This window comes from Dama dama, chromosome 25 (genome assembly GCF_033118175.1).
Source record: "Dama dama isolate Ldn47 chromosome 25, ASM3311817v1, whole genome shotgun sequence".
Classification (NCBI taxonomy): domain Eukaryota; kingdom Metazoa; phylum Chordata; class Mammalia; order Artiodactyla; family Cervidae; genus Dama; species Dama dama.
Window position 1 is genome coordinate 38,629,783 of NC_083705.1, and position 132,689 is coordinate 38,762,471.

The 132,689-nt window shown below is 39.4% G+C and overlaps 1 protein-coding gene across 5 annotated transcripts; it reads right to left on the reverse strand.

Annotated features, from left to right (window-relative positions):
• Positions 1 to 26,199: 26,199 nt before the first annotated feature.
• On the reverse strand, positions 26,200 to 116,156 carry NNT (nicotinamide nucleotide transhydrogenase). 5 transcript variants are annotated; one of them, XM_061129832.1, is made up of 22 exons: positions 115,944 to 116,156; positions 111,239 to 111,443; positions 105,008 to 105,237; positions 100,675 to 100,892; positions 96,607 to 96,694; positions 91,997 to 92,085; positions 88,979 to 89,166; positions 71,098 to 71,231; positions 70,636 to 70,827; positions 69,582 to 69,735; positions 66,421 to 66,582; positions 65,208 to 65,318; positions 64,151 to 64,296; positions 62,752 to 62,947; positions 59,207 to 59,440; positions 57,940 to 58,100; positions 56,207 to 56,386; positions 49,206 to 49,365; positions 46,850 to 46,931; positions 30,443 to 30,561; positions 28,866 to 28,981; positions 26,200 to 27,141 (listed from the first exon to the last, which is right to left on the reverse strand). In XM_061129832.1, the coding sequence occupies exons 2-22, from the start codon at positions 111,387 to 111,389 to the stop codon at positions 26,992 to 26,994; spliced, it is 3,261 nt and encodes a 1,086-aa protein (XP_060985815.1). In that variant the 5' UTR covers positions 111,390 to 111,443; positions 115,944 to 116,156; the 3' UTR covers positions 26,200 to 26,991. The 5 variants fall into 5 exon arrangements, with proteins under 5 accessions (XP_060985815.1, XP_060985814.1, XP_060985812.1 ...); XM_061129831.1 differs by having other exon boundaries at positions 115,841 to 116,156; XM_061129829.1 differs by having other exon boundaries at positions 115,825 to 116,156.
• Positions 116,157 to 132,689: the final 16,533 nt, after the last annotated feature.

Here is a 132,689-nt window from a genome sequence, read left to right on the forward strand (position 1 = left end):
CCTCGAGACCACAGCTGCCACTGGGAATGTCATCATCTGTGGCCCAGCTCTGCTCTCACCAGGCTCTGACCTGAAAACACCACCTCCTCCACCAGGAAGATAATAATTTCCAGTTGTTCTAGTCTCTGTGGGCCACCTCAGTATCCAAGGTCTGTTCTCTCAAACTGCCCACACCTCTGTAAGTGTCTTCATCAGAATTATCTGGGCTGAATTGCACTTCCTGTCATTGGAATGATTATTTCAGATGGAATAGTGTTTCAGAAACACCAAGCGTTTTCAGATTCAACTTGGGGTGGCCTATTACCTCAATTTAAGCAGAGCTGAGGTGGGATTCAGAACTTTCTGTTTTCTGGTCAGGGTGAGAGACCCTAATCCTACCTGACTTCACCATTTCTGCTTACCTATATGATGATTTATTTAATGTTCTCTTGAAACAGGCTCATTTTGTTTTCTTGTTACTTTTAAACTTTCAATCACTGCCCAAAATAGAAAACTAACATCATTTGCCTTTGATTAATTCAAGAAAATATATTATAGAAATAAAAGTAAATGGAAACTAAGCAGTAATATTAAATTTAACTAAAAACTATTACTACTTGTGAAGGGATCTGAGCCTGAGGCCTGCTCTGTCCAGACTTAAAAGGAAGATTAGTGAGTATAGGCATTAAAGACATACTAACCCCAAAATTAAACTTTCTGCTTGCTGTATCAGGACATCTGGTAGGAATTTTAAGTGGATAGCATTCTCACTATAGAAGTTTATGTTGTTTACAAATGTGAATGTATTACGTACACCATCTTGATTATGCCTGGTAGTATGTGCTCCATCCTCAGGATACAATAGCTTAAAGGATGGTCAGAAGCTTAATAAAATCAGGACTTCCGGGTTGTCCAGTGGTTAAGACTCTGCACCTCGAATATAGGGGGTGATGGTTTGATATCTGGTCAGGAGCCAAGTTTCCACATGCCAAGAGACAAGACAAAAACAAACAAACAAAAAAAAGTAGCTAACAGAAATCAGGCTCTACTGTCCTGACATCCCAATCTTCACTGTAGATATAATCAGCAGACTTAACTGGATGCTACATTGGCCTGATAGGACCCATTTTACCCATCAGCAGTTGGTTCTGACTTTATTTCTATGATTCCAAGACCTATTCTAATGGACAAAGTTTTTTCTTTAAGTACAGTAATCTTTTTACAGGAAATAGTCAAATCTTTTAAACCACAGAACAATAACTTTGTAAATCTCTATTAGAGTATGTGTTTATTACATGTTGTAACGCTTACAATATAATCTTATTTCTTTTCTTTTCATATTTTTAAAGGTCACATGCTGTTATATTCATGTTATATATATATAGGTGTTATATTCACCTATAATTACAAAATACTCTGGCACCTTGTTGGAGGGGGTGTACATACATGTGTGTGCACAGTAATGTCTGACTCTTTGCGACCCCATAAACTATATCCCACCAGGCTCCTCTGTCCATGGAATTTTCCAGACAAGAAATGCTGGAGTGGGTTGCCATTTCCTTCTCCAGGGTGAGTGGTAGATATATGAGCAGTGGCCTGTCCTAATGTCATAAAAGAAAGGACATTGGAATTTACGCTACAAAGATGAAGATACTTTCTCTAGATGGAAAATGGAAGCAAAGTTAATTTAAGCAGGAGTAAGGGCATGGGAAATAATAAGTAATTCTACCTATTTCATAAAGCTGTTACGATGATTAAATTAGATCATATCCTTAGACCAGAGGTTCCCAACTCATAATTTTGCCCCTCTAAGGTTTCCCTGGAGGTTCAGATAATAAAGAATCTGCCCACAGTGCTGGAGATCTGGGTTCAATTCCTGGGTCGGGAAGATCCCCTGGAGAAAAGAATGACAACCCACTCCACTATTCTTGCCTGGAAAATCTCATGGACACAGGAGCCTGGTGGGCTATAGACCACAGCATCACAAAGAATCAGACATGACCAAGTGACTTTCACTTCAGGGACATTTAATAATGTCTGGAGATATTTTTTATTGTCATGACTGGGGTGGCTGCCACTGGCATTCAGTAGGTAAAGATCAGGGATGCTGCTTAATATTAACATCATACAATGCACAGGACCCACCACCCACACAAAGGCATATTTGGACCAAAACATGGAAAGATGTGGAAGTTGACAAACCCTGACTTATCCTAATGTCTGGCTCACAGTACGCATTCAATTCATGTTTTCCAAAAGAGGAGGAGGAAGAGCAAGAAGAGGGATGCTGCTGTACAAAGGAGGTGAGTTTACTGCAGCTGCTTTCTGTGACAGTGACCAAGCCATCATGACCAGCTGTCCTCAAGTGTACTCCCTAATCCCAGCCACCAGCTGCCTATCTACGTGGACAACTGGTCATAGGTGACAAGATGAGAAGTACAGACCTGGTGGGCCCTGGAAGAGCAGTTAAGCGCCAGGCCGCAGTGAAGTTTTATAAAAACAGAGAGAGTAATCAAACCTCCCTTTAAACTCTAACACATGGCTACCATCTCCTGTCCTGAGAACAAGTGTCTCCGGCCTGAGAACAATAAATGGCAAGACCCAGTAACCAAGGTTGGCAGTTCATTTGGCCCACTAACCTTGAAATAGTGAATCATTACAACTCAGATCTAGTGGATCAGACATGTTTTGAACAGGGACCATAGAGCACTATTTAAACAAGTCTTGCATATAAAATCTGGTGGGCCCGAAGACTTCTATGTATGCATGTTCATTTTCTCAATCACGTCCAACTCTCTGCAACCCCATGGACTGTAGCCTGACATTTTCCTCTGTCCAAGGGATTTTCCCAGCAAGAATACTGGAGTGGGTTGCCATTCCTCCTCCAGGGAATCTTCCCAACCCAGGGAAAGAACCCACCTCTCCTGCTCCTCCTGCACTGTAGGCAGATTCTTTATCACTGAGCCACCTGCGATCCAAAGTATGCTGTGGCAAAGGTAAAAATGGCTGAGGACAAAAAAAAGAGGATGCCCTGATGAATATACAGCATCAGTGATAGTGTAGTGTTTTTCAAACTAAGCTTCAGCTAACCACACTTTGGCAGAACAAAATACAGAAGTGAGACTCTGCCAACAGAGCCTGAGCCACAAACCAAAAAGCAATCTGCATGTATACATGATGTGGAAAGAGCTGCTTGTCAGATGTTGGTTTTTCTCAGCCACAGCCTCACATGCGGTGGTATCATCTTCAAATGATGAAGGACAGTTTGATTCTTTAACTACCCAGGCATGTGGGGAACTAATGAAGGATAATGCCCAGTGTTGACAAGTTAATGTCTCATCAGGGACAACCAATTAGGAAATGTGTCATTTAGGGCACTTCCTATACTTCCAGAATCAACTCAAACAATGTCTTTGTCTGAACTGACATCTCAGCTAAATCCTGAGGCTCTGGAGTCAGACAGAATTGGGTTTGAATACTAGCACCACTGTTCACTGACTGTGTGATCTAGGAAGAGCTATTCAACATCTCCAAACACCTGTTTCATCAGCTCCAGAATAGAGATGATAATAACAACTACGTTGTGAAATTGCAGTGAGAATTCAATGTAATATTGATAATTCAAGTAGAATTCTTACCACCACACCCAGTACAGAATAACTCTTTGGTAAATACTGGATGCCTGTGGCTATTATCTTAACTTCATATATCATCTCCTACATTTGAGAGCAAAGGACACAGATCCTATCAATCATATCATGTTAAAAATTGTGAATTGGGGCATAGGGGGTCCACATAAACTAAAAACAGAACTGTAAACAAAAACTCTGACCCGTGAATTTGTTCATGATTCTTCCCAAAAGTGGACACAGTCTTTCTTCGGTTATCTATTTGAATCCTCGTCTTTCCATGGTTTTTCTCACATCTGTATTGCCATTACTTTGAATATATATATACATATATATATTTCTTTTCGATAATTTTTTCCTTGTATATTTTTCTGTCTTTTCTGTGATACTGGCCAACCATTGTGGCAAACTTCAGATACGTGTCAGCATCAGAGCCTCCACTGGGGAAAGTTTGCTATTAGTCACAGCAATCATCCAGTCTTGGAAAGTATAATAAGGAAGTAAAACCATCTTTTCCTAAAATTCAGAAGTTAAGCTATCCCACACATCACACATTAGAATATAAAAGCCTCTATTGAACTTTAAGCAACGGTTTGCTCCCTAAATAAGTAATTTGATAAAATATAAGTCAGTTTCAGAAACACAGGCTTAGAGAATGAACTTATGGTTGCCTGGGGGGAGGAATTGGGAAAGAAATAGTTAGGGAGTTTGGGATGGTCATGTACACACTGCTATGTTTAAAATAGATAACCAACAAAGACCTACTGTATAGCACAGTGAATTCTGCTCAATGTTACGTGGCATCCTAGATGGGAGGGGAGTTTAGGGGAAAATGGATACATGTATAGGTATGGCTGAGTCCCTTTGCTCTTCACCTGAAACTATCACAACATTACTAATTGGCTATACTCCAATACAAAATAAAAAGTTTAAATATATACATATATATTTATATATATATATATATACACATAATGCTGTGGCAAAGGTAAAAATGGCTGAGGACAAAAAAAAGAGGATGCCCTGATGAATATACAGTTTCAAGGATACAGGCAGAGTAGGAATAGGTTACAACACTGGAATGAAAGGAAGGAAAGAGTGTTAATTAAATTGGTATTTCCTTGGATTGTTTTGTGACTGGGAACTTATCAGTCTTCATTAGTAGGTGAAAAAAATGATAAGAAATGTCATGAAAGTTAACATTTTTTTGAGGGCTTACTATATCCCAGGTTCTAAGATTTTTACATATATCAAGGCATTAAAATCTTATGAAATGGAAACCATGGCAGTCTAGTTTCGCAGGATGAAGGAAAGGCAAGTTAGAGAGGTAAAATGCCAAGATAACACAGCTAGTAAGTGGCAGATCTGGGGTTTAAACTCAAGCAGTATGAATCCAAACCCTTCCCTTTTAACTTCTACACTTTTAACTTCTAATACCTCTAAACGAAAGTAAAGGGATGTTACCTATCAGACACCATTTAAAAAATCTAGTCAACAATCCATTTCACAAAATAACATTATGAAATCAAATGATGCTCTCATAAAACAACAATTTATGTGGCTTTGCTTCCTGCCAAAGATTAAAGTTGTATTTTAAAGACAGTAGGAGAATTTTTTTAGCTTCCTAGACTTGAACAGTTAGCCCACAAAATGTTCAGAATTTGGTGACCGTAATGATCTTAATGGGTATTTTTTTTCTCCCAAGAACTTAACATTTTTACCAGAAATGAAGATGAGATTTTCTCCAAGCAGTCTAAAAAATATAAAGGGTGGCCTTAAATTTTTTGTAATTTTTTAATTTCCTTATTCTATTTAATTCACAAATGTCCCTGTTTTCCCTTAAATGACTAAAGGAGGAACTCAATCTTTTTTTCTCATTAGCTCATAAGCACCATCTAGTGAAGAAATAGAATAATTACAGAACAATTCTTGATGATCAAGATTTAATCTGTATTATGGATAACCAACAAGGACCTGCTATATAGCACATGGAACTCTGTGCAATGTTATATGGCAGCCTGGATGGGAGGGGAGTTTGAGGGAGAGTGGATACATGTATCTATATGTCTGAGGCCCTTTGCTATTCACCTGAAACTACCACAACATTGTTAATCTGCCATACCCCAACACAAAATTAAAAGTTTGGGGGAAAAAAAGATTTAATCTGTACTAATAAAGCTTAAACCAGCACAACTTTATATCATTATTCTCAAATAGAAGGAGATTGGTTAAATGCAAACATTATGGCTAAGGTTTAAAATATGTATTTCAAGCTTTGTTACTGTTTTAAATTTTTAGAAATAAGAATTAGCTTGCTTTGTATTTCCAGCTCCATTGGCCTTTCTACTACTATTGACTATACGTCCTCAGACTGCATTTTAAGTGGCACATTTTACTGTAGCAATAACCCAGGTTGGTTTTTGGAATGCATTTTTCCCATATCAGCCCATGTTCTACTTTTTTCTCCTTTGTTTCATATCTCACACTGGAGTTTTTTAATACATTCACCCAAAAATTTGTCAAAGACATCTCTGTCCTCACGAGTTCATAAACCAGTAGGTGCGGACTTCAGGGAGACAAAGTATTACAGGTGTTACGATGGAATATAATGTAATGTAGAATCACAACACTATAATTAATCAATTCTAATCAGAAGGATCAGAAAAAAAAATGGCTACCATTTTGCAATTTCCTCAGAGGGCAAGAAGCACTGTTATTCTACAGCAGAAGTTCTTTTAATCAACCTCCATTTAACCAGCTCATCACATTAACCAAAGCTCTCCACTACATCTATAAAATATACTGACTCACACCCACTGCACAGTGAATGCTTAGGGCTAGAAGGCTATCTAAACACTCATGAACATCTGTTCCTACCAGCTGAGTTGGATGCCTAACAAGAGGCAGTTGGATTTTGTTCCCAAATATGTTTATGCCAGTTTTAGTTGTAGTTACACCCTATTAATTACACAACTTAAATAATTACTACATCAATCAAATGTAAGTTCAAAAACTGGTGTCAAATTAGGTAGGAGTTAAACAAATATAGAAGATTGAAGAGAAACCTAACAATCCAGAAGAATTCTGCATTCAAATTGATTTGAAGATGTTTGTAGATTCTTGCCCTAATTTTTTAAAAAATACTGGCAACCTTAATCGATGGCTGTTTTAAACAAGAAAGACAATGCACAGCATTCCTAGAATCTCAAACTCTAAGAGGAGGTAAGGATTCATAATCAAGAACAATATTTCAAAAGTGGCACAGAGGTATAAGAATGGTGTCAAAGAAGGCAAAATATGACATGAGCTCAAGACTGTGGAAGAATAAACCAATAAACTAGGTTCTTTAGGTTATATTTAGAGGAAAATGAAGCATGAGAGGCGAAAGTCTTTGAATCATGGTAGCTGATGCCAACAAGGAGCAGACAAAACTGATCTCCTCGAATACTATTCTCCTTTCTTCTGTGCAAAGTATATTGAGATTCAGCTGGAAAAGGTAAAAGAGATTTTATAAAGAACCTCCTAACTTCTCTAAAATGTGCCCAGATGAGACTTGTTCATACTCTTTCCCAGTATAAATGTAGAACACGCCTTGAGATTGCTGACTCTCTTTTCAGCCATCTTTGAGGAATCAAGACAAGCAGGAACCATGCTACAGGACAGATAAGGGGCAAATATATTCCTGACCTTCCAACAATGGCAAGAAGTCAACATTGAAAATGGACTGGAAATACACTAATCATCCTCAACAACATTCTAGAACAAATTATTAAAATCTCAGACTATGAGCATCTAAAACAGGAACAGTGTTGTATGTGAATCATGATTAGTTCATAGGAAACAAACCCTACCAGAACCAACCCATTACTGTTTTTATATGTTTATTGCGTTAGTCAGTTTCCTATTTCTGTGTATTTTGGGAAAATATTTGACAAAGCTATTAAAGATACACTTCTGGACAAAAAGTGAAGAAATGTGAGTTCAATAGATTTATTGCTGTTTGTATCTAAAATGTCCTGATTAACAGATCAAAGTCAGCATTGGAGAAGAGTGTATAGCATGTGTTGTCCAGTTTTATCCTAAGCCCTACAAAATGAGGAAAATGTTTTTTTTCTCAATGACCTCAGCATGAAAATTGATGCCATACTTTCAGGTGACACTAAGTTAGAAGGAACAGTCAACCCTTTGAACGGCAGACTCAAATTCCTGATCCCCAAGGATAGAAAGTAGGCCCAAATAAGTCAAGTTTTAAAAAAGAAACTCTAGAGTATAAGTGGAAGAGAAATTAATCATCAACTGCCCTTGTGAGAAAAGAGCTAAGAATTTTAGTTAAAAGTTCAATACAATAAAAATAGGTGTCAAAGAGGTAATATGCTCATGGTGGTTGTGGTTTAGTCACTAAGTCATGTCTAACTCTTGCCCCCCCATCGACCATAGCTCACCAGGCTCCACTATCCATGGGATTTTCCAGACAAGAACGCTGGAGTGGGTTACCATTTTCTTCTCCAGGGGATATTCCCCACCCAGGGATTGAACTCACGTCTCTTGCATCTCCTACATTGCAGGCAGAGTCTTTACCACTGAGCCACCACATGACTGAAGTGACTTAGCATGCAGGCACTCTAAAAAGGAGTGGCTGATCAATGGTGTCAAATGTTAGAGATGTCCAAGAAAATGAATTCTCAGATTTATGTTTGGTGATAAGGACTCATTGTTGACTTTTGAGATAAGACTGTCATTGTTGTCTAGTTGCTACGTTGTGTCTGACTCTTTAGCGACCCCATATATAGGAGCCCACCAGGCTCTTCTGTTAGTTAGCATAGGAACCAACAGCAAAACTTTTTGAGGCCTGAAGAGAGTATGAGCTAAAGTAAACTATCCACTGGAGAGCCTGATCAGTAAAGGAAAGAAAACAGCATTTAAATCAGGAGATAAACTAGTATTGAATTAATTTAAGTTCTCTTGCTTTAGAGAATTTTGTTAATTTTATGCAATTTCAAGAGAAAGCCAAAACTATAATTAAAACTAAGAAGCAATATGATTAGTGTTCTTAGATTATTATACAACTTCAGTTATGCTCTGACAGCATTATATTTTAAATCTATTATATAAACAAGCATATCAGAAAGACTAGCTCTGAAGTAATATAAAAGAACTAGAATATAGTTTAGCAGATTTATGGGCTAGTATAAAGAAAAAAGTTTAAACTATGGCTGGAAAGACAGTTTTTTGAAAAATCTGATCAGCTCTATTGTAAAGAATTACCTCTGCAGGGAATCTGGACTATTCTCCAGGCAAGAATACTGGAATGAATGGGTTGCCATTCTCTTCTCCAGGAGATCTTTCTGACGCAGGGATTGAACCCAGGTCTCCTGCACTTCAGGCAGATTCTTTACCAACTGAGCCACCAGGAAAGCCCCAGCATGGGATAAAGAAGGTCAAAAGATGACGGAGAACCCAGATAATAACAAAAAGGAGGACCAGAAAGAAAGGACAGAGAATCTGCTCCCAACCAAACTGGATTACAGCCTTCATAATTTTGCAGTAAAGAAGGTATGGGAGTTAACACGGGAATCATGATGTCCTTTGGTAATCAAATTATTTCTGACGTGTTGTATGGATATGTATGCTTAAGTACACAATAAGATCTACAGCTACACTATATAAAAAGAAAGAAAGGGAAAACCCAAGAGCAGCCTGCACTTAAAAACAAGCAAGTTCAGACTGTAGGAGTGAAGCACATGATCCTTCTCATGGCACCACATCAAAATGACAGATTCTGTATTTCTAAAAGGTGAAGAAATCTTTTGGAAAAATTGACTCTGCCAAACACATGCATGAAGTTAAGCAAATGTCAAACTGGTACATTAAACTGTACTTCTTGCTTCTTTGTTTAGCATCCCAAGGAGTTCACAAATTACAAGTAGTTCCCAACTTACCAAGAAGTTGTTTTCTAAAAGTTAGTTGGCAAGTCAGTTCTATGACAGCATAGTACTGTGGTTCAGAGTGAAACCAGATGGCTCAGGTTCAAATCCTGACTCCATTTAATTATTTGGACTCTGAGCTCCCATATCTGTACAATGGGATGCCTACTGAAAGGATTGCTCTGTTGTGATCAATGAATTATTACATTGAAAAGCTTTAGAATTATGTCTGGCACGTAGTCAGTATTCAATGAATGTAAGTATTCTTGCCTGGAGAATCCCAGGGACTGAGGAGACTGGTGGGCTGCTATTACCATCACATTTTAGGAAATGTTTCTCCAGGTCAGTTACTTCCCAAATATCCTAAACTGAAGAACAAAGAGCAATTACTCCTAAAGAAATAAAACTGGAGGCTTTTGATTCACAACTCTCAGAGAATTATAAAAACACTAGTCGTAAGTGTAATATTGGCTAAATCATGATTGTGATTCTTGCTCAACCCATTTAAAGTCAGAATAGCCATGTTAAAACAAAATGTAATGCTCCAACAGTTCCTTTTTTCTGCTTATATTAGTAAACCCACATTAAGCATTCTTTCTGTTTAATTCCTACAGATTTTAATGAAGATAAATCTGAGAACTGCAAAGTGTATTAAAGCATAATAGTTCTGACACTGTCATGATCATTTCACAGTGCATACAAATATAGAACCATTATGTGGTACACCTGAAAATAATACAATGCTATATGGAAATTATACCTCAATTTTAAAAAAGCATTAGAGTTCTTCCTTCATAAATCCAAAATCATTTAATTATAAAAGCAAAGGAATCTTTCAACTATTATTGCATGGAAAAATAGGAGTAATTTTTATGGCAGCCTAGTGATGTTTTTACAATGCATGCTAGTACTCTTGCTGGCTCTTCGTTTTCTTGCTTCTGAGAATGTTTTTATCCATGAGTTAGGATTTGAGTAAGGGAGCCCACATTGCTCTAAGTCTTAGTTCCAGCATTGCACTTTTAGCTTTCATTTCCCCCCTTGAAACATCTCATAGAGCTTTTAGAATGCTATGTGCCTGCCCCCTTACTCACAACAGTAATAAAACACCCAGTCCAGGCACAAAATTTTCTAAAGTACAAAAGTAAGAGAAAATTGCGTTGTTCAGAATCTGTCAGTTCATTCATTCATTCATTTAACAGATATGTATTGAGTATGTTCCAGAAGTAAGAATACCTACTAAATATTGTGGGCCAAAACAGACAAAATTTCTTCTTTTGGAGCTTACAGTTCTAAGCAATATAAACATAATTACATATAAGAAAGCTGAATTGAAATTTCTCTGGAGATGAGATGTTTGGTTCTATTCAATTGAGTTCAGTTCAGTCGCTCAGTCGTGTCCAACTCTTTGTGACCTGAAGAACTGAGGCATGCCAGGCCCCCCTGTCAATCACCAACTCCTGGAGTTTACCCAAACTGTTGTCCATTGAGTCAGTGATACCATCCAACCGTCTCATCCTCTGTTGTCCCCTTCTCCTCCTGCCCTCAATCTTTCCCAGCATCAGGGTCTTTTCAAATGAGTCAGCTCTTCACATCAGGTGGCCAAAGTATTGGAGTTGCAGCTTCAACATCAGTCCTCCCAATGAACACCCAGGACTGATCTCCTTTAGGATGGACTGATTGGATCTCCTTGCAGTCCAAGGGACTCTCAAGAGTCGTCTCCAACACCACAGTTCAAAAGCATCAATTCTGCAATGCTCAGCTTTCTTTATAGTCCAACTCTCACATCCACACATGACTACTGGAAAAACCATAGCCTTGACTAGATGACCTTTGTTGACAAAGGAATGTCTCTGCTTTTTAATATGCTATGTAGGTTGGTCATAACTTACCTTCCAAGGAGTAAGCGTCTTTTAATTTCATGACTGCAATCACCACCTGCAGTGATTTTGGAGCCCCCAAAAATAAAGTCAGCCACTGTTTCCACTGTTTCCCCATCTATTTGCCATGAAGTTGAGAGAGTCATTTCCTAGGCAGGTTGATAAGAAGTCCAGGGGTCCCCAAGGAGAGAGGGGTCTGGAATTCTCAAGGAGGAAGAAAGGACAAACATTTTTTCCCCTCTACATTCCTTAGGATTGTGTAACAATAATGTATCCTGCTTGAATACAGTCTCTGGAGAAAACCTTCTGGCTAATCCTGTTATCTTAAAATGTAAATTATAGGAGTAGGTCTAGTGAGGTCTTTACAACCTCCAGACATTCTTTTGATTCATTGTAATAACTAATTGGAGAGTATATAACTCCATTGCTAACACTAGCAAGGGGGTACTCTTTCTGCCCCCTTCTGATGTCTATGTCAGAAGCGTTCTCTATCCATTTTATACTTTAATAAAACTCTATTGCACAAAAGCTCTGAGCAATCAAGCCTCATCTCTGGCCCCGGATTGAATTCTTCTCCTCCGGAGGCCAAGAATCTTGGCATCCTTTCGTGGTTCAGCAACAACTTTTCAAAATGATGGAACCAGATACCATGATCTTAGTTACGGAATGTTGAGCTTTAAGCCAACTTTTTCACTCTCCTCTTGCATGTTCATCAAGAGGCTCTTTAGTTCCTCTTCACTTTCTGCCATAAGGGTGGTGTCATCTGCATATCTGAGGTTATTGATATTTCTTCCTGCAATCTTGATTCCAGCTTGTGTTTCTTCCAGCCCAGCATTTCTCATGATGTACTCTGCATACAAGTTAAATAAGCAGGGTGAAAATATACAACCTCTACATACTCCTTTTCCTATTTAGAACCAGCCTGTTGTTCCATGTCCAGTTCTAACTGTTGCTTTGTGACCTGCATACAGGTTTCTCAAGAGGCAGGTCAGGTGGTCTGGTATTCCCATCTCCTTCAGAATTTTCCACAGTTTATTGTGATCCACACAGTCAAAGGCTTTGGCATAGTCAATAAAACAGAAATAGATGTTTTTCTGGAACTCTCTTGCTTTTTCGATGATTCAGTGCATGTTGGCAATTGGATTTCTGCTTCGTCTGCCTTTTCTAAAACCAGTTTGAACATCTGGAAATTCACAGTTCATGTATTGCTTGAAGCCTGGCTTGGAGAATTTTGAGCATTACTTTACTAGCATGTGAGATGAGTTCAATTGTGCGGTAGTTTGAGCATTCTTTGGCATTGCCTTTCTTAGGGATTGGAATGAAAACTGACCTTTTCCAGTGCTGTGGCCACTGCTGAGTTTTCCAAATTTGCTGGCATATTGAGTGCAGCACTTTCACAGGATCGTCTTTTAGGATTTGAAATAGCTCAACTGGAATTCCATCACCTCCAATAGCTTTGTTCATAGTGATGCTTCCTAAGGCCCACTTGATTTCACATTCCAGGATGTCTGGCTCTAGGTGAGTGATCACACCATCGTGATTATCTGCATCGTAAAGATCTTCTTTGTACAGTCCTTCTGTGTATTCTTGCCACCTCTTCTTAATGTCCTCTGTTTCTGTTAGGTCCATACCATTTCTGTCCTTTATCGAGCCCATCTTTGCATGAAATGTTCCCTTGGTATCTCTAATTTTCTTGAAGAGATCTCTAGTCTTTCCTATTCTATTGTTTTCCTCTATTTCTTTGCGTTGATCACTGAGGAAGACTTTCTTCTCTCTCCTTGCTATTCTTTGGAACTCTGCATTCAGATGGGTTTTTCTTTCCTTTTCTCCTTTGCTTTTCACTTCCCTTCTTTTCACAGCTATTTGTAAGACCTCCTCAGACTGCCATTTTGCTTTTTTGCATTCCTTTTTCTTGGGGATGGTTTTTATCCCTGTCTTTGTACAATGTCACGAACCTCCATCCATACTTCATCAGGCACTCTGTCTATCAGATCTAGTCCCTTAAATCTATTTCTCACTTCCACTGTATAATCAGAAGAGATTTGATTTAGGTAATACCTGAAGAGTCTAATGGTTTTCCCCACTTTCTTCAATTTAAGTCTGAACTTGGCAATAAGGAGTTCGTGATCTGAGCCACAGTCAGCTCCCAGTCTTGTTTTTGCTGACTGTATAGAGCTTCTTTATCTTTGGCTGCAGTGAATATAATCAATCTGACTTCAATGTTGACCGTCTGGTGAGGTCCATGTGTAGAGTCTTCTCTTGTGTTGTTGGAAGAGGGTGTTTGCTATGACCAGTGCATTCTCTTGGCAAAACTCTATTAGCCGTTGCCCTGCTTCATTCTGTACTCCAAGGTCAAATTTGCCTGTTACTCCAGGTGTTTCTTGACTTCTACTTTCGCATTCCAGTACCCTATAATGAAAAGGATATCTTTTTTAGGTATTTGTTCTAAAAGTTATTGTAGGTCTTCACAGAATCATTCAACTTCAGCTTCTTCAGCGTTACTGGTCAGGGCATAGACTTGGATTACCATGATATTGAAAGGTTTGCCTTGGAAACAAACAGAGATCACTCTGTCGTTTTTGAGACTGCATCCAAGTACTGCATTTTGGACTCTATTGTTGACTGTGATGGCTACTCCATTTCTTCTAAGGGATTCCTGCTCACAGTAGTAGGTATAATGGTCATCTGAGTTAAATTCCCCCATTCCAGTCCATCTTAGTTCACTCATTCCTTAGTTCATTCATTCCTAGAATGTCGATGTTCACTCTTGCCATCTCCTGTTTGACCACTTCCAATTTGCCTTGATTTATGGACCTAACATTCCAGGTTCCTATGCAATATTGCTCTTTACAGCATTGGACCCTGCTTCTATCACTAGTCATATCCACAACTGGGTTTTGTTTTTGCTTTGGCTCCATCCCTTCATTCTTTCTGGAGTTATTTCCCCACTGATCTCCAGTAGCGTATTGGGCACCTACCGACCTGGGGAGTTCATCTTTCAGTGTCCTATCTTTTTGCCTTTTCATACTGTTCATGGGGTTCTCAAGGCAAGAATACTGAAGTGGTTTGCCATTCCCTTCTCCAGTGGACCACATTCTGTCAGACCTCTCCACCATGACCCAACCATCTTGGGTGGCCCCACACGGCATGGCTTAGTTTCATGGAGTTAGACAAGGCTGTGGTCCTTGTGATCAGATGGGCTAGTTTTCTGTGATTGTGGTTTCAGTCTGTCTGCCCTCTGATGCCCTCTCTCAGTGCCTACCGTCTTACTCGGGTTTCTCTTACCTTGGACTTGGGGTATCTCTTCACAGCTGCTCCAGCAAAGAGCAGCCGCTGCTCCTTACCTTGGACCTAGTGTAGCTCCTCTCAGCCACCGTTCCTGACCTTGGACGTGGGGTAGCTCCTCTCGGCCGCTCCTGCAATTGGGGGTTCTGGAAAATTTCCCAAAGGAAGTATTAATGGATTCAAGAGCCAGAGGAAGAGTCATAGTTAACTGGATGGCAAAACAGGAGGGGAGCAAAACGGGAGTAAGCAAAAGTAAGCATGTGGGCAAGGTCCTCTGGCAAGCCTGGGCCAGTAAGCAGTCCCTCTCAGCCATTTCCTTGGAGAGCAAACTAACAAACTAATCCTGACTCAATGGTGAATGACAAAGAATAAGTGCTACGTGTCCAGGGATAGCTGCATGTTCTTCATTGGAGATGGAAATTCTTAGCTTAAGGGGAAAAAAACATTATTTAAATAATGTTAAAGATTCAAGTACCAGGACAGACTGATAAGGAAGATATTCTGGGGTAAGTAGGGGTTCCAACTGTCTCCCAGCTCTTGCTGCCTAGAAAAATGACCATCCATGCTTCCACAGGAAAAGGGGAAGTGGAGATAGCAGAAAGAAATAAGAAGGAATCTAAGAATGGACAGAGGAAAAACTATGTGAAGAAACAGGGAAAGACAATCATATACATGCCAAGGAGAGAGGCCTGCGAAGGAAACATTTCTGACACCTTGCTTGATCTTGGACTTCTAGTCTTCAGAACTTTGAGTAAATAGATATCTATGATTTAAGTTGTCTACTCTGTGGTACTTTGTTATGGCAGCCCAAGCAAACTTATATAGAAGTGCATGGCTGCCTTAGAAGGCATTGGTGTTTCATGCAACAAAGCATATTCATATAAAAAAGACATGAAAGAAAAGAAAAGAAGGAATCTAAGGAAGGGATAAAAAAATAATAGAACTAAGTTAATGCATAGTTTAAGGGGAAAAAAAGGAGTCAAGTTTGCTATTAATGCTTTGTCATAGCTTGTTTCAGTCTTCCATTGCTGTGTAACCACCACTCCAAACAACAATCTGTTATTTCACAGAAATCTGTTTGTTAGGCATGCTGGCAAGGCCCATCTCTCAAGCTGCCCCTCATGACTCAGCCCACCTTCTTTATAACATGGCAACAGGCTCCCAAGTAGGAACTTTCCAAAAGATGAAACCCCAGTGCACAGGCGTTTATCAAGACTCTGTCTGCATGTCACTTGTTAATGCCCACTGCCCAAAGTGGAGTCAAAGAGCCAAAGAAGGATTGATCCCCACATGCAAAAATGAGTGCTCTTTGAATTTCTAAAAATGGAGTCAGTCTTCTTCTGGATATGAGCATATACTATCACCAAAGCATCACTAAAAATACCTTTCATCAAATGTTCAAACATCATCCCCACACATCTGCACTCTGACACAAAGATAGATGTTACAAGTGTTTTAAGTCTCCCTTGGTGGTGTATCATGTCCTCTAGAAAAAGGAATTATTTATTAGAAGAATCATTGAATCTATCACTCAATATGTTTGTAAAAGATGGTGAAATGTGTCACCTAATTTTAATATGTTAGGAGAAATGGTTGAAGTCATTAAATAAGATGTCTTGATCATCATACCTTCAATGATTTACATAAGGAGCATATTGTGAAAAATCCTAGGAATATTATTTTTATTTTACTTTTGCTTGACAGCAGCATAAGGAAAGGGAGACAAGTCAGTATCAAAATTGACAAATGACTACTGAAAAGGAGTAAGAAAAAAAAAATAGTGACTGTTTCAAATCATGACCTGAAGTCTCTTCCTCACTGTAAACTGGAAGGTAGCAGTCCTCTGGCACAAGTTTTATATAAAACAATGATAGCTATTAATTAAAAAGGTATATTGTGTTTCACATTTGAAGAGAATTACTTCCTTTGAATTTTCTTGATCCAGTTAATTTTCATATGCTTTCTCCTCCATTTAAATACCTGCTCCTTCCTGTGTGCCCAGTCATCTTTGATTTATCTGAATGAACACTTCTCTGCAAATGCTCCCCAGAATTTCCCACTCTTCCTCAGGCAACAGTAGCCATTCTCTTCTCTAAGCTCCCTCCATACCTTGCAAATCCTTTCAATTTTACATTTACACCAAATTATGTTCCTCTATGCATCTCACACTTCACTGCAAGGGGCCATGTCACGTGTATCTGTTACCTGGCACAGTGCAAAGTGCACAATAAATAATAAAGGATTTGGCTTTTCATTGCCACATGATCACCTATTTTACAGACAAAAGAGATCAAACTAAGTCAATGGAAGAGGGAAGAGAATTCAGGACATCTCAAATATAAGCAATTTCTCACATCATTTTATAATCTAGAAAATGTCATTACTCCTATCATTAGCCCATTTTATGGTTTCTTTTACTTTGAATTGCAACTTCTTACTCCACCATCCCTTCCAAAAACCTCATGCCAATGAGCTGAGTCTTCTCTCCTTTGACATCCCCTGCCTCCATATTTGGAATCTACAAGAACCACTGTTAGTTGACTTTCTCTCATCTCATGAAATGCTCCTTGGGTCTATCTCTTCGCAGGGGGATTTCCTCCCCCTATTACGTGACTGAGTGGTCTCCCAAGCTCCGCAGTGGCCACTGCACTCTTCTCAGCCTCTGTTCCACTTTGGCAAGCTCCTCTCATCCCACAGGCTCAGGTACTTCAGGAACATCTTTTATGCTAAGCACTACTCTATTGCCCCATGTTCTATCTTGTAGTCTATTGCAAGTGGTAGGATGAAAATACTAAATCAAGGCAGTTTTAAATAGCCATGATTTAATATCCTATGATTTAATGTCTTCTTTGTTTTGCTCAATTTCCTACAATTCCATGGGGGGGGGGGGGGGGGGGAATATTATTCCAGAGGAGCAAAAAGCTTATGCATAAAATAGGAACCATGACATTTATTCAAACAACCAGGTACTCATGATTTAAGAAAAAATACAGCTAAATGGTGGAAGATAAGGTTCCAGCTGTTCCATATGCCACAGGGTAATTATGGGAAGATTGTGGGGCTCTATTCTCTAACTTCTCCAGCTGAAAGTTACAATTAATAACATACACAGAAATTACTATTAAAAAATATTTCATTGGTACAAAAAAATTAGTTGGGCTAGAAACACTAATTTGTGTCCTTAAAAAAGATAATAATTTAAAAAAGAGGTGTGATTTGACCTTGTTTTGTTTCAGATGTGCTCCAACTATGAATGAATGTTTCTATTAAACTTTTGACCATAGATTTAACACCAAAGCATTGTTAATAAACTAACAGAAATTAGAGATAGTGCACTTTATATTTCACATAGGGAAGCGAGGGAAAAAACCTTCCCCAAAACAACTCCATGTCTTTAAATTTTTAATAATACAGATTTCTGAAGCAATTCAGATATTCACAGGAGAAGAATTAAATGATTCCTTAAAACTTTTTTGCTGGAAGCATTTGGATCAATTCCATTTCAAATTACTTAAACAATAGAGCACCTACTACATTCTTTGTAGGAATAACAGTAATATTCCATTTACACACAAAGGAGAAAAAAGTTTATCCCCAAATATAAATTGTATTTTGTTTTCAGAGCTTCACCGCAAAATATAAATTGTAGGAATAGGAGAAATTTGCCAAGATATATTGAGATTATCTTATCTTTCACTTGTGTATTTCTTCCTCCCCATTCCATATTGCTTTAAACAATCTTGTAACTTCTTTTATTTCATTTAGTAGACAATGTCAATAGGCAAAGATGTTAGAAACCAGGATTAGGTAGAATAATATGTATTTCAGAGCATTCCAGACTGGACAGACAAAGACCAAGGATCTGACTCATCCCTCTCAAATTTTAAGGTTACATAATTCACCTTGCCTCCAACCCACCTTGCCTCCAACCCACCTTGCCTCAGAAGGAAGGAGTGCCCCCAGGGGTAGGAGGAGGAAATGTCCTGAATTAAAGGTCAAGTTTCCAATTCCAGTGAAAATGGGAGGTCTGAGGAATTCAGTTCATTCATGGAAAAACAGTCATATTTTGGCACATCTTGAGTTTGTGACCTAGGAGACAAAAATTCACAGCAAAAAGCCTTGGCCTGACTGATTGTCAGGTGGGAAGGTATCAGAGGCCAAAGCAGGAGGCAAGGAGTTTCAGCAGGTGTGATCCTGGAAAGCAAAGCCCAGAAAACTAAAGCACCTGCTCCAAAAGTTCCTTAATCCTGCTCCTGAGTAGGAAGCATCCTCAGGATTTAGGTGCTTGCATGTGAGGCAAAAAGAGAGAATGAGTGGAAGGACAAACCCTGACTGGATAACTAGCAACTTTTGTAATGCTGTATAAAGACAGCAGGCACTTGTTTCACATTTCTTCCTGTAAGAAGTTGGCTTCTTCTGACTGAGATTTTAACTGTATTTTTAATAATTAAATAGTGTATAAGATAAACTTCCCTCCTCCTGTCCTGCCCGGTAAAATATTTATTAAAATGGCTTTGTGCTTAATTTATTGAAAAGCGATAGACTCCAAAAACAAAGCACGATCAAAAGTGATTCATTATGTAGAAAACAGTAACATCTTTTATAGTGACACCACTAAAAACTATTTAACCTGGGTTCATCACTAAAGTCCACCTTTAGTGCTACTTACCCAGATGCAGTCTGTGTATGTGTTCGTGTGCATGAGTGCACGTGTGCATGTTTGGTCGTGTCCACCTCTTTGCGACCCCATGGACTATAGCACTCCAGGTTCCTCTGTCAATAGAATTTTCCAGGCAAGACTACTGGAGCAGGTTGCCATTTCCAACTCCAGGGAATCTTCCCAACCCAGGGATCGAACCCATGTCTCCTGCATCTCCTGCATTGGCAGGAGGTTTCTTTACCACTAGCACCACCTGGGAAGCCTGAGAGGCACAATAGCAAAGACCAAAGCCAGTATAGGAACCCAAATTCTTATGCATACAGTAAGCTCATAAGATTTTTTGCTATGGTCTCATTTACAATAATGATTCCAATCTTTCTGAGATCCTGTTTCCAAGTTACTAGAATTACACCCAATGCTAATGAAGCAGTTATGCCCAATCAGACACAAGGGTGTGGACCTGAAGTATGTGTAAGCCGTCATGCCCATATATATCCCAGTGGGACAAAACCACAGAGCTAACTGTAATTTTCAAGAACAAAATTTTCCATGAATCAGTAAAGCCCTGAAAGTTTTAAAAGGACTTCTAGAAGGCGTGACTTCTGAAGCATAATGTTCCAGTAAACTTGGGAGAGTGGTGACAAACATTCTAAAATCCTGACACTGTCTCATCCCTCTGGGGAAAAAAAGCATCTCCCCTGCAGACATAATATAAAGGAGTCATTTATTTAGTCACACTTTCTCCCATTTCTCTGGATTTAGATGCAACCTTTCAGTTCTAACCATGTGTGTACAGGCAAGGACTGGAATCATATGGTCTGAACAGAATTAACCAGCACAAGACACTGGTTTAGCCACTGTATTGTACTTCTTCAGAAAGTGCACTCCCTAACTGGGGGAAAGAAGGAAGAAAAAAACCAAGGCTGGCTGATAGCAAACCCACTGGCATTTGGAAAATCAGTTCCAGGAAAGGACTGGTTTAAATCAAAATTCACAGGCTAAATCTACTCCTACACCTTGTTGTAGACGTTTCCCAGTGCTGCTTTTTCTATTATAAACCAAAAACAAAGTAGTAGGGTGGGGGAAAATGGCCTTATTTCAATTCACAAATGATTCTTTCCATGGGTTTTTACTATACCCTACATCAGATCACATGGCCGCTGTTTTCATCTTCCCAAACGCCACAGGAAGGAGAATGAGAAAAAGTTATGAGATCCTCCTAGTCCATCTTTACAACAGAGGAAATAGGAGCACTCTTGATCCCTTGGTCAACAACGGTCAACATCGAAATCAGATTGATTATATTCTCTGCAGCCAAAGATGAAAAGGCTCTATACAGTCAGCAAAAACAAGACCAGGAGCTGACTGTGGCTCAGATCATGAACTCCTTATTGCCAAGTTCAGACTTCAATTGAAGAAAGTGGGGGAAACTAGACCATTCAGGTATGACCTAAATCAAATCCCTTACAATTATACAGTGAAAGTGAGAAATAGATTTAAGGATATCTAGATTTGATAGACAGAGTTCCTGATGAACTATGGACAGAGATTCATGGCATTGTACAGGAGACAGGGATCAAGACCATCCCCAAGAAAAAGAAATGCAAAAAAGCAAAATGGCTGTCTGAGGAGGCCTTGCAAATAGCTGTGAAAAGAAGAGATGCGAAAAGCAAAGGAGAAAAGGAAAGAAAAACCCATCTGAATGCAGAGTTCCAAAGAATAGCAAGGAGAGAGAAGAAAGCCTTCCTCAGTGATCAGGGCAAAGAAATAAGAGGAAAACAATAGAATGGGAAAGACTAGAGAGATCTTCGAGAAAATTAGATACACCAAGGGAACATTTCATGCAAAGATGGGCTTGATAAAGGACAGAAATGATATGGACCTAACAGAAGCAGAAAACATTAAGAAGAGGTGGCAAGAATACACAGAAGAACTGTACAAAAAAGATCTTCACAACCCAGATAATCACGATGGTGTGATCACTCACCTAGAGCCAGACATCCTGGAATGTGAAATCAAGTGGGCCTTAGGAAGCATCACTATGAACAAAGCTATTGGAGGTGATGGAATTCCAGTTGAGCTATTTCAAATCCTGAAAGATGATGCTGTGAAAGTGCTGCACTCAATATGCCAGCAAATTTGGAAAACTCAGCAGTGGCCACAGCACTGGAAAAGGCCAGTTTTCATTCCAATCCCTAAGAAAGGCAATGCCAAAGAATGCTCAAACTACCGCACAATTGCACTCATCTCACACACTACTAAAGTAATGCTCAAAATTCTCCAAGGCAGGCTTTAATGATACATGAACCGTGAGTTTCCAGATGTTAAAGCTGGTTTTAGAAAAGGCAGACAAACCAGAAATCAAATTGCCAACATACACTGGATCATCGAAAAAGCAAGAGAGTTCCAGAAAAACATCTATTTCTGCTTCATTGACTATGCCAAAGCCTTTGACTGTGTGGATCACAATAAACTGTGGAAAATTCTGAAGGAGATGGGAATACCAGACCACCTGACCTGCCTCTTGAGAAACATGTATGCAGGTCACAAAGCAACAGTTAGAACTGGACATGGAACAATAGAATGTTTCCAAATCAGGAAAGGAGTACGTCAAGGCTGTATACTGTCACCCTGCTTATTCAACTTATATGCAGAGGCCATCATGAGAAATGCTGGGTTGGATGAAGCACAAGCTTGAATCAAGATTGCAGGGAGAAATATCAATAACCTCAGACATGCAGATGATACCACCCTTATGGCAGAAAGTGAAGAAAAACTAAAGAGTCTTTTGATGAAAGTGAAAGAGGAGAGTGAAAAAGTTGGCTTAAAACTGAACATTCAGAAAACTAAGATCATGGCATCCAGCCCCATCACTTCATGCAAACAGATGGGGAAACAATGGAAATAGTGGCAGACTTTATTTTTTGGGGCTCCAAAATCACTGCAGATGGTGACTGCAGCCATGAAATTAAAAGACGCTTATTCCTTCGAAGGAAAGTTACAACCAACCTAGATAGCATATTAAAAAGCAGAGACATCAGTTTGTCAACAAAGGTCCGTCTAGTCAAGGCTATGGTTTTTCCAGTGGTCATGTATGGATGTGCAAGTTGGACTATAAAGAAAGCTGAGTGCTGAAGAACTGATGCTTTTGAACTGTGGTGTTGGGGAAGACTCTTGAGAGTCCCTTGGATTGCAAGGAGATCCAACCAGTCCATCCTAAAGGAGATCAGTCCTGGGTGTTCACTGGAAGGACTGATGTTGAAGCTGCAACTCCAATACTTTGGCCACCTGATTCGAAGAGCTGACTCATTTGAAAAGACCCTGATGCTTGGAAAGATTGAGGGCAGGAGGAGAAGGGGACAACAGAGGATGAGACGGTTGGATGGCATCACCGACTCAATGGACATGGGTTTGGGTGGACTCTGGGAATTGGTGATGGACAGGGAGGCCTGGCGTGTTGCAGTCCATGAGTTTGCAAAGTGTCGGACATGACTGAGTGACTGAACTGAACTGAACTTGATCCCTTGACTGAGTTCTCACTTTCCTTTTCCCTTCTCTCCATTATGGTGGGAAAGAACTAGCCACCATGACTCCAAGTGTTACCTGCATACCCCAAATCCACATCCCCTTCTCAATTCTTCTCAAAATCTGTGACAACCACTTCTAGCCCCTGCCATTCCATTGCTGCCACATGGACTCCCCCACACACATCACCCCATCTCATAGGTACCCTCTCCATTCCAGCGTCTTCATGATTTTGTTACTCACAATAACCCAGACAATGCAGCCCAAGCACCCAGTGCTCAGAAGGTCTGGTTTGGTCTTTGAAGTTTGAAATATCAAGGGGCAAACTGGACTCCATATCCTTTAACCAAGCTTTCCATTAGTATTATTTTTCATGAATAGGCTTTTGGAAAGAACTGATAAGCAGAGTTCAAGGTTATAATCTTTGGCAAGAATATGAAGTACAAATATTTCATATTGAATAAGGCAGTCTTATGCTTTGACAATCAACATGACAATCAACACCTCACTTTTAAAGTTCTCCATAATCATAAACTGATCTTTCTCTATCTATCCAACATGGTTTTCCACTGTTTCCCCAAATGAATTAATTATCTACTATGATCTATTTTTTTCTACCATCTTAATCATTATATGTAACAGCTTCAAATATTGGTCATTCTAATTACTGTATCATCTGTATCACTATTTTACCAGCATCCAAAAGATTTCCATCCAGAATTATAGTATATACCATGTTAAATATCTGTAATTACTTAAGTATTATAGTAAAGAAAATAGCTCAGTTCCTCAGCCCACTACATAAAATGTCTAAGAGATAAAAGTTTACGAACAGCAATCTTGAGTGTTTTGAAATTCAAATGTTACTATTTCTGCTGCCTTAGTAAATCAACACTTTAAAAGTTTCACTTAAAAAAGTTTTTTTCTTTTTTTCTCTTTGTTAATTAACCTAATTCTTCTTTCCCTTGAGAAGCTAAAGAGCAATGGAGTTATGCAAGTTACCGCCACTGGAGTGAAGTTTGGAGTTTGGGTTTTTTTCTTTTTAATCATTCTGCCCCAGTCCTATTTGTTGGCAAAGACTCTCAAAAACTGGCAAGAGCTATAAATTAGCTATCTCAACTATTCTCCCCTATTTACACAAAAGAGCTGTCCAACTTTCCAGTGCTAAAATGCTTTAATTCACAAGACTTATGCCTTCGGGGACTAGAAAATTTGCCTCTAAGTCAGATAAACATATGGGTTATAAGTTATTATACAAACTAAGGCTTTGGGACCAGATAAATTGAACTAAACCCTAAAGCTGACTGATACATAATATATCCCATATTTGTGTTGGATAAGAAAAGAGTAAAATCTAAAAATCAGGGCCATGACTTAAATGGACTCAGAAAGACCAAGGCCACCTTCCAGATTCATTACCAGATACTTAACTGATATCCACTGACTCAGAAGCACTGAAAGTCTACCGAAGAGATCAGTCCACTTTCTTAATCTCTCTATTCCAACCATAGAAAGAAGAGTATATAAAATGATAAAAAGATTTATGTACTAGAAAACTGTCCAAAGTTAGATAAATAGATATACAGATAGAATATATAAAAATTTTATACATTTACTTATATACTATGCTTTAGCTAGATTAGTAACTTAAACACAAACTCCCAAATTGAGACAAATGTAAGAAAATAAAGGATGGTTAATAAGACTAAAAACACAAATCAACATTACCACTTCACTGCTTCTTTTTTCTTTCTGGTAACAGATTGTAGGATATAATGGATTTTTCAAAATTATTTCTAGTTGAATATCAAAAAGACCTAGAACAATAGATCAATACAGAAAAAAATAAGTCATATTTACCAGTTGTATGACTTATCAGAAAGAGAGGAATAGCAAAATAAGAGGAATGAAAATTATTTTGTTGATCTTAGACCTCACCATAATAATCCAAGATCAATAATCTTTTAGAGTATTACTTTAATTATATATATGTATTCAAAAATCCCTTAAACAATAAAGTAAAATAAAATCAACCAGAACATGAATTTTCAATTAACACAACTGAATGATAAGCAAGTATCAAAGAAATGAGATCATCCTAAATCTTAAAAACATAGAAAAATATTTGCTATAAATGATGGAAATAATAAACCCAAGTATAATTATTTTAGTTTAAACAGAATTAAAGAATTATCTCCGCCCCAGGGGAAAAAAAAAAACCCAGATATACCTACAACTACTTTGAGAAAAGGAAAGGGAATGAATCAAGATACTATTTACTTCCTTCAAATAGAATTTTCATGATATAAATCACTCATGAAGTCACAAATGATCTCAGATCCATTAACAAATTGCATTTACCACTTAAAAATTAAAAAGGAGTCTTTCCTGATTTAAACACATGCACACACATGCAGATCTTAATCTCAGGCACAGCAAAATAGAAACTGATGACCAAACCAACAAATACGATTAGTTGTAAACTCAATAAACATGAGCATTATAGTAAAAAATTGCACCCCAGTTATTTCTTTTTATGATTCACAGCTAGTGTTTCTATGTTCTCAAGAAACAACGCTGAGACTTTCCCTAGTGGCTCAGTGGTAAAAATGCAGTAGACATGGGTTTGATCCCTGGTCCGGGAAGACCCCACATGCTGTGGAGTGACTACGCCCCTAAGGTACAGCGTTGAGCCTGTGCTCTCGAGTCCAGGAGCCGCAGCCTCTGAGCCCACATGATGGAGAAGCCTGCTGAGGCCGGGGTGGCCTAGAGCCCACGCTCAACGCAACAAGACAAGCCGCCGCAATGGGAGGGCTGCACATCGCAGCTAAAGAGCCGCCACCACTCTCCACAACTACACTAAAGCCCAGGCAGCAATGCAGACCCAGCACAGCCAGAAACAAATAAGTAAAGAGAAAGAAACTTAACGCCAAATTAATTATATAGAGAAAGAGGTATTCCGAATAGTCACCACACATTCAACCTATATAGAACTTTTGGCACACTAGCAAAGACACAAAGAAAATTACACTTTTACTGCAAAAGGACATCTTTACTGGTGCTAAAAAGGCAGAATCTTTACTGGTGCTTAAACAAAGAGGTAGCTAGAAAACTGCCACCATTTCTCTCAAATGTTATCATTTACGTAACACCTTAAAATACACAATGATTTAGGAAAAAAGTCATTCTTCCAAACAGGTAAGACAAGTTAATCTCATCTATTTCATGATAGCAAATCCTTCCTCAGATGTTAACAACAGGCAGAATTATTTGATTTTAGCCTTTTATCACCAGAGACAACTGCTACATCACTATGCAAACATGATGAACTCATTTTATTAGGCAAATAGTACAATTTCATTCAAGTGCACTTAATACAGTACTACACATATAAATTGAAGTTAAGAGAGATCTCCAATTGGAAATGGGGTTTAAAAAATACAGCTAATACTGATTTCAAGTTACATGTTTCATTGATGTTCTAATGAAACATACAAAACAAATGATCTGCTTCCAGCATCTCTGAAAGATTATCTAGTCCTTTAATGTATTAAAATAGAAGTGAGAAAATATACCCTTGAAATACAGAATTTAAAGTACAGTTTGAAAAATTGAAACCAATTTGATATGCTTAATTCAGATTATGGTTAAATGGTAAGAAGACAGCTCAAGAGTTGATAAAAGTTTCAAATTAGTCACGTTTGGTGAAAAAAACATAAATGCAGGTGGCTGTAATGTTTACACTATGTCAGATTTTTTCAAATCCATGTATAACATAAGTCCCAAAACTCATAGACTTAATTTCTTAAAACATTGCTGACTATTGAGGAAAATCCAAATGGATTATACCTAAAATGAGACTGTTTTTTCTCCTTTTGTAAAATATTTTTGGAATTCATAACAAAAAAAAAAAAAGCACAGAAAGACATTTAGAATTATCCTTTTTTAAAATCGAGGGATCGCAGCTCTTAAAAATTTTCCCTTTATTTGCTTTGTTTCTTCAGAGTCTTCCTTTTCTTCCAAGAGTTTTGCTACAGATGTGTATCAGCTGTATATGTTAATAATTTATTTGCCTGTTCCCACAAGTGAAGAGGTGGTTTGATCTTTATATTTTACTTCTGGTAGGATTCTCTAACTTTCGCCTGCAGGGCATCACACGTCTTCTTGGCATCGCCTAGAAGCATGGCTGTGTTCGGTTTGTAGAAGATTGGATTGTCCACTGCAGCATAGCCAACACCTAAGGTCCTCTTCATAACAATGACCTAAGAACCAAAGATTAGGTGAGAGAGAATATTTAACACACCTGACCAGGACGTGTCAGACACACAAACTTTGTCCTGCCCTAACTTTGAACAAAGCATGTACTACTACTGATTCTTTACTATAAAGACTTTTAAAATACACAAGGAGTATTTTTAAATGCATGTTTACTTTGTATTAACTTGAATTCTTCAAATGTGCCCATACTGTTATATCCACTAGAGAAAAGGTTCTATTAACAACAGTGTATCTCTGAGTGATAAGTGATTTTTCCCCCCAGTGCTTTTGTCTACAAAGACAATGTATAACATTTTCCAATAAAAATAATAATAACCATCTTTCCCTGAATGGGCTAAAGACAACAAATTCAGTGCATAAATTTCTACTACCAATCCTAAGATAAAAGTAGTTGAGTGGGAAAATGGTATGATTCTTAGCCCGTTGATTTAAAGTAAAAAATATCAGACAAGAAGGATGTATGACAAGAGCCCAAAGAGTAATCCAGTGTGCCCCAGAACAGAGCTAATGACTAATAGAATGCTTCCATGAAGAAAAATGAAGAGGGGAGTCTTTCTCTAACACTGATGTATTCTAGACATTTACAATTACACAGATTGTAGATGTTACTATCCTGTTGAATATCAAGTTAATTTTTCAAGAAATAAAAAGCCTTTCTACGTTCTTCTAGGACACAGAATCTATTCAAAACTGGAAGCAGGGCAAATTTATTCATGTCCCCTATACCATTAATACAGTAAGGTACTGCGCAAACTCTCAAATACTGATGATAGATGCAGTAATTTTTAAATACATACAAACAAGTGCATGTCACATCTACTCACTCACCACAAATACTATGTTTAAAACTCCACATTTTTACAATAAAGAGAGACAAATTAAAGGGAAATATATATGTTATAATGATTCTTAAAATCCAGATATGAGTTGAGAGTGGTGAAAAGAGTTGCCCACAGTTGGGACAGAGGAAAATTATAAGGGCTAGATTTCTCTACAATCTAGCAGTTAGCCTTTTCAGAAGTAATATGCTGTGACCAGGGCTTGCTTCCTTATGCTATGTTACTGTTTGGATTTCTAAATCACCTTTCTTCTGGACACTCCATAACATACAAGTGAAGTGAAAGTCACTCAGTTGTGTCCGACTCTGTAACCCCATGGAATTCTCCAGGCCAGAATTCTGGAGTGGGTAGCCTTTCCCTTCTCCTGGGGACCTTCCCAACCCAGGGATCGAACCCAGGTCTCCCACATTACAGGCAGATTCTTTACCAGCTGAGTCACAAGGGAAGCCCAATACTTTCAAAAAATTAAACGAAAAAATGTGCTCATCTTCATATGTGAAGATGATGATACTGACTCACTGTCCCAGAGGGAAGACATCTGCTTCACTGGACTCAGCCTGGAATTCAGCCAGCCTCATCCCCAAAGCTCACAGCTCCTTTTTCAGTTGTGGTTACAGGTTGCATTAATCCACCCAGATAATCTCCTCTAGCTCTAACTGAGGAGGCATTCAGGGCATTCATTCAGTTTCTCTGGTGACCACAGAACAGACAGAAGCTGGATCTAGAGAGTTGGACCCTAAATCTCCTCTTAACTCCTAAGCCTCCTAAAAGGCATCATCATTTCTCATCAAGTGACCAACTAAAAGTTCTGTGTGCGTATCTTAACAGACCTTTAATTCTTAGAATGAAATGCAAGTCTGAAACTTTACCTGCTTTGATTTCCAGACTTCAAGGACTGGCATGCCTGCAATGATGGAGTTGGGGTCTTCTTGAGCCGCTGAATTAACAGTGTCATTAGCTCCAATTACAAGGACTAAATCAGTGTCTACAAAAGAAAATAAAAATATCATAGTGGTCACTTCAGGCAAATGATGGTGATCTGACTTTTTAAAAACAATATAATAATTGTTATAATAAGCTAATAGTTATAGGACGAACACTTGTGCCAGGAACTGTACAAAGAGCTTTATCAGAGAGGTTCAGTAACTTAGCCAGCATCACACAGCTTAAAAGCAATAGGTCCTGCATCTGAACCTGAGAACCCTGACTGCAGCTTGTATCATTATGCTTTCCCTCCCCTCCATGGATCTATCCAATCTGACTTTTGTTGTTGCTTTTGTTCAGTTGCTAAGTCGTGTCTGATTCTGTGGCCCCACAGACTGTAGCCCGCCAGGCTCCTCTGTCCGTGGGTTTTCCAGGCAAGAATACTGGAGTGAGATGCCACTTCCTTCTCCAGGGCATCTTCCTGACACAGGGATCGAACCTGCATCTCCTGCACTGCAGTTGGCATCTTTACCACCAGGAAAGCCCAATCTGACTTTACAGCTATTTTATTATCTCAAAATGATCTTGCCAGTAACATTAAAGATATGCATTCCATTTTCAACTTTCAAAGTGACCACTTAGTATGCAGTCTGACATCTAAAAGAACATGGTCTGAGAGTCTGTACTGTATTAAAGCTGTGTCCGTAATTCCTGGAACTGCCAAGTTTCACACATAATTTAGCAACAGTGAAATCTAAAAAGGGGACATAAAATCAAAATGGCCTAAATTCCCTCTTTAAGGACCATAATTTAAATTACCTTAGAACTTTGCCAAAAATGCCATGTGAATCTAGACATACACACAATTTCATTATTTTTCTCTAATCAACAGTATTTTTTTAAGTTTACAGTGGATATTTGCCAGAGGGAACTGATTTAATTTTAACAAACATGATTTTGGGTTAAATGTCATTAGCATTCAACACCTAGCCAGTGAAAGCCACCAAATCCAGCCCCTTATTAGTGAAGTCCCAGTACTTCAAAGAAAACAGGAAAAGTACTGACTGACCATGAACTGGTGCAACTGAAAACCAGTAAAATCTCAAGACACTGGCAAGAATCAGATACTAAGTCATCAATGGAAGCAATTTTATAAATGAGAAGCCTGAAGTTGAGCACCAAGTTCAAGGACACAAGCAAACCAGAGTCAGGACCTGGATTCCAAAACCAGGTCTGTTCCTAAAGCCTCTGCAAGGCACTCCATTCCACCGCACTGTCCCCCAAGACTTCCACCGTCCTTCAGACCTCCTCGCAGCGAGATGACCACTCATGGTGCTCACTGATCCTGTCTCACTATTTTTCAGTGTCGTCTTTCATTGATTAATTTCAACTGCTTACTTACTAGGAGGTTACTCTTCCTCTGGGAGCAGGTCTGCAGCAATCCCACAGTTTACGTCCCCAGACTGGCATTGCTCTACTCACATTAAGAACACCTGAATGTCACCAGCACCTCATCACGTACCTGGGAAGTCATGGTTGATCTCGTCCATTTCCAACACAATATCATACGGCACCCCAGCCTCGGCCAGCAGCACATTAAGCTGACCAGGCATCCGGCCTGCAACTGGGTGAATTCCAAACCTAGACAGGAGACAAACGGACAGCTGGTCTTACTTGGTGGGCCAGAATGTACAGGGACCCCAGTATCACCTCCAGACCTGCACACTCTGTTCTTGGCACATCTGGTTCTCCTGGTACTACCTGATCTCTGCGAGAAGGAATAGAATCAGTCCAGATATACCATCAATCTACAAATAGTAAGGTTGGAGATTCAAGATCTCAGTATATACAAACTATAACTGCTCTCAAGAAAATAAGTGTAGCTTTAGAACCTGACTCTTCCATATATGTTTTAAGACCAATAAACTCCCAACAACATTAATAAATAATACCACCTTACATTTAATAAGTATTATGTTCTCTCATGATACTCTGACTTTTTTTAATCTTTCTGAAGTCAGTCTGGAATTAAACATTTGCCATGAAAAACACTGTCATGCACATAAGTTAAAGGCCTACTTTCAAAGAGAAAGTTATCCAACTATGTTATCCAAATTTTCTATAAGAATGAACAGCTTTACAGGGGAAAAAAATAACTTCATTTAGGAGAAATTAACACTTCATGTTTCTATATTGTGATACAATTTATAAATTTCTTATATATTATTTCATTCTATCCCTAAATCATCTTTAATAATCTCCATCAAAAATTAGAATTCAGAGCACCTGATTCAAATTTAGGACTTAGTTAAATAAACTGAGCTATATAACATTCCTATATCTAAAAAAAGAGCGAAAGAGCAAGAATGTAAATAACAGGGGTCGCCTTCATATATTTTGGCATAATCGCTAATGCTGACTCTTCAAGATGTGCTATGCAACCTGAAAACTTTTTTAGTAAACAGGTAACCTGATTCAAACTCAGGTCTCCTTCAAAACTCTGTACTTTTCACTACTATACAACACAGTCAGTATGTTCAGGCAGTTTAAGAGGTATTTTTGTTATTAGCTCAAGATAGCTAGTTATATGATGTTTAGTAAGTTTACTAATCAGCTCTCTCAATTTTCCTATAGAGTACTAACCAGCTGTTATTACAAGCCCACCTCATGTCGAGGGTTATATAAAACCCTGCAGAAAAGGTCTGAGAAAGACCTATTTATCTCTGCTTAAATGGGTGAAATAAGGAATTCTAAGAATCCAAATTACAGTATTCTCTGAGAAAAATTGAGAAGACAGCAAGTTTCAAATAATAATTTTTTAAAATTTTTTAAATGTTTGCATGGACACAGGAGGAAAAAAAATGTTCCAGTACAGACAGTACCTGCAATACTGCAAAACATTTACCAGCACCTCTACATGCTGGGAAGTAGGTTCTGAAAAACTACTAGGGGTGGGAGGTGGAATGAACTGTATAGAATGGACTGTTAATAATCTAAGACTTGAGACAGGTCAGGAGCTGGTAACTTCAGGATCGACCAAACTGTGTTGAGGCTGTTTGGGGACTTTGGAACTTTGTATGGTAGCCTACACAACTCTTCAGCTATGTTTTTATCACAGGAATGGCAAGATTGGAAATTCTCTCCACTCCACTCTGGGCTTACTTCCTTGGGGGGAACTGAGCCACTCGGTTCCCTGAGTGTTAGCCCTGTTCTCAGTCTACATGGAAGCCTCTCTCTGGGAGCAGAAGTGGAATCTTCGGGCTATACTTTGACCTTCTGTTTGTGGGACAATGTTTATTATTTGTATGTATGTGTGATGGTACTTACTTTGACTGGCTGAACTATATTTAATTGACTTAAAGATAGGCGCTTACAAATTAAATATAAATATATATAAATATTTATATATTTATATATACTTATTTATATATATATAAATTTATTTATATAAATATAAATTTATATATATTTATATATATCAAATAAAGTCAAATAAATTTATATATATATAAATATATAAATAAATATATAGAAAAAAGAATCCAAGACTTTGGGTTTTTTTTTTTTAATTTTTACTGGAGTATAGTTGATTTACAGTCTGTGTTCGCAAAGTGAATCAGTTATACATATATTCATCTTTTTCATATTCTTTTCCCATGTTGACCATTACAGAGTATTCAGTAGAGTTCCCTATACTATAAAGTAAGTCCTTATTAGTTATCTATTTTATATGATAATATTTTATATACAGTAGTGTGTATATTGAAGACTCTGTTAAAAGGCATTTATCATCTCTTTCCTCAGTGAGTTATTTAGTTTTATTTTAGTGAGAATAAAATTAAGGCAATCACTAGGTTTACTCCAGACTGTGGTCACCCAACCTCACCATCTCACAAAGCTTAAATTCTTTAACCACAAATTCTATCATTTTGGGAAATGTAACAGTTCAATACTTGAGTAAAATTTTTAAATGTTCATTAAAAACAAGATTGTTAAGACTGGTCTTTTCTTTTTTCTGGCTAGACACTGCTACCCTAGTATCATTGTCTGTTTCAAATGAGAGTTTTTAATCACCCTGAAAACAAAAGAAATGAGGCAAAATACTGACAACTCATGTTCACACTCTTCATGTAGTAATACAAACTATATTCGGCACTTTCAAAATATCACACAGACTCTTGGATGAGATGTCTACCCTAAAATTTTAACGTTTTTCACAACAGCAGTAGGATAAGACATTTGAAAAACATTTCTCCAGGCACTATAGTATATATTCACTAAGTGGGAGTTAATACTACAAACCCTCAAATCTGAAGATAAATGTCACTTTAATACTCTAACAATAATATTCTATGCATTAATATGAAAAATGGGAGAAAATGTAGTATATTGAAACAACCAAAATATTCTCCTAAGCCTGCTGATTGCATGAATGTAGGAAAAGAAAAGACATGATGAATGAAGTTTCGGAGGTGACTGATTTTGTAAACAAGCATCACAGTCTTCAATTCAGGACTTCTAAACCTTTCTTCAGTGATGGGAAGGGATGAATAATCCCTTAGGTTCACAAGTAATAACAGAAGCAGAAAGAAAAAAAGATAATAACAGACTCAGAAAAGGTAAAGCTCACTTATCTGGAATATAGAATTTAAATTTCATAAAAGAGGAAAGACTCAATTTGTGTAATCCTCACAAAAACTGAGAAAGACGGCAGAGCACAAGGCAAAATAAACGCACATGAGAGAGGGACGTGGATGCGCCACACATGACATTAAGGTGTATAAAAATAAGAAAGTAATTTGAACATCAAAATAAATAAGGTTAGTAATGGACTATAACCCTCTGGGGGAAAAGGCAATTCAGGAGTCAAGACTGATAACAGGGATCTCCCTGGTGGTCCAGTGGGCAAGACTCTGCACTTCCACTGCAGAGGGCACAGGTTCAATCCCTGGTTGGGAACCAAGATCCCACATGCCTCTCAGCATGGCTAAAATATAATAAAATAAAGCTATTAGAAACGTATTTTTTTCTAAAGACTGATAATAGGTTAGGTCAATAATGAAAGGAAGAAATGGAAGAAGGGAATACTCTCCCCATAATGGTAGAACACCAACTGATAAATGTAGTGGGTTATAAAACCATCATTTTGCATCAAGATTGGTTCAGATAAAAAATCATCGGCACACACTCAATCTTAGGAGTAAAGCTTGAATGAGAAGCAGGATTTTGCTAGGTCTTAGAGAGAGCTCAACAGAAAAAAAATAAAGACTTTCAGCATGTTCTCTGAGAGCTACTTCATTGAAGTTGATCAGTAATAACTAGTTCTTAGACACAGAACACCTGGATACTCTGCTGAATGGGCATCTGGTTAAGTGGGCACAGTCCATATTTCTTTTTCTCCCCAGCTAACAGCTCCTTATAATAGTTAAAAAATATGTATTACCAAGGTTATAAAACCAAATCTCAGCCAAGAAGAATTTAAATTGAAATCGTAGATTATTATGGTTTTAATGCACTGTTTGATATGCACAGATACTGACAGAACATTGCAACTTGATGTTCTTCTAAATATCACATAAAAGTGAAAGTCGCTCAGTCGTGTCCAACTCTTTGTGACGCTATGGACTATATAATCCATGGAATTCTCCAGGCTGGAATACTGGAGTGGGTAGCCATTTCCTTCTCTAGGGAACCTTCCCAACCCAGGGATCGAACCCAGGTCTCCTGCATAGCAGATGCATTCTTTACCAACTGAGCCACCAGGGCAGCCCAAGAAGACTGGAGTGGGTAGCCCATCCCTTCCCTAGGGGATCTTCCCAACCCAGGAATCGAACTGGGGTCTCCCACATTGCAGGCAGATTCTTTACCAGCTGAGCCACCAGGGAAGCCCAAACAGCATGTGGAAGAACTAAAAGCACAAAGAATGTGCCCACCAAGGCAGAGATTCTGTAATTAAATTTGGGGACCCTAACGTGTCATTATTTTTGAATAATGATAGAACAAAATAATTTCCAAAAGAATACATCCTTAACTCAAAAATTTTAGTTTGGAAAGGTCATTTCACTTCACAGAGGTTCTCAGTAATACAGCTGACATATCAAATTACATTGTTAATCAGCTGACTTTTATTCAAAGTCAATGCCAATTTGTATTTCAACTGTGGTGATTTCAAGTCAACATTCAAAATTAATGCAGGGCTGTTTTCAAATATCAGTAAAAGGTACTCTATCTCCCACCACTGACTAGATCCCATAATAAAACTAAATAACTAGATTTAGTTAGGGAGTTGCAGCTTAAAAGGATCACAGGGCACTTGGATAAAGTTCAAGAGAAACATAAAATACCTAACAACTTAGAAAATAACCCACATTAAGTGAAAAAAGATCAACTGGTTAGAAAAAAAGGCAAACTGATTCTCAAGCAGACCAAATAAGACAGAAGTTGACCAAATACTCCCCATCTTCATTTAACTGAAAGAAAGAAAATGGTCTTCAAATGCAAAAGAAAGAGCTGGAATTAAATTTTTTAAAAAATACTTTCTGTCAAAAACTTAGGAAGTGAAAGTCGCTCAGTTGTGTCCGACTCTTTGCGACTCCATGGAATTCTCTAGGCCAGAATACCGGAATGGGTAGCCTTTCCCTTCTCCAGGGGATCTTCCCAACCCAGGGATCAAACCCAGGTCTCCCACATTGCAGATGGATTCTTAATCAGCTAAGCCACAAGAGAACAAACTCCCTAGTAAGGAGAAGTTTCAGGCCTCTTTTCTGGTGGATCAGGAAGAGACGGTTTCACTCAACTGAGCTGATGTTCACACCACTAATTCAGTACAAAATGGATTCAAAAGGATTTCACAAATAAATGCTAAGGACGGTTGGCCAGCAGTGGACACAGTCAGGGTAGTTATGGCAGCTGAGACAGCTCTTTATTTAATGGGGGGGAGGGGGGTGTGGAGGGCAGGCTCAAAACCACTACAAAGAGAGAACAACAGCTTTGGTAAAACAGGATTTCCAGAACTGCAAGACACTGCTCTACCTCCATCCTATGCCACTAACTGCAATGAATTTGTGCTCTTTTGAGATCCTCATAGCAAATTTTGGACACCAAAAATTTCTCCTAATCTCCCAGTCCTTCTAAGCATCAACAAGTGCCTCCTGTTGCACCCCGCTCCCAAAACCTGACTGGTGAGGCTTGTACTTTGTCATGTCCAACTCTCTGTGACCCCGTGGACTGCAGCCCGCCAGGCTCCTCTGTCCTCTCTCACCTGGAGATTCTCCAGGTAAGAATACTGGAGTGGGTAGTCACGCCCTCCTCCAGGGAATCTTCCCAACTCAGGTCTCCTGCATTGCAGATGGATTCTTTACCACCTGAGCCACCAGGGAAGCCCAAGAATACTGGAGTGGGTAGCCTATCCCTTCTCCAGGGGAACTTTCCAACCCAGGAATCAAACTGGGGTCTCCTGCATTGCAGGCAGATACTTTACCAGCTGAGCTAGCAGGGAAGCCCTGGTGAGGCTCAAGAAAGACTAAGAGTCACTGTGCTATAGGACATATAAGGTCCGTATTAGTGTCCTATTACTGATAAAACAAATTACCACAAATTTAGTAGCTTAAAAGAATATGCATCAATTACAGAGGCCTGACATCCAAAATCAGCACCCCTGTGCTAAAACCAAGGTGTTGGCAGGACTGCACTTCTCTGAGAACCTTGGGAAGAAAATCCATCCATCCCTTGCCCTTTTCCTGGCTTCTGGAGGCTGCCCCCTTTCCCTGGGTGGGGGTGCATCGCTGACTTCTACTTCCATTGTCATGTCCCCTTTTCTGACACTGACCCTCTTCCTCTCTTTCATAAGGACCCTAGTGATTACATGGGCCCAAACAAATAATTCAGAATCATCTCTCCATCTCAAAATCATCACTGAATCTACAAAGTTCCTTTTGCCATATAAGGTAACATATTCACAAGTGTAGGGTATTCAGAGGTGAGTTTCTTTGGGGGTCATTCCTTAGCTTACCCCAAACTCCCTTTCCAGTCCTAAAATTCCATGAACTAGGGATTCCATTTTTAGCTGAATAAGTCAATATACACTTTGTGATTTACTTTTGTATTTTGTGATTTACTTCTGCATCCCTCCCTGATTCCAGTGATTTTGTAAAATTTTAATTTACTTGTTTGCTTTTAATACTGCCTTTGCTTATCTTTAATCCATCTGGCTATCATCTTCATATTTTAACCGAGGTGTCTTGGACCAAATTAGAAGTTAAAGACCTCCAAATGTATTTGTTATTATTGTAATATTTGATTAGATGCAGACTGCATAAAGATGACGTTTCTGCTGAGCTAGTTGTGAGGGGTAAATAGCTAACCAGCATGTTATGCTGAATATCCCAAAGGACAGCTCACTTTATATCTGTTTGTATAACAATTTATTATACTAAATTTTAAGACTCTAAAGTTGGAAAGAAACACACGCAAGGCTATTACAAGAGAATGCCAATGTTTTGAGAGAAATGACAGAACATACTAAATTTGTAGGAATATATATGAGCACGTTGATGAGTCAATGTGAATTTATAATAATTCTGGCCCATGCAACTGGCTAATCTTCAAAGTATGGATTAAAGCTAATTATATCAGACATTGGTTGCCCATGACCAGCAATTTCCAGGAACTGATGGCTAAAGTTCATCAATGTTCCATCATCACACGAAGAACATCCAGAATTCAGAAACGCAAAGCCTACCAGCCTTTCGGTTCTTCGCTTTAAACCACAAAAATTATCTTGATTGTACACTTGCTTATTAACAAAACAGGATCAGCTGTCCCTGTCCACAACCTAATTTTACAGAAGAGGAATAACTACTAAAATGAGATCACAGGAAAATCTTCCAGGCTCCCAGAACTCACTCTTCACACTCCTTCTCCTTACAAAGCACTGCATTATAGGAACTGGCTGATGACTGTGCTTTCCAAACTGGGAGCAACTTGAGAACAGGGACTGTGTCTTATTTATCAGTTCCCAACGTACCTGGCACTCTAGTAGAGCAACTCAAATAAAGAGAGGGAAGTAAGGACGGGAGGGATGTAGGGAGGGGAGGAAAGAGTTTTAAGGAACATAGTGTGCCCAATAAAGTGCACTGATTCAATAAAGTGCAAACTCGCTATATCTCTTTTGAGAAAAAGATTTCAGAGATTCAGTAAAGAGTAGCAGCTAAAAGCTCTAGGGTGCCACTGCCTGGGTTCAAAACATTCAGACAATTTACCTCTGTGTGCCTCCCTTTCCTCCTGTGTACAACAGGAGTGATAATAAAGCCTTTTCAGAGGATTCCTGTGACATTGAAGGGAGACAGTTCATGTAAAGAGCATTTTATACAAAGTACTTTAGACCAATGCCTGGCACACATAAGCCCTTAATGAATGTAACCTGCAATTATAATACCCCATTGAAACATATTTTTGTGATATAAATGCTCATCTGTATTGTTCAAATAAATGCACATTTTTAATGATCATTTACATAAAAAGAAAGGCATATTTTCACATTAAAACAAATGTTGATTTGTAGTCAGCATTTTCTAAGCTGTTTTTCTACTTTTTACCTTGAAATCCCAATAAATATCAATATGGTCCAATAAAAGCCACAAATTCTTTGTACTTGCAACTACATGCAAAAGCTAGAGAAATTATATAATCTATATAGACTGAGGTCAATAATTGTGACCATTGGACTCGTTGATCACTTGGTCATAGCTAATATTCAAGTTATTGTAATATAGTCAAATTTCCAAAAGCCACATTTAACTCTTCTATAGATACTATTAAGGAAAAAAAGTACTATTTCCTTAACTGAAAGATACAACAAATGTCACCGACAAGTCAAGGTAATCTTCTCAATTATCTTGAAGATAATTTAAGAAAAAGTTAAACACTTTTTGCTATTTTCCTCTCTCAAGCATAAAAACAATAAAGTCTTTTGTGTAACATTATATAATAAAAACTAAGGCCTCCATCACTAGTTAAAAACTGACCCAGACACAGTTCTGAAAAGGTGAAACAATACACTCAAATGAAACAACTCATCTTTAGAGTCTTTTAATCAATCAAGAAAGAATAAAAACAAATAAAAGTGCATATAGAAGCCATTCATAAATTCCATGTGAAATGGGTAAAATTAGTAAAAGATCAATTTTAAAAAGCTATGAATTTTAAGCCTTTTTTATAATTGTTGCTATTGTCAGTCACCAGGCTTTCCTGTCCTTCACTATCTCCCAGAGTTTGCTCAAATTCTTGTCCATTGAGTTGGGGATGCTATCTAACCATTTCATCCTTTGCAGGCCCCTTCTCCTTTCACCTTCAATCTTTCCCAGCATCAGTCTTTTCCAAAGAGTGAGCTCTCTGCATCAGGTGGCCAAAGTAACACACAATGATATAAGTCCCATTCTTAGAGTTTTTCTGCAATTTCAAATTAGATTTCAGACATCACATGTGCTAAAGGGAACAACATGAGTTCCCATGATCAAGGGCCATGGAGACAATACATCCTGACCACAGTGTATCACAACAGTTGTTGACTTTTACAGAGTATAAACCATTCACTACATGGATCCTACCACAACGTTCAAATAAACTACATTTCCCTGCTTGCATTATGGAAATATCCAGATTTAGTTTAGCAATAAACATGATTAAGAGCCAAGTATCCCAACTCAGTACTAAGACAAAGAAACTACAGAGACAACTGGGCCCTGTTCTAAAGTATTTAGTGTGTTTTCTCCATTTTGCAGCCGCTTATTACAAATAGTGAAAAGAATCTCCAGATTTTTAAAAAAATCTTTTTACAACCTTCAGCTATTTGGTTATATGTTTTATGAGACACTATGCAAAATTTATTCTCATACCCAAGATATCAAAGGGTTAATATCCTTTCTTTTACTGTTTCATATTTTAAAATTGAACTTTACACAGGACAATGTATGCTGACAGCATTTTGAAATTCTGCCTTCCCAATAACATCACTGCACAATTTTCCTAAATATATCATTCTCGGCTCCTAGGTGGCTGACAAATTAACTCGAGAAAAGATATAACAAAGGGAAAATAAAAAGCCTACTTATTCTACCTGCTTTTAGCCATAAATATCTATAAATCAATAAAACTTTAAGAGTTAAAATAGACTTTAAAGTCTCTCTAATACAATGCTTCCTAAGGCAGGATGCTTTTATTTAGAGTAACAGCAATTACATGTACACTGTGTTCTGTCACAAAACAGACTGAGAATTTCACTACAGATGTAACAGAATCCCTGCTAGGAGGTACGCCCGAAGAACCTTTGTATTTGATGTTTGCATGTGGCAATGCTCCATTCTGAGGAAGGTTCATGGAGGTAATAAAAAGATTTGTTACTATTTTCAATATTTTTTTAATTAAATGTGCACTGCACCTTTGAAAAATATGACAGGATCTGGAAAGACAGGGTTCTTTGGTTTATCACATTCTGAACAGAACTTCTGATTGACAGCTACAGGTCACTTATTAAAAGCACAAGGAAAACTTATTTTCTTAAAAGAAATAATTTTAGTAAATGCATTTAAAAGCAAAATCTTATAAAATACGAAGCAGACTAAACGTCACACACAGTATCCTTCCTGGTGGAAAGGCTGGGACCAGCTGTGTGGGGTTAGTCTATCCATCAGAAGAGAAGCATGGAAACAAAGAGAAAAAAAAATCTGCCCGGCAATGCAGCTGTCATCCACAAAAACTGATTAACAAGAAAGGTTGTGGAATCAACGTTTTGGCAAGTCTTCTTAGGTAAAAGGATAGAAACCCAACTTTTTAAAACTGTGAGTCCTTTTCAGAAGCAATGGTTCAGATAAACCCACTCATACAATTCTGAATGAAAAAGAAAATTCTAATTTCCTCGAATTTTCCAAGTGCCAGAATTGGAGAACACTACGTACTTTTCTCTTTTTTTTGAAGGTGAATAAAGGCTGAACTCTGATCTGAATCTGGTATTCATCTACGGCCTCTCCTCCTTCAGGAAAAAATAATGAATGTTAAAGGGCTTACAAGAATGTCTCGGGGGCAGTTTTTCTAATACAGAACAGCAGAACCTGTTCTATGAGTATGAGTGAAGAAATGTTTGACAGGACACTACGGTCACATGTTCCACGTGTATAGGTGGCCCGTGACACTGGGGCCCCCCCCCCAAAAAAACCAAGAAGTCATCTAAACAGGACCAGGTCAGATGACTGGTGCGAATGTCAGTGCAGAACCTGTCCCAACACTGCCTTTTCCACTCCAAGGAGATTATTATAAATTGTGCCCAAATCTGCCTTTTCCTTCACTGAACCAAATCCAGTGCAGTCAAGAACAGCACCTGTATGACTACTGACACGGTTTTTATTTCAAAACAACCACTAAGACTATGAAGAATGATATCGGGGGAAAACTGAAATTCTATTTGCAGCTAAAGTTCTAGAATATATATGCTTGCACATTGGAGAGATGCAGTGAAAATGATACATAATTTCTTCTTTCTGACTGAATAATTGTAATGATGCTGAATGATTCTTGAAATGCAATGGCTAGTAAGTAGCATGAAATGGAAATTATTAATAAGATACTGAAGAATTTGAGCATGAAATGACAAGAGAGCTGCTATTTACTTCTCCACTGCCACATTTACATGAACCTCATTGACAAAAATCAGCTCAAAGAGTTTATAATAATTAATAGTAGACCTAGAAGCCAAACATCACTCTGATGGTCAGAGGCACTGTTTTCCATCAATAGTGAGAAGTTTCTCCCCTTGACCATTGGAATGCCTGTGATCATCATTTCCAAGGAATGAGTCCTAGAACAGCACGGCTGGGAGAGGCTTTATAAAGCACCTAAATCACAGCCTTTAACATAGTCTTCTGTTCTTTCCACTGTATCAATATTCTGTGGACAGCACACAGTCAGAGGAAATCTGATCAACAGTCAAGAGTCTGGAAGGATGATGGCCCTTTTCTAGGAGCACAACAGACAGCTTTGATCAGAGGGATTCCTGGAAATTTTATACAACAGGTTGACCAGAGATGTAAGTGAATGCACACACACTGGTTTTCCTCTCTTCTACCAAAAGTTTCACTCATTTGACTAATTACACAAATAATTCCCATCACCCATCCTCCTGTCACCATGTTTTATAGGAAGGCAGGCTCAGTGCAAAGAAACACAGTATACTCTTTCAGAAAACCAGAAGTACCAGCTAATTCATCACCAAAGAGTGCCAGTGGAAACTCGGATATAATGATCAATGCTCCTGCTGTTCTTCATCATTTCAACTAGTGACTGAACTGAAAACACAGTCGGGTTATAAGTGTCAATTCAGAATATCTTCACACCTATTAACTAAGTTCTCTTTAAATGTCAACTCCACATGGGTCAGGAATTTTGACCTTTGTATTCGCTGATGTATTCTCAGAACCTACAACAGTGCCTGGCACCAAGTACTCTAATTATTTGTACAGTGAAATGGTCACTGACATGAATAATCATGGCTAATAAGAAAGTAATGCAAAGCTGGCAAGAAACTCATAAAAAATAATCTATTTCCTTCCTCAACTGCTACACTGGATCTTTTTATCTGGCCTAACCGCTATTCTCTTCAGAAGCACATCCCTTTATTACTTAACAAATCTGCATGTCCTAGATTTTCCTGTACCCCAAAATATAACAAATCCAAGATAGCTGAACTCTGTTTATTTGGACTGCATTTAATCCATGAAAAACGGGAAAATCCAGTTAGATCAACAAAATATTTCATCCTCAAGTATCTTCAGAGAATAGATTTCCTAGCAAAAATAACATACATTTAAACTTATAGTCATGTCACACAAGACTGTAAAAGACTATTAAACTGCAAATACCACTGGCAGCTAGATATGTTTAGACAGAAGATGAAAAAAATAATTAAGTATTTATTATTTAAAACCTGCAAAAAAGTTTCATGTTATGAGTAGAATAAAAGGTTTAAAATATTCCCTTGACAGCTATCTACTCTTGTCCTTTGCCTTCCTACCCTCCTCCTACTCCATTCTTCTTAGCATATTAGTACATTAAATGGAATTCATTCACTCGTTCATTTGTTGATTGATTTGTTCTCTGTCTATAAACTTTTGAGAGTGGGAAATGAGCTTCTGCATTCTTGTATTCTCAGTACCTAGAAATAAATTTTTATCAGCAACATTATTAATAGACAGAGTTGAACATTAACAGGAAAGCTATATGTAACATCAATTAGCCAATCAAAGAAGTTGACAAATTTTAAAGCGATAGTGCTTTACACAAAGAAAATCAAGCAGTGATTAATTAATTGCAAAAAGAAAAAAAAAAACATGTCTTTCTAAGGATTATTTGTTGGAAACACTACCTCAGTTTTACAATGAAAAGCTTGTATTGACCCAAAGATTGGGAAATGAAGAGAAAAAAATGTCTGTGCCCTTGTATCATAAGATTTTTACAATAAAATGCTTTCAGAGATCAAGCATAAGTTAGGTATTCTGGGTGCTCACGAAGCAACAATATCCTGGCCAGTAAAGATGGCTAAGTCAGTGAACTTCCAGGACATTCTGAAATGAGCTCTTTTCATGAAATGTCATGCGCTTCATTATATAACCTCAGCTCTCTGTGAGCATGTTATGACTATGGTCAAAGTAAAGGAAAACGGGAGTGTCTCTAAATCAATCATAGGCCATGAAGCCAGACTGTATGACAGATGCGATTTTTCTTGGCACCACTTGGGCATAACTAATTGATGACAATCGTATGTCCACACTGGCACATTTCCATGAGGAATGTGTGAGAATATGTCACCACATCTGGATGCAAGGCATGCCGGGGTCCTGAGGCACAAAGATCTCCTAACAGCAGAGGCCCAGCAGCTGTGCTCAATGAACACCGTGGGAGCTCCTCAGAGTGATGAAAGGACCAAATTACCGCAAACTGTAAATACAGATTTATTTCATTAAAAGACGAGGTAACCGCTGCAGCCATCTCTTGTTCAAACAGACACGTGCCTCTTAAGAAAAAGCCAGCACCTAACTTCGTAAAGAAAATCTGCATTTCTGCTACAGAAAGATGATGACGCACATAAAGCAGAATCAACAAAGTTGCCACGATTCCCTTTAAAATTTAAAAAAAAAAAACTCCCATGGAAGCTAAAAAGGAAAAATATGATAATCTACTGCCATGTTAGCAAGAATAGCTCTCTTCCACTTAATACAAATGTGAGACTTACATAACTTACTACAAAGCCCATGTTGAAAATTCATTATAGTAAAAAAGGAAAAAAATTGAACATATTAATATATAATTACATCTTTAATATGAAACAGAGTGATCAATATAAGTGACTAACTCTTCCTAACTTAAAAGTAGAAATTAGGCTGACAAGTAATATCATTCACATAATATATCATTAGCATTTACTATTAACAACTTATCTTAAAAATCAATGATTATACAAAACGATTAAAAGCTCTCATGAAAAGCCTGATGTTCTGGTCACAAAATTACTTCTTGGGGGGGCTGCGCCATGTGGCTTGCAGGATTAGCTCCCCAACCAAGGATCAAATCCGAGTCCCCTGTAGTGGAAGTGCAGATTCCTAACCACTGGACTGCCTGGTAAGTCCCAAAATTATTTCAATTAAAAAAAAAATTATGACTAAGAAACTATTCATACATGTTTAATTAAATACCTGCCAGAAATCTTAAGTCAAATAGTTACTTTTTCACTGCAGTGTGACAGAAATCCTCCAAAAACAGCACTTTACATTATATCTTCATGGATAAAATTCAAATTTTAATGAGGTCAGAAGCTAAAATTTCCTTTGTCTTATCCCTTTTCTTTGGGCTTCCCTGGTGGCTCAGACGGTAAAGCGTCTGCCTATAGTGCAGGAGACCCAGGTTCGATTCTGGGGTTGGGAAGATCCCCTGGAGAAGGAAATGGCAACCCACCCCAGTACTCTTGCCTGGCAAATTCCATGGACTGAGGAGCCTATGAGGCTACAGTCCATGGGGTCGCAAAGAGTTGGACACGACTGAGCGACTTCACAGGGTTCATCCCTTTTCTTTATCCCTGATTTTTCTCCCCATCTCTCTTAATTCCTTACCTTTCACATCCTGCCTTCTGTCAAACTTCCCATCCTTGCACCCACAACCTGGGCTGACCAGTGGGTAACAAGAGAGGTTATGTCGAATTAATCATTCCTTTCCCTAAGAATAACTAAGACATGAAAGCCATCTTTCTGTTTTATTATGATTGCCACTCATCTCCTAAACATTTATGCGGTGATAGGAGGCATCACTAATACATTATATACTTTTTCATATGTGGATCAAATAAAGAGAAAAAAATTCTTTTTAGGAAAATCATAAAAGATTCTGTAACACATCCTTTCCACTTGTAGGTCTGCAAATGCTTTAAGTGGCAAAGATTACAACTAAAAGGGAAACCCCATTTAATACCCTCTAGAAAAGAAGAATAAGCTACCAAAATGAGACCTCTCATGCGAAAATTAGAAAACAAAGATGATGTCTTTTCTCATCTTCTATCAATTCATCTTAGACTTTACTAAACATGGAAGCCACCTATACGACAGCAATGCTGGACCTATCATAAAATAGTATTCTGATTCTGTGTATTTATAAAGCACAGGCTCACTACAGATCACAGGAAGGTGGAGAGTGAGAAAAAGATTGAGAGAAGGGAAAAAGGGTGGGAAGAAAGAAAGAAGATGTAGCTGACGTTAAAACTTTTTAGATAACCCTTTGATTTCGTCACCTAAGTCTCTTCTGCTATTAATAGCAGCGACATTTGGGCTAAAGATTCGGACTCTGCATCTAGTCTGCACAGATAGTCTGACTAATTCTAGGCACTCTGTTTGGCTTATTTTCTTATCATCGTCCTCCAGGCAAAAGTGTAAGATTGACATCTCAAAGGAATTTTATTAACAGACATAAATAGTTTTGTCAATATGCAATGACATCTTGGTAAACGAACCAATCTTATTTAACAATAGAGTTATCCTGTTGCTCTGACTTCCATGTCAGTGAAACTGCTAGTGAACCAGTCTCCCCACACGACACGCTATGCTCCCATGGACAACTCCAGCCGGCCCCTTCACTGCCTCCCGACAGCAGAGTTCCAGAAGGCAGACCCAAAGGTACACAGGACAGACATAAAGTACTGCAAGGGTTCACTACCCTGACCCCATTTTCACACACCACAAACCCTTTACCCAAGGTCAGGGGGAATCATCTAGAAATACAGTCCTTGACTTCACATTCTGCTTAATAACCATCCACCTAAGAACAGAGTCCAGGGCCCAAGTAGCACATAGCAGCAACAGGAGCTGTTCTAATTCACAGTTCAAAAAGTGGATGGCTTTATTATCTATCTCATACACAGAAAAAGAAAGTTTTCCGCAGTCTTTTCTAGCCGGAGTGTGAGAGCTAAATCCATCAACTATTAACCAGTCACAGGTTCACCAGTCGGGCTCACACCCTTTCGGAGACCCCCTGTTTGAGATGTTTTCCTTCTGTGTGAACAACAGAAACCCAAAAGACACGGCTTGATGGGACGCAGATGCCTTGATGACCTCCTTCCCCAAGTCAAACCACAGAGAAACCAGGTTTCCATTTTTCCCTATTGACAAATATCCTGGAATGTAGTACCATAAAAATTTCCTTTTCTAAAATGAGACTATACTGAAGTTGGATGCTATTAGAGACAGTGAAAACTAGGAAGTAAGACTAAGGCTAGAACAGGGTCTTTCACAACTTTCTCTACCTAGTAGCACACGTAAAACCCCACTTGAAGAAACGGTCACCTGAAAGGAAGTCATCTCTCTTCCTTTCCTTTCACACATGCCTGGCAAGCACTTACCTGACTTTTTTGCCTTGTTCAGAGAGCATCTTCACCAAATCAGCAATGGGGTACTGAGCTTTGGCTGCACAGAGACCGTAGCCTACAGGAGCATTGAGAATACAGAAGAATGCGGTTTTACTTCAAATTGCATGAACTACAATTTCTCTCTACAATTTTTATGCCAAAAAGGGCAATCAGTTAACAGGACTAGAAGTGAAAACAAAAAACTGACAACATGGACTTTAAAAAATATTAACCTAAATTTCAAATTCAAAATCTCATGGTCCCTCCTCAGTCCCCTACAGTGTCTAACAGTGCTGGGCACTCCCTCCCACATCACACACACACACAGACACACATGCACACACACACATGCACGGTGTACACGCTCTCACCCACGCTCACACATGTTTTCAAACTGTCACCCTATTTGGCTTTAAGATCAATGTCGTCCCTTAATAACCCTCCTAACTTTGCCACTATTCTTCCTCGATTTCCTTGAACAGATCTTTTCCTTCTGTACTCCCGCTCTTAAATCCTGACTCTCCCCAGGGCTTTACCTTTGCACCTCACTCTCTCCCTGGAAAAACTCAGCCCATCCCACAGCTTCAACAACCTCCTGAAAGTAAAAAAATATTAAGTCGCTCAGTCAGGTCCAACTGTTTGCGACCCCATGGACTATAGCCCGCCAGGTTCCTCTGACCATGGAATTCTCCAGCCAAGAATACTGGAACAGGTAGCCATGCCCTTCTCCAGGGGATCTTCTCAACCCAGGGATCAAACCCGGGTCTCCTGCATTGCAGGCAGATTCTTTCCTGTCTGAGACACCAGGGAAGCCCCAACAACTGTCTGACAGCTCCCAATCTGCCTCCAGGCTCCCCCCAACACTGAGCTCCGGTTCAGCCTGTCCACTGTCCCAGCTCCACTGCAAACTTAATGTTTCCAAATAAGAACTTGAGATTTTCCCCCTCTGCCAAAAAAAAAAGTGCTCCGTAGTTCTGATGTTCTTCCAAGTATGACCAAAAACATCAATCATTTCCCCTCTCCTTCAACCCGTGTTCTGTCCCTCCACCCTTTCCAGTGAATCTCATATCTATCCCCACTTTCCTACCCTCATTTTTTTCAAAGACCGATCTCTGCTCAAGGTATTCCCCCTACCTCCCCCACCCCAATACCATTCACCCTCTGGGGTCCAACACAAATCCTGACTTCCCAACAATCCTTAGATTCCCCGTGAGAGAAAAACGTGCCTACACTGTCCAATGCAGCCCTTATCATAACCCATCTTGCAGTATTTACTGATCTGACTTCTCCACTAGATGGAAAATGCCTAAGGGAAGAGAGTATGTCCTTTACTCTCCACTTTCACACCCAAGGACGGTGTTTCTCAACAGGTAACACCAACGCACTCTGGCTGGGATAAACCATACTGCAGGAAGGGCCGAGGCTTAGAGCATATTTGGTTTACCTGCTCCCCCACACACGAGCCGACAATGGCAGCCCCATCTTCGAGAAGCCAAATCCCCAAATCCATGTGTTTCAAAGGCCCAGAGAAAAATAATGCTGCCCCCACTTGAGAAGACTGTCACCTGAAGCTTCAGTTCTGCTAATGTTTGTTATTTACATCTTAGTACATAGTCAACCAACAAACTACCCACATGACAAAATCAATTGATTTTCTTTACAGGAAACTTCTATGATAACATGACAGAGTTAAAATCCTAATCTGAAATCAATGTACTGCCTGTAATAAATGCAATGGCATTCTTTGATGAGTAAGAAGTACTGGGCTAAGCCTCAGGAAATTGGGAAATTGAAGCTTGGGGAGATAAACTGACTTGGGCCACATGTCAATTACTAGAGGCAAAATGAAAAACAGAAGTAAGGTGTTACGACTTCTGGACCAAGTCCTTTCTACTGGACTGGTTGCCTCATCTATGTTGGAAATCACATGATTTTCAATGATTTTTTTTAAATATTTACTTTTAGAAAGAAAGATATTAACATTTACCAACCTTTACTGAGTCTAACGAGTGAGTTGAACACTTTCATATACTATCTAATCCTGACATAAGCCCAAAATTTATCAATGAGAAAAAAAATAACCAAGACTCAAAGATGATTTAAATATTTTGTACTGAATCACAGAAAAACACAGGTAGAATCCACTACCTCAATTTATAAAATCTCTATACGATTCCCAAACGATTAACCTAAGCCAAGAATTCTCAGTACTATTCACTTAGTACACAGGGTTGTTTCTCAATTGCCATTACATTTTCAAAAATGAGTAAGTTCCAACTTGATTTTTCCTATTACAAGAAATTACTTTAAGTGATTATAGGTTGTTTGCTTTCGGGTTTTGGTTTTTTACCTGGAGTAATAATAATGCTATTAGCTTCTCGAATCATGTCAATTGCATTGTCAAGGCTGATTTCTGTATGCGTGCCAGAAATTTCCATGGGTTTTCCACCAGCTGTTGAAGTGGTACCATAGCCTCCAAGAATCACATTAGCCAGGGAGCGATTCATTGCCTGGAGAGCAAAATTATCAGCTGTGAAAATTTAATCCACACAAATTTTCTGTGAATACGATAGTCAGAGTCAATTAAAGACGTTTACTTGATCACCTAAAACATTTTAACCAAATAAATTTGATCGAGTGTCTGAAAATTATTTCAAAAATTTAAGTGATGAAAAGACATCTGGGAAATCACATTATTGTTTTCTACAAAATCAACTTCACACTGATATATTTTCCATCAAAATAAATTTTAGAAAAGCATTTAATGGAAAATTACCAGTGACTTTAACATATATATTAAAAAAGTGCTAGTTGCTCAGTCATGTCCAGCTCTTGGCAACCACATGAACTGTAGCCCACCAGGCTCCTCTGCCCATGGGATTCTCCAGGCAAGAATACTGGAGTGGGTAGCCATTCCCTTTTCCATGGCATCTTCCTGACCCAGGTATCAAACCTGGGTCTCCATCATTGTAGGCAGATTCTTTACCATCTGAGCCACCAGGGAAGGCCCAAAAACTCTGATCTAGTCATTCTTATCTGTGTACCGACTAAGCAAGTTCTATCTCTATATTGGCATGTATTTCACCTGAGTAAAAGAGAATGAAGGCTATAGAAATTGTACAAGGTGACTCTACCTACCGATATCTCAGGTGAACTCTGCTACAAGTTCAAGCTGTTAAGAGGCAACAGGGAAGAATCAAAGGATAGAGACCCCTATCATTTAGAAGTCTGCTGCCCTCTGCCGTCAAGAAAAAAAAGTGAAGGAGTTGACAATTTCCAAAGCACCTACAGCTCCAAGAAGCAAGAAGAGAAGTGACTGGATTCATCATTAGCCTTTTTAAGTAGTTCACTTCCAAAAAGGTAAATGACGAAGTTTATACCCTGCTTCACTAAAATTTACACCCACCTTTTAACTAGAAAAATCATCTAAGGAAAAAATAAGCGGGAGGCATTTATTGGATGCTCACTTACAATCATCCAACCTGGCATGTTGCGGTTCATGGGGTCGCAGAGTCAGACACGACTGAGCAACTGTACTGAACAATGTAATACAAACACGACTGGACCATATGACAATAATGTGTTTGAAAACTGTCTGCAGATCTCGAGAGCTGAATGTTTTTAGTAATCAAAAGCATTTTCAGAAGATTATACATGATCAAAGTAGTCATCTCAAATGATCATAATTGATATCATTTCATAAAAAAATTTCAAACAATTAAATCTTATTTTAAGGGTTTTAATAAACATATCATTGATCCATCATTTATACTATTTTAAAGCTATACAAGTGTCAAACTATACTTTTTTTTAAAAGACAACCCTTTACTATTAAAGAGCAAAAAGCACCTGGAGACTTTCAGTGATAAGTAACACATCAGAGGAGAAAAAAAAACAAACAACTCATCCAAAGATAGGCCAGCCTGCTACCACCTTAGGAGAGAGATTTACATAAACTGCTGAAGTGGGACAGAGAAAAGGCAGGAAAAGAGAAGAGAAGAGGAGAGCCTCACTTATGTTCCAAAGATGTGGGTCAAAACATCAGAATTTTTAAGTTGCTCCTTTGACCTAACCTCATTTATCAGACATTCACATTTACAGAGCCCAGAGTCTGGTAAATTTGTCGAAGATTATTACATATAAAATAAAGCTCAGAATATCCTTATGCATATTACTAACAGATAAGAGGATCAGAGAAAAATTAAAGTGATGCTTTTAAGTTCTTCATCCTAATCCAACATGATGTTTCAAATTCTTAACACAACCTCCTCAACTTAAATCCAAAGTTGAATGAAAATCCAAACAGCCATATCGGAGACTTCCCAAACATTCAACATCTGCTGATTTTTATAAATCCTTTCCAGTTTTGAATCACAGGATTTTGAAACTAAATTACTAGAAATACGTTCTATCAATTTTTGCCCTTAAAAATGATTTCAAAGAACAATTTCAAACACTAAAATATTTCTGCTATAATTTTCTTTTAGTGAAACATACAAAAAGGCTCCATCACCTGGATCACATAGTCCCATAAACAGACAGATGACAGAGGAATATGATGTAGAAGATACGACCAATTTACTCTCACTTGGCTTAAAAGGAACCCTTCTTTTCTTCCTATAAAGCTGAATGGAGAAGGAAAGAATTTCTGAGAATATTTAATTAGTGTGTACCCACTTCTGATGGTATCTCACAAGAAAAAAATAGGGAACCACACAGTAATTTAACAATCAAAGTCAACTTGTTAAACACATATCCTCAATTATATCACCATTACACTAATTCCACGTGGTCTCCTAAAAACTAAATCAATCTTCATCTCTGAATTTACCATTGCAACATCATATTTCCAACAAACGTTTAGGGTTTAGGGCTTTGTTCTGCTTCCTTTTTTTATTTTTATTTATTTTTTTTGCTTGCTTGCTTAAGTGACTGATGAGACTACCCTGTGACCACTGATCCATAGCCTGCAGAGTTCCCAAGCTCCAAGACAAAGCATTTGCAACAGTGTCCAGGACTGTTCCTTTTAAGTTACTAAGCCCAATAATGAAAATTGTATGCTACATTAAAGAGATCCTTAATTCACATAATTCCCAGCAAACTAAGAAATAAATATGAAAACAAAGGAAGATCATAAAATAAATGAAACCAAAGCAATAACAACATGTATACCATTGACTACCATCCCCTCGTTTCAACGCTTTGTAGGTACTAATTAGTTGATCACAAGGCAAAAAAAAATTATTTTTGGTTTGGCTTTCATTTACTTCATTCTGCTTTATTTTCACTTGGAAACAAGCAGCAAAGTACAAAAACCAGAGAATTCAGCCTGAGAATGCTGTTGCATTTTTGTAAGCCTTCTATATCCCAAGCCCTAATTTGGACACTATCTCAAGTAAATGAACTGTAAAATCATAAAAAGGTTAATGTCTCTATGACCTCTGGATATAAAGCAAATCATTCATTTGAGCTGGCTATTTAGACACTTTCGATATTTTCTAGTTTTTATAATATTGGGTATTGTGTAACCAAGCAATACTCAGAGGATACCCAAAAGGCTTCTTTGTCAGAACAAAAATTCAATTTTCAGGATGATGGTTACACTTAGGGTCCATTCCACCCCCTCTCACATAATAAAATCACTCTGCTCTGGTTTGGATTTGGATATTTCCTTCAATAAATGATAAAATTATGAAGGCAAATGTACTAGTAATATTAACAGATATTGATAACAGGTAGTATTTCTGCTACCATAACTTCTCGAAGAGGATTCCAAACTGGGAAATGAGCTAATAAAACACTCATTTTAAAATTACTATATTCACTTGAATGTGCCAGGTGCGAAGGCAGGCTCCACAAACACAAAGGCAAATAATAAATGGTGTCTTAAAATATCTTCCTTGTAAAATGAGAATATTTCTTACCTCCAGAATTAGTTTGAGAATTCGGAGTCAATATTTGTAAAGCACCCAGCATAGTATACTACATCCAATTACAAGTAGCTATTTCACTTTTATTATTATTATGAACCACTCTAAGCTGCTAAGTACAAGCCATGGATAAACCATTTATTATAATAAACTAATTGCTTATTATAAGAAACAAGCAATTTCTTATAATAAAGAGAAGAATCAATGAAGATTAATGTGAAAAGTCAGAGAGCAGGAAAATTGAGAAGGAAAGGAAATTTCTACTTTTGAAATATAAAACATGGCAGGCATGTTTTTGTTGTCTTGTTTGTTTTTCAAGAAGTCATAGGAATGGACAGTGAGCAGTAAAACAAACACCCCACACATCACTGGTGGGAGCTTTGACTGGAATGTCCTTTGAAGATCAACTTATCCATATCTACAGCGAACAAAAATATCTTACTCCCTTTGGTCAAGTAATTGTACTCACAGAAATTTGATCTAAGAAAATAATCCATGATGCCTAAGGAGGAATACTGCAGCAAAAAAAAAAAAATTAAAAACAACTAATATCATGGACTTGGATAAATAAATTATGATATAACTGTGATATGATAATATGTAGACACTAAAATTTATTGGTAAGAAAATTAAACGTTAACATAGAATGTATTTAAACATATACATATGAAAAAAGATAAGAATTAAGACTAATGTTAACCAGTTAAGTGGTAATGGGATTATAGATTATTTTATATCCTTATTTATCCTTTTCTATTTTCTTAATGAAAGATGTTTCATTAAATATCATTTATTTTTGTAATCGAATAATATTTTTTAAAAAATTAAAGCTTCAACTGTTCTTGATTCCAAATTACTACAATTTGCTATTATAGAGTAGCAATCTGACCCAGTGTGATTTCTATGGTCACAGACTGCTATGAGCCCTTATTAACCTTATATACAATACAGGTATTAAAAACTATCTGAGGTATGCTAACAGTAAATGACACGCCTGAGGCAGTGAAAGTAGAAAAGAACAGCAAAAACAGGTCAATAAATATGAAAGAACAGATAAAAATTTAGAGAAAGATGACATAACTGCAAAAGTACATTGGAAGGACTGAAGCTGAAGCTCCAATACTTCAGCCACCTGACGCAACTGAAAAACAAAGAGATGCTGTCACTGCAGAAACACATGCGGAAAAGGGTACTTTCAACAAGTGCCTTTTATACCTTATTCTAGCTAAAGCTATAGAGATGCTATTTCAAAACTTGTTATAGTTACTATAACAACGGAAGAAACCCAGTGCAAGGGACAGAGAGGAAATAAAAGACACAGAAATGTGCGGAATACTGCTGATAAATTGAAGAACCTCACTGTGGTGCAGGAGGAGACTCCTCAAAGTCCCTTGGGCAGCAAGGAGATTAAACCAGTCAATCTCAAGGGAAATTAACCCTGAATACTCATTGGAAGGACTGATGCGGAAGCTGAAGCTCCAGTATTTTGGTCATCTGATGCAAACAGCCGACTCACTGGAAAAGTTCCTGATGCTGGGAAAGACTGAGGCTAGAAGGAGAAATGGGCGTCAAAGGATGAGATGGCTGGATAGCATCACCGATGCAATGGACATGAACTTGGGCAAACTTCAGGAGATGGTGAGGGAAAGAGAGGCCTGGTGTGCTGCTGTCCATGGAGTCACAAAGAGTTGGACACGACTGGGCGACTGAACAACAGCAACAAGGAAAACCATTTAAGAGAAAAAGAATAAAGATTAGAAGGCACCCATGCTGACTTCTCAAGAACTATATACAAGTCCCCCCTTCCTCTCCCCACTGGCCTTGTAAAAATTCAAATCCTCCCATCTAATTTTAAAATTAGTATTTGACATCAACCATAAGTTTAAGTGGGACTTCCCAAGGTGGTGCTAGAGGTAAAGAATCTGCCTGCCAATGCAGGAGATGCAAGAAATGCGGGTTCAATCCCTGGGGCAGGAAGATCCCCTGTAGTAGGAAATGGCAACCACTTCAGTATTCTTGCCTGGAAAAATCCATAGACAGAGGAGCCTGGCGTGCTAGAGTCTATGGGGCCGCAAAGAGGACACAACTGTATTAGTGACAATCTGCTGCCCCCCGCTGGTCATTCAAATTTACCAAATGAAGCAAGAAAACTATAATACAACTGAATAAATTTTTCTTCTTTATAAACATTTGCTTTAAAAAAAATACTCCAAAGCCTGACACTCTTCCAATAGGAAACACCTTTTCAAACTCCTTGAACAACTTAAAGGATTTTATTTTGAAACCTCTCAGCTGGTTTTGAACTTAGGCTTTCAAATTTTTGTACTTACAGTATGTCCAAAGGAAACTAATTTTTTATTACGAAAAGATAATTTTAGCATTCAATTTTAAATTAAAACATAAAGAGAAACTCTGAGTTGTAAAATAAGGGCTATTAAAATTCTAATAAAGGTGGAGTCATTTTTCTGCCTTGAGTGATCAATCAGTATAAAGGCAATTCTGACTTCACCCAGTTTCATGCTTGTCTTTTCACAGTCTTTCAAAACTATTATTTAGAGAATGATATCTATCATTTGAAATAGTGCTTTAGTCAAAACTTTATATTTGCAGGTTACCTTCTTGCCATTAAGAAGAGAACTAGAAACAAAAAAGAAGCTAGGAAGTATGTGTTTTGTTAATTTTTTTTCAAACCATGCTGACCACAAAACTTCAAGATAGGCACTCTCACAGATGACCAGTGGGAGTGTAAATTGCAGCATGCTTTCTGGAAACCACATGACAAAAAGAAGACAAAGCCCAAAAAATGAGCTTTTCACTTCTAGGAATCATCCTAAGACAAAAATCAGAAGTGCCAAAATGTGCTCACGTACGAGAAAGAAATATCAAACAACATTAAAGGTAAAGCATGGGGGAAAAATTAAATCTTGAATATCCATATGATTAACATGAAACCCTAAAAACAGTATTTAAACAGCATTTTTAATATAAGCAGCAAAACTATCACTTGGAAGATTAAAAAAATTAAACAAAAATCCTATGGACAGAGGAGCCTGGCAGGCTATAGTCCATGGAGTCACAAAGAGTCAGACACAACTGAGCAACTAACACACAGCATACAATATGACCAGACAAGTAACACAGAGATCTGTAATACACAAAGAAAAAATCAGAAAATAAAATCTTAAGTGTTTTAATCACCAGATGAAGTTAGAAGATTTTTGTCTTTATATTTAATTTTATAAATTATCTACACTCAGGTACTTTACCAGCAGTCTGGCAAATTCATTCAAACGAAACACTCCAATATTTCTGCTAGACAGAAAAAGAACTGACACAGTCATTTCTGTTGCAAATAACAGAAATAACAGACAGGTCCTGATTTTCAGAACAGTATCTCCTCCTTCACTGGCTGCTTCCTTACCACACACATGATGTAGGACAGGATCGCGCCGGAGGAGCCGATAAGCGCACCCACGATGGTCAGCAGGTTGTTGTTGAGCAGGAAGCCCTCCGCACACAGGGCCCAGCCTGAGTAGCTGTTGAGCACAGTGATGACCACAGGCATGTCGGCACCCCCAATGGCAGCCGTCAAAGTCACGCCCTAGTACGGAAACCAGAGTGGAATTCAAAATCTACGCACTGGAAAGGAACCTCTGACACTGGACACTGTGGTTCATAATCATTCCAGTTTTCCAACTAATACATTTACATGTAAATTCCATGCCTGAGAATGACCCCTATCAGACCGACTCTCCTACAGATATAACAAGTAAAAACACTGAACCACGTTTTCCACCTGCAAAAAAAAAATCCCCAAATACCTAAGAGGCACTAACCATGAGCAGGCAGAAACTGGAGAGGGGTCTACACTTGGAAAAAAGTAATAGCATTGAGTTGATGTTACAGTTTTTATGACTTTAGCTGATGAGCAAGGAGGGTCCTGTCGGTGCCAAGAGAAGCAGCTAAAACTTAAATACAAGCCCAGTCTTAACTGGCTTGAAAATCTGAGGGTACAGTTTTGGGTGACTTAGCAATTACTCACTCCTGTCCAAACTGTCACGTGACACCTTTATTGCTCTGGGGTCTTCTCACTGGATCAATGTTTCAGTCAATAGGAATTTAAAGAGACAAGGGTTTCAGTTCTGTGCATTGGTGCCTGCCGTGTGACAAACCCTCTAAAACAAAACAAGCATCAAAGATACCTCGCCCATTAGTTGCTCTCACACTTGATGCAAGCTCCGAGATCAAGCCAAATAATCATATAAGGGATGACAGAAGATGAGATGGCTGGATGGCATCACCAACTCGATGGACATGAGTTTGAGCAATCTCTGGGAGTTGGTGATGGAGAGGGAAGCCTGGCATGCTGCAGTCCATGGGGTAGCAAAGAGTCGGCCACGACTGAGTGACTGAACTAAGCTGAAGCAATTACTACATGTTTAACTTTGTGCTAAGCACCATAGATGATTTTTAAAATTTTTAACATAAACTTCATGAATGAAGTATACACTAAGAGTATACTAGACAAACATGAAGCAATCCGTGAATGACACAGAGCTAATTCAGCAGAGCCATACACTGCTATAACAGAATGCTAAATTGTGACATACAGACACACAGAATACTGTATGTACCCACATACTAAATGCAATAACCAGAGAGGAAGAGGAAGACCAACCTATCCTAGGAGGTTTCTCTGAACTCCCCCACTGAACACACAGGGTTTAATAAATGCAGTTCATTTTATATGACTATTTGGCTTGATATCAGAGCTTCTGGCAAATGTGAGGGCAACCAATGGATCTCTCTGACACTTGTTTTATTTTAGAGGGCTTGTCACAGAGCAGGCACCTAATGAACAGAACTGAAACTCTTGGCTCTTTAAATTCCTACTGACTGATTCATTGATCCAGTAAAAAGACCCCAGAGCAATAAAGGTGTCACATGTGACAGTCTGGACAGGGGTAAGTGAAGAGAAGGAGAATTTTATTCTTACACTTTTCTATATTGTTCAAACTCTATGAAGATGAACACATAACAGCATATTAACACATCCATCAGGGGTCTTGATGAGACAGAAATAAGGTTAGACTGTAACCTAATAAAATACTTAGTTCCTCACTAAGAACGTGCTTTCCATCTCTGACCTCTTACCATGACAGCAGAGAGGGCTGAGACAGAGCCCAGACAGGTGATGCCGGTGGTGAAGCTGGGGTCCATCATGAAGGGGATGATCCCACCCACGCTAGCGGCCAGCAGGCCGGCGTTGAGGAGGTGCCTCCCAGGGAGCAGCAGAGGGGCGGACTTCAGGATTCCTAGGGCGGAGGATGGGGCCATTAGAATGCAAGACATGTCCCAAGAAATCCCCTCAAACACTCTAAGTCATTTAATCATAAGCTACAAAATGTAATATTAGGATAAAAACATGCTACTTAAAATAGCACTTTATATCACCAGCTACTGAAACATGAAAGCATACACTAGAGTTCTTACATATAAACATTAATGGAAGTGGGGAAAGTATGGCTCAGCTTAACTGCCCTTTGATCACACAAGTTCTTTACTCTTTGTCATGGAATCATGAGAAGTGATTTTTCTTCCCCAGATGACCAATACAGAAGTTAAGTGTGGTCTTATTTACTTAAAACTTCAAAACAGTCCTAGACCATTTGTTTTTCTGATTCTATCAACTGAGCCCAAGGGAGAAGGGTCCTTGTTTGCTAGCTGCTTTTAAAGACAGAGTATATCATAGGCATTAAGCTCTTCTGTGATTTTTAAGTTTCATGATGTTCCCCACTTAATTCTAATGACTTGATTACTGAGAGGCAACATCAGGTTTTTAAATCACAAACTTGTTTTTCCAGAGACTCATGTTTTCATGAAAACAATGAAAGCAGAAAGAGGTGTTTTTTTTTCCCTCCACTTCTATCTTCATGGTTGGCATTAATGGTAGCAAAAGCTGCCACACTAGACCCCTAAAATGTGTATTTATTTTCAAAGTAAGTACTGTATACTAATCACACAAATTTATTCAATAAGCCTCTCTCTATTCTGGGAAATGTATAAAGTTCATTTCTGTGAATGCTATACAGGCATCTCTAAACAAGGATTATGAAGACGTCATTTTGTTCATATGTATCATCAAATGTCAACTAGTCCCTGTAGGCAAATTTCTGTGCACTAGTATCCTCCATGAGCTGTCTGCAGAAGCCTTGGCTTCAAAGTTTTGTGAGATTTGTAAAGACCAATAAAGAGAAGCCAACTTTATTGAGAAAAAAAAACTTTCATAGTGTTTCCCAGAGTCATACAAATACTCTTCGCCTAATAGGTTCTGCTACTAAGCCATTTTCTGAAATTGAAATGGACCCCTGAACACCCTAAACAATAGATATTCACCTCCATGTTACACTGGATCACTTACCCTGCAATTTTCCATAGGCAACGAGAGACCCACTGAAGGTGACCCCGCCGATGTAAGTACCGAGGTAGGCCACAATCTTGGTGAGGTTGGCTGCTGCATCCGTAGCGAAATGCGGATATTCTACAACGTACTCAGCTATGCAAGTGAGCACGGCTGCCAGTCCCACTAAACTGTGGAAAGCAGCAACCAACTGAGGTAAATCAGAGATCTGGATGCGCTTCGCAATTGTCAATCCTGTCAGGAAATGGAAGTCAAAGAAAAGTTAAAGCAGGACAGACCTTTGAGAAATAATCCAATAAAGCCCACAATTAAATATTACTTGGCTACAGGAAAGAAGGAAATCTTGTCACTGGAACAACATGAATGGACCTTTAGGGCATTATGCTAAGTGAAATAAGCCAGACAGAGAAAGACAAATACCATATGATCTCACTTATGTGTGGAATCTGACTAACAAACAAGCTCATAGATACAGACAACAAATTGGTGACTGCCAGAGGCAGGAGGTAAAGGGTGAGCAGAATGGGTGAATGGGATCAAAAGGTACAAACGTCCCGTTATAAAATGAGTAAGTCCTGGGGGTGGAATGTACAGCATGGTGCTATAGTTAATAATAAAGCTGTATTGCAGATTGAGGTGCTAAGAGAGTAGATCTTAAAAGTCCTCATCACAAGAAAAAAAAATTTTATGTATGGTGACAAATGTTAGACTTATTGCAGCAATCATTTTGCAAGATATATATATGTATATATCAAATTATTATGTTGTAGATCTGAAACTAGTATGATATTATATGTCAATTATTCCTAAGTTTAAAAAAAGACAACACTAAGGTTATCCATCATTGTCATTAATAACTATTTATCTACTTCCTCGCAAAAATCTCTCTTACAGGGCTATCCAGGCAAGAACATTGGCTTAAATATTAAATACCCTTTCATATAGCAGGTTCTTTCAACCACCTCACCAATGCCAACTCTAAAGAACCCAAACACATAGCATCAACTTCTCCTTACAACCTCTGAACATTCTCCTAGACTAACACTTCTTCAGATTACTTAAAGTTCCAACTAAACTCCTTAAATTCTCCCCACTGTATGAACAGCCCAGGCTCCCTTCCCTATTAGGCATCACTTGCCCCTGAGCACACAAGGAACAGCTGGAATGAAGGTGGCCTTGGCTTTCAGGTGGGCAGAAGGAAGCCAAGTCCAAAGGTAATGAAATGCAAATATCTGAACAGAAAACAACCAAACCAGGAGACTCTGGAGTTACCTGGCTACAGGTAGACGGTACAGAGGACTGGGTCTCGTAGTATTTGCAAAGACCACATCTAAAGGTTTTCCGGCCATGAACCTACAGCACAAGCATTTTCCTTCAAGTGCCTTTCCAGGGACTGTAAGAAAGTATGCACAGCTTTCCCAGAGAAATAAAACAGGAGACGTAAAGCTAAAGCTGTGCTGCTAAGCATTTAACCACCAGCCTTCCAGGATAAAAACAGGTGTGAGTGCCTGGATGGGAGGGGAGTTTGGGGGGAAATGGAAACATGTGTATGTATGACCGAGTCCCTTCACTGTTCACCAAAAACTATCACAACATTGTTAATCGGCTATACCACAATACAAAATAAGTTTTAAAAAGTGAATAGATTAGAGAATGCTCCTTTTTCCTATTCTCAAAAAAGATTCATGTAAAAGTGGTGTTTCATTTTCCCCTTAACTATTTAGAAAAATTCACTAGTAAAACTGTATGAACTTAACTTTTCTGAAAGGATGCTTTTTTGTTTCAATTTCAATAGATGTAAATTTTTACTATAAATTTTTAAATCTCAGCCTGTATCACTCTTGGGGATATATAGTTATAAAATTATGAATAACACCTATTTTATTACCTTTAATATAGTTTATTATCTTTTTATTACCTTTTTAATAGCTGTAGGTCTAAGTCATTACTTTCTTATCCACTGAAATGATATATACAATTATATACATCATTATACATATATTTTTATTACTCTTACCAATCTTAGAATATTGTCGATTTTATACTTAAATAAATGAACTTTAAGTTTTTTTTAAAAAATGTGTGTGTGTAAATACAGAAGTTTTTACTCATAAAAATGTATGTAGTACACAAGTTTCAAAAAATAAAAATATATACAATATTCCTTTTTTTTTCATTTATTTTTATTAGTTGGAGGCTAATTACTTTACAATACTGTAGTGGTTTTTGCCATAAATTGACATGAATCAGCCATGGATTTACATGTGTTCCCCATCCTGATCCCCCCTCCCACCTCCCACAATATTCTTTATTGTAAGCTTCATCTAGCCAATTGGCTTTCACAGAATGCTTTTGTTGATTTTTGCCAAACTCTGGTATCTGCAGCCAACCTAGTGTTTGCAACTGATGAATGAGTATAGTTTCCACATGAATGCTGGTTGAGATTTTTGTTTACTTTAACAAATAAAATGACAGTGAAACAATGAGATGCATATAAGAACTTCACTCATTGTCAACCATGTGAGTGGGAATTCTGCTGAATCTGAAAATAGTTTCCAAATACTAGAAGAATATTCTATTTTTTTGTGCAATTCATAATATAATGGCTACAGACAAAACACACATTTAAGTTTAAACTGCATTAACATTTTCTCCATCACTCTCTTAGGTCTGGACAATCAACAAAACAGTAAATGAATCCCAGATTTGTAGCATTTGTTGACTTATATGGTGTAAATACAACTGCCATGGCTGATCTGAAGCTACAATGTGATGGCATTAAATATGGATTCAGGAAGAGATGCACAGAAGCCCATATTACATAATATTTCTACCACACAGACACAAGACACATGGATAATCTCAAAAGTGGGGATAATAAAAGCTAGTTAATTCATTAGTGTGTTCAGGATTATTACCTTTGTTTCTAATTTATTTAGTTTTAAGTTTATATAATTTGATTTTTTATAATGGCTGGGTTAACAACCAGCTCAAAAGATTCCTGAAAATTTAACAATCAACCCCAACACATCACTGAATAAAACTAAACCAGTGGTTTTCCTGCTGGCACACGTTTTCCACGTTTTTAACAGGTATGAAGCCGGATCGTCTGCTGTTATTTAAACCCAGCAGAATAAGACATGAACCTACAGACAGTACACACATACAAGTATTCTAATCTCCTGTTCTATTATCAGCTAAACGAACAGTCAGTAAAGGAAAACAAGAACTGAGTAAAGGCACTTCTTAGCCCACTTTTGTGACACAGTTCATACTACTCAATGTTTTAAAATGTTTATTTCTGAATGACAATTATAGTACCAACTGTGTGACTTTTGCCAAAATATTTACTGAAGCAACTTCCATTCAGGCAACTTAATTCCTTTATCAATATGGGCTTCAAACAGATACATATATATTCAGAAACTGAACTGCAACTAAAAGTTCTTACTCCTAACAATGTATTCCTAAATCTCTGAGCCTAACTGCCATCAGGTTTTCAAAGGGCATGGGCTTATATCAAGGCAGAACCCACAAGTGCTTACCAATGGTACCGCCCAAAGCCATCGCTCCAGACATCTGAGCTAACAATTCTGGACACGGTTTCAGGCCTCCGAGGGTGGCTGCCAGGCCTCCGGCCACCCCAATCATGCCCAAGGCATTGCCAAGACGTGCAGTCCCCTGGGTGGAAAGCCCAGCCAGGGCACCAACACAGCAAAGGCCAGAGCCCAGGTACATAATCTTTTCAAAGGAAAAGGAAGAAACAGAGAGGTTATCAAAAACATTCAGTCCATCAGCTTAAAGAGAACTTCCTTTGAGGAAACGTGATTCTTTAAAGACATTTCTAGGGACAATTTTAAAGTTAAAAGAGCCAATATGATCTCTTCTTTTAATATTTCAATATATATTCCTATCCATTGGGGATATTAACATACTAAATACTTTAAATTGTACTTGCAATTAAACCATTTACGTACACTGATCTCTTCTGATAAAAGTACCTAAATTTAAATGGAGTTATTACAAGATCTAGACCTGACCCAATGTTACAGGGGAGCCAGCCCCGTGAGGTTGTAAGTGCCAGAGACCATGCTATATACATTGCATAAGTTATAACCCAGTCTCATGAGATTCACAGGAGGAAAGAAGCATCATCCTCATTTTATAAAAGAGAAAATCCATGCCTAAAGAGGCTACATAATTTTTCTAAGGGCAAATGATAAGTAAATAGCAAATCTGGGATGCTGACATAAATCTCCCTGACTCACTGCTTTAACTCTTCTCAAAGACTGATGTTCATTCAACAAATACATGTTAGAAACAGCAGAAACTAAGAGGGACATGATTTTTCAGCTGTCAGAGAGGCTGCATTCTACAATAGTCATTGAAAAGAAAGGTATGACTGAGCTCAGAACAAAGCTGAATCTCTATTATAAATTATATTTAGACACAGAACTTTCAGAGTTCAACTTGATTATTTCTGTTTTCCTACGCAGCATTCATTTTTAAATTTTCTTTTTTAAATGCGCTGGTGTAACATCTGCCGGATCCATAGATGAAGAAAATAAATAGGAAAAGGACTTGACAGTATTTTAATAAAACATTTTCAAATTCTTAACTGATTATTTCATTGTATCCCCACAACAATCTAGCTAGGTACATAAAAAGGACACTTATAACCTTCTTGAATCTTTTTACAAGTGGAAAAATGTAGGGACAAATAGGTAAAGCCATATTTGCAGAGTTAGCGAGCAAAGCTGTCTCTAGAATCCAGGGTCCTGATTCTTAGAGGATGAGAATGTTCTATTTGATCAAGATGCTTCAAGAGTTACTGTTATATTTGATTAGAGAAATTCGATTTTTGGTAATGGTAATGGTAATGGTAATCTCACTCGGACAAAGACATAGTACCAAAACAAGAAAGCTTTCAAAAGAGATTCTCACCTGTTCAATGTTATAACCACTGTAGAGGGAGGCTAAATATCCTCCAACAAAGGTACCAGCAGGGAGCAGATACAGGTAATTATACTCCGGAGGGTCAGTGGGACGCTTGAACATGTCCAGCATTCTCTGAGTCACCAGAAAGCCACCTTATCAAAGTAAATATAAAACAAAAAGAGTTATCTTAAGCAACATAATTTTTAAAGCGCTATAATTTTTCTATGATAAGCATAACTTTATCATCTAGGAATACCTACCATTTTAAGTTAATATTTTAAAGCCTCAAAAATAGAAGTTATTCTATCATTTGAGCCAGTTACATTGAAGGGGGAACCCCAGAGACATTCAGGAAGAAAATCTGCTATCAGAGCACAGAACCAACTATTTCTGCATGACTAAAAATAAATTAGCTCTTCAAACAGCTCAGGAAAGTAAAAGATCAAAAGGCCAGTATTTTTTTTTTCTTATAGGTTGTTCTATTTGTTAAACCCTAAAATAAGTAATTTTAAAAAATACCATATCAGCAGGTACTAGGTCTCCTGGACACATTAAAGAATTTTTAGCTACAAAACAGCATCAAATGAGTTTCATACACAAGTCATGTGCTAGGCTTTCAGTTTTCAGGAACATGGGACAGGATAACGCAAAAGGCTAAAGTTTTATCTAAAATTATACTTATTTAAAGATGCTATGGTGATAGATCTAAGTCAGCTTAATTCAAAACTATGCATGCAATAACCTTCCAGTTAACCTTAACCAAGACATCATTTTATTTGTTTGTTTTGGGGCACCCAGGGATAGGGGTGCTCTTTTATCAAATAGTTTCTAAAAATTACCAATAGGCAAAAATAACCAATTCCCCTTCACACAGAGCATTTATAATCTGAGTGAAACATTTTTTTAAAAGGCATGATAAAATTCCTAAAATCAGAATGCTTATTTTATACTTAATTATTTTCTATATTTAATATAAATATTTTAACAAATATATATCATTTTATATTTGCTTCTCATGTCTCCACCAAAAGCAGCACTCTGGGTTCTTTCCCTGTCCTCGTACCTGCAATGTTGACTGAGGATATGAATGTAGCAAGAGCAGCAAGGCCCTGAGAAGTTGTGGAAGGATACAAGTGTCCTCCCATCAGCACCAACCCACCGACTGCGGTCAACCCTGGGAAGAAACAAGGATGTGGTGAATAGAAACAATCACGCTGCCAAAGCAAATGTCATCGGTGAAAAGCTCACAAGCACACACACCATAAAGGAGAAAGTTCTCATACACATTCTCACTGAAGTACTTTTGTGGGCAAAGAGTTGCAAAACATTTTCTCTTTCTGCGTAAGAATTTTAACCTTGAACATTCTAGCTCTGTTCCCCTGACAAAGATATAAAGCAATAATGTTATTAGATAACATCGCTTGTGGTGGAAAGGGACCTCTGCTGGATACGAAGCATCCGAACTGGAAAATGCTATACATGAACTAAAAATATATGACAGTGAGAGCCACAGCTTTGGGCTTTCCCGAGCAGAGTACTTCTTGGAATTGGACTTGTTCCCGGTGGGGATTTCCTGGTGGCTCGGACATAAAGAATCCGCCTGCAATGTGGGAGACCTGGGTTTGATCCCTAGGTTGGGAAGATCCCCCCCCCGGAGAAGGGAATGGCAACCCACTCCAGTATTCTTGCCTGGAGAATTCCATGGACAGAGGAGCCTGGCGGGGCTACAGTCCATGGAATTCCAAAGAGTCGGACACATCTGAGAGACTTTCACCTCACTGGTGGAGATCCTGAAAGCTATGCCTGTGGCAAGAGATGCCCACCAGGGCCATGAGGTTTCTGAGCCAGGGCGGCTCCTATATCTGTCCAATGTGGGTCTCATTCCTCAGATCTGAGCCATCGCTAGGGACCACAGAGAACAACAGTGTTAGGAAGAGCCGTATACACTACTGCATGAACCGTCATGCTCCTGTGAAACACTGCTTCCAAATTTCTTTGGAGGAATCATTTCTTTAAAGGAAATCATAACTGAAAGAAGAAACAGTGGCTCTGCCCTGCTTGAAATGGGAGCAGCCCAAAGGCTTGACACACCTCCCTGGCCTCTTCCTTCCAACCCCACCCCTCTACCTCTGGGAGCCCAAGTCACCACAACCACCACCACGATGCCAAGCCCTACAATTTGGAAACACAGACTTTATAAACCTCATGGAAAGCACTCTGTGAGTTGAATAAGCCCTTGAAAACCTAAGATGTGAGAAAACAAGAGGGGAACAAACCTGAGATTGCATTAGTCACAGACATCAGCGGTGAGTGGAGAGCGGGAGTCACTCCCCAGACAGTGTGGTAGCCCACTATGCCGGCCAAGCCAAAAGTGGTCACCATCTGGGAAAAGGCTAAATTAGGAGCTGCGATGCCCAAACCTAGTATCCCAGTGAGACCTGGAGAAAGAGGAAAGAGTGTGAGCTCACATCCAATTATCTCAGGAGGATTAAAAGCCCACATACAAAGGATAAAAAACCCACATACAAACAAACATGTGGCAAAGTCAAGGCTTCAAAATTCCACACCCTTGTAAATAATGAGTTGTTTTTGGGTTTTTTTGTGTTTTGTTTTTTTTTTGAGACATTTCATGATTGGGAAGGGAGGTGAAAGTGAGTTAAAGGTATTGTGAGCAAAACTCAACTTCCTGACCACCACCCCCTAAAATAAATTGTAAACATCTAGTAAAATTTATGAGTCACCTTAATAATAATTTGCACATTTTCCTCTGCATAACTTGTCCTCTTCTCTGCTTTAAATTTCATTGACGATGCCACATGTGTTTATACAAGTGTTTTTATTCCAGAATTATAGGCCTATAGAGGATCTACCAAAGCATTTTCTACTTGGGCAAGGCACAACCTTTATAAGACAGACTTTGGGGAGGCCCATTTCATGTCACTCTCAGATTTGGCTGAGGAAGAGGGATTTTAAAAGAGTAGGAAGGGTTTCATTCACTCCAGCACCTCCCCAAAACATATGGCTTCCACCCACCCGGGACAGAAGTTTTGCAATTGCTCCTGAATCTGGACTGGACTGCTGGCCAGGGCAGTCAGCTCCAGCCTCAACACCAAGTCAGCAAACAGGATTTTACAAAGAAAAAGGGAAAAAAATACAAATTAAATTAAGAATGTGCAGAATACAAACACTCAGCTCTCAACATACATCTTTAATTATCACCTTTCCTAACAGCAAACATGTGGATGGCTGTTCTGCAACAGAGGAAAGGGTTACCTAGCGGTCAGTGAAAACCAAATGATAATGGGTGACCAGGATGCTGGAATTTAACTTCCTTGAATAAGGTACTTTTTCCCCTTGACATGGTCTATTTCTTTACAAGTGGCATAGATGGAACATTAGCAACTGACAAGTTACTTTAAATTATTCAGTAAAAGTGTAGTTTTAAATTTTTTTATTTTGTTTATTGAACACCCCACATGGCATAGTTCCCCATGATCTTAGCTCCCCAACCAGGGATCCCTTCAGTAGAAGTGTGGAGTCTTAACCACTGGACCACTAGGAAAGTTTATGCAGTTTTATTTCCCTACCCACATATAAGACTTTCAGGGCTCCCATGAATAGCCTGTTAACCATCTGGAGGGAGAGTTAGACAGAATATTGTTTTGAGCTTCAGTTAAACATCAGAGAATCTGTGCAGGGTTATATTTACGGACATGTTTTCTTAAGCCAGGCTGCCTGGTGCAAATTCTGGCTCTACTGCTCGCTAGCTGTATGATCTTAGGCAACTTACTTAACCTCTCTATGCTCCAGTATTCTCTGTAACATTATTAATCCTTTCTGTCTTCATGTAGAAAAAGAAAATAATAATATGCCCAACTCACTGAGTTCTGATAGGGAATAAATGAGCTAAGGCATGTGAAGTGTTTAGCATGATGCCTAGCACTCACTAAATGCCCACATTAGTTATGAAGCACTAAATTATCATCACCTGCAATCAACTGTGTTGGCCATCTAAGATAGAAACTCCTCAGTTGAAGGTTTTCTTATTAACTATTTAATAAACTAAAGTCTTTTCACTTGACATTCATTAATGTCAAATATGCTACATTCAGTCTCTATAATAAAGGAAAAAGAAAAGAAAAACAGGGAAAAAAAGGAAAAAAAGCAAATCACATTCTTTGAAGAAAGCTAGTTAAATAGATTCTAACATATGGTAGAAGTGTTCAAGAAAAACACTTCGCTTTATTATAAGGGAGAAACTTTTAGGGTACAAAAAATTAAATAGACGGCCATCCCTTTATTCACTGGAATATGCCACTGTCGTATCTATTAAAACGCAATAAACTTTGACTCAATAAACATAAGAGAAACCTACAAAAATAAATCATTGTTATATCTCACTACATTTCCTTATGAGTCCGAAAGAAAAATGGAAATTTACAACCTACTGACCATACTTTCCTTGTACAACACAACAATATGGTTTCCTCTTTTTAATAAGTAAGTGCAAATAGGGACACTGCTCCATCTATTCACAATGTTCACAACTAAAGGCTTTTTCAGTCATTTTGCTGAGACTTGCTCTTTATTCAAGGAGAGTTACATATTTAGCCTAAAACATCTGGCCTCACATGGGAATTTGGAGAATGCTGAGGCTACAAGAATTCTGTGTGCTTCGTACCGGTCCTTAATTCTTTATAGTTTGCTTTGTTTGTATTTTGGCTCTCACAAATCTAAACATTTTTAATTCATTCTATGAGACAAACCAACTTAAAATCAAATCTCCATATTTCAAACTCTAACAATTCATAGCCAGAATGAATATTTATCACTATTTTATGATAATTCTTTAGTGTCTTCATGAAGATTAATTAGAAAATGAAGAATCTATGTTAAACTGTAAAGAGATAAAAACTTAAAAACTGAATTTTTTCTACTAGGTGAATAACTTGTTTATTCTTCAAAGCAAATATTTGGTCCCCCCCCATCTTACCCAGAGATGTAGATAATCACAAGTGATGTTTTATAAATCACAAAAAATAAATCAATAAGCACATTTAGTTGAACTTTATAACAACACAATCTGACATACATCACTACTCATTATATTTGGTGTATATATATAAAAACATTAACAATTATATTTTAAATATTTTTTATAAATGAAAGGTATTAACCACCTATGTATTATTTCTCACTTGTTCATTCCAGCATGTACCCTAGTGCCTGCATCTCTGAGAGTGGACAGTGCAGTCTCCAAGTGCACAGAGGTGGGACAGATGACATGCCACATGTGAAAACTGCTTCTAACAAGGCCAAGTCCTGAGAACCCAATGAATGACAGCTATATTTCATTTACTAACTTTGACAGTTAATACATTACTCACATAATACAGTCATAATTCAAAGTCTAAATCTTCATAAAAGGAACCCTTACCTGCTGTATAGACAGAAGCTGATGTCATCGTCTTCCTGAAGGGCGTGATAGTAGCTGCTTTTTCAGCCTCCAGCTCTGCCACTGTCTTCTGTTTTACTGGGGCTCCTTGAGGAATATTTTTCGGTGTGGGAGCAGGGAAAATCACTTGGCCATCCTAACAGAAATTAGAAAAACAGCACTCTTTAAACCATCCAGCATCCAGTCAATTCAGTGTTACAGAAAAACTCTTCTTTGAAAAACAATTTTAAATAAATATAGAAATTCATATAGTTTATAACATCACTTTATATAAATATATAACATGTGTGTGCATGTTAAGTCACTTCCATCAGTCATGTCCAACTCTCTGTTCCCCTATGGATTTGAGCCCATCAGGCTCCTCTGTTCATGGGATTCTCCAGGCTAGAATACTGGAGTGAGTTGCCATGCCCTCCTCCAGAGGATTTTCCCAACCCAGGGACTGAACCCACTTCTCTTATGTCTCCTGTATTGGCAGGCAGGTTCTTTACCATTAGCACCACATGAAAGTGAAAGTGAAGTCGCTCAGTCGTGTCCAACTCTTTGCGACCCCATGGACTGTAGCCTACCAGGATCCTGTCCATGGGATTTTCCAGGCAAGGATACTGGAGTAGGTTGCCATTTCCTTCTCCAGGTAGCACCACATACATGCACATAAATATATAATGGCTGTGTCATGAATACACACATAGACGTACAATCAGTATGTGCATAGAACATATAAGGACGAAAATAGAACTTAAAAGCAGATAGGTGGGGGAATGTTTAATTTTTACTTTATTCAATTCTGGGGTTTTTGTTGTTGTTTTTTTTCCATTTTTCAAGAGCAATACATATTTAAGTGAGTCACATGCATATCTGCAATATTTTTCTTTAAGTTGTTCTGGATTTTTAAATAAATTTTATCGACATAAACCCAACACATTAATACTTTATTAGAATATATCTCAATTCCAAGATAGGATTCTTCCATAAACAAAAATCCTAGAACAAATGTAGAATGAAAACACAGGAAGCAATAGATCTCTTTACTCACCTTCATCACTACAGTTCCTCTAATGACGTGACCCATTGTACCAAAGTCAAAATCATCTTTCACTTCAAAGTAAAAATTATCTTTGTCGGGGCTGATGGCCTTCAGAAGTTTGGTGATGTTGTTGGAATACAGGGTGCTGGCCTGAGTGGCCATTCGGCTGGGAAGGTCTGTGTAGCCTATGTGAGTAATTCCCTAAATGAGTAAAAATACAGTCAGAAAGGTCTATTACTAAATGCTCACATTCTTTCCAGGACAATTCTCAGCCAAGGCTAAGTTTTGAAATTATACATCTTTATATACATACATATACATATTTCAAAAAGAGCTTTAAATGTGACTATTTTTAATTTTAGAGAATGTCTGGCCTCAGTTTCTCTAAATATTTAAAGCAACAAACACCCTCTCACAAATCACTAAAGATGAAGGATCAGGATCGTAGCAAGAGGAAGCTCTGAGCTATACCTTATGAACATAAAGTTCTCCTGGCTTGGTGGTTTCAAAGTTTCCGCCAGCCTCAGCAGCTAAATCCACAACAACTGAACCTTCCTTCATGGACTCGATCATTTCTTTATTAAACAAAATGGGAGCTTTTTTACCTAGTAAAACCAAAGAAAACAGAAAACAGTATAAAGCACATGGTGAGTTTTTAAAACTCTATATTCTAATGATTATGGTAGTCTCTGAGTACTCACAAATTGAACCCTTTCAAGAAACCCCTTAAAGCTCATAAAAAAGGTAAGGCTGGTCACCTAAGGAAGAAATGGGATGAGCATGAGCCACAAAGCCAGTGGGCAGGAAGGAGCCACTGAACTAGCAAACAACTCTTGCCATCTGCTAACCACAGAAACCTCAACTAGCACTGCTCCTCCCAGCTGGTTTACACGCAGCTCCACTCATGAAAAAAGAAAAAGTCAACATTTTGCCTGGTTTTTGTAAATGCATAATAAATAAGCTAGTAAGGAAACTGTGTGCATGCACACTGGACAATTCATAAACATCACAAATGTCAAGGGAATATTCAGTAGTAATCTATGAATTCCAACATAGTATTTCCAGTCATCTTAACCAATGTCACCAGGTTTTCCCACATATTTATTGTGCTGTGTGCCAAGTCGCCTCAGTCAGGTCCAACTCTTTGTGATGCCATAAACTGTAGCCTGCCAGGCTCCTCTGTCCAAGGGGTTTCTCCAGGCAAGTATGTTGGAGTGGGTTGCCATGCCCTCCTCCAGGTGATCTTCCCAACCCAAGGACTGAACCCCATGTCTCTTATGTCTCCTGCTTTGGCAGACAGGTTCTTTACTACTAGTACCACTTGGGAACTTTAATTTAATACAGGATAACTTCAAGGAGAGACAGAGGAGTACCATGATATGGAAATGATAGAATACCAAAACTCCAAAAAATCTTAGAAATCACCCATACATTTTTATTCCCAGTCAACAACTATTTACTCTGTACCTCTGTTGAGTCAAGTTCTGTGCCTGGTGCTGGGAATTTACTGATAGAAAAACAGAAAAGATTGCTTTTCTCATGGAGCATACTCTTCACAAGATATTTCACATTTTAAATCATATACTAATTCTTACATAGAGGATAAAGCACTGAACACAAGGGTTTTTCAAGATAACATACATCAATCAGTATGTTCAACAGGGGCCCACATGGTGGGTATAATATCTTGTTCAAGTTTCACAAAACAAGGTAAATATCTAAGCCAAAAGAAAAAGGGCATGAACTTGTGAGACTGACTATCGGAAAGCAGAGAGCTAATAGGCTAATTATTTCTTCTTCTGAAAGTTTTCAACTCTGAGTGAATTTTAGTAAAAACACTGTCAATTTTATAAATGGAAATCAACTAAAAGTAAAATTTGCATTATAATAATCTGTTTTTCAAACTATTTGACTGGAATACACACGATTTCAAAAAGGAAACAACCTTTCTTTATAGCACATGTAAAAAAAAGAGTTGTAAAGATACAAGTGGGTATACCTCCTTTCTCAATGCAAACTTAATACTTCCAAGATGAAGCCCAACTCCTAAGTCTCCCTATGACTGAAGGCCTTTCTCCCCCAGTTGAAGCACTCTGCCTAGCATTCCTTCTCATTACTGCTCCACTGGACCTTCTGCTCCAACCATACTGGTTTGTTAGGGAAGATCTGGGGCTCTCTTCTGAGTCCCTGTGGAAAGGAGCAGGAATGAGGAGGTCTTTGCTTCACTGACAGCTCAGTTGGTAAAAAATCCACCTGCAATGCAGGAGACCCCGGTTCGGTCCCTGGGTTGGGAAGATCCCCTGGAGAAGGGAAAGGCTACCCATTCCAGTATTCTGGCCTGGAGAAGTCCATGGGGTCGCAAAGACTCGGGCACGACTGAGCATATTTCACTTCACTTTCCCAAAGACAACTCCCAGAAGTCCTGGTAGCTTCACTACTTCTCAAAATTCTCTGGAATTTTGCATTCCTTTCCTCTAGTCTCCCACGCTACAGTCCAACAAAGGCACCCTCAATATTTTAACCTTTACTCAAGCATGGGAATTTGGGGATGCAAACCACACACATCTGAGGACTCCCCAAAATAAAAGTCATGCTGCTTAGTTCTGCAGTTATTTAAAGCTACGGGTGATAGAGTTGCTTTCACATAAAGGAGCAAATTTAAAGGGCTAAATTTGACTGTCATCACTACCCACCTCTGGTGCCTCATCTCTACTAAGCCTCATCTAATAGAACATCATCTCTATTAACCAGATTCATGTTTGTCACAGTTTTCTCTTCCACCTCTCTTGTGCCCTCTGGTCTTAGGTTGACATGCCTTAAACTACTCTTTTGGCTATAACCAATTTAGATACATGTCTACCCCCTTTGACTTCTAACTGCACCAACTTTACAAACATCAACTTCACAAATTTGATCTGGCATCTAACTAACGTCTCTTGCTCCCAAAATTCTGAATTCCTTCTTCCTTCTGAGTTAACTATAGCTATAGCTCAGACCCTGGATCTGTAATACTGCCCATTTAATAAGATGTCAAGTGGCCAAAACCATTTAGGCTCCCTAGAAAATATCTAACATACCACCTATTTCTCTTCTTCAATTTTACTTATTCAACCTACACAAAGCAATTCTGCAGTGGCTCACACATATATATATTTGCGTTGCAACAGAGATAACAGGTGTACTGGCCGTATTATCCGTATTATCACTCTGAAATTCAATCTCTTTGAAAGAAGAGCATTTTCCTTCACATAAAATATTTTATTTAGTATATAGCCAAATAATGGGAAGGGAAGTCAAAAAATATATTTAAAGTCATAAAGGAATGTTTAAAAAACATGGAATTATTACAAGTAAAAAGTACACAACAAAACAGTATGTATAGGATGCTCCCATTTAGTAAAAAATAAAATTATACACATATATATGAACGTTTCAAACATACATACATACACACACACACACACACACACACACACGCAAAATACTACAAATACTATAAAGTTCCTGGGCTTCTCTGGTAGCTCAGCTGATAAAGAGTTTGCCTGCAATGCGGGAGACCCCAGTTTGATTCCTGGGTCAGGAAGATCCCCTGGAGTAGGGACAGGTTACCCACTCCAGTATTCTTGGGCTTCCCTGGTGGCTCAGACGTGGGCCACAATGTGGGAGACCTGGGTTGGATCCTTGGGCTGGGAGGATCCCCTGGAGGAGGGCATGGTGACCCACTCTAGTCCTGCCTGGAGAATTCCGTGGACAGAGTAGCCTGGCCGGCTGTAGTCCACGGGGCCACAAAGAGTCAGGCATCACTGAGGGACTAAGTACACAGGCATATGGTTCCTAGCAAATTTTACAGAGTATGTTTAACAGTATCAGGATATCTTTGAGTGGTAAGACTAATTTATTTTCTTCTTTATGCTTTTTCTTATCTCCCAAGTTTTCTAGAAGAGCTTGCTTTAATGTTATTGCTTTAAAAATTCAATAAGGGCTACAGGGAATACAATGATGAATGTAACAGTGCAGCTGCCTTTAAGAACTCACATGTGGACTAATTTTTTGACAATTCTGAAAAGTGCAGAAATGCAAATTAAAAACAGAAGGGAAAAACAGAGCCAAAAGAGGAGCAGAGTAGTACATAAAAATTCCAAATGAGCAAATCCTCAAAAGATTAGGTCAAGAGAGGGAAAGACAGAGAAGGAAATTTCAAAATACTCTCTTACCCTGATGGCCTACTGTGACAAAAACATAATAAACGCTAAGTGTGGCATGACAAAATGGAAAGAACAAAAAAATAATAAGATGATTAGTTAGCTTTGCAGGAGGAAATCTACCCAAACCTAATATTTATTTCAAATTAAACTCTGAACTCTATAGGTTAGAATTAATTATAAAAGAATCACCCCACAAAGAGAAGAAGAAAAGATATCCTCGGTAAATCTCTCTCTTGTCTTTAGACTGAAAAGTACTTCTTAAATTTCAGCAATGGGAAAAATTACAAAGGAAAACATCAAGAAATTTAAATATGGAAAGGCATATATTACTATCCTCAGGAGAACATAAACATGACAAAAAATTAATACAATAATAAGTTCACGGAAATTCAAATAGAAACAAAACACTACACTAAGATCCTAACAGATAAATGAACAGCAAATGCAAATGGTTAATTCAAAGAGAAAGGGTAACAAGCCAATGAAAACAGTTCACCCTCAGTAAGAACCAAAGAAATGTGAGAACAGACATATATATATACTACCATGTGTAAAATAGATAGCTAGTTGGAAGCCCCTATATGGCACAGAGAGCTCAGCTGGGTGTTCCGTGATGACCTAAAGGGGTAGGATCGGGGGTGGGGTGGGAGGGAGGCTCAAGAGGGAAGGCATAAATGTACACATATAATTGATTTATGTTGCTGCATAGCTGGAACTAACACAACATTGTAAAGCAATTATAATCCAATTTAAAAGATAACATATTAAAAAAAGAAAGAGAAAGAAATTTGAGTATAAAGAATGAGATATATTTTTGCCCTCAAACTAAAAGAGTCAACAAAATCTTGAATACTGCTGAAATGAAACAATTAATTGGACGATCTCCTGATGAGATTATGAACTACATAATCTTTCAGGAAAGCATAGTTTATCAAGTGTTTACCAAATCGCCAGAAATACTAATATTCATCTACTAATTCTACTTCTAAGATTTGATGAATCCTGGGGAAATAACTGAAAATACAGATATAGGAATAAAGTAGAAAAAAATGTTAGTATACCATTTTTAATTGACAAAAACTGGAAATACACAAAAAGCTTAACTTTGGGAGAACAGTTAAATAAAATACAGTACATTCAAACAAGAAAATTCTAACAAAACCATTAAAATATATTTATGGGGAGTTCTTAATGACTTATATTAAGGGGGAAACTTAAAATAGTATTTAGTGGGGTAAGTAAGAAAGCTATTTTATCTGCATCTAATGTGATAAAAATGCATGGGAAAAAGGCTGAAATGAAATAGTAAAATGTTAATAGTATTTTTCACTGAGTAGAAGGACCACAAATGACCTTTATTTTCTACCTTGTATTCTACTGCATTTCCAACAAAAGTCACACACTATTTTTATAAATATAAATAAACAAAGCATAATCACAACCAGTTTCCCCTTTAAGTAGAGGACAGAGATTAAAGAGCTGTACTAGAAGAATTAAAATAACTAAGAAATACCCTTACCCAGTCTGTTTACTTACCAACAGAAAACACTTCACTCAAAATCCTCTGCCCTCCCTGCTATAGCAAAGGAAGCTATACAGTTAGGAAAGCCTTTCAAAGAGTGAATCCAAATACTTACACAGGGAGACAGAATCATAACTAAGGATGGATAACAAACAGGAAGATGTGCACAGGTTTTTTTTTTTATATATAACATGCTGCTGCTGCTGCTAAGTCGCTTCAGTCATGTCCGACTCTGTGCGACCCCACAGACGGCACCCCACCAGGTTCCGCTGCCCCTGGGATTCTCCAGGCAAGAACACTGGAGAGGGTTGCCATTTTCTTCTCCAATGCATGAAAGGGAAAAGGGAAAGTGAAGTCGTTCAGTCGTGTCCAACTCTTCTGGACCCCATGGCTGCAGCCCACCAGGCTCCTCTGTCCATGGGATTTTCCAGGCAAGAGTGCTGGAGTGGGTTGCCATTGCCTTCTCCGTTATATAACATAGAAAAGAATAAATCCAACATTTAGAGATGTCCCATAATACCCCAGTGACAGATCCTAGACACATGGATAAAAGATCAAATGAGCATATCAGGTGTTTCAGGACAGGACTTTATAAAAGGAGGCAGAAAGGTTAATAAAAGGAGGCAGATGCGAGGGGGTTTTTTTAGAGGCACACTTGGGCTTTCCCCTTTTGACTGCTCATTTCTGTTAATTTTATCATTTATTTGCAGAAGATGAGAAACACAAAAAGATCAAAACTTACATCTCTTCAAACCACCACTCGCCAAGAAAAGAATCACTATGATTGAAAAAACTCAACAAGGAGAAAAACATATTAACCTATTTCCTGACAGAAAACAAACTGTGGGTAGAGGTCTGGAAAGATGTCCAACTTCATGAACTACTCCTTGGTTCCTTCTGATGCATGGACATTAAGTTCCTGGTAAGATTACTCAGTTCCCTCCCAGTTGGGAGTTTACTTCCGTACTTTTCCCAAGACAGTCGGAGGACATCATGCACTCATGGTCGTCATTCAAGTATTCATCTATTCACTGACTCAAGTAATACCCATTCAGTGCCTACCATGTACAGGCTAAACGGGGAAGGAAAGCTGTACTTATAGCTCTGAGGTCTAACAGTTTAGGACTGAAGGAGGTTGCATTCAAAGATTAGGGAACATTTTTATTAGGAGAATAACTGAGATATTTATAACACTCATCTAAAAATTTTAATTACAGAGTTTCCTAACTGGATGGCCATTATTTGGGGTAAGTAGAGGTGCCATGGGCTTCCCTGGTAGCTCAGTGGTAATGAACCTGCCTGCCAATGCAGGAGACAGGGGTTCAATCCCTGGATCAGGAAGATCCCCTGGAGAAGGAAATGACAACCCACTCCAGTATTCTTGCCTGGGAAATTCTATGGACAGAGAAGCCTGGTGGGCTACAGTCCATGGGGTCACAAAAGAGTCAGAACGACTTAGTGACTAAACAATAACAACAGACAGAGGTGCCACAGATTAATACAAGGGATTCATGAACCTCTGTGCATGCAGAACTGACTGCAGGCTGAAAAAACGCCTCACATATATGCACTGTTTCTTCATGTGTGCCTATATGGCAGTGCGTCACACATATTTATTCTGAAATGTGACTGAATTAATAGTAGCTTTTCATACTCTTGTGTTTTCTTATTAAACAAATACCAAGATGCATTTGTTAAAGAGGCAAGTTCAAAAACTTCTAGAAAAGATTGCATGCTAAGTCGCTTGTGTCCAGCTCTTTGCAACCTTATGGACTGTAGCCCTCCAGGCTCCTCTGTCCATGGATTTTCCAGGCAAGAATACTGGAGTGGGTACCCGTGCCCTCTTCCAGGGGATCTTCCTAACCCAGGGATCAAACCCCTGTCTCTTAAGTGTCCTGCACTGGTGCCACCTGGGTTTCTAAAAATAGCTTTAACAACTTACTGCTATGTGGCAAAAGAAAATACCATTGGCCTCTACAACACTAAATTCAAATAGAGAGACTTAGCTTAAACTAAAACCAACGGCTAAAGCTTTTCTGGAAAGTTCTACAAAATGTTATCCCGCTCTGAGTAAATCAGATCTAACATGATCATCTGAAATAATGAATTTTTAGATTCTGTCTTAGCGGAAAAAGAATCAAGCCCTCACAGACAACTTTAATAACACCAAAAAAAAAGAAAAGAAGAAGAAAATTCAGAGGAAACCACTAAAAATATTACAAACAACAAGACACCAAGATGAAAAAGGTTTACCACAAAGTTTTATAATAATTCCAAAGAACATTTAGCATTACTTACTGGAATTATTCAATGGCATTTAATCAGATGGGGAAATTCCTAACTTCCTGGCCCGTAAGGCATCAAATTAAGCAGGCTCAAGAAAAACTTTCTGCTTTAACAAGAACATAGCATGTTTAACAATATAGTAACAAAGAGATTAATAATATAAATTATTAAATATATTTATCTAAACCAAAATAGATTTCTTGTGAACAAGTACTATAAACACAAGGATAATTTTAATGTAACACACTACTATATGGACTACATGCAAAACAGAGCATGTAAAGATGTTCTGAACTGTAGTATTTATGCATTAAGGAGTATCATTCAAGAACACAATTTTACATTGAGCACTGGTGTTTATCCAGCATCCTCTAATCACTACACTAACATTCATTTTCTCAACATAGTCCATGAGCTTTAAGGAGAAATAACCTGAAACTACTCCAAAGGCAGGCCTGGCTGGCCCAAGGATAACTTATTGATGACCTGTTCAGAAATCCAGGTGTAAGCTGAGGGGCCCAGCCTACACTGATTGGTTCAAAAGTGGTGGTGTTGGGACTTTTCTGGTGGCTAAGACTCTGAGCTCCCAATGCAGGGGGCCCAGGTTCGATTCCCCGTCAGGGAACTAGATCCAACATGCTCCAACTAAGACCCAGATAAATAAGTAAAAATAAATTTTTTAAAAAGTGAAGACATTACCGAATCAAAGTAAATAAGAATGAGGGAAAGTGCGCTAAGGGCTTCTGAGAAAGAAGTTTCCTTGGTGTTCAAGAGGGAGCCATCAGTGGTGGCTTGCCTTGTCCTCCGGTGGAGTAACGTGCTGTGCGCAGAGGCCCGAAGCTGCTTCTGCCTCTGCCCCTGAGGCTGAAACCAACCAGAGGGGGCCGAGCTGAGACGAGGAAGGAGCCCCACAGGGTTCCCCAGAGCACACCTCTCCAGTTACGACTGGGCTTTTTTCCATTACAAGTGACAAGTGAAAGTCACTCAGTCATGTCCAACTCTTTGTGACCCCATGGGCTATAGTCAGGGGAAGTCTCCAGGCCAGAACACTGGAGTGGGTAGCCTTCCCCTTCTCCAGGGGATCTTCCCAACCCAGGAATAGAACTGAGATCTCCCACACTGCAGGCTGATTCTTTACCAGCTGAGCCACAAAGGAAGCCCAGTTTTTTCAGTTACAAGACCCAACAAATCTCCTTTCTGGTTTAAGGCAGATTGTGCTGGAACGTCTGCTTCTGGCAGCCAAAGGCATTCTAACTTATACACACCAAAGGCTCTTCTGGAATTTCAAAATCATAGGTGGGGTTCAAATAGTGAGTTAAAATGTAAAAATGTTACAGATCAGGACAAAAGGCTTTTTATACAAATATATGTATACATAAAGAAGAAAGAGATCATTGGTTATGTAATAGATTAGATGTCACAGAAAACTGCTGAACATTTTTGACCCATTGATCTAATGAGTCTCTGATTCTGCCAAGTGTGGTAGACAGAGCAACACAACAGATCCAACGCCCCCCTCCACCGCCCCAGCTCTGTTATCACTGGAGAGGCTACAGACAGCTGTGTTTGTGAACAGAGAGAGATCCTGAGAGTGAATGTGCGAGTCGCTCAGTCGTGTCCGACTCTGCAGCCCCATGGACTGTAGCCCGCCAGGCTCCTCTACCACGGGATTCTCCAGGCAAGAGCACTGGAGTGGGCTGCCATGCCCTCTTCCAGGGGATCTTCCTGACCCATCGGCGTCTCCCACATGGCAGGCAGAGTTTTTACCATCTGAGCTACCAGGGGGTACGGAATGATCCGGACCTAAGCTTAAATAGTCAAGTAGAGTACGCTGCATGTCACTGCTATTCTTGGACCTAGATAAAAATTTTCTCTGCCTAATTAATTATTTGTATAAGGAACCAGAGAGAAAGTCAAGCTGGCAAAAATTTGACTTTTATGAATTGGATGCCTCAAGATATTTCTAGATGTAATACCTAGCAAAAATGATAAGTCAACAGCATGTTTTAGCAGATTAGAGAAACCCCTAAAGATTTATTTAAAGAAGAAACCTAAAAACAAGCCTTTATCCAATAATTAGAGAACACATTTATAAAAATTTTCCCAGGATTATCTTAATAATTTACCTGTTACAGCTATAAAATTCTGTATAGATAAAAATTAAAATTAATCAAGGCTTTACCATGGAATCATAATCTATGGGAATTCTCAAGAAAAGGAAAACAACCTACCAAACTTAAAATGGTAACATAAAAAGGAAACATATATTATATAACATATATGTAAATATATATTACATTAAGCAATAGTTAGTCGCATAGTCGTGTCTGACACTGCAATCCCATGAACTGTAGCCTGCCCGGCTCCTCTGTCCATGGAATTCTCCAGGAAAGAGTACTGGAGTAGGTTGCCATTCCCTCCTCCTGGGGATCTTTCCCACCCAGGGATGAATGTCTCCTGCACTGGCAAGGCAGGTTCTTTACCACTAGCACCACCTGGGAAGCTCATTTAGGTGTACATTAGCTACCAAAATTCCCAAAAAGATTAATGAATATTTATTGTACACTTATTCATAAAACAATTAGAAAGTTATTTTTTAATAGAAATAATACTGTTTATTTTCTTTTCCATGTCAGAAAACTTAGAATGAGATTGACAAAAAAGCCTTAATGAAACGAGTATCTTCAGAAAAGTCAGATGAAAAGCAAGTTAAGTACGGTTTTCCACAGTGAAATCCATGCTAGATTGCCATCTAAAGGCAATGGTTTTCTAACTTCATGAGTTATGTCCATAAGCTTGAAGATTTCAGAGACTCTCTCTGACATACCACAAAATGCTAAAGAATGTCCAGACTTTCTACTGCAAAATTCAACGAGCTGTTCAGTTTGGGTACTATCTGCAAGACAAGCATCACCAGTGGAAGAAAGGAGATTATGCTAATACTCTACGTGCCAGGCCCTACGCTGGGCTTTTTCCCTTAACAAGTCCTCAAAACAGCTCTGCAAGATGAAAATGTTTACCTCCTTTTCAGAGATGAGGAATCTGAAGTTAAGAAAGACACATCAGCTGTTAAGTAGTAGAACTAGAATGCGAATCTACTCTGTCTGGTTCTAAATCCATGATCTGATCGCCAATGAATGGATTAAGCATAAGCAGTTATAAGGGACGTGTCCCCAGTGGCTCGGTGGTAAAAAATCTGTCTGCAATGCAGGAGATGCAGGTTAGATCCCTGGGTCAGGAAGATCCCCTGGAAAAGGAAATGGCACCCCACTTCAGTACTCTTGCCTGGAAAATTCCATGGGCAGAGGAGTCTGATGGGCTACAGTCCATAGGGTCGCAAAGAGTCGGACACAGCAAAAGTGACTGAGCACACACACAGTACAGGGGAAGAGGAAAGCAGCTTTTAGCTCCTCACCAAAATCCACCTTTGCTATGGGCTGAATTGTGTCCCCAGAAAAATTCATATGTTGAAGCCCTAACCCACAGTAACTCAGAATATGACTATATTTGGACATAGAATCTTTAAAGAGATGATTACATTAAATGAGGCCATCAGGGTGGGCTCCAGACCAATGACTGTATCCTTAAAACAAGAGAAAATGAGGACACACACACCAAAAAAAGATACCAAGACTATATGAGGACACAGGAGAAGAGACTCTCTGCAAGCCCAGGAAAGAAGCCTCAGAAGAAACCAAACCTGCTGACACCTTGATCTTGGACTTCAGACAGTAAGAAAATAAATTTCTATCATTTAAGCAACACCACCACTCCTCCCCCCACCACTCCAGTCTGTGACCTTTTGTTATGGCAGCCTTAGCAAACTACCACAATGTTCTCTTATTCCTGTGGGCACTGTGAGACTACAATTCCCACCTTCCTTCACAGTTAGGTCTGACCACGTGACTAGGTCTTTAGCAAGAGAAACGTTAACAGAGGTGGTATGTGCCACTTCTGGGCATCCCGTGCACACTCCTCCATGGCCTTTGGCTACTAGTCAGTGGAACAGAGACAGTATCTTGAGTGACTTTCAGAGCCTCATCACCATGATGGTGATACTGTCGTACTTGAATCCCAGAGGACTACAAGGAGAGCTGCCTTCCAATGTGTCAACCACCCCATTACTGTTAACTGAGCAGGGAATAAATGTCTATAATGTCTGAGCTCTGGGGTGAATCTGTTAGGCAGCTAGACCACCCTAACTAATACTGAGACACAGGAAGGAAGGAAGAACAGAAATGCACAAGGTGGAAGGTGCTGGTTGTAGCTCTAACTCTATTGGGTCCTCCTCACCAGAGCAGCATCAGTCTCCCAGTTCTTTTCATTTCAAGGACTGCCAGGGAGGGAAACACGATGCTACCCAATCTTGCAACACACTTTGGGAGAAACAACAGACCAAACCAGAAGATTCCATGCCATAAATCTTCTTAACGGGATATCTGTTAAATTTGGCCCAGTCTTTCATTAAATGCACTCAAACATACTCTAAACAGTCAAGACTGACACATGGTGATGGAAAACTTCACAACTTTGGCATCTTCTTCTTGATGACAAGTTGTCCTGCTGTGTTGAAAGTTACAAAGAGGTGTGTAGACAGCCTGTGGTTACCAACCCTTGATGTTGCAATATTTAAGTATTTCTTTCTGTCCTTCAAAATTCTCAAAACAAATGAAACTTCATACAAGTAACATTACAAAATTCCATACAATCACACAATGCATTTATTGGAGGGGAGGCTGGTACATGAGTCAGGTTAGTCAATAAAAGAAAGTTAAACCATTCTTCAAAAAAAGTTGGAAATCACTGATCTGTACAGTTCTGTCCTATTGGACCACAATGCTTACAGAATGAAAAGAATAAATCTGAAAAATAAAGCTTTACTTTAGAGAATAACCTTGAGTAGTCATCGAAACAATAATATCTTTGTGGAATTTCATAAATGAAGATTATGTTGCTGAATCAATTATTCTCCTGCCTAAAAGAACAAGTTTGAAATTACTGTGGAAAGTTACTCTTTTGTACTATATTTCTACTCTATATGAAAGACGGATTCCAACAGACAGATGGAGATCTGATGGAGAACCAGTGTTGATTTTCCAGGAGACTGTGAGAGCCCTCAGGTTTGGTCTCTTATGTGTAAGGCCCTTGCATATCAAGGGAGAACATCCCCTCCCAATTCCCCAGAGTCATGCAAAACTATCACAAAGGTCCTTTGCAGGCAGATTCTTTACCACTGAGCCCCTGGGGAAGCCCAAAAATAAAAAATACTGTTACCCTAATCTTCATTGTGCCTAAAAAAGGTCCAAGCAATATATGGCCTAAGCCATTATAATTTATAATCAAGCAATGAATAGCCCCCCTCCTGGCTGACAGGATACTTCTAACTCCTGAGCAGATCATCCCACCACTTCCTAAGTCTATCGTCTGAGAGTCCTAGCTAATCACCTCAAATTGCAAATATGGCAAGAGTCCTAGTTTCGAAAATTTAAGAAAGCTAGCTTCCTTTCTTAGTTTAAGACTAGCCTCTGCAGTATTCCTAGCCAAGAGTATTCGATCTTTCCTTGGATAGCACTGGTAAAATGAAAGAGACTGTACCAACTAAGAATAGAGAAGGAACCCACATGAGCTCAGAACATCTGCTGAGCTACTGCTGTATACGGGGCTCTGCGGTAAGCAGCGTCCACGGCAGAGGTGAGCCAGGCACTCTGGCGGCGCAGGGAGATGGGGCAACCGCAGGGCAGTGAGCTGAGCACTGCTGGCGCTGGAGCCACGGGCAAACGCAACAAGTGCAGGGGGAAAAAGAGTGTTTGCTCCAGAGCAGGGGACAGCAGAAACTATGGAGTAACCACTGAGCTCAGTAGGACTTCAAAAGGCAGAGAAGGGCAGGGACAGCATTCCCAAGAGAAGAAACAGAATGTTCAAAGCCTGAAAGTCTTTGGCCTCTTGGTGCAGATCACAGCAGCCAGCATGACTGAAATCAGGCCCAGGGAGCGTGAAATTAGTTTAACATGAGGCCCCAAGCTAAACCGGGACTAGAAACTGAAAGGCAACAAACACTTCACCAAGGGGTGCAAAATTGAGAGCACAGGGAAAGGGTGGGGGTGGAGAGAGGGGATGTGCTCCAATCCGATGACTTTAGATGCCTTTATCTAACAATGCTGGGAACACGAGCAGTCCAAGTTACTGTCCTTATTACAAAATCCCAGGCTTTCCGGTGCCATTACAAAATGAGGGCAGGACCTGAGGTGGGGAAGGGGAGAATGGAATGTCAAGTGACCCCACGATGCTCATGTTTTGTAAGCGGGTGGCCATCAGGAAAGGTCCTAAATGGAAAAGGCTGTTTCCATCAGGGTGGATTTTCTGTGTGCCGCATGGCACTCCTAAGTGTCTCAGGAATTTAGGCAAAATCTGTTTAAACACACAGTCAGTACTAAACCACTGCAATTCCTCCTCACCCGTCCTAACTTACCAATCAGATTTTCAATCTGATTCAGTCTCTTCCTGATTAAACATTCCAAGTCTATGAAGAGTCTCTCTAGATACTTTTTAATGATGACCCTAAAGGTCACAAAAGGTTGGAAGCACTCCCTGGTGGGTACGGAACCACAAACTGACACTCTCCATTAGGCCCTCTCTTGAAGTTACCTGCCATTAAGTTAAATGCTAGCCCTCATCCATCGCCCAACCCAACTGAGAGGATCTAGAGGATGGTATAAGATACCAGACAGCATAAACCAGATTCCATTGACAGATGAATAGATAAAGAAGCGGTGGTACATAAATACAATGGAATACTACTTAGCCATAAAAAGGAATGCATGTGAGTCAATTCTAATGAGGTGGATGAACTTCAAAGTGAAGTCAGAAATAGAGAAACAAATATTGTATATTAACACATATATATGGAACATAAGGGCTTCCCTGGAAGCTCAGCTGATAAAGAATCTGCCTGCCAATGCAGGAGACCAAGATCAATTCCTGAGTTGGGAAGTTCACATGGAGAAGGGATAGGCTACCCACTCCAGTATTCTTGGGCTTCCCTGGTGGCTCAGATGGTAAAGAATCCACCTGCAATGCAGGAGACCTGGGTTCAATTCCTGGGTTGGGATCCCCTAGAGGAGGGCATGACAACCCACTCCAGTATTCTTGCCTGGAGAAACCTCATGGACAGAGGAGCCTGGCAGGATACAGTCAGTCCATGGGGTCGCAAAGAGTCGGACACGACTGAGCAGCTAAGCACAGCACAGCATGGAATCTAGAAATAATACTGATCATCTATTCACAGGGCAGCAGTGGAGATGCAGACGCAGAGAACAGACTATGGACATGGGTGGAGCGGAGGAAGCAGAGGGTGAGACGAATGGAGACAGTGGCGTGGAAGCATATGCACTACCATATGTAAAGCAGATAGCCAATGAAAATCTGCTATATCAATCAGAGCCCTCAAACCTAGGCTCGCTAACAACCTAGAGGGGTGGGAAAGAGTGGGGGCTGGGAGGGAGATTCAAGAGGGAGGGGACATATGTGTGCCTGTGGCTAATTCATGTTGATGTATGCCAGAAATGAAACCTATACTGTAAAGCAATTATATTTAATTACAATTAAAGCAATTTTAATTGTAAAGCAATTAAAAAGAAACTAAAAAAAATAAAAGCAGGCAGCATAATAAGCAGATGGCTATAGAAACATCTCATTCTACCTAGGATCCTCCTGAGTACAATGCTATTGTGTGTCCAAGCCCACTGACTAATTTACCCACTCTACATGATTGCTGCCTGAAGCAAGCTAACTGCCCATGTTCCTCTCTTAATGTTCTTATCCGGGCCAGGTCTTCAGCACAGCCGCGAGAATCTCTGTCTAAGGAATTGCTACTTGGGGAACTTATGACATTTGACTTAATCCCCTTTGGATCCACTCAAGGAAAACTTCAGAACAACTTATGCTCCAACAGTCTTTCAGGAACGAGACACACACCGTCAGGTGATCCATGCAAAGGCTCGGGACAAACATCAATAAGGGTATAATGCCAAGGACACTATTTTTCAAAGGGCACGTGGACCTTTATATAACCTCTTCAATCTTTTTTTTTTTTTTAATGCTCATAATTTCAAGTTTCAGTTCCCTAGGGATATGAAAGATCTTTAGAAAGACCATCTTCCTTATAATATTTGAATTAGCTTTTCTCTTTTGGAGGGCTTACCAAAAAAAGTAACAGAAAAGTCCTTTTCAGATCAGCCTTATGAGTGCAAGCTCAGGTCAATGGCACTGGTCAAGGACATAGAGCAGGTTTAAAGTGCTCTGAGCAGGTGCTTCAGAAAAGACTGAAAACAGGGAGGGCTCAGCAAAGCAGACTCATAAAACCTCCTCAACAATTTCTTTTTGTATAGTATAGTGTATATTATATTACACTATCATATAATTTGACCTGTTGCTAAAGTACACTTACTATTAACTATTGATATTTATTTTTTTTAAAAAATGAGAGGTTAAAGTCAAGTCACCTCTTCATATGCCCCTTTGTTAGGTTAAAAAAAAAAAAAACCCTATGAGGGGGTAGGCCCGGAAAGTCCAAATGTGTTTTATACAAGAAGTCTTGAGTTCTGTCACTTACTTCAAGCTTTACAATCAATAATAATTCTATGCTGCGCGGCAGAAACTAACACATCATTGTAAAGCAACCACACTCCAACAAAAATATTTAAAAATAATAATGATAATTCTATACACTATGCCCAGATTATCCTCAGTTTTTTATAAAGAATATGGCTTCACTAAAACTACAAGCTTCAAAGCCGCCTCATTTTAATTGCATGAGTAAATGCTTTAGCACCCTCTACTGGCCACTTGTTATATCTAATCAGCTCCTAACTCCTCTGGCCAGTAGGCTGCTAACCTCTCAAAGGTCAGACGGGGGCTACAGCAAAGGCTACCTCACCTCCTTCAAAACCAACTGCGTAACGGCTGAGCCAGCAGCCACCGCCACAAAAGGAGAGGATGAACCCTAAAGTGCTCCCCTGCCATGGCTTGTCCATGAGTCCTACTGTTGCTAGCAGATTTCACAAACAGCAGCCGGAGCGCCTGTCTTGTCTGGTCTGCACCTATCTCCAGTAACCAACCCCAGTCTCATTTCCACACACAGATTTCTCTAGGGGCTGAGCCCAGATCACCTTCCCGCTGTCTGCTTCATCTAGCCAGCTCCAGGGGGATGGAGGTACCTGAAGAGAGCAGCTCACCTGTCAGGTACCATGTGGGTAAACAGAGGACATAACGGAGAGCCTGGGAGGCACCATTTCTCCCACAAGCTCCGAGACATGACGCTGTTAGGTGTATATTAGCCAGATTTGGCAGGGGCAGAGGGAGGAGGACCAGAAGAGAACTTCCCACTTCCCATAACCTCATGACAAAGCAGCTTCCCCTAATCCTCCACAGTCCCCTAGAGAAAGCGAGGCTCCTTTAGCAGGTTCAAACACAAGTAACCTGACCCTGTAATCTCATTATCTGGCTCACTTTCTTTTGGAAAGGGGAAAAAATTAGAGTCAGCTTGGTATTCATTATTCAACAACAGAAGGAAAGGACAGGAGGGGAAGTAGGAATAAAAAAGGAGTCTCTTCACTCCCAAATCTTGCTAGATCAAGCTACTGTGTACTATTTACTACTGATAAATGCTAGCTGCTTTGATATCAATCGTCTGTTGTGTGAAAAACATTCTTTAGAAGATACTGTAAAGGACTTAAGTGATTCCTTCCATCAAAGAGCTCACAATTTGGGTACGAAGACCAAACACTTCAAAGGAAGTAATTAGAAAGTGACAAAGTATCATATCCTTTAGTAAAAACTATATACTGGAAATTCCATAAATACATACACACAAAGCCCCCCCTCTTTCCCTCTCATGTATAGAAAAACAATCATCAAGACATTAATAATGGTCATCTCTGGTGGAACTTTCAATCTACACTTTTTTCCTTCATATTTTTTAGTATTGTTTGGATTTCCTATAATAGAAATGTAGTATCTTAACAAAGAGAACAGAAGTAAATTAAAAACCAATTTTTCAAGGGTGGACACAGAGGACACTGCTTATAAATCTAATATTGTACATAATCTGTGAACACAGATAAAAATATACAGGAAAAAAAACTGAAGACAATATATCACATCATGAATGACCATTTTTCTCCAGGGGCCAAAGTGATTTTGTCTTTTCTGCCTTTCATGTGCTTTCTTATTTTCTAGAAGCAAATCGGCCTTTACTTGAATCCTGATGTTAAACTCACTCTCACTTTGAAATATCGCTCACAAAGGAGCTTTACCAACAACCCCTGATGTAATCACACACCTGGAATAAGAGCTGTGCTGATAAGGATGTCCACCTCCTTACACTGCTGAGCAAAGAGCTTCATTTCGGCCTCAATGAACTCTTTGGACATCTCCTTTGCGTATCCTCCTTGTCCCTCACCAGATTCCTTCAAATCCACCTCCAAGGGCTCAGCACCCAGAGACTTAAACTGCTCCAAAGCTGCGGCCCTGGTGATTATTGAAGGGGAAGCAGCAGTTATTTCAGGTCCTTAATACAGAAATTAAGATCATCATTTACAGAACTTATTTACAAAACAGAAACAGATTTGCAGACTCAAGAGAACAAACTTATGGTTGCCAAGCAGGGGAGGGTGGGGGGAAGGGGTAGTTAGGGAGTTTGGGGTAGACATGTGCACACTGCTATATTAAAATGGATAACCAACAAGTTCCTACTGTATAGCACAGGGAACTCTGCTCAATGTTATGTGGCAGCCTGGATGGGAGGGGAGCCTGGGGAGAACGGATACATGTGTACCTATGGCTGAATCCCTTTGCTATCCACCTGATACTAACATATTGTTAATAGACTATACTCTAATACAAAATGAAATGTTAAGAAAAAAAGATCATTTATATACACATTGTTAAGAAAACTATAAATTCAAAAGTGGACACCCCTTCTTTTGAGATCTCTGACCAGACGGTTTCCATTTTTTTCTAAAGACAGGTAACACTTTTATGATATTTTTTCCTGGAAAAAAAAAATAGGAAATTCTACTAACTTAGTTAACTAAATTACTCAGTTAAGTCACAAAAGGAATTTCATTACTGCCAACTCCAGTCATCAATTTTGTTTCTTGACAGAGGTCCCACTGTCAATAATGAAGTGAGATCTGACTAACATTCAGATTTGACATCAGTCAAATCACTTGTAAACGTTCTGACTTATGGGGACTTTGACCACATAAAGGACCCTTTTACTTAGAAATATTGTTACAAAGTGATTTTTGCCCCTGCTGCTGCTGCTAAGTCACTTCAGTTGTGGCTGACTCTGTGTGACCCCATAGACGGCTCCGCCGTCCCTGGGATTCTCCAGGCAAGAACACTGGAGTGGGTTGCCATTTCCTTCTCCGATGCAGGAAAGTGAAAACTGAAAGTGCCCCTAGACCTCACTAAACAGTGTTTAAGAAAAGCAATCTATAAATGGCATAAATGGTAACATGTGAAGAACCAACACAATAAACTTATGTAAAAATACATTCAGGTTAAAAATAAATAAACACTAGCCAAATTCTATGTACTAGCTGGAAAACCAGATCCAACAAAGCTCTCAGCTCTGTGGTGGACAGTATGGTTTAACTCATCACATCCAGCCCACTACAGTGAATCCCAATCTCCCTAATGACAACAATTACTCCAAGTACTTGCTAAAAATTCAAATTGCCAAGCTCCTCTCCAGACCCACTGAAATTACAATCTCCAGCAGTGGGACCAGAATCTCTATTTTTAGCAAGAGCTGCAGGTCATTCTTATCATTGGGGAAGTTTGGGAAACAGTAGTGGTCTAAGCCCATCAGCCCCATGGCAACCGCCACGGTCAGGGAGAGGACACAAAGGTAGGATGTAGAAGGCAGGGCAGAAAAGGTAAGGGATGGGTCAACATGAGCTTCTCTCCATTTCTGCCAGCTTGAACAAGGACGCTCATACCTCAGCCAAAGCTGAGGACAGCAGAGAGGACAGACAGAAAGACCCTGGCCCTGGATGGCACTGATGAGTGATGAGCTGCTGCCTCTAGTGTGAAAAGGGAGTCCTTCCCCTGGATTTTCACTTCAGAGACCTAATACACTATCTTTTGAATTATTTTTGGCCCGAGCAGCATGCAGGATCTTAATTCCCCAATAGGGATCAAACCCAAGCCCCCTGCAGTGGAAGCGTGGAGTCTTAACCACCGGACCACAGGGAAGTCCCAATAATCCATTTTCTTACACTTTAAGAAAGTGACAGGGCTTCCCAGGTGGCTCAGAGGTAAAGAATCCACCTGCCAAGCTGCAAACGAGGGTTCAATCCCTGGTCCAAGAAGATCCCCTGGAGGAGGCAAGGGCAACCCACTCCAGTATTCTTGCTTGGGAAATTCCATGGACAGAAGGAGCCTGGCAGGCTACAGTCCATAGGATTGCAAAAGAGTCAAACGTGACTTAGTGACTAAACAACAATAAAAAAGTGTGTTCTGAAATGAACCTTTTTTTTCATGTATTTCTATTGGCGTATAATTGCTTTACAGGGTGGTCAGTTTCTGCTGTAGAGTGATGTGAACCTGCTCTATGTATGCATGTACTCCCCCCTTCTTGGACCTCCCTCCCCACTCCCCCCACATCCCACCCCTCTAGGTCATCACAGAACCCCAAGCTGAGCTCCGTGTGCTATACAGCAGCCTGAAATGAAGAACAACTTTAATCAAACTACTCTTTTAAAGAAATTCTAGGAAAATGGTGATGTGTCAGCTTTAAAGAAATATGCAATGGAAATAATCAGGTACTTTCATGTGGGGGCTCTACTGCTGCCCAGTCAACTTCACCTGCTTCCATCCTTCAATGCAGAGCATGCCTCTCAACCCCCCCTCACCCTTCACCCCCCCTATTGCTCTCCAAGATGTTGCCCATACTACTCCCCTTCTTCAAACTCACAACACCTTTTTTCAAGCCCTACCTAGTGCCTAAACACATTTCAAGCAGAAATAAAACACAGTGGAGAAACATGTTAGAAAGTCAGGAGAGAGATTAGCAAATCCTGCTAATCTGGTCCCATTGCTAATCTTCGTGAAAATACAAGTCTGAGTATGAGTTGTTTTCTTAATAATCTCTGCTGTACTGGGTCTGGGTCCTTAATTTTTTCCCCACTAAGTAATATATTTTCACATTGAGTAAACTGTGAAGAAGTGGAAGTATTCTTAAATGGAAAGAAGTCATACAACAGTTTCAATGTACTACTTCAGTTTATAAATTCTAAGAAAAACATAATATTCACCTGAAGCAAAATGTTTTTACCTTAACAGCACTCACCTTGTGTCAAATCCCCGAACAATGGCTCCCATGGACTTGGCTGCACCTGCAGAAGCCAGCCCAGCAACGCCACCACCAACTATCAGAATCTAGGAGAGAAAATAGAACCCGCATGTTTTAAATAAAGTCCATGATCCACTGATTATGTAAAATCATCAGCTAGTGACTCTCAGTGCCAGGTATCACACTTAGCATTCACTATGACACCCGGTGGTGCTGGTGGTGATATTCAGTCCTCAAAAGATGTACCGCGTGGATAGACTACCCTTTAACTGGACCACCACTGTTTTTAAAAAGTTTAAAATACGGCTTCCCTGGTGGTCTAGTGGTTAAGAATCCACCTGCCAACGCAGGAGACACAGGTTCAATCCCTAGTCCAGGAAGATTCCACATGCCAAGGAATAACCAAGCTCTTGAGCCACAACTACTGAAGCCCACGAGCCCTAGGGCCCGTGCTCCGCAACAAGAGAAGCCACTGCAATGAGAAGCCCACACACCGCAAAGAGAAACAGCCCCAGCTCACAACTAAAGAAAGCTCATGCAGAGCAGCAAAGACTCAAAACAGTCAAAATTAAATAAATCTTAAAAAAAAAAAAGTAAAGTTTAAAACAACTTCAGTAAAATAGTGTGATACCCAGCATCTCACTGTAAAAGCTATATACAGCGTCAGTACTGTTGGGAATGTTAAAGACTGACAGGTTCTTTCCCACCATATCAAAGCTACTTCTAATAGCATCCCCAGAGCAATATTTCTTTATGCTCATAAAACATCAAAATAAGTTTCAGAGATGGGTACAACTTTGTGAAGCATCTAATCCTATTTTGAGCTCAAATGCTTCTACAAAGAAGAGAGGGGACCAAGTGCCTAACTTTGATCCATTGTGAATGAACTGTACCTGAAATCCAAACTAATGTAATTAATCCCCCTAACCAAGGCAGGACTGGAGCCAAGGAAATCAAAGAATTCCTCAGAAACAAGAGTCTCCTCGTTCTAAGAAACAAGCTAAGAACAATGTTGTCTCTAGCCTGGAATGGGCCTTCCAGAGAAAAGTCCCTATTGTACTTCTCAGTCAATTGAAGGCAACTCCTTGTTCCTGCTTTAAAAGAGAGAGAGAGACAGAGATAGAGACACCCACAGATACAGTGAAGTTTATAAATTCCCACCCACCCATCATGCCCACTTCTTGTGCCTCTTCAAGAAGAATAGGCTAGTGGAATTGTGCTCCAGTGACCTCTGGGCAGTGTTTTAGAGATCTCATTTATCAATATTAATGGGAATGCTTTGTTTAAGGAGCAGAGGGGATTTAGGGGAAGGGAGACAAAGAGGGACCAGAGGGAATAAGATGCTACTGGGCACCAAGGCACCATCCCACTCCACACACCAAAGCCCAATCACTGGAAAGGAAGGAAAAGAGAAACAAAGAAGGAAAGAGGAAGGAAGGGAGAGAGAGAGAAAGAAAGGAAAAAGAAAGAAAAGAGGACTGGGCCAAGTTATCCTGAATCAAGAAATAACAAAAGATCCCACCATTTAAAAGACAGACTCCGTTCTCCAGAGAGGGAACAGAGGCTGGAAATGGAATAAATACCTACTTATGAAGCCTCCATAAAAATCCCCAAAATACAGGGTTCTGGGAACTCCAGGAGTAGGGCCCAAAGAGGGCACTGAAGCTCCACACCCTTTCCCACCTGCTCTCCTCACCTCTCCCAACAGAATTTTCATCTCATCCTTTATCATATCCTTTCACAATAAACTGGTTAACAGGAAGGAAACTGTTTTCCTGAGTTCTGTGAGCAGCTCTAGCAAATTAATCAAACCCAAGGAGAGGGGCTGGGAACCTCTGATTTACAGCCCATCTGTCAGAAGCATAGGTAGTAACAACCTAGACTTGCAACTGGCATCCGAGAGGTGAGGGCAGTCCTATGGGCCTGAGCCCGTAACCTGTGAGATGTGACGCTACCCCCAAGCAGACAGTGTGGAACTGTGGGGTGCCCAGTTGGTGACGGAGAATTGCCTGGGGTGGGGAAAATCCCCACAAATTTGGTAACAGGAAGCATCAGAAACATGAGCAAGAGTGGAGTTTTTCCAAAACAGTCCTAAATCAGACTTTACCTCATCTGCAAGACAATCTGAATTCTGTAACAAGACCAAGAAGAGAGGACCCACATCATCCAGCCCTGACCTACCTTTCCAACATCATCTCAGATCACACTTCACCTCACTCACCACACCCCAAGACCAGAGGCCTCCTTCATTCTCCTCGAGCACACTGAATTCCATCCCAGCAGTGTCTTTATATATGCTGTTCCCTTGGCCCAGAATCCTGAAGCCCCCTTTCTTTCTTCCCATCCTTGAGGTCCCAACTTAAATGCTACAGGTGCCTTTCCCCATCACCCTAACTACAGTAGCCTGCTCCCATTACCCACCCACCATACCATCCTGTTCATTTCCTCTATATATAAAATGATCTCCTATATTTGTTTGACTGTTTATTTATCTCCTCTCTGTGGCCCCTACTAGAATATAAGTTTCATATGGGAGGGATTTTGTTTGTCTTGTTCATGCCATATTTCCAGCTCCTTCAACATGCCTGGCATGTCATAGCCATCAACCGATTGATTTCAGCTCATTCCAGAGAAGTAAGAACACTCCATATTTAAAGGAAACTCAAAATATTCATTCTACTCTGAAAGGCCCATCTATTATCTAATTCTTCGATATCAGGAAAGTATTTGTGACAGGTAACTAAAATCTCTTATGCTGCAGTTTAACTTCTCAGTAAAAACAGTCACTTTTCCAACTTTTAAAAGCTGACTGATTCTCCTTCCTTTAGTCCTCATCTTCTGTTTCACTTTTTAATCTGTATATTCACAGCTTTCCTCTCAACTTTCATGTCATTCCAGAAAGGTTCTAACCAAAACTGAGTAGTGGACTGTGCATCAAAGCATTCAGCCAGTTTAAGAACAGAAGCCAACTTCTGACCACCATGAGGGCTAGACCTTTACTTATGATCCTAAGAAAGAAGTCCGGATGCAATCACTTCACATATCAGACCTCTGTGTTGTCTCTCTGTACCTTCTCGTTAAGTATTCTGGCCTCCACTTGGACCACTTGCCACTAACTTCACCTGCTTCACCTGGTCTGTTTGGGGGGACTTTTGGGGGAGGGGGGGTGATTTTTTTGGTCACACCACAAGGCATGAGAGATCTTAGTTCCCTGACCAGTGATCAAACCCTGCAGTGGAAGCGTGACGCTTTAACCACTGGACCGCCAGGGAAGTCCCACCTGGTCTGTTTTTAAAGTAATATACTATATACTAGATTATATACTATATAATACATATACTACATAGTTATATACTAGATTTCTAGTATATATGCTAGTAGATATATATACATATATCTACTAGATATATATACTATATACTAGACATGTGTGCATGTTAAGTCACTTCAGTCATGTCTGACTCTGTGTGACCCCATGGACTGCAGCCTTCCAGGTTCTTCTGTCCATGGGATTCTACAAGCAAGAATATTAGAGTGGGTTGCCATGCCCTCCTCCAGAGGATCTTTCCAACCCAGGGATTGAACCAGCATCTCTTAAGTCTACCTACATTGGCAGGTGGGTTCTTTACCACTTGCGCCACCTGGGAAGCTAAATACTAGGTATACTATGCTATATACTAGATATATATATCTACTAGTATATATACTAGAAATCTAGCATGTAACGATACAGTGTGTGTGTGTGTGTGTATATATATATATATATATATAGTATATAGTATATACTCCAGTATATAATTTATATAATATACTGGATAGATATATAGAGAGATATATACACACATCATATATACTAGAGTTCTCAAAGCTGCATTGTCTTTTTTCATGTTTTCCGATTTCTTCTGTGTGAGAGCTCTGGATTGACGTTACAAAGCACTTAAGAGCAGGAAGCACCAAACAGACCTACACCCCCCAGAGTGTACTCTGAGGATAGATGACAATGTTTAAGGTCCTGTTTCCTATACTTTGCCAAAGTGCTTATACTCTCATTTAGGATAAGTGGCTTTGAAGGTCACAGCATAATCTATTCTTTCACTTAGCTACCCTGACCTCTTATCTCCTGCTCCTCTCTGATCTAAATATAGATTAAAGAAACTGCAGCCTTCCCCTCTGCCAAATACCCTGACTACACCACCTACTATTTCCTGTTCTCTTGACCCAAAATTTGGCAAAAAGTGAGAAAACCAAGTCTTTCCCAAGCCAAAATATCACAATCACTGGGAAGTTGAGAGTTCGCTAAATGGTATCACGAAGTTTTAAAAAAACTAGTAATAAGTCACCCAAATCCCTTTAAGAATTCAAGTTAGAAAGTAAAAAATAGAAAGGAAAGCAAAGCCTTAGAACTTCCAGAAATGTCAAAAATTCTTTTTTTCCCAAGTAATCTTAAGCAACTTTGAGGCACCACCATATAGTCACACATGACACAAAATTCATCACTGTGACATTAACAGAGAACAAAAATTTTTAAATAACTGTATTATAAAACTGTATATATCCTTGCCTTTAAATAATTCACAGTATGAAGAAACATTAAAAGTTTAACCTACCTTAGCTGGAGGAACTTTTCCAGCAGCTGTGATCTGACCAGTAAAAAACCGTCCAAAATGATTTGCTGCTAGTACAACAGCCTTGTAACTGAGGAAAATAGACAAATAAGAGGATAAATAATTCTATACAATTAAAGAACTTAAGCTTATATATAAAAATTATTAGAGAATAACAGCTAAAATTTATATAGTAAGTACTATCTGTCAAAAACAGCTCTAGGTACTGCATATATACTTACTCCTTTAATCTTCACAACAACCCTGTGGATAAATATAACTATAATCTTCATTTTATAGGTGAGGAAACTGAGGCATGGAGAGACAGAGAGACTTGACCGAGGTCCCTCAGCTATTAAATGGCAGAGCCAGACGTCTGATTCTAGCATCCTGCCTGCAGAGACACACTCTTACCCATGATGTTCTCTGACGTCATGATGAGCACTACAGAAAATTAGCTAGGATAAAAAGAGAAGTGAAGGGAAGACAAGAAAATGCTAACAACTGTTTGCTTTGGCAGCGAGGACTACAGGTACTTTAACCTTTGTTTTACTTTATTGTCCAAATTTTCTTTGATGACTGTGTAGTATTTATATAATATGGGGGGAAAAATCTTTAAAATCAAAAAATTAGGTTGGCTATCTGCTCATACATAACAAAATTCCAACCTCATAACCAAAAACACTTCCCCTGATCTCTAATGGTTGGAACTGTCATATTTTGCGACAGTACGATCTCAATTAGAATCTGAGTTCTATCACTAACTAGTTTTGTGACCTCAGGCAAATTTCTTTAATTCTCTCATCCTTGGTTTCCTCATCTCTAAACTGGGGACAATAAAGGTCTCTTAGAGCTGTTGTAAGGACTAAATAAAATAATCCAGGTAAAGCCCTTACCATAAAACCTGTCACAATAAGTGCTTGGCAAGTACGTTTTCAGCTAAAGAAACACTCTATACATCAAAAACTAGCAATTTATAACAAGTTTTCTTTAATAGGGTATTTTTATTACACTATTAAATTACCTATTAAATTAATTTCATTTTCTTATTATTTTATACTTGAAAGGTTACTTTCGCACACTCAGTAACACACACTCTACCTTACATTATAAGGCAAAGATTATTACCATAATGCAAGCATTATGATGATAAGATCCACCTACTAGCTGACCAAAAAACCTTTACCTGGTCATATTTTTGTAAAAAAATTATATAATAATTAATGCAAAAGCATATAATAGTTACTACTATTACAGCAGGAAAAAACATTTTAATGATTATTTGTTAGTTCTGAATCCAAGTGATAAAAAGTTTCAGAGAGCAAAGATGATAAAGATGCAAAGGCCACTGGAAGAAATTAATTTTGAAATTAAAGTTTTAAAAGATTCAGTTGCTATACTGGAGAAAAAAAAACAAGATAGATTACACAGGAAATGTATAAGAAAACGTTGGTAGTGGGAAAAAGTGATAAAAGTGGGCCTTTTTTTGAGGAGAGCAAAAAGGCTCAGATGAACACAGTGAACTAGAAGGAGCAGGTCGTCACAGTAACACGCCTATGTGTGTGAGTTAGATAATGATTTATCACATATTGTACGGGTAACTATACTAGATGATTCATCTCTAACTATGCCTTTGGCATATATCAGCTCAGGACATAAGACAGTGATTCTTTAAAACTGTGTCCCGGGATCTCCAAAAGCTCACACTTCTTAGAGCATCCACGGTGGGAAGGAAAACAGAGACAGAGTGTTTCTGGACACCCTTCTGTCCCTTAATTCAACTGAAGTGAAGTGTTAGTAGCTCATATAGGTCCAACTCTTTGCGACACCATAGACTATAGCCCTCCAGGCTCCTCTGTCCATGGAATTCACCAGTCAAGAATACTGGAGTGGGTTGCCATTTCCCTCTCCAGGGGAATCTTCCTGACCCAGGGATCAACCCCAGGTCTCCTACATTGCAGGCAGATTCTTTTACTGTCTGAGCCACCAAGAAAGCATTAACTCAACTAAGGCCACTTGAATTATTGATTTGTTTATATTCCCTCATGTTTCATTTGCTCAAAAGATTCTGCAGCCGAAAACCACTGATCTAGAGCTACTGACTGGGATAAACTTTTGCACATGTGCAAAGCAACACCATCCTTAAAACTTCACATTGTTCATTTCCTACATAAAGGTTTCCCTGATGGCTCAGATGGTAAAGAATCTGACTGCAATGCAGGAGACTGGGATTCAATCCCTGGGTCAGGAAGATCCCCTGGAAAAGGGAATAACTACCCACTCCAGTATTCTTGCCCGGAAAATTCCATGGACAGAGGCACCTGGCAGACTACAGGCCATTCAGACACAACTGAGTGACACTTTCTTTCCTATATAAAATTTTAAGTCCCACACTGCATAACCTAACTCTTTCAGAAGCTAAATAAATGTGACAAAAGTTTACTTTGTCCCTCGGCATTAATTCACATCACAAAAAAAATCTTCAAACCAACCATGTGTTGTATTACATAAGGAAACAAAATGTGTTCTATTTGTCATTTTTGTTTACTGTGCCTCTTTTACATAAAAAATGAACAGCTGGAATCCAGAGTAGAATCTGTGACACATTTGATATGCTAGATCTAAGATGTGAAACCTAAGAAAACTTTCGGCTCCTGGGTCAGCTGTAAAAGTCTTTACTCGGGTTATCTTTCTTCCTGCACAGTTCGATTTTTTTAATTTTTTCATTTGTTGGTGCCTCATTCATATTAGCAAGTTGTCACTATTAATAGTTTTCTGCTTTAAATCTAATTCAATTCGTTTCTTAGATAACCTGATTTCATAAACCTCATCTGATTTCCAGATATTTCCCACTCTCCAGGCAGAGTCAGCAATATACTGCACTTACATAGTTATGCCTATCCCTGCTCTGTGGCATGGTTGCTCAGTCAGAGACACATTCCTCTGATCTGAATGGGTCCTAGAATTCTTCTCAACACAGCAGTCCAGGCAATAGATGGCGAATGCATTCAGGCCAGCAGGCAAATGAAGTTTATTGCCATCTTGGCCATAGTTAGCCTTCAGTTATCATGGGTTTTGACCTAAGATGAAACTTCCTCAAGTGCAGACATTTTCCCTATTCATTAAATAATTTATAAATTTCCCCAGGCAAAATCTAATTGAAGTGATAAATCTATCAATATGTATATATTAGATGAGACTATATGAAACTGCTAATGTTCTACCATTTTTGACCCTATGACAACAGTAATTTATGTGAACTAAACTTAACCTGATAATAATTTCATAATATATACATATATCAAATCACTGTATAAATTTTAAGGTGGAAACAATGTTCTATGTCAATTATATTGCAATAAAACTGTAATTTCAACTAATATATACATAGATACACACACACATACACACATATGAAATACAGTATATCACCAAGTACAAATAAGTTCCAAGTACAAATAAGTTCCAAACGAAAAAAATTGGAACATTATGTATTCAGAAATCAGAAGTACTTTTTAAGCATAGATTCAGAAGCTTCATAATTAGTAAACTAAAATAAGACTTTCTACATTGCACCCTTTCTCATTTATATAAATAACAGTCTTAAAAACAGTACTAGGCTTACGTGAATTTTAAACCATTTGTTCTAAATTGTTATCACTACCCTTGCTATTGACTTTAGTAAAATATAAGTTTACTACATTAAAGCTTTTGGATAATTATAAATTGCTAAGACTGTGGTTTACTTACCATGAAGTTTTTCATGAAAACAGATATTAAGAAAAATAAGCACACATTTCAAAAAAATCATTTCCTTTGGTAGAAAGACATACTACTTCCCTTCGGCCCATGAAGATTAAAAAGTAATGTACAATAGCATGCCAAGTGAATAGCCATTTCCTACTGATGACTGTGGAACAATACGAATCTTAAAAATAACTGAAGTACGCTCTCGGAAGGCTGCAATCTCCTAGCCAGTACAAGTAAATCATTCTGAGCAAGAAGAGCTATAGAGAGCATGTTTCTGTAGCACCATTGTGCTTTGGTTCAACTGGAAAAGAATCAACCTACCCAGCAATGTTGGCCATGGAGCTTAGAGCATCATATCCCTGAGCAATTGTGACTCTTGGAACCTGGTCCATCGCCAGAACTGTCGTATTCCTTTTGGACAGTTTATTTAGCAAGTCTGGATTTTGGGCTGGGTAAATAAAACTGATCAGTGTTCCCGATGTCTTTAAAAGATCTGCTTCATGAATACCTAATGTTGGGTTAAGCATAGGGGCTCTCACCTGAAAAAAAAAGTCAAGTCACTGATTAAAAATGTAACTACCTTTATCTTATTTTTAAGTAAACATGACAACTAAAATAATATGCTATTATTGAAGTAACACTCCAGAAATAATCTCTCATGAAAAAATTTCTTACTCAATTCCTAAACAAAATAAAGCACATAGAAAGAAATCTATGCCACTGATTACCTGACTGAACTTACGACCTAGACTTGAGTAGCAAGCACACATACCTGGAAATAGTGTCAGGACAGGTTTGACAATGACAGGTAGAGGAGTTTAAAAAAAAAAAAAAAAAACCTGTTTTCTTGGGAAAATGGGTTCTACAACAAAATCTGTTTTCCCAAAATCCACTACTCTGGTAAAATTAAGAAGAAACATTAGAATAAACAGACAGTAAGCTTTTGTTGAATGTTCACAGATTCAATTCTTGTTAATTTGCATGCACAAACATTTGGAGTGGTGAGAAGTTAAGAACATCATAAACTAAAATCTCCATGTCATGTGTATAGACTTATGTCACCTTAGAGTTCCAGAAAAATCTACAGATGAACACAACTCAAACCAGTAGCCTTGCTGAGTTGGGTTTAAGCAAAAAGCTACAACGTACTCTGTTACATTGAATCAAGTCAATGAACACACACTGTACATGCCTGAAAGTTTCAACTGTCTACTTTTTTCAAGCCAAATCTTTAAAACTTCCAATTAAAAAGGTGTTTTATTTATTTTTTTTTTTTTATTATTATTTTTTTTTCCCAGTGGGTTTTGTCATGCATTGATATGAATCAGCCATGGATTTACATGTATTCCCAATCCCGATCCCCCCTCCCACCTCCCTCTCCACCCGATTCCTCTGGGTCTTCCCAGTGCACCAGGCCCGAGCACTTGTCTCGTGCATCCCACCTGGGCTGGTGATCTGTTTCACCATAGATAGTATACATGCTGTTCTTTTCAAATATCCCACCCTCACATTCTCCCACAAAGTTCAAAAGTCTGTTCTGTGTTTCTGTGTCTCTTTTTCTGTTCTGCATATAGGGTTATCGTTATCACCTTTCTAAATTCCATATACATGTGTCAGTATGCTGTAATGTTCTTTATCTTTCTGGCTTACTTCACTCTGTATAATGGGCTCCAGCTTCATCCATCTCATTAGGACTGGTTCAAATGAATTCTTTTTAATGGCTGAGTAATATTCCATGGTGTATATGTACCACAGCTTCCTTATCCATTCATCTGCTGATGGGCATCTAGGTTGCTTCCATGTCCTGGCTATTATAAACAGTATGACCCACCTCCCAGAATATTGGAAATAAAAGCAAAACTAAACAAATGGGACCTAATGAAACTTAAAAGCTTTTGCACTACAAAGGAAACTATAAGTAAGGTGAAAAGACAGCCCTCAGATTGGGAGAAAATAATAGCAAATGAAGAAACAGACAAAGGATTAATCTCAAAAATATACAAGCAACTCCTGCAGCTCAATTCCAGAAAAATAAATGACCCAATCAAAAAATGGGCCAAAGAACTAAACAGACATTTCTCCAAAGAAGACATACAGATGGCTAACAAACACATGAAAAGATGCTCAACATCACTCATTATTAGAGAAATGCAAATCAAAACCACAATGAGGTACCATTACACGCCAGTCAGGATGGCTGCTATCCAAAAGTCTACAAGCAAGAAATGCTGGAGAGGGTGTGGAGAAAAGGGAACCCTCTTACACTGTTGGTGGGAATGCAAACTAGTACAGCCGCTATGGAAAACAGTGTGGAGATTTCTTAAAAAACTGGAAATAGAACTGCCATATGACCCAGCAATCCCACTTCTGGGCATACACACTGAGGAAACCAGATCTGAAAGAGACACGTGCACCCCAATGTTCATCGCAGCACTGTTTAAAAAGGTGTTTTAAAATGTGTTTTACATCCCTGTTCAAAGTCAGCCTTCAATTAAAGTGTATCATTTCATTAGCTCCCAATTTGCAGCAGTAGTGCTCTTAGGCTAGAAACAGCCTAAGAGCACAGAACAAAAACAGCTCTGGGACTTCTGTTTTAAAAGGAAACAGAAACACAAACACTGGGTCAATACTTTCATTTAACAGCATTTCATCTCAATTTACCTATGAAACACCTTTATCTGTCATTCCCATTTCTGTTGTTGATGTGGTGATGCGTGTGATTTTAGGCTCTGGACTTTAATTAAGACTCTCTGACAAGGTCTATTTTTTTCCTCAGTGAGAATCTATAATATAGATTTAATAAACATTAGAGGACAACTTTGAATACTCTCAGCCCCTATCAAATGCTTAGCTGAAACTGCTGACATCTGAGTGAGTGAAGCAAACAGAATGTCTCCCTGAATATGCTTTTTGGGGTCACGAATTCCTCAGAATATTAACAGCCTTGACTCAAAAGAGAGACTCTAAGGTCAAGTAGTTTATTACTACAAATATAAAATTATTTAAGTTTTCATACTACAGGATTCCTCAGTGTCTTTAACACGGCTCATACACATTGTGAATCTACAAGAAACACACAGCATTTCTAAAGCTTATGTGCACCCTAGTAACCCTTTTGTGGGGTATCTCAAAAGGTTTTTGATCCCTAAAACATACATTAGAATGGATTATACTTATTTTTTTATTTTCCCCTAAGCTTTTATTATACTGTTATCTCAAGTATCAGTATACCTAAACACTTAAACACTTAAATTACTATTTATTTCCATATCATAAATTTGTTATTAATTTTCTATAGAAAAAGTTTTTGTGCAAAAAAAAAAACACTATGTAAAAAAAAAAAAATACCACTATGTAAGGTTCTATCAAGTTATTCAGTTGACTATATGTAAAAACGCCTATGTATTGATTCCCTTTTAGAAATTACTGTAGGAAAAAAGCTGGTCTATCCTAGAAAAGTGAGACTATTTTAACCTGATAAACATGCTTATTTAATCCATACCTCACTACTTGCCTTGGTTGCGTGTTAAGACATTTCAGTTGTGTCTGACTCTTTGCGACCATATAGACTATAGCCCAGCAGGCTCCTCTGTCCACAGGATTCTCCAGGCAAGAATACTGAAATGGGTTGCCATGCCCTCCTCAAGGGATCTTCCTGATGCAGGGACTGAACCTGCATCTTCTGCAACTCCTGCATTGCAGGCGGATTCTTTACCACTGAGCCCCCCGGGAAGCCCCACCTGCCTTGTTTACAGAAGGCTTAAGATTTAAGTTACTGTTCAACTCATCTATGTTATACTCTTGATACAGTTTCCCTTTCTCTACATGATTTTTTACTTCAGATTTTATTTGTAAAGTTCTTTAGCATATAGTTCTCTATTACACATTACCTTAAGACCTTTTATTATTAAAGTACTTAAGTCTATTCTAAGCCCAACGTTACTTTTTCCAGAATAGTCTTGCCCTCTAGAAATAATACTTACATCAGTTAAATCACTGACCTAAGATCCTTCAAGATATCAGAATATCAGTGTGCATTCAGTCCAAGGAGTTCTTTGCCTCTTTACCATTCTAGTAGGAGTTAAACACGCACTCAGGGGTACTGTGGACATATAGGAACCATATGGTACAAATGTTCCCTAGCCAATAAGAAGGAAATTCCACAGAGCAAATGTAAGAAAGAAGATCACTTCTTTTCTCATGCTTAAATATAGTAATATAGTTCACATTGCCTCATAAAAGTTGTGAGTTCCCTTGTGGCTCAGACAGTAAAGAATCTGCCTGCAATGTGGGAGACCCAGGTGTGATCCCTGGGTTGGGAAGATACCCTGGAGGAAGGCATGACAACCCTCTCCAGTATTCTTGCCTAGAGAATTCCAGGGACAGAGGAGCCTATCAGGCTATAACCCATGGGGTCACAAAGAGTCGGACATGACTGAGTGACCAACACTTTCACTTTCATAAAAGTTCTACTGAAACATGAAGAATAGTCACAACATGCAATCATTTCTTTGAGGAAAAAAGCATCGTTTGAAAGTATGAAAACTACAACAAAAGAGAAGGCACTTTAGTCTTTGTACAAGAAGTAATCTTTCTACAAGAAGATTTAGAAAAGTCAGCATGCCATAAATGGAAGGGAGAAAGGAATAATTACTTTGACCACCAAATCAGAAGCCAGAACTTCCTTCGTCCCTTGGATCTGGGCACCTGCTGCTCTGTAGTGATCATCTGAGAACTTGGAAGCTTCACCTGCGCCAGATTCCACAACAACATTAAACCCCTGCTTGACCAAGGCCTGAACACCAGCAGGAGACAACGCCACTCGCTTCTCATTTTGGAAAATCTCTTTGGGGACCCCAACAGTTAGTTGCTTATATGGAATTCCTACAACAAAGACAAAAAAAAAAAACTTTAGTAAGAAACAACACCAAAAGTCAATGTTTTAATAATGAAGTTCAGAAAATGGAAATGGGAAATTTGTTCAAAATACACTACATGTACAGGCTGCTGTTCAAAGTGATGTTCCTGATTCATAATTTTTTACCTTTTTTTGATAGATGATGGGAAATTCTTATACCTACTCTCCTGAAAATCCTAAATATTTAACCAAATAGCTTTCTTCAAGGCATATGACTAGCTTAGCTATTCTTAGGGAAAAAATGGGTTGAAAGGCCACTCAACACACTAACTCCATTCATCAAACTAAACCTCTGTGGTTTATGGTCCCCTGGTCCTTATCTTTAAGGAAGACAGAAGTAATTGTTGCTCAGTCGCTCAGTTGTGTCTTGACTCTTTGCGACCCCATGGACTGCAGCACACCATACATCCCTATCCTTCAACATCTCCCACAGTTTGCTCAAACTCATATCCACTGAGTCAGTGATGCCATCCAACCAACTCATCCTCTGTCACCCCCTTCTCCTCCTGCCTTCAATCTTTCTCAGAATCAGGGTCTTTTCCAATGAGTCAGCTCTTTGCATCAGGAAGCCAAAGAACTGGAGTTTCAGCTTCAGCATCAGTCTTTCCAATGAATATTCAGGGTTGATTTCCTTTTGGATGGACTGGTTTGATCTCCTTGCAGTCCAAGAGACTCTCAAGAGTCTTCTCCAGCACCACAGTTCGAAGGCAACAATTCTTCAGCACTCAGCCTTTTTTACATCCAGTAAAAAATCCAGCGCTCATCCAGCACTCAGCCAGTTCTCACATCCATATTTGACTACTGGAAAAATCATAGCTTTGACTACATGGATCTTTGTAAGCAAAGTAATGCCTTTGCTTTTTAATACACTGTCTAGGTTTTTCATTGCTTCTCTTCCAAGCAGCAAGTGTCTTTTAATTTCATGGTTGCAGTCAGCATCCACAGTGATTTTGGAGCCCAAGAAAATAAAGTCTGTCACTGTTTCCATTGTTTCCCCATCTATTTGCCATGAAGTGATGGGACCAGATGCCATGATCTTCATTTTCTGAATTTTGAGTTTTAAGCCAGCTTTTCACTTTCCTCTCTCACTTTCATTAAGAGGCTCTTTAATTCCTCTTCACTTTCTGCCATAAGGGTGGTATCATCTGCATATCTGAGGTTATTAGTATTTCTTTCTCCCCATAATCTTGATTCCAGTTTGTGAATCATCCATTCTTGGCCACAACTGAGTAGACCAGGAGGTCAGCAGCTGGGTTAAAGATAACAGTCTACAGGCCAGACAGAAGGAAAACCAGTAACCCATGAGACAACTTATAGAGGAACTCTGCCCTGTGGATACTCCATGTCAGCCAATGACTATTCAACCCAATCAGGATCTCTCAGAGAGAACTGGGACATAAGACCCACCAAAAAAGACCAGGAGAGTAGAATGATCCAACAACTATTTGTAAACAGAGCCACGAGGTAATCGAAGGGAGGTGGTCAGCAGCCACAGTAGTAGAAACGTTGGTAGTGGGCATGCAGATGGAAAAGAGGAGTGACAGCAATGAAATCCAGAATAACACCCCACTTCTCCAAGAAGGAGAAGAACAGTTTCCTGTGCTCCATACTTCCCAAAAATCCATACAATAAAAATAAAACCTCAGCACAAAATATAACCTGCTGTGATTCTGTTCCCTACAACACAGAAGAACCCGTTTAACAGTTAAATTATTTATCCCTAAAGAAGGAAATGGCAACTCACTCCAGTATTCTTGCCTGGAAAATCTCACGGTCAGAGAAAACTGGCATGCTGCAGTCCATGTAGTTGCAAAGAGTCGGACATGACTTAGCAACTGAACAGCAACAAATTATTTATATATAGTTCAGACCAGCCTTAGCTAAAATACGTTAGTTTTTTTTTTTATGTTGTTTTACTCAATATATGGGCATAAACATTATTTTTAAAGAAGAGCATCTGCTTCTATATGTCTTATTAAAGTTTAGAAAACTTACTCTAGCAATCTAAACTTTAAATATATATAATAAAAAGGTAAATCAAAATATCTCTACAGAGACAATAAATCAACCTAAAAATAGCTGCATTTGGAGATACAGTCTTAGATCTCATACTATTTAAGCAGTAATAATTGATAGTAAGCCAAAGGCAAACAAACACTGAATCTTCCTCTCTACTTAAAAGAGATGAAAAAAACCCAAAAGATAGCAAATATTTTGGATTAAGGTGAAAAACTAATTATATAAACTTATCTAGACAACTCATTGGACAACCTCAAATTCTCTAGGTCCTACGTATCATATGCCAAGGAAGTTACCAAAGACAGATGAAGTCATATCAAAAGGATTTAGGAACCAACCTGAAAGGGCTTCCACTGGCCAGATATGAGACAATTTGAGCATCAAAAAGGAAAATAATTAATTGCAAATGTCATAAAATACATATAAAGATGTTAAAATCCATGTGTTCATGATAATAAATATTTCAGAATTCAAAAATATTCAAAAAATAAATATTTGCTAAAAGCTTCTCAACTTTGGAGAAAGTAATATGTGGTAAAATGAATAACAGTCTCCCAAATATATCCACGTCTTAATCCTCAGAATCAGTGAATACGTTCCAGTACATGGCAAAGGAGAATTATGGCAACAGATGGAATTAAGGTTGTTAATCAGCTAACCTTGAAACAGGGAGAACATTCTAAATTATTTGAAGGGGCTCAATATATCACATAGATCCTTAAATGTGAAAGAAGGGAGCAGAAGAGTCAGAGTCAAAGAAAAATTTGGAGATGCTATCCTGCTGGCTTTGAAGATGAAGAAACAGGCCATGAGCCAAGGAACGCAGACAGTCTCCAGAAACTGGAAAAGGCAAGGAGACAGAGTCTCCCCTTGAGCCTCTGGAAGGAATGCGTCCTGCTGACATCAGTGAGAACCATCTCAGGCTTTGGCCTCCAGAAGTATAAGATAATAAAATAAATGTGTCATATGAAGCCAGTCTGTAATCACCTAATACAGCAGAAGTAGAAAATGAATACATAAGAGAACCAACCGATGAGCAAAACTAATAAAACTGAACAATGATCAAACATCTACCCACCTTTCCAATACAACCTCAGAGTAACTAAATACGGTTGGTCCTCTGTATCCACAGACTTCCCAGGTGGTGCTAGTGGTAAAGAACCCACCTACCAGTGTAGAAGGGTCAGACACGACCGACGTGACTTAGCATGTGCACTCTGTATCCACAGATTCAACAAAGTGCAGATCAAAAATATTAAAAATAAATTCCGAAAGTTCTGAAGAGCAAAACTTGGATGTTTTACACTGTATTGTGGCACCAGTGGTAAAGAACCCGCCTGCCCATGCAGGAGACATAAGAGACGTGGGTTCGATCCCTGGGTCAGGAAGATCACCTGGAGGAAGGCATGGCAACCCACTCAAGTATTCTTGCCTAGAGAATCCCATGGACAGAGGAGCCTGGTGAGCTACAGTCCATAGGGTCGCACAGAGTCAGACACGACTGAAGTGACTTAACACACACAGGCATCATGAGTAGCCTGAGAAAGAAAGGGAAGTTGCTCAGTCGTGTCCAACTCTTTGCGACCCCATGGACTATAGCCTACCACGCTCCTCCATCCATGGGATTTTCCAGGCAAGAGTACTGGAGTGGGTTGCCATTTCCTTCTCCAGAGGATCTTCCCAACCCAGGGATGGAACCTGGGTCTCCCACATTGTAGGCAGATGCTTTACCATTTGAGCCACCAGGGAAGTCAACCTAAAGATGATTTAACCTAAAGATGAGTAACCTAAAGATGACTTAAAGTATACAGGAGGATCTGTGTAGGTTATATGCACATACTACACCATTTTATATAAGGAACTTGAGCATCCAAAGATTCTGGTATTCACAGGAGGCCTGGAACCAATCCCCCATGGATACCAAGGGATGACTGTAACAGAAGGAAAGTTTTTCTAATAGAAAAATTCTAGCTAATAAATGAAGATAAAATGATAGGATATTAAAGCTCCCGATAAAATCACACACTTAGTTAACAATCAATTAAATGGTTGCTAGCGCCGCTGAGTGAAAAATCGATGGGAACTTCACAATAGATAGATCACACTGACAACATCTAAACTCACTGATCAATCTTCCTGATATAATACAACAGATAGTGCACAACATCACCTATGAAGTACACTAGCTGAAAAAGGCAAACCTGAGTCTGATCAAGCCTCGAGATCTAGCTAAATATTATAGAAAATACAAGAAACCTAGTTAAATGATACTAAGGGAATAATGTGGGAAATTCTACAGGACAACTAAATTCTTCAGCAAATGAAAAGAGAGAAGAGGAAGATACAGACCGAAAGAGACCTAAGAGACAAGCAAGTAAATACAACACATGGACTCTGTTTGGATCATAATTTGAACAAGGAATCTGTTTTTTAAAAAAAATTGATTAAATATTAAAACTGACTGAAATTACTTTTCAAGCTTTTCAATGTGTTAATGAAATTGTGGCCATATTAAGGAATAAACAGAATCCTCATCTTTTAGAGATTAAAAAAATAACTATCTAGGAAATAGTCAAGAACAGAAATTAAGCAAACAAAAAAAGCCTTACTCATAATTGATAATAGCGATCTTGAAGTACACACTTTCACTTACAAGGACAATTCCCATGTACTCAGTCTAGTTACTGACTTCTGCTTTACACACATTCTTATCACACTGGATAATCTGGCCTTCCAGAACACTTAATCTGAAGATAAGGCTGAGGGCTCTCAGAGGCAGATACCCTGCCAGGAGTGACTGGTCACGTGAGAATAAGAAAAGAGGCTATGAAATCTACTAAAGGCAGACATAAGAACTGAAAACACTTGGCAACTTAGGCATGCTTAACGCACAAACAGTCCTACAAACAAAAAGAGAATTATTCTATATGGCAAAGACTTCTGATTCCTCCCAAATATCCATGCTGTTCCTCCCCTAAAAATAACAGAATGCTGTTTTTATTTAAGTATGTTGCCATCTAGAATAAAAGACTAAATGTCCAAGCCTCCCTTAGAGCAACATATTGCCACCTGAGTTCTGGCCAATGAGGTACTGAAAGAGTGCTAGAAGGGTCCTTGGGCAAGATGCTTAAAGGGATCTGACACAGCTTAAAAGGTTCCCCTTTTAGCTTCTCCTCCTTCTGGCTTGTACCACAGAATAGAAGCATGTGGGAGTCCTAGCAGAGAAAGCCTGTAGGCCACTGAAGACTTCAGCTATTACTCTGTGTGAGCTAGGAAGCTAGTGGCAAATTTTGAACAGAAGAGTAACGTGATCTTTCATTTTCAAAAGATTGTTCTCATTGTCTTGTACAGAACAGACTGTTTGCAGGGACAGAGGTAAAGAGCACAGAGACCACTTAGAAGACTAATGCAACAGTCCAGGTGACAGATGATGGTGGCCTGGACCAGGATGATAAAAGTGGTGATGGTGAGAAAAGAACAGATTCAAGATACAATGTAGAGCTGATCTATATCGATCATAAGCACCTGGAATGACTCTAAGGTTTCTGCCCTAAGTAACTGAGATGAAGTTGCCACTTACTAAATCAAGAAACATTAATGTAGATGAATCAACATGCTCAGTTCCAAATTCTTAAGTGTCGTTAAGCCATGTATGGTACAATCCCCCAATACCAACTAGGAAAGAGGAAGAGCTCCTAGGAGAAATGGTTACTATGAGCAATGGTTTCCTGGGAATAAACTCAATTTATTTAACATTTTTCTTTTTCTATTGTATTTTCTTCTCTGTTAGCACTGACAGCCAAGAACTTCCGTACATGGAAAATATAAGAAAGCACTCATTCGGTTTTTTACTCAAAATGACCACTCACAAGCACTAGGCTGTAAAACTGCGTGGTTTATCTATCATCATCAGATCTATTGTTTCTATGACTCAAAGTGAGACTTTACCTGGTTTTACAGGGGCTTTACACCACAGTATCCGATGAGTATGAAATGCTCGTAAAAAATTCTTCTTCCCTGGTAGAACCTTACAGGACCCCAAATTGCTGAGGAAAGGGCATGAACAGCCGGTCACCACTGTTTTCAGTAGGTTTGCCATGTTCACAGGAAGTTGCCGATTTTCTGGATCCCCAATTTCCTTAAAGGTAAATCACTAAAGGAAAGAAAGCAAAAATGTATGTGCTGAGAATAACATACTTTGCCTTTCGGACATCAAAAACATTTTTTTAAAAAAAGCAAATTGAGAGAGGTTGGAAAAATGACAGTTAAACGTGGGCATCTACAAAGAATCTATTTGCCAAGTCCTTTACTTAAAGAAGATGCTTCAAAAGGTTGTTTCCAATTCAGGTCTTTAAAACTTGGAATCCGTTTTCCCACTCAAAATTGTAGTTATAAACTCATTATTCAATTCCAAGCTAGGTCACATAAGTCTAAGTGATCTTTAATGTAGCTGGAAAGTTAAGAAAAGTTGCTATAAAGTCCAGTCACATCATATATGAAGGTTATCGTCTCAGTTTGTCCAGCAAAAATTGCACAAAATCAAAATTCCCCTTAACTTTCTTTAGATTGTCTAAATAGTACAGTAGTACTTGTTTGGCCACTATACAATACAGAACACACCACCATCCTTTGTGGTGCAGTACATCTCAAGAAAATATAACACGCACGAAATACAACTCCAATTTTTAAAAAAAGAAAAAAAAAAATTCCATGGTTAACTTTACCACATAGGTTTGTGCTTGCATATGTGGGCGTAACTAGGAATTCTGTGAGTGGTTCTCACCAGAGGCCCGTTTTTGCCAGCTCTAAATGAGCTAAGTGGAATGGCATTAACCTTTGCTGTTTTGGAGATTTCACTGGCTATTTTCTCCTACCTCCCGGGCAGATCCCGGGGGAGGACACAGAAGGCTCTCCCGCCATCCCCCTGATTCCCAATGCTCTCTTTCCTCCAAAAATGTGAAGAAGTAGAGGACCTGGAACTCTTCTCAGTCAACCACAGCTAACTCCACTTACTATACCTTTAGGCTCTGCCCCATGGTGCGGGCCCTTCTGGGACCCAGCACCCAAACCCAGCAGCCTCCAAAAACATACTTCCAACCTCCAGAGGAAGAAGGTTCTAACTCATTTTTCATGTCATAACTACTGCCACAAGTCCTTGAAGCCACTTCCTGCAAATACCAGAAAGCAACACTGGGAACAGAAATGCTCAATCCAGGTAGTGCTTATTCTTGACGCTCTTTAATTCAATAAACACACGGAGGGCTGAGTCTCAGAAGCACAGCCATTAGGAGCATCTGTAGAATTAAACTGGAATCGGTTACAGACTTGGAGATAAGAAAAGTCAACAAGCAATAACAGAGAAAGGAGAGTAACACAAGTCCAAAGTTCTTTGAGGCATCAAAGAAGATCACATCCTCCTACAGGGCTAAGAAAAGGAAGGGGAAGGCACTTGAAAAGGAGAGAATACTATGAACAAAGCTAAGGAAAGGGGAGCAGACAAGATGTGTCCAGGCATGCAACCAAAAATGTGAATAATTCTTTACATGCTGATAGAAGACGTTATATTTTCAGGGTATTTCCATATATGTCATTTCATCTCAGTCTTTCTAAAGCATTCTGAATCAATAAATACCCTCCTCGTTCATTCAGAGGTCACTTCTAGAGTTATTCATGGCTGAGAATGGAGAACAAGTTCAAAATTCAGCCACCCACTGAAAACATTCACTGAAACTATGCCAAGAACTGAGGGAGATCCAAAGATATACAAAAGATAATTCCTGTCCAAAGGGAAAATTTTTTCCCACCACTACCAAGGACCTAGTCCTAGCCCAATCTCCCCATTTACCCTTGTTTCTCTTCCTGCATCATCCCAGCTCCCCAACAACCACCATTCTCACTGGTCAGGCTTACCCTGACCTCATCAGCAAAATAACAAAGCTAGTTATAATGCAGCCCGGGTATTGTCTAAACCTGCTACTCACTCGCTGTTTGGCTGGAATTTCTCGGCATCTCTGCTCATCTATAAAAGGAGCACAGGAAAGCTCCCTTGAAGGGCACAATCAGGCTCTAGAAGTTTCATCATTTGATGGAGATTTTGCAATGCTCTAAAGCTGAAGTCCTGCTTCATGGCCTGGAGTCTGCAAAATTTGCCCTGTCTACTTAAAAAATTGTAATTTGATGTTGAACAGAGCCCGGGCATCAGACATCAACATAGCCAAGGCCTTCAGAGACCAACTGTTCCCCCAAATTCCACGTGATTCAAGCTATGAGCATATAAGACAGTTGATAAGGAAGTAGTTTAGTGGCAAGAAAATGTCACTAAGCCTAAATCAAATAAAAATGACCCTGAAAGATACTCAGAGAATATCTGAACCATGTTATCACAGCTGAGGACTGTTTACAGCAAAGAACAGTAGAGGTGACCCTTGAACAACAGGGTTTGAACTTCATGGGTCTGCTCCTAGGCAGCTACTTTTAAATAGTAAATATCAATAGTACAATATACACAGTGTGCAGTTAGCTAAACCCTCAGATGGGGAGGAACTGCAGACACGGAGAGCTGTTACCTATCTTAATTGTCACATCTTCCCCTATCTTCACTCGAAAGCTCTCTGCTATTTTATTATCCATGTGCTTCTATGGCTATTAAGAAATGGACAGCAACTTTACAACTGAAAATTGGGGCATTCACACCGCCAGTTAATGTAAGTCATTTTGGTATCTCCGCTAATAGATTAAAATCCTTGGAGGCAAGCACCTGAGAGAGGGTATCACAGAGGCTAAGAGTGTGAACTCTTAGTTGGAAGCCCCACCTGCAACGCATTAGCTGTGTCACCTTGGCAAGTCACTCAACGTCTCTGTATCTGATTTCATCACCTTTAAAATGGGGAAAATAATAACAGTACCTTGTAGGGTCACTGTGAAGATTAAAAAAACACAGTATCTTTACTGCTATCAGTATTCACTTTAGTATTACCTCTGGCCCAGTGCCTTGCACAAAATACAGAAAATCAACAAGTATTGTTTGATTGAGTGAATGTGTAACCAGAGTTAGATAACCTGAAGCCTGGGGTTCTATGAATATATTCTCCAAGGAGTTTCAGGAAATTTCCTTTAAAAATTAAACGCTATGTAGCTTTGTGGAAAAGTGATTCCATCAGCAGAGGTAAGCAGCCTAAGCACACTTGCTGATAAGAAAGCAATCCTAAACTGCCAATTCAATTTATTTTTAATTTTTAAATAGCCACAGTTTTCATAAGAAGAGGGAAACATTTTAAATAAAAGCACACAACCCTCACTGTTCCGAATACATCCTGTCCTACAAGACTCCTTACAGATTCCTTAAGAACTTCCCTGCACCAGAGGGCGAATAAAGGGCACCTGCAACGGTAATAAACAAGTCACGCTTTTCAAAGCGAGACATGCCAACCAAGGACACAATACCCTACCAAAGCTTAGACTAGCAGGCAGTGTGACCTCGCTCAAACCCACAGGTTCAAGCTCCTCCCTCAGCAACTAAACTGCCACCCGGCTAGCATCTGCCAGGGACCGCTATTTATAACCTTCCTCGCAAGCCGATTGGTGGAGACCCGCGGCATAATAGTCATTCCGCCTCCGGAGTTCGAATCAGCTCAGCCCCACTACACGATCTTTTCCCCCATCGCCAGCCCAGACCCCACTCTCAGCCCAATACAGGCTCGCCCAGACTAACACCAGCCTGCCCCACCCCCATACACTTAGAACTTTCAACATCACCACCTGTGTCTGCAGTCGGTCACCCACCCCAAATTCTTTCCGGGTTCAAGCACAGTTTCGGGGCGCCCAGGTGCCACCTCTCTGGATGCACCACTTATCGAAAGTCCTCTATAGCCTCCCTCCCTCCTCACATCCTTTAAGCTGAAAGGACCCCGTAGAACTCCAGCCCCCTCCCCGCAAAGCTCCAAAACCTGCATATGCACAGCTGACACCTCGATCCCTGCCCTCTGCGGCGGAAACGCACTTCTCGAATCCACCACCCCCGACTGGCTTCCACGTCGCCCCCGCTTGAGACCAGAAAGAGGGCCCTCGAGGCACGGCCCCAGGCTCCCGGGTGCACCCGGCGCCCTGGTCACTGCGGACCCCGCCCCCAGCGGCTCCTTGACAGGTCTCCTTCCCGCCTCGGGGACCTCGACCTTCCCGTACCAGCCCCACGCCCCTTCCCCAGCTGCGCCTCGGGCGCGTGCCCGGGCTGCCCGCGCCTTGACGCTCACCTTGCCGGGGAGGCCAGGCGTCGGCGGGCCGCGAGGGGACGCCGCGCTGGCAGACCCGGGCTCCAGCCCCGCGGCGCCAGCAACCCGGAAGAACAGCCCCAACCCCGTTGCTGCGGAGACCACGTGACCGCGGCGCAGCCCCCACCCCGGTTCCCTGGGCCCCCCCTCGTCCCCTCCTCGCCAGGCCCTTCCCCCCGCCCGGCCCCCTCCACCAGCCCGCCCGCCCTCTCTTCAAATAAGAAAGCGACCCCACGAAATGCCCCTTAGAGCGCAAAGACCAGTTACCCGAAGGGACCCTTGCCTCTTCTCCCGGGGCTGCCAAAAGCCTCTTTGTCTCGGGCTTGACCTGCTGCTCCTCGGCCCCGCCTCCGTGCGCTCCCTCCGCCCGTCCTTGTCAATCAAACCTGGAGCCCAGCGCGGGCGCTGAAGTTGTCCGCGGCTACGTTTGTCCTCTTCTGCAGAGCCAGGAACAAAGTGGGCGTACCTCTAGTGTCCCACCAGAGCAAATAAAGTAACAGGACTCCACTTCTGCTACCTGACTTTCCTCTAGCTCTCTAGGAAAAATCAGAACTTCTGAAACAGAAGACCAAAGAGAAAGTGAGAAGAGGCCAGGAGGTGGTGACGGGCGGGAATGGGAGCGTTGTTTTTAATTCCGGATGGAGAGGTGGAGTTAAACGCTTCCGAAACGATGTCAAGGCCCGAAAATTAACACACATCTGCGGACGGGTCTGCCAACGGCCCGCCCACGGAAAGCCGTGTGCTTCTGTGAGTGTTAATAGCCAGGGGCTGGAGAGTGCCCTTGGTGGACGTTAAGTGTCCTGACCAGGCCTAGGCTGGTTTCGGCAAAACTGCTAAACGACTTTGCAAGGCGATGACTCCTGTTACTTAGTCGGCAGGTGTCTTCTGATTGAAAGTGGGAGGAATGAGATACACATTGGTTCACTTATCCAAAGCTGAATCATCATGAAGTGTCAAGAGGGTCACTGCTTTTTTACTTTAATTGAAATATTTAAGGTGAGTTAAAAAATTATGAAACTCAAAGGCATGAGGCAAGACAGATATTCCATATCCCTAAAAAGAAATAAACTACAGGGAAGCCCTTACTTTGAGAACATTTCTTGTGTTTAAGCAATACAGAAGGTCATTCAACTTGAGGACTTCTACTGCATCCAGACAAAGTAAAAATACTGTTCTTGTCCTGGAGGAGTTCACAGACGGGAAAGGACACAGCCCCATGCTTTAAAATAATAATGAACCATGTTAAGTGCAACCCCAGAAACAGGTTCAAGATACTGCAAGTACAGTGAGGTAGGAGTATTTGATAAGGATTAAAATAAGCTCCTTTCCCAACAAATGTAAGTCACATTATTATGCTAATACTCCTTAAACATATGCAGTACTATATATCAACATGACGCAACTGAGCACTCATATGTCAATCATATCAATAAAACTGGGGAAAAAACCTCAGGTCGGCTTATTAAGACACATATGTAGCTGGGGGAGTGGAGCAGAGGTTTGCTTTTTTCTCTCTCAAGACTTAGAACAATCGTTGGTTCCCAACTAGGGAAAATTTGTCCCACAGTGTCTGGAGATCTTTGGTCATCACAACCGGAAAAGGGAGGCATCTAATGGAAAGAGACCAGGGATGCTGCTAAACACCCTGTATTACACTAGGTAGCCCCTTACAGCAAAGAATGCCTGGCCCCAAAGGTCAATAGTCCTAAGACTGAAAGTGAAAAGTGTTAGTCGCTCAGTTCTATCTGACTCTTTGCCACCCCATGGGCTGTAGCCCACAAGACTCCTCTGTCCATGGGATTTCCCAGGCAAGAATACTGGAGTAGGTTGCCATTTCCTACTCCAGGGGATCTTCCTGACTCAGGGATCGAACCCACATCTCCTGCGCCTACTTGAATTGGCAGGCAGATTCTTTACCACTGAGCTAATTGGGAAGCCACCAAAACACTGCATCTAGTTAAAACTTGGCCAGAGAACAGGTCAATTTAATGTTTTCATTGTGGTTATTACCTCAAATAGTTATCAGCAGTTAGTTTTTTTCAAACTTCCTTATTGTAAATAATTATTAGCAAAGTAAATAACTTCAATGAGCTAATATACTTCAATTATGGGGATTTTTAATAATGCAGACACTTAACAGATTTCAAAACGACCATCACTAACCTGTCTCAGCCCTCTTCTCTCAAGTAGACCAAGCAAGAGTGTGTTTGCAGATTTTCCTGGCAGTCCAGTGGTTAAGACTCCATGCTTCCAAAGCAGGGAGAGCAGGTTTATCCCTGTTCTGGGAACTAAGATCTGTCACAGCAGCAGCCAAAAAGAAAAAGAAGACTGTGTTTGATTGTAGGAAGCAAATAATAGCCAACTAAATTAATTTACACTAATCAACATTAATTGGAAGAGGATAGAGGCGAACTGACTTTAAATGGACGGCACAAAGTTAAATAATTGGCCATTAGTTTTATAAGCATCGAAAACACCAACTCAGACTTCCCTGGTGTTACTGGGTTCAATCCCTGGGTTCTGAAGATGCCCTGGAGAAGGGAAAGGCTACCCACTCCAGTATTTTGGCCTGGAGAATTCCATGGACTCTGCAGTCCATGGAGTCGCAGAGTCGGACATGACTGAGTGACTTTCACTTCACTTCACTTCACAGTGGATAAAAATCTGTCTGCCAACACAGGGGACATGTGTTCTATCACTGGTCCAGGAGGATTCCACGTACCCCAGAGCAACTAAACCCATGAGCCACTATTACCAAGTCTATGCTCTAGACCCCAGGGGCTGCAACTACGGAGCACACACGCCACAACTACTGAGCCCAAGTGCTGCAACTACTGAAGCCCATGCCCGTAGAACCTGTGCACCACAAGAGAAGGCACCTAATTGAGAAGCCCATGCATCACAACAAAGAGTAGCTCATGCTCACCACAACTAGAGAGAGCCTGTGCATATCAACCAAGACCCAACACAGTCAAAAATAAAATAAAACACCAGCTCTAAGCATACTTTTGTTCTCTCTATGCAGTAAGTGCCAATGATAAAAATCTATGCATTTTTTTAATGAATAACAAAAAATTTGTAGTGGTATCTTTGGGGGCCTGGGAAAATGGTGAGAGATAGGAGCTGATGAAAGTGAAAGAGGAGAGTGAAAAAGCTGGCTTAAAACTCAACATTCAAAAAATGAAAATCAAGGCATCTGGTCCCATCACTTCATGGCAGATAGATGGGGAAACAATAAGAAACAGTGACAGACTTTATTTTCCTGGGCTCCAAAATCACTGCAGATGGTGACTGCAGCCCGGAAATTAAAACATGCTTGCTCCTTGGAAGAAAAGCTATGACCAACCTAGATAGCATGCTAAAAGGCAGAGACATTACTTTACCAACAGAGGTCTGTCTAGTCAAAGCTATGGTTTTTCCAGTAGTCATGTATGGATGTGGACCATAAAGAAAGTTGAGTGCTGAAGAATTGATACTTTTGAACTGTGGTGTTGTAGAAGACTTGAGAGTCCCTTGGACTGCAAGATCAAACCAGACAACCTTAAAGGAAATCAGTCCTGAATATTTATTAGAAGGACTGATGCTGAAGCTGAAGCTCCAATACTTTGGCCACCTGATGCAAAGAACTGACTCACTGGAAAACTTACTCATTGATGCTGAGAAAGAGTGAAGGCAGGAGGAGAAGGGGATGACAGAGGGTGAGATGGTTGGATGGCATCACTGACTCAATGGACATGAGTTTTAGCTAGCTCCAGGAGTTGGTGATGGACAGGGAAGCCTGGTGTGCTGCAGTCCATGGGGTCACAAAGAGTCGGACACAACTGAGCAACTAAACTGAACTGAGGAGCTGCATTAGTATCCTAAGGCTGCTGTAACAAATTACCGCAACCTGGGGGGCTTAAAATGACAGAAATGTACTCACACACAGTTCTGGAGACCAAAAATCTGAAATCAGAGTGTCAGCAGGGCTGATTCCTCTGGAGGCTCTGAGGGAGAAAATGTCCCATACCTCTCTCCTAGCACGTAGAGAAAGCTTCTGGTTATCAGCAGTCGCTTCTGGTTGTCAGCAGTCCCTGGTGTTCTTTGGCTTGTAGACACATTACTCCAATCTCTGCTTCCTCTTCACATTTCTACCTCTTTTGTGTGTCTCTCTGTGCCCAAATCTCCCTCTCATTTCTCTTATGAAGACATCAGAAGGTGGATTTAAGTTCCTCCCTAAATCCAGGATGAATTCATCTCAAGACCCTTAACTAAAATTAAATCTCCAAAGACTGTATTTTCAAATAAGTGTGATCACAAATTTTGGGAAGACACTGTTCAACCCACTACAGGAGCAGCCTGTATGTTTAAGGGTACTACAAAGTAAAGAGGGGTCTTACTGTTTTTAACATGAGTAGATTCACCAGTTCTTGAGTTCAAGGTGAAAGTTCAAACTATTTGGGGGAAATCCAGATGAAAGTTGTTTTGTATTAATAATTAGAAGAATTTTCCTATAAACTTGTTTACTTTTATAATACTCAACCTAATTGAATTTTTCCTTCACTTTATTAAAAATATGTATAACTATATATTACATAGATACTATGATCCAACTACTTGATTGCAAAACTGCATAATAGCAGTTAACATGTTTCTACTTTCAAATATTGCATTTGATGAAAACTCTAGATTTTTAAGCAGTTTTGTGAGCATCATCTCTTTGTAGACCTTTTTTTTTTTAAATTCTAGATGATACCTATTACAGTAAAGCAAAAACCAGGTTCTGGTTTTCATCTCATCACTCTCCTATCTGCCCCTACTTCTTTAACCATTTGTTCTCAGTTCTTACACCATTTAAATGTACAAATGTTCTCTTGACCTTCTTTCCCTTCAACTCTAATATTGTCTTCCCTCCAGTGTAATGTCAATTGTGCTATCACAACTCTCAAAGCTTAGTGTCCTGCTCAAATTCTCTCTCCTAACCTCCAGACACATGCAGCCAACTGCAAGCTGGCCATTTCTACTGAGATATCCACAGATGTCTTAAACTTGACCTGAGAAAATTCCCTCCTGCTCTACAAAGGACTTGTATCTAGAAAATATAAGAACTTCCAAAACTCAACAATTTAAAAAACCCAAATAGAAAATGAGCAAAATGCATAAAAATATATTTCAACAAAGAGCAATATAAACATATGAAATTATATTCAATGTCAATAGTCATTAGGGAAATGAAAACTAAAACCACAATGAGACATCACTACACATCTCTATGAATGTCTAATATAAAAAAATAGTAACAATACCCAATGGTGGCAAAGAAGGGAAGAGGCTAGATCACTCACATATTACTAATGATGATGTAAAATTGTACGTGTCACTGGAAAAAGTTTGGTGATTTCTTCAAAAACTAAACTTGTAAACAAAAGAAGAAGGCAGAGGAGTAAGACAAGGAGATCACCTGCCTCCCTACAAATACATCAAAAACTCATTAGAAAATGGAAAAGCTCCTACAGAACAACTTCTACATGACAACAGAAACCTCCAGAAAGAAACCAAAGCAATATTATAAAGCAATTATCCTTCAATTAAAAATAAATAAAATTTTTTAAAAAACTAAACTTGCAACTGCCATGTTTATACTCCTGGACACTCTCTATCCCAGAGAAATGAAAATTTATGTTTCTGCAAAAACCTGTACACTGGTAATCTCCTGGTGGTCCAGTGGTTCGAACTTGATGCTCTCACTGCTGAGGGCCCAGGTTCAATCTCTGATTGAGGACCTAAGATCCCATAAGCCACATAGTGGCTGTACAATAAAAACCTGTACACCAATGTTTATAGTAGCCTTATTCATAATAATCCCAAACTGGAAACAACCCAGGTGTTCTTCAACAGGTGAATGGTTGAACAGACTGTTGTACATTCTTACAGTGGAATGCATTTCAGCAATGAAAAAGAATAAAGTATTGATACACACAGCATCTTGGATGAATCAACAGAGAATTATGCTGAGAGAAGAAGGCCAGTCCCAAAAGCTTATATTCTGAATGATGCCATACATTCTTGAAATAACAAAATTATGGAAATAGAGAACAGATTAGTGATTTCTAGAGTTAAGGAAGAGGTGAGAGTGGATGTGATTGTACAAGGGCAACAGGAGGGAATCCTTAAGATGATGAAAATGTTCTGTATCTTGACTGTATCAACATCAATATCCTGGTTGTGCCATTGGACTATAGTTTTGCAAGATGTTACCACTGAGGAAAACTGGGTAAAGAACAAATATTCTCTTTGTATTATTCTTTACAGTTGCATGTGCATCAGCAATTATCTCAAAATAAAATATTTAACCTAAAGAGTTATCCTGGCAGGTGTAGTAAAATGTTAATGATAGAATCTATTAATAGGTGGTAGGTACGCAGGTGGGGGCTTCCCAGGTGGCGAAATGATAAAGAATCTGCCTGCCAAAGCAGGAGACACAGGGGAACTGGGTTTGATCCCTGGGTTGGGAAGATCCCCTGGTGTAGGAAATGGCAACCCACTCCAATATTCTTGCCTGGAAAATCCCGTGAACAGAGGAACCTGGTGGGCTACAGTCCATGAGGTTGCAAAGAGTCAGACACAACTGAGTGACTAAGCACACAGCACACACAGGTGAGTATGTAAAATTTTTTCAAATTAGCTGTATGTATTTTTAAAAATTTTTCTTAGTAAAATTAGGGAAAAAATTAATATAAAAGTTACAGAGATTCACTTGTTAGAACTATTCCTAAGTGCCTCCACCCCTGTGGCATGAGTTTGTCAAATGAATTTGCCCACCAAACAAGAAACAAATTCTATGAAATGATTTTTCACTAAAGGGGCTTTTCTGAAGTAGAGTGAAGCAGTGTTGATGGTTCAAGAAGCCATCCTAAATTTGGAGGTAAAGATCTTTTACATCCTCCCTCCATACCATCTCACCTTTATTCTACAATATTTATTAGACCTGTTAATTTTCAGATTTTCCTCTCTGCTGATCTTTTTTACCATAGAATGGCCCATGTACTCTAAGGATGGCTTTGCTCACTCTACTGCTAGATGATACCTTAGCTGCCATATCTTCTCTGTGGTGGCTTTTAAGTGGAGGACCAGTGACAATAATTTATGGCATTAACTCAAACATTTTAAGTAGCTTCAGAGAACAATTTATTTCAGAGCTTAAACTTGGCAGACCTGAAAAGTACCAGTAAATCTATAGCAATGATTCAGGACTTTTGGTTTCTTAATCCCCATAATGAATACAAAGCATAGGGCATGGCATCTTAGGACACTAAGAACAGTTAAGATCTATGTAACATTTAACAGTTTCCATAGTGCTTTCATATGTATCACTTCATTTGATCATCTTAATAACTCTGAAGTAGATATTGCTATTCCTGTTTTAAGATGAAGAAACTGACTTGAGATTAGCTGACACATCTAAAGACACGTAAATAAGAAATATTACTGACACTTAAATATAAATCTTCTGGTTCAATGATTCCTGGTAGAAGTATCCCCTAGGTATGGGGATGTTAAGATAATTGGCCTGTAAGAATGAAGATACCAAGAGATACAAGGAATCCAGAGGCTTCTTCAGAGACAGAGATGTCTCTGTGAACATTGAGTCCCTTTTATTTCCCCCTCCCCATTCATCTGCCTGGATTATACCTACTACTCCTTTATTTCATTTTAGATGACACCTTCTCACAGAAGCCTGTTTTGACTACTCAAGGCTGAGTTAGGTGGCCTCCCATTGACACCCGAGTTTTAACATAATCATAGTGTTTCTCATTCTGCATTATTTTTGCTTATTGATTGCTGCATTTAAACTTCTTGAGGATGGATATTTCATCTTATTTGTTGATGAGTCATCAACACCTAACAGACTGTCTGGCTTTATTAGGCAGGCAACAAATATTGGTCAAAAGAAAGAAAACCTTGGGACTTTCCTGGTGGTCCAGTGGTTAAGAATCCCCCTCCCAATGCAGGGGATGCGAGTTTGATCCCTGGTTGGGGAACAAAGATCCCACATGCGGTGGGGCAACTAAGTTCACACGCCACAACTACAGAGTCCACATGTTCCAACTACAGAGCCCACACACCCTGGAGCCCAACTGCCCACAACAAAGATTCCACCTGCTACAACTAAGACTTATCACAGCCATCCATAAAAAGAAGACTGCATTAGTATCCTCTAAGAGTTGAAAGAGAAAGAACACACTGGCTTTTGAACTCGTGCCAACAGAGAGGGCAGTGAAACCAGAGAAACAGAACATGCCTCTTACGTGACATTTATAAACATTGGTGTTCCTTAAAAAAAAACAAAAAACATTGATGTTCCTAATGGTCTTTCAAATGGCAAATTTCAACTCTGAAAATAGCACCTCCAGTTATTACATTACCTTGCTGCTGGCCAGCAAGCTCTTCAGTTCAATTAGTTGAATCACGCAGTTAGTACAATATTGTACATTACAACTGTCTGCCAGAACTTCCTCTAAAATTTTTAACTCTCACATCTCGTGCTTGGACAACCACTTTCTTTCTTTCCAACTCCCCTTATTTCTTTCTTTTGATCCCCCGTTCCCTTTCCATCTATCACCTGTTTTTTATCTTCAATCCTTCCTCTAGCTAGCTTAAACCGTGAACAGCCCCTTCTGTCTTTACTCTTCTGCCTTAACTGCATCACGAAATTAGACTCCCAATAACAGGTTTCTCAGATCTCAGATCAGGTTGGGAAGAGTTGCTCGAGAAAAATCACAAAATTTTTCAGTATTGTCCTTACAAGTCCCTGGTCTCCAACCTCAGCAGTCCTCCTATGAGCATGCCCGCTTCCTCATCCGCTTCTTCTCCCACGGCAGCTTTTGCAACTATCACCACCCTCCTCAAGCCCTTCTTTTAAGTCTCCCATCCTCACAGTAAAGACATTTCCTCCTCTTTTACTGAGAACATGGAGATCATTTGAAGTTTCCAGCACCTCCCTTTTTCTGTAATTCATCTTCACCTGGTTCCATTTCTTAGTGACATAACTTTTCTCCCATCCCCAGTTATTAATATTCCTGTTGTCTGTACTCTGAGTTTGTGACCTGCTATCTCTTCTGGTCCTTTAATCTCTCAATTTCCCCCCTTTCCCTAATGTGTTCCCTTACCTCATTATTTTTAGCTAACAAACTAATCTTTCTCCTGTCTTTAAAAGAAAAATAAAAGCAAGAAAAATGTCTAATACACTTGCCTTGCAAACTTCCCATATGTCTCTTGTTTATTTCACAGTCAGGCTTAGATCTGTCTATACTTCCTAATCTTGACAACTGCTTATACCCAAATCACGCACAAATCTTCACAAATCTATATTATTCCCAGTGCCAATATCATTAGAATGTCTATTTGTTAATTTACAGTGAGAAATATAACCCAAGCAAAACAGAATGTTTGCATCAGTGTCATCCACTTATTCTGGGGATAAAGTATAGCCTACTGGCTCAGTATGTGGACTCTGGACTTAATAAAACTGAGTTACTCATTAACTATGTGATCTTAGCAAATTAACATCTCTGAATCTCAGTGTTTTTAATCTATAAAGTTGGGTAAGTATCAATAATAGTACCTGCCTCATAGGGTTTGGAAGATGAATAATTTAAATGAATAATACATGTAAAGTGTTTACCTGGAACAGACCAGGTGCTAAATATTAGTTATTACTGTTGCTATTGTTCTTCTCAAAATGCAAATTTAGCTAGAAAGTCACATTATAATCAGAAGATCTCTTGGGAAAGAAAGGCATGGCTCCCAGAGGCGGTTGTTCATTCAGCTGTGTAAATGACCTCAGATAAGCACACAGCCACCTGTAAAGAGGTGTGCAAGTTCAGGGAATGGGTGTGCTTTCCTGGATTCTTAGGAATCCTACTTTTACTTGATATTCTGGCACAATTTGACATTCTCAGTTTTAGTTCTATGTAAGCAGAGTAAACAGGCTTCTCTTGTGGCTCCACAGTAAAGAATTTGCCTGCATTGCAGGAAACTTAAGAGAGGCAGGTTCGATCCCTGGATCCAGATGATCCCCTGAAGGAGGGCATGGAAAGCCACTCCAGTATCCCTGCCAGGAAATTCCCATGGTCGGAGGAAACTGGCAGGCTACAATCCATGGGGTCACAGAGTCAAACACAACTGAAGTGACCTGAGAATGCACACAAATAGAGTAAACAGATTCCTCTTCTTCAACCTTGCCGTTCAACTTGGTGCTTCTCTTTCCTGCCTCTATGTAGCCAATATTTTCCTTAAGTGATGCTACCTACCCATCACTAGGTAGCATCACCAACTCAATGGACATGAATTTGAGCAGACTCTGGGAGTGGAGGACAGAGGAGCCTGGCGTGTTACAGTCCACGAAGTCACGAGTCAGACGCAACTTAGCAACTGAAGCACAACAGTACTTTGCTTAAGTAATCTCATTTCTTTCTATGACTTCAGCTATCCGATCTCTAACTCTAGGCAACATTCCTTTGAACTCCAAGTCCATGACTTAACTGTTGAGTTAACAGTTCTACTTCGACACTCCAGGTGCCAAATGAAATTTCCAAAATGGAATTAGTGAGAGGCCACTGTTCAGTGAAAGTCTGCTTCCTGCTGGTATTCTCACTCTTAGGGACTAAGGCACCAAAGTTGGAATCCTGGAGTCATTTTATCTCTCGTTTTTCCTTAATGCCTTACATGCACCTGTCAGCTTCTTCCTATCATCTCTTGCATTTGCATCCTCTCTTCAACCCCACAACCACTATCTTAGTAGCCATTATCATTTCTCACCAGGGTTTCTGCTGCTGCCACCCAACTGGTCTTCCTGCCACTAGTTTCACACACTTCATACCTACTAATCTCACATCTCTGAGTACCCTCAGCACCTAGAGCAGCCTGGCACTTAGTAGACATGCAATATTTACTGAATGAATGAACAAATAAATGAATTTACAGTCCAGCTAATAGATCATCATTAAACAAGTGACTACATTAAATGTTGGGGGAGATTCCAGACAGCATTCTGACTCTTGAAGATGGATTGGAGCCCTGATCCAGATTGCTTGGCCAGAGCTACATCTCATAGATGGCCCAAGAGACTAGGAGAGGAAGAAAATGTACACAAATGAGACCCAAGAGAACCAATACATCAGCTAATTCTTCTCTCTGTTAATGAGACCCCCAATAATTTATTATGTTGCCATGATATATAACTTGTCATAATGATTTGAACAGGAAAGAGTGAACAGAATTAGATAGGAAAGAGTTGGAAGTAATGGAACAAAATGAAACAAGATTTATTTATGTCTTCAGTTTTTTAAACTTTTTACTTAGACATAATTGTAGATCTACATACAGTTGTAAGAAATAAGAGACTTTATTTCTCCTTTATTCAATTTCCCCTGATAGTGATATCATGCATAAATATACATAACTATAAAATTAAAGGGCTTCCCAGGCGACTCAGTGGTAAAGAATCCACCTGTCAGCGCAGGAGACATACGTTCGATCCCTGGGTTCGAAAGACCCCCTGGAGAAGGAAATGGCAACCCACTCCAGTATTATTGCCTGGAGAATCCCATGGACAGAGGAACCTGGTGGGCTATAGTCCTTGAGGTTGCAAAGGAGTCGGACTCAATGTGGTGACTAAAACAACAACAAATAATACAGTATCACATCCAGGAAACTGGTAATAATCTACTTATCTTAGTTTTACATGCATTCATTTGTGTGTGTGTGTGTGTGTGTGTGTGTGTGCACACATGTATTTTGTTCTATGCAATTTAATCACGTGTCACTTTTTTAAAATTTTTTTTATTTTTATTATTATTATTATTCTTTTTTTTTTTGTCATACATTGACATGAATCGGCCATGTGTCACCTTTTTAATAGCCACACTTAAGTGGGCTTCCTTGATGGCTCAGACAGTAAAGAATCTGCCTGCAATGCCAGAGACCTGGATCTGATCTCTGGTTCGGGAAGATTCCCTGGAGAATGGAATGGCAAACCACTTCAGTACTCTTGCCTGGAGAATCTCATGAACAGAGGAAGCTGGTGGGCTACAGTCCATATTTTATGCAATTTAATTACATGTGTCACCTTTTTAATAACTACACCTACTTCTCTCCAAACTCCATCCCCCGCTTAACCCCCGGCAATCACTAAGGCATTCTCCATCTTAATTGTTGTTGTTGTTCAGTTGCTCAGTCCTGTCTGACTCTTTGAGACCCCATGAATTGCAGCACACCAGGCTTCCCTATCCATCACCAACTCTCGGAGCTTGCTCAGACTCATGTCCATTGAGTTGGTGATGCCATCCAACCATCTCATCCTCTGTCATCCCCTCCTCCTCCTGCCTTCAATCTTTCCCAGAATCAGGGTCTTTTCCAATGAATCTCTTCTTGGCATCAGGTGGCCAAAGTATTGGAGCTTCAGCTTCATTATCAGTCCTTCAAATGGATAGTCAGGGTTGATTTCCTTTAGGATGGACTGGTTTGATCTCCTTGCAGTCCAAGGGACTCTCAAGAGTCTTCTCCAACACCTCAGTTCAAAAGCATCAATTCTTCAGTGCTAAGCCTTCTTTGTGGTCCAGCTCTCACATCCATACATGACTACTGGAAAAACCATAGCTTTGACTATATGGCAAAGCTTTGACTTTGTCAGCAAAGTGATGTCTCTGCTTTTTAATATGCTGCCTAGGTTGGTCATAGCATTTCTTCCAAGGAGCAAGGGTTTTTTAATTTCATGGGTCACGATCTGCAGTGATTTTGGAGTCCAAGAAAATAAATTCTGTCACTGTTTTAATTGTTTCCCCATCTATCTGCCATGAAGTAGTGGGACCGGATGCCATGCTCTTAGTTTTTTGAATGTTGAGTTTTAAGCCAGCTTTTTCACTCTCCTCTTTCACCCTCATCAAGAGGCTTTATTGTCACGTTCTGCCATTAGAGTGGTATCACCTGCATATCTGAGGTTGTTTATATTTCTCCCGGCAATTTCAACTCCAGCTTGTGCTTCATCCAGCCTGGCATTTCACATGATGTACTTTGTATATAAGTTAAATAAGAAGGGTGACAGTATACAGCCTTGATGTACTCCTTTCCCAATTTGGAGCCAGTCTGTTGTTCCATGTCCATTTCTAACTGTTGCTTCTTAACCTGCATACAGATTTCTCAGGAGGCAGGTAAGGTAGCCTGTTATTCCCATCTCTTTAAGAATTCTCCAGTTTGTTGTGATCCACACAGTCAAACGTTTTAGCATAGTCAGTGAAGCAGATGTTTTTCTGGAATTCTGTTGCTTTTTCTATGATCTAGCAGATGTTGGCAATTTGATCTGTTTCCTCTGCCTTTTCTAAATGCAACTTATACATCTGTAAGATCTTGGTTCATGTACTATTGAAGTCTCACTTGGAGAATTGTGAGAATTACCTTGCTAGCATGTGAGATGAGTGCAATTGTGCGATAGTTTGAACAATCTTTGGCACGACCCTTCTTTATTGGAATGAAAACTGATCTTTTCAGTCCTGTGACCATTGCTGAATTTTCCAAATTTCTGGCATATTTAGTGCAGCATTTTAACAGCATCATCTTTTAGGATTTGAAATAGTTCAGCTTGAAGTCCATCACCTCCACTAGCTTTGTTCATAGTGATGCTTCCTCAGGGTCACTTGACTTCACACTCCAGGATGTCCGACTCTAGGTGAGTGACCACACTATCATGGTTATCTGGGTCATTAATATCTTTTTTGTACCGTTCTTCTGTGTATTCTTACCACCTCTTAATCTCTTATGCTTCTATTAGGTCCTTGCTCTTTCTGTCCTTTATTTTTGTTTGTTTGTGTCCTTTAATATGCCCACCTTTGCATGAAAAGTTCCCTTAGTATCTCCAGTTTTCTTGAAGAGATCCCTAGTCTTTCCCCTTCTATCATTTTCCTCTATTTCTTTGCACTATTCACTTAAGAAGGCTTTCTTATCTCTCTTTGCTGTTCTTTGTAAATCTGCATTCAGATAGGCATATCTTTCCTTTTCTCTTTTGCCTTTCACTTCTCTTCTTTTCTCAGCTATTTGTAAGGCCTCCTTAGACAACCATTTTGCCTTCTTGCATTTCTTTTTCTTTGGGATGGTTTTGGTCACTGCCTCCTGTACAATGTTATGAACCTCCTTCCATAGTTCTTTAGGCACTCTATCAGATCTAATCCCTTGACTCTATTTTGTCACTTCTACTACATAATAATAAGAGATTTGATAATATTGTCATTTCAAGGTTGTGATGTAGGAGACAGATGGCCTTCCAATTAGACATTTACAACTGGCCTCCTGTTTTTACTTCATGGGTCATGAAGAAGTGGGCTTCAGGTTGGACACTTAATAACTGGTAGCATTTCTTGAGATAAAAGACAGGTGGCTTCCAGTGAAGGCATTTACAGTCACCCTCCTGTTTGCCCTCCAAAATGGAAGTAACAACAGAAAGAGGGTAAATAGTCAGTGTTTGTCCTTATAAACACCTTAGGGTAATAGTCATGGCAGTAGTCAAGGTAATAGTCATGGCAAGGACAAAGAGGGGCAAAACTCTTTTTGAGTAAAGGATTAAGGGATCTCAGCTCCCCCTTCTTTTGGGAAGAGGGAGATACTACACATGGGCAGACAGTCTCCTTGTGGGTCAGAAGTCCAGGAATAATGCCAGGCCATAATAAGTCTTGCTCCTTCTAGAAGCCTTCATTTCAAGATCCACCTTAGCTGAGGGATACATGTGCACCCAGGTGCATGTCCTAGGATAGGTTAGGTATGAAAAAAGAGCCCAGAAAATTGGCCTGAAGCAAAACAAGGACCCAGAAGAACTGCCCTATATAAGTGACTTAACTACCTCCATACTGTGCTCCCCCTTACTACGGGGGACACCCACACCCTTTCTCTCCGGGTGTATCTCTGCCTTGCTTCTGTCTTAACTAAACAAACCATTTCTCTATGTGTTCTCCCACTTGTTGTTGTGCTATGTCTCTAATAATAAGCTTCGTACCTACATTTACATTTTCTGCCTCCATGATAAATGCATTTTTCACTGGGGCGCAAAGATCCAAAGAAAATTAGCTTCTAGCCTCTAACCCTTGCTGATCTGGTGGCTAGAATTCCTGGTTTTCACACAGGTTCCCCAGGTTCAGTTCCTGGGCAGAGAATTAACGTCTCACTTCCAGTCACCGCTCACTGCTGCCTCACTGAGAAAAGTTGTACAAATGGAATCATACAATAACCTTTTGAGATTACTTTCTTTTTTAAACTCAGCATAATCCCTCAAGAGCCATCAAAGTTCTATTTATCAGGGGTTTTTCCTTTTTCTTGTTGAGTAGTATTTTATGGTATGAATACCACAGTTCAGCCATTCATCCATTAAAGAATTTATATTGTTCCCAGTGTGGGACTATGATGAACTATCATAAAAGCTTGGGTACCAGTTTTTGTGTGAACATAAATCTTCATTTCTCTGGGTAAAGGCTTTATTTGGGCTGCTTTAACAAAATACCATAGACTAGGTGGAAACATCACTGAACTGGTTTCACAGGTTCACAGCTGGAGAGGATCTTTGCCACTTTGTAATATGGAACGCCTTTTTGCCATTGTCCGATGACAAATTTCTCTCCGAGACCTCATTGGAATCATCTTTAGTACCCATATTTCTACCAACACTCTGTATGTGATTATTTCTATTCTCTAAGAAGATGGAAGCTTTCTCTACAGCGTTCCTCTTTTCTTTCTGAGCCATCATCAGAATTACCTTTAACAGTCCCTTCATGGCAATATCGACTTTTTCTAGCTTTTATAAAAAATCACTACCAGGGACTTCCCTGGCAGTCCAGTGATTAAGACTCCATGCTACCACTGCAGGGGGCAAGTTCCTTGTTCTGGGACTAAGATCCTGCACATTCCATGCAGCCAAAAAAAAAAAAAAAAAAGAAATCACTAGCAGCCTCTACCCATTAACCAGTTCACAAGCCACTACCACATTTTTTTGGTATTTTTTACACCTGCACCCCACTTCTCAGCATCAATTTCTGTCTCGGGGCTTTTCAGAGAAATATAACTAACAGAAGATAGATATAGAGATGGCTACAATTTATAATGCAGAATTGGCTTATGTGATTATGGAGGCTGAGAAGTCTCATGATTTACTGTGCAAGCTGGAAACCAAGGAAAGTTAGTAGTGTAATTCCAGCCCAAGTCTGAAGAACTAAGAATCAGAGCAACAGCTATGTAGAAAATTCATTCATGTTTGTCCCCAGGTCCACTTTTCCTATACCATAACAGGGCTAAAGTTACATAACTGTAAATAGGCAGAAGGCAAAGGACAACGCTAAAGTCTTTGACTATGTGGGTCACAACAAACTGTGGAAAATTCTTAAAGAGAAGGGAATACCAGACCACCTGACCTGTCTCCTGAGAAATCTGTATGCAGGTCAAGAAGCAACAGTTAGAACTGGACATGGAACAACAGACTGGTTCCAAATAGGAAAAGGAGTACGTCAAGGCTGTATATTGTCACCCTGCTTATTTAACTTATATGCAGAGTCCATCATGCAAAATGCCAGGCTGGATGGAGCACAAGCTGGAATCAAGATTGCCTGGAGAAATATCAGTAACCTCAAATAAGCAGATGACACAACCCCTATGGCAGAGAGCAAGAAAGAACTAAAGAGCCTCTTGCTGAAAGTGAAAGAGGAGAGTGAAAAGTTGGCTTAAAACTCAGCTTTCAGAAAACGAAGATCAAGGCATCCAGTCCCATCACTTCATGACAAATAGATGGGGAAACAATGGAAACTGACAGACTTTATTTTTTTAGGCTCCAAAATCACTGCAGATGGTGACTGCAGCCATGAAATTAAAAGATGCTTACTTCTTGGAAGAAAAGCTATGACACACCTAGACAGCATATTAAAAAGCAGAGACATTACTTTGCCAACAAAGATCCATCTAGCCAAAGCTATGGTTTTTCCAGTAGTCATGCATAGATGTGAGAGTTGGACTATAAAGAAAGCTGAGCACTGAGGAATTGATGCTTTTGAGCTGTGGTGTTGGAGAAGACTCTTGAGTCCCTTGGACTGCAAGGAGATCAAACCAGTCAATCTTAAAAGAAA

Excerpts from the sequence above, each read along its gene's own strand:
- NNT (XM_061129832.1), bottom strand. The coding sequence starts at position 111,389 with ATGGCAAACCTACTGAAAACAGTGGTGACCGGCTGTTCATGCCCTTTC. Across the intron at positions 58,101-59,206 it reads TGCCTATGGAAAATTGCAGG|GAATCCTGAAGTCCGCCCCT; the intron begins GTAAGTGATCCA and ends CCTCCGCCCTAG. Across the intron at positions 28,982-30,442 it reads GATCAACCATGACTTCCCAG|ACACTGATTTAGTCCTTGTA; the intron begins GTACGTGATGAG and ends TTTCTTTTGTAG.